This window comes from Pogona vitticeps, chromosome 8 (assembly GCF_051106095.1).
Source record: "Pogona vitticeps strain Pit_001003342236 chromosome 8, PviZW2.1, whole genome shotgun sequence".
Taxonomy (NCBI): domain Eukaryota; kingdom Metazoa; phylum Chordata; class Lepidosauria; order Squamata; family Agamidae; genus Pogona; species Pogona vitticeps.
This window is the reverse complement of record NC_135790.1, coordinates 2,350,164-2,470,606: the sequence shown is the minus strand read 5'-3', so window position 1 is coordinate 2,470,606 and position 120,443 is coordinate 2,350,164. Positions and strand designations below refer to the sequence as shown.

Below are 120,443 nucleotides of genomic sequence, written 5' to 3'. Positions count from 1 at the left end.
AACCAGGGGATCATGGGAGTTAACCCGGGTGTTTTTGGACTGCAGTTCCCATAAGCCTTCACCCAGGATTTCTGGGAGCTGCCATTCAAGAACACTTGGGTTACCCAAGGCTGGGAACTATTGCTTTATATGATGCCAAGTTTGGAAAAACTGGATCAGAGAATAAGGCCTCTTATCTCCCAAGCATAGATAGATAGATAGATAGATAGATAGATAGATAGATAGATAGATAGATAGATAGATAGATAGATAGATAGATAGATAGATAGATAGATAGATGAAATCAGCAGTTTGTCTATAAATATTTGCCACCGTGCTTCTTGAACAAACTTGGCTTAGGTTTCTTTGGCTTTGCATTTTATTTTAGTCAAAAGAATATGGATGCATATTCATTCCAGGGCTTCAGCCTCATTGCCCTGTGGCTGTTTTCCTCTCCATCCCAGCTCAGCCCCTGGAAACCTGGGGTTGAAATCCAGTGTCTTTCCCTACTAGGAGAGGAAAGTAAGGGAAGCAAGGGGGCTTCAATGGAAGGGGAAAGTAATTTGGAAGTAGCTGGGCTCCCTTCCTGCAGTCTCTCTAAGCAAGACCATCCTCGCTCGCGGAAAGAGGAGTGGTTTCTTTGGCTGCAGGACATCACGGATGGCATGAGACAGCAGGGTTCTGGAAACTGCCTTTGCTAGGGAGCAGATGTGCTATTTCTAGGGTGCTGCTGGGTTTTTCTTACGTGGTACTGTAGTTTTCTTGGGCACTGGTATTGTTTTCTTAGGCACTGCTGCAGTTTTCTTGGGTACTGGTATTGCTTTCTTGGGTGCTGGTATTGTTTTCTTGGGTGCTGCTGCAGTTTTCTTGGGCACTGGTTTTATTTTCTTGGGCGCTGGTATTGTTTTCTTGGGCGCTGGTATTGTTTTCTTGGGTACTGGTATTGCTTTCTTGGGTGCTGGTATTGTTTTCTTGGGTGCTGTTGCAGTTTTCTTGGGCACTGGTTTTATTTTCTTGGGCGCTGGTATTGTTTTCTTGGGCACTGGTATTGTTTTCTTGGGTACTGGTATTGCTTTCTTGGGTGCTGGTATTGTTTTCTTGGGCGATGGTATTGTTTTCTTGGATGCTGCTGCAGTTTTCTTGGGCGATGGTATTGCTTTCTTGGGCGATGGTATTGCTTTTTTGGGCGATGGTATTGCTTTCTTGGGCGCTGCTGTTTTTTTCTTGTGAGCAGGTGGTCTCGTATGAGCTGGCGCCAACTTCTTGGGAGATGGTGGTGGCAGTTCGGGAGTCGGCACGGTTGGAGCGGCCTCCGGTGCTAGCGGTTCAGGGGTCGCCTTCTCATGCTTCCCCCAAGGCAACTGAAAATTTAGGTCTTTCATTGGGTTGATCAACTTCATGGCCAGGTAGCCCTGAGAAGCAAACGGGAAAGAGCTGGAACACCGGCGGTGGTGTTGGTAGTGATCACAGAGGACAGACCCAGACCTCCCCCTTCCCCAATTAAATCCAAATTCGGATTCATTCTGTCTGTCTGTCTTTCGTTTCCTTCTCCCTCTGGCTATGGAAGGATCCTGATCCTTTTTTTTGGGGAATCCAAACCGTTCCGGCGCCACCCCTCTTCCCCACCAGCACACTCACGGGAGCGGCGTAGATGAACGCCGCCAGCAAGAGGAGCACGCAGACGCAACACAGGAAAATCAAGAGTTTCCACTTGCTCTTTTGCCATATGATGAAGTGGAGGCTCTTCAGGGGGGCTGTGAACCACAGGAAAGAGGTCTCCGGCCTCCTGGTGGTGGGGAGAAGAAAGAGAAGCCATCAGGTGGCATCGAAGGCAGATGCTCCTTCGTAACCTCCCCACCCTCGGCTTCCTTGAGCCAATGGCACCGCCAAGGGCGGGCACAGCCGGTGGGGCCCTGGTGTTCTTGGAGAAGCTGGCCGTGCCCGCCGGCGAGGCTTGCCGTGGGGACTTGAGTTTTCCTTTCCCTCCCAGCGGCTGGAGTTTTGCCATGGTCCTGCTCTGAAGGGTTCAGTCCCCATCTGATTCCAGAGGCTAAGGGTCTCGTTTTGTTTAGTGAGGGACCACCGGGGAGCGTCAGGGGCCGTGGCATAGAGAGGGACAATCCCTCAGTGGTCACAATTGACCAGATAGGCGGGGTATAAATGGAATCAATCAATCAATCAATCAATCAATCAATCAATCAATCAGTGGCATCGCATGCCTTTTGCACGAGAAGGCTGAGGGTTCAGTTCCTCGTGTCTCCCAAGTAGAGCTCGGAAGGAGTCCTGCTTGAAGGCCCCAGCGGGTGGCTGCCAGTCGGTGCCAACGATAGTAGGTACAATGAGTCAAGGGTCTCGGAGAGCAGAAGGCAGCTTTTATGCTCAATCCGGCTGTCCTGCATCAGTGTCCCTGGCCTGGCATCATTCCGGATCATGCAGGGATACTCAACGGGTATCTAGCGTCAGCCGCTGGCGAGAGGGCCGCTGGGCCAGCCACTCGGGCTCTGCTGCCATAAAGCAAGAGGCCACTTGATCGTACTCCCCTCGGGGCCTCCCTCGACTCCAGAATCCTCTTGAGGCCCCTCTGAATCCAAAGCAGACCGGCTGCTGGATTGGTAAAAACATGCGGTGGCGCAGCCCTCGATTGACCCTTCTGCCTTTGTGAGGTTTTCGGGTACAACCTCCTCCATCCCTTGTTATGGGTAAGGGATGACGGGAGTTGTAGTCTGGTAGGTCTGAATGATGTCGGGTTGAGGATGGCTGCTGTACGGGGGGGGGGAAGGGAGTGTGTTCCCACCATGCCCTGCGCCTCCATGTCGCCGTTCCGGCAGAGCCCCTCCCAGGCGTCATGATCTTACTCGGGGGGCTTCAGGAATGGGTTCATGTTGGGCTCCTCTCTTCCTTTCCCAGCGGGACGCTCTTCAGCCTCTGCCTCGCTCAGCAGCTCAAGCGTCATTTCAACCTTGCCCTAAAGAAGCAGAGAGGCAAGAACAATGACGGGGAACCTTCTTCGGTAAAATTGGCATCTGGCGTGACTTAGGTTTTGTGTCCCAACTGCTATCATGGCTAGCTTGATAACAGCCTCGGAGCCAAGAAATCTGTTTGGTGTGTGTGTATGTGCCTGTTCTCTAGTGGCGTGGTGCTAAATTTGGACTACAGGAGGTTGGTTGCCCCCCTGTACATGTTTGCTTTCAAAGAGAGGCCAGCAATGCTGGCAGATGTTTAATCCAGACCAATAAGCCTGTTCTAGCTGTATTCATCTCCTCCCAGGGCAGGTCTTTTGTTAAGCGAATGGGTCCAAATTGCACCCTGGCAGCCTTGCCCATGGCGTGCCCTGTCCCCCGGTTTTGTCTCAACTTGCCGACACCCGTGGCTTGTCCTTCTCGAAGACGATGCAGGGCCACCAGCCCCTCAGGTTTTTTTGGGCAAACAAGGAGACGCGCTTCGGTTTGTGGTGACCAAAGAAAGAGGAAGCAGGAGTGGCCTTGCTGTCCTCCAGGAGCATCTTCACTGTGCAGTCGCGAGGCCGTTTGGCCGGCCGGGGGATGGAAGTCAGGTTCAACTCCAGAATGCCTGCAAACAGAACACGGAGCTCAGCCCTGTCCCAGATGCCAGGACCAGAAGGTTCGCCCAGGATAGGGCCAGAGTGACACGACCCGCCTCCCTTTGCTCCAAGCAGCTTCCCACGTGCGTGGCTGAAATTTCACAAAGGATTATCCCAGACTTTTATCGCATTCTTGCAGAATCTGCTTCTGCCAGGTGAGGGGCAGGAACCATATTGGGTTATGGGATAAGTGGTTGCCAAGTTGCCTCTGACTTCTAGAGTTTCCAGGGCATGTGAGATAAATATGCTTTCACCAAGGACACTCCCCAATGAATTTCCGCAGCCGAGCAGGGATTTGAACTCAGGTTGCCTCACCGTGGAAGACGGTTCGCAGAGCCCAGCATGCTAATGCTGAGCTTATGGCTATGGACTAGGAAGAAGAGCTTTGGAAATGCCTACTGAGATAAAAATGTAAAAAATGAACATTTGTTGCTCCAAGAAATCCAGTCAGTGATAGTGCAGGATGTGAAACTTAAGCTGATTTACAGAAACCCCGACAGCTTGCTTCTAAGGCTTGGGGAAAACATCCCATATTCCTTATTCTGCCCAGAATCCCGAAGGCCCCCAGCCCTGATTCAGGAATTCTTCATACCTAGAAAATCATCCGCCGATAATTTGTCATTATCCCAGATCTGGATAATAAGTTTGGGAGGCACTTTCTGCATCGTCTCATCCAGGCTCCAGAAGTGTTGCTGTGAATTGGAGGAAGAGACACACCTGATACGGGAGAGTCACAATCGGCATCAAGGACTGGTCCGGTCTGATGGTACGTATCACTGCTGAAAGGTTGGCCGGACCCCTTTCCCAAGGAAACCCATAGCCTTTGCTTGTTGTTGTTGTTTAGTCGTTTAGTCGTGTCCGACTCTTCATGACCCCATGGACCAGAGCACGCCAGGCCCTCCTGTCCTCCACTGCCTCCCAGAGTTGGGTCAAATTCATGTTGGTCGCTTCGATGACACTGTCCAACCATCTCGTCCTCTGTCATCCCCTTCTCCTCCTGCCTTCACAATAGCCTTTGCTAGCCTATAACATTTACAGGAGCTCACCTAGACACAAATTAAATAAATAAATCCCTAGGCAGGCTAAGAATTTACGGTCTTTAAATACAAACAAACGTTATGTCCCCAGTTTTCATAAAGCCTCCCTGTTTTTGTCAGTTCTTAACCGTCCAAGATGATCTATCTAGTGATCTTTCCGAAAAACTTTCTCTGGAACACCGTTTTTCTTGAACAGAGGGTTTGTTTTAACTCCTCTGCACGTGAGCACCCGCATCAAACACGAGGCCTTTAGAGTCATTGTCTTAAAAATTGAAAAAAGGACCGCAGAGCTCATTTCAGCCTCTGAGCTGCTACCCACCTTCTTGGTGAGGATGCAGACCTGCTCCATGGGCAGGTAGTCCATGGTGAACACAAAGCGCCAGTTAAAATTGCCTTCTCCTGTTAGAGACCTGTAGTGGATGTCGGTCTTCTGCTTGTCTTCTTCCAGACCATCCAACCACCTAGAGCCAGGACAAAAGAGGAGCAGGAGTGTTTCTCGATATCACTGCTTGGACGTCACCCACTTCAGCTATGCCTGTTGCATTCTCTAGTCCGACAGGAAGCTGGCATAGGCCACTACTTCCTGGTCCAGCACGATCCTCATGCAACACAGAGCGACCACAACCAGCGTCTCCTAGCATCGCCCGTTGTGTTGGAGGCAACCCCATCTTTTCTCAGACTTCCTGCAGAAGCTGGGGACCTTGATTTCAAGAGGCTGGTGCCTCTGTTCTAGATTTCAGTCTCAGTTTAACGAGTTACCCGAGGAGCTGAATCCCATTCACCAAACAAATTCAGCACCTCGGAGAGCATCTTGGAAGATCCACCAACCTCTGCTCACAAGGTTGATTGTATTTTGGCTTCTGCTGATGTATTATAACACTGGCTACTCTGGTCTGTGACATGCTCTATTAGTTTGTTGCTGTTACCTGGTGCTGTAAGGGACTCAAAGAGTTGGTGGAGGTATAGTAGCAGCAATGAAGCCCAAAGCTCTGGTAAGCCGAAGTGTCCCAGTGTCATAGCAATCCTTCTGGTTGCTATTAGCTAAATTGCTGTGATCTAACACAGAGACAAGAAGGAGCAGCAGGATTTGGGGAAGGAGGTGTAAAAGAAGTCGAGAACCCAAGAAAGAGAGCGATCCAAGGGTTCTGAGAAGCAAAACCGGAAGGGCTTTCAAATGGAAGGAGAGGAGAGGAATGAAAAGCGATTATACTCCTCCAAAGTCTTCCCTCTCTCAGGCTGCAAACCAGACATTACAGATTGCCCTTCATTAGAGCAAGGCATTCTTTAGGGGCTGAGAACCACTGACTGTCACAGCAGGAGTGCTTCAAACTTTTCACCTCGCCTAGGATTTGCAAACTAGCTTGCTTTGTTTTCTGATTGGTCATCGGGAGGTGAGCACAGGCTTCATTTGCATGTAGGGTTCCTTTATCAAGAAGGGCTTCAAGAATCATGTCTCTGGAACACTGAGGGGGTCCCAGTTCTCACGGTGGGCTGCGCCGACCAGATGATGGTGCCCTCAGCAGAGACTGAGGACAAGGTGTTGCAGCAATAAGTTCTGGATTCAAGAAGAGATCACCCAGTTTTTTAACTGAAGGCCTCATTTTTAAAAAAAATGCCTTTGGTTATTGCAAACCAGATTTTAATTTTTTTTGCAGGAAGGCAATGCCTCTTTATATGTTTTTTAATGAATGAATGACTTCTTTAAACGAGTGAGGTTGCACCAGGCAGGGAATCCCAGAACAGGCACCTGAAACGGAATCTGGTAGCAGATCTCCTGTTGGAGGTAAGATCAGTGGTTGCAACTGGCAGATCTATCCTTCCATCAAGGGGATCCTTCAATTCACGCATGACCTCGTCAGCAAACATACCCTTTCACGTAGATGTCACTCATCCGGTCTCCGAAAATGTTGGTGTCCTCCAGATCCACATCTTTGGTGTTCCAAATGATGCAGCGGAGTTCGTAGCTAGAGAGGAGAAGGGCAGGACCATCTGGGTGCAGGAAAGATGATCCTGGGCTGACTGAGCACCAGACCCCATATGGTTCCCGTGGGGTTTGTCCGTTTTCGAGGTGGGCAGCCGGAAGCAGTCTTTGCCGTCTGTGCTCCAACCCCTTCCTCCCGCTTGACTGAAAACCTTACTGGACAGGGGCATGTTTTTGCAGCCAGAAGGAGCGCGGGAGCAGCCGTCGCCTACCTCTTGGGCTTCCTCGGCGTGATGTTGAAAGGAGGTCCCGGTTCACCCAAGTGTTCTGGGAAGATGTCGACCCACATCTGCACTTTACCCTAGACATGAGAGAGGCCTGCAACTTAGCACAGCCGCTGTAAGGCTCACAAGCCTACCTGGCAGGGAGGGCGGTTCCTGCTTCCAGTATGAATTCTCCAACCCAATCCCAAGTGGTGGAACCCCACTGGCCTGCCTCTCTAATAGCCGGCACCAAAAGGTAGTTCAAGGTGGCCAGGATGAGTGCCAAATTGACCCTTCCTGCCTGCAAGGGGTAACGGTGGGGCTTTTTCAGAGTGGGGGTGCTTTTTCCTTCTTAATATCTTGGTGATTTTCTGGCCCTCTAATGTTTCCCTTGTCTTGCATTGTATAGAGGCTTTTGGTTCCTTTCCATTCCCCCCCCCCCCCCGGAGCAGCGATTGATTTATTTGTTAGTCTTGCTTGGGTTGCGAGATGGCGTGCCATGCTGCTACGTTGAAGCAAGGTTTAGTTATATTGCTTGTCGGTTTGTTTAGCTGTTTGATTTTGTTACTATCTATTATTTTCTGTTATGTTGTGATTTTGTCCAGAGGAGTGGCTTCCACCAGACAGGTGGTATAAAAATCAAAAGTTGAAAGTCAAGATGGTACACCACATTGCCGGGCAGCATGCTAACCCGGTTGCAAGGCCGGAGTGTCCTGCAGAGAGAATCCAGTCCTCCCTCTCGCTGCCGTCCATCCTCCGCCTGCTGCCTGAGGCCAGCATGTCAGGAGAGCGCCAGCCCCGATCAAAGCAACGGTGAGAAAAATACCAGAAAGCAACAGGATGAAGGGAGGGGGCAGGATTCCAGGCCTGTGATGATGATGACATTACCTGGTCAATCCCAGGACAGGCGGGGTTCTTCAGGGTGCGGGTCTCGATGTGTTCGGGCACCTGCCCGCAGGTGCGGAGGAGGTGGAGAGCCAGGCGCTCCTTCGCTGGGCCCAGGTAGCCGTGGGATGGCTCTTTGGTCTCTGAAAGGCAGCAGAATCCCTTTTGGGGGGGATCGCAATTTGGCCTTCAGGCCCCACCCGTGATACTCTGCTAGCGCCATCATCTGTCACCGGAAGCCTCCTGTCAGCCCAGGAACTGCAATGGGTGGGAAAGGGGAAGGGCAACAAGCCATGCAGAGCAATGGTCCTTTCTCGTCTCGGTCAACGACCAGAAGGGCAATTGGAGGAGGGGGCAGCCGTCGGCTAGGGCCCCACCCTCCCTGCTTTCCCCCAAGAACATCCGGTTGCTCTAAACGCCTCTCCTCCCTCCCCGCACATCTCTTTCCTGGGCTGAGGATGGAAGGAAAAGACATTTTCTCCACAGGGCAGCATTTGCCTCAAGGCCTTGAGTTGCCGACCCTCTCCTTCGCCATCGTGCCAAAGATCAGGGATCCAAAGAGTGAAGGGTCCACGTTCCTACCTCAGCCTCCCTTCTCTCTCTCTCTCTCTCTCTCACAAGCAGAGTAGAATAAGTTACTTCTGGGGGTCTGAAAAGGACAGAATCCTCCCACCACTGAGCACTGTGGTCTCCAAAAAGTAACTTTCCCAAGCTTTGCCCCCCAGGAAGCTTTTCGAATCCTTGTACGATTCTCTCTCTGGCTCGGCGGCAGTTTCTTGGCGTCCCCACGGCCGCCTCTCTGCCCTCTCCCAGTGGACCCACTTCTCCCACTCACTGTGCCTGTCTGGCGGAATAGGCGGCTCCCATTCCTTTCCCTCTTGCCCTTGCCTGCTCCTAGGGGAGGCACCCGAGGAGGCCGGCCAACAGGTCGCGGTGGCGGCTTCCTTCCCCTTCCCCTGCTCCTCTTTGAGAGGGAAACGCTGAGGCACTCACCGAAGGCGGACAGCTGGTAGGTCCTGCCCATGAAAAAGGCACGGCTCCCGTCTTCCTCGATCTCCGGCCGAGGCAGGTTTTTCGTCCGGGCATAATTTTCCAGGAGTTCGCTAGGGAGAAGTTGGTCCCGCCACTGACTGGGCCCGCTTCTGCATTTTTGGGGGGGGGAGAGAGAAGGAGGTCGCTCAAGGACTGAACCCAGGGCAGTTCAAGGGGAGAGGACCAAATTCTCCAAGGGGCCTCAAAGGCATATTATCCCTCCCCCCCCCAAATTCTTCCTCTTTCCTTACACACAGTAGGTCTGTGGGAGGCCACAGTTTGCTCCATAACGAGAGAGGAGCCGGTTTTCCAGGTCGATGGTGGTGTCGCCGATGTTATCATCGGGAGGGAAAATGTCAAAGTCGTAGAATGAGATCTTCAGGTCCTTTTCCACTGGGAGGTAGCACAAGAGTTCGTACATCCTGTCGGGGAAGAGCGACAGAGGAGAGGAGAGATGTCGCTCCGTCCTGCTCCCAGAGCCGATTTGAATCAAAATGAAATGGAATTGTTGGAATTGTTTCTTTGTTGAGATTTACACACACACACACACGATTTGCTAAGATGTAGTAAAATGTTGCAATAAGTGCACCCCCCTATCCTCTTAACAGAAGCGCTGCTACCTCAGTGTGGAACAGCGGCTTTGTAGTCCTCTTTGGGCCTTGTGGCGACTGGAGGGTTTCCAGAAGTGGAGAAGGAGAAAGGAAATCTTTCTCCTTCCCCGTGTCCTTCCAACCTTCCCTAGGACATATAAAAGTTTCAGATTTGGGAAGAGGTGGAGAGCCTTCAAGCTAAGGTTGGAATTCGGTTCCGAGCGTAAAGGAGTATGTGTAAGCTTTCTCACGTTGCACAACTCATCGGGTAACCAGTTGTGTGTCCAAGCTTGCAAGCCGTGCCAACTGGGCATGCAATTGGGAGCCCACCGGGTATGCCCCTTCCCAGCTGTCATCTTCAGAATATTTCATACCCTCTGTCAGGAGTTTAAGCAGATACTTCTCCTGCTTCCAGGAGACCAGAGGACTGTACCTACCTCCCAAAGATGGGCTCCAGGGTGTTGGGAATGTAATCTTCTCTGTCTCCAACTTTTTGCTTCCCTATCTTGATCCAAATATAAGGGTCGCACTGCAACAGGATTTGGTCCAGAGCAAAAGATTAGAAAGCAAAGTTTCCCCCGACTTTATGCACCCCCAACACTAAAAAGAACTCTGCATGTTTAGAGCAGGAAGGGGAAAGGGGCAGGGTGGAGGGATTTGGAAGCAAGATATGCCATGTACATGCATTCAGTAAGTTTTCCCTTCTTTATCTTGGCAAACATACGGAAATCCTCTGATTTTCAGAAAGGTAGCCATGACATGGGATGTATCATGAGGAGGCGAGACTGACTAGAAAGGAGGATAATGTTAGGAAAAGTGGAAGACCCAACATGAGTTGGGTTGACTCAATAAACAAGGCCCACAGCCTTCGGTATGTGCCACCCTGAGTTGGGCTGTTAATGACAGGGTGGGGCTCATTAATTCATAGGGTTGCCGTACAAAACAACCTGATGGTGCACAGCAGGAGAGGACAGCTGTGCAGAAGGCACACCTCTCAGGGTTTTGATCAAGGAGCCGCAGGGCGCAGAGGTTAAACTGCAGTATTGCAGACAAAACTCTGCTCACAACTGAGGTTCAATCCCAGGTAGCTGGCCTGAGGTTCACTCGACCTTCCGTCCTTCTGAGGTCGGTCAATTGAGTATCGAGGTTGCTGGGGGGAGGAGCAATTGTGTAGCTTTCATAATTAAATTGTAGACCACTCAGAGAGTGTTATATAAGCAGAACACTTTGCTTTTTCCATTTCTTTGGCTTTTTGAAATGGTGTGGTTCCTTCTTAAAAGGACTGTCCAGGAAGCCTTATTTTTTTCCTGCTTTGTGCTGATCCTTTCCCTCTCCCCCCGCCCTACCTGTTCCCTAGATCTCAACGGGGTGTATCTGCAGCCACAAGACTTTGAGGATTTGGTCAGCAACCTTGCAGAAGAGGAAGATGAGGACGCTTCATTTCTACAGCCAAAAGATCCTCACCTTCACCTCCCTGAGTTTTTCTTTCCCTTTAATGACTTATACTTGCAACCGGTTAATGCCAGATTTAAGAGAAGAGATCTGTGGATGGGCCTCTCCGATTGTTCGGGTCTGTGGACTCTTTGTTCCACCCCACAGTTGATTCAGAAGCTCACATGTTGCCCTGATTTGGTCAGATTTTAAACAAAGGCAGTGCTTATGTCTAGTTTAAACTTCAGAGGAGCTCTCCAAGGTGCTGAACGTGTCAGCTTTCATGCCTGGTGATGGATTCAGCGGTCGTGAGACTGAAACCCAATATGTCAGTACACTTTGGTCACTGAATCCCACACAAGGACAGGTATGGTTTAAAAACAGCAACAACACACTCCTTTAAAGACCGCACAGCTGGGGGCGAAGGCTTCTGGTTGTGGCCGGCCAAGCACAGCTGGATTACCCAAGGTTGGGAATCACGGGTCTAAAGGAACTTTTTAGCAAACGAGGAGGTGTGGGGTGCAAAGCGACAACTAGAGGGAAGCAAAAGGAATGTATAGTTGGGATTACCAAGCCATTTCTGTCCTTCGGCTGTAGATTAAAAGCTCGGATAATGTAGACTCGGACCAAGCATGCCTCACAGACATTGTCCGGAAGTTCCTGGAACTGGCGCGGAGGGGGTGGGATGCTGGGGTCTTCTGGTATTGGATAGATTCGGAAAAGCCCCTGCAACACCAAGCAGAGTGGTGTGTTTTTTTTGGCAGCCTGGGATAAAGTTGCCAACATTTTTCACTGACAAGGCTGCTGTGCCTTTCTCGGCTGCCTGGGAGAAGCAAGAAAAACAGCAGGCGCTCCTTTCTCCAGGGCTGAAAAATGCTGGGGTCTGCACTTGCTGATTCCTTGCTTCTTGGGTAGAGGCTGAGGATACAAATGTTTGGAATGACAGAAAAATAAATTTAGAAAAGTGGGCAGAATCATCTTCAGAAGCATGCTATGGAAATCTGTATTTCTGTAAGGCACCAGATGCATTAAAGAATCTCCAGACATTTGGACTTCCAGAAATTGTTCAGACTATGGACCAAAAGCCAACTTAATGTTACAGATTGGCAGTGATTTAGAAGAATTCCTTAGGTCTTAAAAAAAAAAAGGTTTGACTGTCACAGCAGTCAAATGTTTTTTATGCCTCCTGGGATTTGCATATCAGCTTGCTTTGCTTTGTGATTGGTGATCAAGAGGTAATCAGAGGCTTCATTTGCAAGTATGGTCACTCAGTCATGGCGTTCTCCCTGAATCTTGTCTCTATAATGCTAGGAGGTTTCAGATGCTACTGATGGAATTTCTCTGGTATTTTGTACCTGAAGAAAAAACAAGGGGGAGGGCTCCTACCTTAAATTCACCCCCTACCACAGGGTCGTCGTCTTTCACATGTCCTCGGTACAACCGAAAGGTCTGGCAGAAATCTTGAAAGCCTTGGAATTCGGGCACTTCCTCTAGCTCGCAGTTATAAATCTGGAATCAGGCAACAGACCCTGGCTTACCCTTTGGCTGCACTCCCCATGGCTTAAACATGGGCTTTAAGGGGCTCAGACCCCCATCTCTCCTTGGGGTCCGAGCCTCATAAGTTCATTTGTTTTAGAAGGGGGTTTCCTTGTGAAGCAGCTGCAGAACTGAAGGGGCAACTGGCAGAGAGGAAGTATCCACTGATTCACTTATCCACTGTTCGAAAATACTCAAAATATTAAAAGAAAAATCCATAAAACATCTATTTCTAATGATGAAGTCACCAGAACTGGTGACTAGAGGGAGCCAGAGACCACGCCATGCATATGGTTTGCTTGTTATAATCCACATCGTTCAGCATCTGCAGGGGCAGGCGGGCTTGGAACCGATCCCTGTGGGATCTGTACTGTACTCCATTCAATCTAACACTCAAATTTCCAAACTCTCTATACATCTAGTAACCCAGAGGCAATTTCCAAGAAATTTCATACCAGCTGGGCTCTAAAATCATTTGCCACTGAAGATGTGCTCCCTTTCTGACACCCTCCTTAGGGCGCACACGCACCTTCACGCTGTCAAAGCCCTTCTCCAGATAATTCCCACTCTTTGCCAGGTCACCCATCGTCACGTAGTATTTGCTCCACCAGTCCACTTCCTCCTCCTCGTCCTCCTCCACCTCCTGCAAAGCGAGAGAAGGCCACGATACTGTACATACCACGCATGATAGTTTTTTTTTGCTAGACATTGACTTTTTGCGATTGCTATAGCGATTCGCAAAACAGTGATTCCTATGGGGGAATTTCGCTGGACAATGTTTGGTCCCTGCTTCGCAAACCAATTTTTGCTAGACAACGATTTTGACAGCTCCCTCCGTGCTTGCAAAACGGGTGTTTTTGGGACCTAAGCTTGGCAAGACAGCTATTCAAACAGCTGATTGGCGGTTCGCAAAGCGGCTTTCCTATGGCCGATCTTCACTAGACAATTACTATTCTTCCCCATTGGAACACATTAAACAGGTTTTAATGCATTCCAATGGGGAAATGCTTTTCGCTAGACGATTTCGCTAAACAGCAATTTCAGTGGAACAGATTATTATCGTCTAGCAAGGCACCACTGTACAACTTGAGTGGAAGGCATGCTTCCAGCTATTACCCCTTTTTTTGCCTCCAGGCACACTCTTCCTTCAAAGCACAATCAGACTCAAGCCTCTTTTTACTTCCTTATGACCAATCAGAAATCAAAAGCAAGTTGGTTGCTTTTATTGCAGCTGAAGATCCATTTTTTCAGACAAGCTTTTAGCAATCCTGACTGAGTCCTTGGATGCCTTTTTAAAGTTCAGAGAGTTTTAAAAGTTTACTTGCTTTTAATGATTCGAATGTATTTTCAATGAGTGTGACATTTTATTGCTTTTAACGTTGAACTTACTATGTTTTTAATTCTGTTTTTAGCATTGCAAGCTGCCTTGGGTTCCCCTGATAGGGAGAAAAGCAGCCTATAAATAAAACCATCCAACCAACCAGCGTGCTGGACCAAGCTTCCCTCCTTCCTTCCTTCCATTTCCATTTTTGAGGAAGCGGAAAATATTCCAGGAAGAAGAAAGCTTTAGCACCATGAAGATGACAATCTAAGACGTACCGGCATGTTGTTTGATCTGTAAAGTGACCCGTCAATCCTTGTGGCTTTAAAGAAAGGTTCCCATGGAAAATCTGGGTTTCGACCCTGTGGCATTTGCAAAGGTGAGGAGCTTCCTGCTCCAAAGCCGCCGTGCTGGGAGTGAAATTAATTTTGTCATCGTCACTTACTTTTTGTTCTTTCAGCTTCTTCCATGACCATGGCTTGTAGAGATATTTGTTCAGTTCCTACAAGAAGGAGCAGATTGAATCCCATGTAAAAAAACCTCAGTGTTGATCATCAAAGGTGTTCCTTCTGCTGGGGAATCCCATTGGTTTCTTTGAACATTTTGGGCGGGTTCCTCAGCTGATCAGGACAATCCCTTTGCCTCCCTGAAGACGGCTTGCTTTTGGCTGCCAGACTGTTTCACGTCTTATGTAACAGCCTCAGAGACCATCTTCAAGACGACCGCATGTACTTGCATGACAGGAGACGAGACTTCTACAAATGTTATTTGTCCCCTCATGCAAAGATTGAAAGCCATTGGACTTCAAAGATCCTAAGTCCATCTAGTAGATCAGTGGTTCTTAACCTTTGTTACTCGGATGCTTTTGAACTGCAACTCCCAGAAACCCCAGTCAGGACAGCTGGTGGTGAAGGCTTCTGGGAGTTGCAGTCCAAAACTCCTGAGTAACCCAAGGTTAAGAACCAGTGTAGTAGATTATTGTCCACATAAGGGGGGGGGGGGGGAAATCTGTTTTCTCCAGGTCTACTCAGATCATTTTAGATACAAGCATTTCCACAAAGAGGAAACGAAACCAAACTCAATATTGACAAGGTAAAATGCTTACCCTTTTCCTCTTCACCTTGGAAGTGGCTGTTTGGGGAAGAGAAGAATCGGGAAAGTGTGGAATTAAGCGCCAGCCTTAGAGGGTCTGATGTTCTTAAAGTGTAGGGACAAAGTACCCCGTGAGGGATTTTTCAATAAAAGCAAAAAACATTTAAAGCAAGAAGAACAAGAGCTTAAGGATTAACTGGTTTATTTCAAGCTTTTTGAGAATTCCAGTCTGTTTCCTTAGGCATTTCTGCTGTACATGATGACACAGACTGAAGGATGGGGCCTCTCAGAAAATTTAGCTAGGCCTGCAAGATCAGAGATCACAGCCCCACTTGAGTAACAATTAAGCGTTAGGAGGAAATCCCAGGCGGTGGAACAAGAAGTTTTAGCATATGGCGGACTCTCCTGTGTTTCCTTTCACAAGAGAAAGTGATACATGGGGAAACGGTTGAGTATTCCCACCCCTAGCTGATGCTTGTTGGCACCATCCACCCTCAAACAGGGTTACTGGACAGCTGGCCTGCAGGTCCCCATGACTGCAAGCAGAAACCTAGTTCACCCTTAACCAAGACAGGCATGCGCGCCTGTGGCACGGACAATGTCGCTTTTGCCATAAGCCAAAGGGAGACGTTTTATAAGGCAGCAGAGCAGGCGATACCTTTAGGAAGGAGGTCATGGGCCTTCTTGCCTTCCCATGGGTCACAGTAGTACTGCTTCAGGGACCTCACGGTCGCGTGGCCCACCACAGGCTTGTAGCCAAACTCTCGGTGGTCAATCACTTTCAGCTCAATGGGAGGCGCATAGTCTTCGTCGACAGGCAGGTACTAAGGGAGGTCAGGTAAAAGGTAAAGGACATTTAGTCCAGTCGTGTCCAACTCTAGGGTGCGGTGCTCATCCCCGTCTCCAAACCGTAGAGCTAGCATTTGTCCAAAGACAATTTCCGTGGTCACGTGGCCGGCGCGACTAGACACGGAACGCCGTGACCTTCCCACCAAGGTGGTACCTATTTATCTACTCGCATTTTTACATGCTTTCAAACAGCTAGATTGGCAGGAGCTGGGACACGCGATGGGAGCTCCCTCCGTCGTGTGGATTCGATCTTACGACTGCAGGTCTTCTGACCTTGCAGCAGAGAGGCTTCTGCAGTTTAACCCCGCAGCACCACCACATCCCTTGGGAGGTCAAGATGGATGCCAATGACCGGTCATCCTCCCCATTGAGACAATGCAAAGCCTCTGAGTCTTTTCCCTGTGTTTTCAGAAAGCTCATGGAAAGCATGTCCCTTTGGGGGGTTGGTTGATTGGTTTAATAACCCCCAACGTAGTTGTTTCATCCATTTAAATTTAACGAAGACAACGATTGTGCATCATAGGTCTTGAAAAGTCCGATGAACCCTTGGGCCTTCTTAGCATGCACCCCTCTATTCTTTTCCATTGTATTCTCAAGAATCAGCTAAAAGTGGGTTAAAAGGGACTGTGATGTTCCTTCTGAGGGGTGTCTTACAATCAACTTAAGACTCCCTCTTTTTGGTAGAGAAGCAGCTAGCAAATTAAACTCAGCAGCGAAACTCTAGTAGTTAAGTTGCTGTTAGAGGAGGCCCACTGACTCAGGGTTTTTGTGAGTGGACACTTGTGTAAGTTCCATTGACTTAATAGACCTACTCTGCTTATGACTGGTTTACATCCCATGCTTTTTAGCAACAAACAGCAGGCAATGGAAAAAAAATTGAGAGATGCAAAGAAATGGAAGTACATCTATTTCAGGGGAAAATGTCACATTGAAAATGTAGAATTCAAAATTTGCTTGGTAAAGGCTGAAATACTGGATATTTCCCTTCCTGAGGTTAGCGCATGATTTCATTTGAGACACATCTTAAATCGAACATACACTGACCTCAAACGTTGTCTCTGATGGAGAGCGTTTACTGTTTGCATTAGTGACCGACCGGGTTGCTTACCACTTTCATCAGAAAGATGTTAATTGGAAAATTGGGATTCTCATGTAAGTTCTTGATGGTTGGTGTGTGAATGGATTCCCCGCCACATTCTATAATGAGACTCGGGTTATTGATCACCAGCAGGTTATAGTTTTTCATGTCCCGTAAACCCCAGGCTAAGATCTGTGGGGAAACCATAGTCAACATTTCTGTTTAAAAGATAGCTCAGGGGACAAGGGGACTGATAATTGAAATCTGAATCTTTATTTAGCAGATGTTTGTTGATTTATGAGGCCAAATCCATTTAGGTAAGCCACATACCCAGTAATTATAAAAATAAAAAATGTAGAGTCAAACTTTCAAAAGAGTGAATGTAGCTCTTATTAAGTTACAATGGTAACAACTTAGTTACAACAACCCTACTATTAAACTTTTCCTCCCTGTGCTAACAGACATTCCTCAATGACGCATGCCTCGGCCATCAGACTAGCCACTAAGCTCATGTTATCATCTAGTGACTAGTTGCAAAACAAGGGATACTGAAGGGAAGACACACAGATGAGGAAAAGCATGTGCTCTGACAAACAGACCACCTTCAACTCTTGGGGGAGCACCTCTTCTAAACACATGTTAAAACTATAACCCTGGGAGATGAGTTGGTTCAAATCCTAGACGTAGCATGTAGCCATCATGACAACTATCCAGTGAGAATCTTATCCTCTATGGATTTGTCTAATCCCCCTAGTTCTTAAAAAATGTACTTGCCAGCTGGGGAATTTATGAGTCCCATTCAATGCTGCTTTGTGCTCACCTCAATGGCCATAAGCCTCAAGATGGGCCGGATTCCTTTAGGAATCGTATAGATCCCATCCTTCCAGGCAGGAGGTGGATGTTTTCCCATGGATCCGTCCTGTAGGGGAAGAAAAACATGGAGAATCCTGTGTTTATAGACCTCAGTTTTTTTGCCTTCAGCAGTAAAGAACTAACGGCTTCTGGGAAACCCGAAAATAGCCTAAGGGTCAAACCCAACGTTTAAGAAGAAAACAAATTTCATCTGATTAATCCCTCTGACATGGGGTTACATCAGCACGAAATGCCTCAGCAATCAGATGGGCACATTAAGACCCTGGGACCTTCCAGCGGCCAATCACAACAGCATGCATGCTAAATGCAGGCTCTGGAGATGAGGTAAAGCAGACTCTACATTAATCATGCGTAGCCAGAGGGGCCTGTTTCAAAGCAGCCAGCAGAATAAAGGCTGAAACAAGAATAACACAGGAGAGCACACATGGACACATTTAAAACAAAGATATTTCAAACATCCATGTGGGACTCTGATAGCACTCTTCAAATACTTGAAAGCCTGTCCTACAGAGGAGGGGCAGGATCTGTTCTCAATCCTCCCAGAGAGCAGGACATGCAACCATGGGCTCAAGTTACAGGAAGCCAGATTTAGGCTGTGTATCAGGAAAAACTTCTTAACTGTTAGAGCAGTACGACGGTGGAACCAGTTACCTTGAGAGTTGGTGAGCGCTCCAGCCCTGGAGGCATTTAAGAGAAAATTGGACCCCCATCTGCTTAGAACAGGGGGGTTGGACTCGATGGGCTTATAGGCCTCCCCCAACTCAATTATTCTACGATTCTAGGACTTGTGAGGAGATAGTCTGGGACCTGGTAAGCTCAGGGTAGAGCAGATGTTATTAATCTTTGGCGTACTGGCTCTGCTTGAAATTTGCTCCAGTAACCAGTTATTGGTTGGTTTACAATCTCTTTTCTGTCCCGATGCGATGCAGAAAATTCAAGAGTTTTGGATGCTGAAGCTGAAATTCACAGTGGCTCCCCAAAAAATCCTGAGAGACGCCCACACAGCGCTAAGCTTCTAGCATCCGTATGTGACTCTAAAAATCCCAGCTCATGGCCTGACGTTTTGCAGTCACTCCATCTATTTTATTTTATTTTCTTTTATTTTTTACCTTCTTGTCCATCAGAAGCTCAAAAGCAGCTAGGAGCTGACCCGCCTCTTTCTGCTCTCTGCTGATTGGATGCCGGCGGAGGCGGGGCATTTGTCGGGAATCGAGATTCAGATACACCGTCGGGATGCATAAGCTCATCCCCATGAAATAGTCTGAGCGGCCCTAAAAGGGAGAGGCCAGGAGAGGCCGAGGTGAGCACCGTACTAATTAAAAACAACAACAACAAACCAACGCCAATAGTTACCAATAGTAAAAGAGTGGCCTCAGTAGCCAGATGGGCAGTATACAAACTGAATGGATGGATGGATGGATGGATGGATGGATGGATGGATGGATGGATGGATGGATGGATGGATGGACGGATGGACGGACAGATGGACGGATGGATGGATGGATGAATGAATGAACGAATGAACGAACGAACGAACGAATGAACGAATGGACGGACGGACAGATGTACGGACGGATGGACGGATGGATTATTATTTTATCCTGTGGCCCAGCCAAGAGACCATCCTACATACACTTGGGTTGTAGTCAACAATCTCCACTCCCACAACGGGTGGATCTTCCTCGGTTGCCCGTGGGTCTCCGTAGATCATGACGTTCTCGAAGAGGAGCGTCTGGTCCCAGACAGGGCTCAAGGTGCCGGCGATGCAGCGGGTGCATTGACTCATGTGGAGGAAGGAGACGTGGGCCACCGGATCTAGCAGAGAAGAAACATGGCCGAAGACGGGCAGGTGATTCCCTGCAAACTCGAGCATCACCCTGCATTTTACTTTCACATTCAGACAGAGGGGTTTTACAGCACAGACCAACCTCTGTTCTCCACCCTCTTTAGGAAACCCTAGAAAGGCTACATCTAGACTTTTTTATGGTCTTGTACAACTAGAAGCTAGGAAATCTCCAAGCCGGTGAACTCTCTCCTCCCTGAAGTTCTGCAGGTCTCCACTCGTTGTCCTTCTGTGCTGTCGGGTTGCTTCGGATGAACCGGAAACCTAGCAGGATTTGCAAGGCATGGGAAATGCTGAAAGAGCTGTTACCCATTGCCGTCACCCAGGGAGTTTCTGTGGCTGAGAAAGGATTTGAACTCAGGCCTCCTCAGTCCACGTTTGCCACTCTACCCACTACACAGCATGATGCTGGATGTTCTCTAATCTACACTTCCCACCTTCAAAGCTGCTATTAGTCCCGTTAGAGAATGAGAAAAAAGACAGGGGTGGTGTCCGTTTGGATAGCCTTTCCCCCCTAGGCTGGGAAACAGAAATCCCACAGGGAGGTAAAGGGAAGGAACTGGGAAGAGGTTTAGTGCAGGAAAACAATATGGGGGCAACATGTTTACCCCCCGCATGGTTGCCCTGATCCAATTTGTCCCTTCCCGTGATCTCCAGTGAAAACAAACAAAACAAGGAGGCCCAAATCAAAGCTCTCTGGCACCTCCTTTTTTTCTCAGTTCTGCAAAAGAGGAGGCAGGACACCATCCCAAAATACAGGTGGAAGAGACTCCCTGGTGGTCTCAAGGCTGACCATCCAAAGAGGCAGACTGAGGGCGCTGACCCAGGCATCCGATTTGGGGGCTCCTAAGAGGACAGCAAAGCATTACTGTATTGACTTTGCATATTATGGGAAGGCAAGATTCTCTAGAAAAGACCTTGAGGCTGGGAAAAGTGGAAGGCAGCAGGAAAAGAGGAAGGCCCCATTCTGCCTCAGGCAGCAAAATCTCTTTAGCCATCCCCGAGAGGTCTGAAACAAATGCCAGCCATATACTGAGCAGGGAGGGGCTCAATCCCAATTGTTCTCAATAGTGTGACAAATCTGCTCCAGGTTTTGTTACGAACGTTCAAAAAAAGTGCCCCATGGTTTTGAACCTGTTTGGGGCATAGTGTTCAGCAGTGGAAAGCTTTTATACATCTTGGGCTAAAAAATTGGGGTTTATTCACTACCCGGGATGGCAGGGGCGTTCTTTTTCTTCACACACCTGCGGCACCCTGAGCAGAGGTTCCAACAAGATCCCTCGCCTGGTAAAGATAGCAGCGCAACTGGAAGTAAACTGGACCTGAAATGCAAACGTTGACACGAATTCAAATTTTGCTTCCTGCTTGTTGAATTAGCTTTCCCACAACATGAGTTTTACAAAATGCTCATGCTGTTTCTAGAGACAGTGCTCCCTCAAGTGGTGAAAAGGGTATGACTTGGAAAGCTCAGCAAGGGCTGAAATTTGCCCGTCACTGGAGTTCATCACTGACATGTGACTAACAGCTTATTTTGCCTATCCAGAAATATGCATAATGAAGAGGAGCATTAATTGGGGACCCTCAATAGATTACTCACTTTTGAAAATGCAAAAGAGGAGGGGTGTGTTCATCTTCAGGAGGCTTTGGGAAGGACGCCTCTCAACTTTTTTCTCCTCTTTCTTTTCTTCCGTCTTCTCTACCGCCGTTGTTCTTATTTTCTCTTGGCCCTCTACATCCACACCCTGAAAAAAAGACACAATAAGACCATGCCCTTAACACCCTTGGGGGTTCGCATATGTTGAATGTCCTCCCTCAGTCAAACTTCCAAGACTTCTGTGTCAAGAAAAAACTTAATCCCACTCTCCACATGGCTTATACAACCCTTTTAATGAACACAGTTGCATTTATTTTATGCTTCGTATTCTCTTCCACCATCTACCCCCTTTTAAAAAAATACTTGTCCATCTTGCTCCAACTGAGGAAAGCAGCACTTGGTGGAAGGGGGGGGGGCTTGGCAGCCATCTTACCAGTGATCCCTCCAAGAGGAAGATAGGAGCTGCAGGGCCGGGGGATTCGGGCTCCAGCTTCCGGCGCCAGCATCGTCGGCGGAAAACATCGCTGGGATTTCGTTGCAGGTGAAACCTCCAGCCGGTGCTGGGAGCATATTCCCACGCCTCGTCTCTCCCCTTTACAATGGAATGCTGCAGGAAAAAAAACAGAGGGCAGGGTTGGAATGTGTCAGTGAAGAGGCAGGCCTGGGGATGATGGGGTTTGTAGTTCCAACACATCTGAAGGGCAAAATTCTAGGGAAGGCTAGTCTGTCTGAGTCTGAGGTCAATGCTAGTAATCTAAACTGGGTTTTAGTTTGAACTTTCCCAATACCTCCTTTGGCATTCGGACGACAACCTGGAACGGACTCTCTAATCTTGAGAGGTTTACCACCTATAGCAACCCTGACGGGGCTTTCAAGGGAAGTGAGATCTTTAAGGAGTGGTTTTACCAGTTCTACGCACACACCCCGTGTGTTTTTATGGCTCAGCGGGGATTTGAACCCAGGCCTCCTGCGTCCTAGTCCATCCCTCTATCCAATACACCACACGGGGTAAAATCTGCGACACGGCCCATGTGATTCAGTCCCGGGTCACCCATTACCAGCTGGAGGAAGGACGTCATTTGCTGTTCCTGGTTCTCCTTGACCAGATTCCGGGCACGCTTCCTCAGCCAGCGCCGACGCCGGTGCGTGTGGTAGGTCTTCTCGGATGCGTTCCAGGAGTGAGGGAATTCAGCAGGCGGGAGAGCAACGCCGTATTCCCAGCCTATGAAAGGGTGTAAAGCAACCCTGAGGGTCTTCAGAGCGACTCATCCAGGGATACAAATGCCCCGTCAGACCTCTCTTCCTGTTTTCCCCAAAAAGGCCGAATATAGTGCATGGTTTGCTCTTTGCTTAGAGCCTGTATTAGTTGTAGATTCTCCACAGAACCTGTAATTCTTGTAATCCAGTGGTGGTTTCCAAACTTAGGTCCTCTGATGTTCCCTCGCTCACACCCTGCATCTTGTTCTTGTACTGCAACTCCCAAAAATCCTGGCCAGCACAGCTAGTGGTGAAGGCATCTGGGAGTTTTAGTCCAAGAACATCTGGAGACATCCAAGGTTGGAAAAGCATTGTTCTAATCTAGGATCTATCATACAGACAAAATTCTTTCCCGAGTCTTCCTAGAGCAGTAACTAACTAGCTCAGTACAGTAGTAGATCTTAGATAATCTTAGAACGGCAGAGCTGGAAGGGACCCTGCGGATCATCCAGTCCAGCCCCTGTCAAGAAAGCCCTGTGAGGAATCGAACTCCCAGCTTCTAGTTCTGCAGCCAGATGCTTAAACCACTGAGCCATCCAGCAGATGAAGGAGAAGAGGTTCCAAAACATGTTGTTGTTTATGATGGCCTAGCTAATTTGCTTTAAACGTAGAAGCCACACACATGATACCATTACATCATCTCTGTTCGACGCAATGATGCTGACATGGCTGAACATTTAAGTCTGCGTCCAAAAGATGTATATTAATTCCAACTTCACTCCAGTTTTGGCTACCATAAATTTACTGATTTGCAAATGCACATTTTTAAAAAACTGAGCTGCACATCCTGTGACACTAACAGAAAGCAAGTGCTTGCTTGTAAGGGCTAGCAAATTATCTCTGGTGGAAGTTGGTGATGTCTCCCCTCGACCGGTCCAGGGCCAAACTGAATCAAAATAGAGACTTGCCTCCATCGTCCACAGCCCGGTTCACTTCCACTTTCCAGTCTTCCACAAAGATCCAGCCCTGGGGACACACAATCTCTTCCTTTGGTGGGGTAGGAGCACCACTCTTGAAAGGGAAGGGAAAGAATGTGGAGTGAGGAGGATGGGCTGTGAGGTCTGAGAATATCAGAAGGATGCATGTCCAGCCATTGCTGGTCCTCTTAATGGCAGGGCATTTAAAAATCAGTTGGAATCATCCATAGGGAAAAGGTTTCCTCCCCCAAAATCTTGCCTTGGCCCCAATACAGCAGGACCCCCCATATCTGCAGGATCAGATTCACTTATCCACTGATTCACTTATCCACAATCTGAAAATATTAAAAGAAACATCCTAGAAACATATATTTTTAAAGATGAAGTTACCAGAACTGGAGGTTAGAGGGAACCAGAGACCATTTGTTGTTGTTGTTTAGTCATTAAGTCATGTTCGACTCTTCGTGATCCCATGGACCAGAGCACGCCAGGTTATTAAAATAGTGTTCACTACAATCCAGGTTTTTCAGCATCTGTGGGGAGGGGGATTGGAACCGATCCCTCATGAATGCAGGGGTCCTCCTGTCAGTCCACCACCTCAGTTCCTTTCTTGAGTTTTATTACAGCTTTGCACTTACTGCGTTGCTGAAGGGGACCGGGGCTGGCCTCCATCGACGTCCCGGTTGCCGAGTCTGGTTCTCATACACTTCCTCCAGCACCTCTGTGTGGTTCATCTCTTTGTCCAGCAAAAGCCTGCTCAGAAGCACAACCGCCGAGATGCGGGCGTGAGGTTCGATGGCCCATATGAACACACGACGAGAGTGTGCTGTTGTTGGAGCAGACGCCTTGGGGCTAAGTCTCCCCTGAGCCACACAGCCTAGGCGGCCCTGGATGTTTTTGCAAACTCTGCTTTATCCAGGAAGAGAGGAAGTTGACTTATACCAGTTCAGAATATTTCTGCACCCAACTTTGGACTGTCTGCAGCCATAACAGTGACGTCTCTTGAACCACGTTGACTGCCTTTCTGTTTCTAAACTACAGATGCCAACGACTGGACTTGAGACTATTTTTGCTTCCGAGGGCTCTACCGATGACGTTGAGAAGGTCCAGTTCCAGAAAAGACCTGCTCCTCTTTCCGGCACCTCTTGCGCTCAACGTGAGAACCACACTTGTCGCCCAAGAAGCGAGAGACGAGCCAAAATCATGTTGCTCTGTGCAGTCAATGACTCTAGAGTAGGTCCATTGAATCAACAGGGATGCCCAGAGTCAACCCCCTCTGTAAGTTCCATTGATTCAAATAGGTCTGCGGTAACTGTGACTTTGCTACACGAAGGTAAATCACAGCTAGTGTAGGCCCATTGGCATCAAAGGAACTTAGGACGGAGTTGACTTGTCATATCTCCGTTGATTCCATGGACCTAGCCTGTGATTTATCCCGCGAGGCAACAGGATTTGGGCCACTTAACACATAGAAAGCAGAGTATAAAAAGAAGCCCGAGAAGGGAGCAACACATCTTCAGGTCTGGGACAGGTTGTAGCATTTCTCCCATTTTTCTCCCTGTTTTCCTAGATTAAAAACTCTGGTTACTTAATACAGACAATTCTTTCCCATTCTCTCAGCATCCAAAGAGTTGTTGGGGTAACACACATGCCCATGATTAACCAATTTTTCCTCCCATAATTGTGTTTCCCCCAGAAATATGTCCCTCGATGATATTCAGACTTGCAAATCGAAGCCTGTGTTGACCAGTCGCAGAACAAAGCATGCTAAGCCCAAGATACTCGAGCGTGATGTGAAAAATAAATGCATTTCACCACTTGGGAGAAGACCTCTACAAATAATTGTTGAATGCAGCAATCAATTGTCTCATCTGACCCTCAGAAGAAGAAGAAGAGGCATGGTTTTCTCTATGTTCTACCAGGATTTTTAAATTTTTATTTTGTATTTCCTTATGTTGGCTTTTATTGTGAGCTGCTTGAGAGACAACATGATCCTTTTCCTTACGGGTGGGGTGATTTTTAAGAAGACAAGTCAAATATGGAGACTCACCTTCTCTGGGGCTCCGGAGCCCACTCACCGTCCCACTTCCAACCTGCAGGCAACTGGAACTTGTCTTTCGGAAGGCTGACCCGCCCAGTGACATCTGAAAAGCTGGGATATGGCGTGAGGTCCCTTGTCCCCCAGATGCCGTGTGTCTTCTTTTGGTTCTCGTACTGAAAACAGCAGAGTAAAAACCATCAGAAGGCTGGGGTTGCTTTAAGGGTCCTGAATTTTCCTCTGATTCAATGGGTTTCGGGTGAAAAACATGGGGCAAATCTTCTTGCCATGTTCATAGAAATCATAGAAAAGTGAAGTTGGAAGGGGCCCACAAGGCCATCCAGTCCAACCCCCTGCTCAAGGCAGGAATGCAATCAAAGCAGATCTGCCAGGGGATTATCTAAGTTTTCTCTTGAATGCCTCCAGTTGTTGGAGCACTCACCACCTCCCTCTGAGGTCATGGGTTCCATTGTCATACTGCACTAACAGGAAGTTTTTCCTGTCAACTGAAATCTGGCATCCTTTAACTTGAGCCCATGGTTGTGTGTTCTTGCACACTACAGTGGTACTTCACAAGATGGCAACCCCTCTAAACGACGAATCCGCATAATGATGACTTTTTGCAATCGCTATAGCGATTCGCAAAACAGTAATTCCTATGGGGGATTTTCGCCGGACGTCGATTAGGTCCGTGCTTTGCAAACCATTTGTTTGCAAGACGATGATTTTTTTGGCTTCGCAAAATGGTTGCCCTGTGTTTTCCGGACCCATGCTTCTCAGGGCAGCCATTTTTACAGCTGATTGGTGCTCGCAAAATGGCTTCCCTATGGGCGATCTTCGCTGGACAACAAGGTATTTTCCCCATTGGAATCCATTAAACCGGGTTTCAATGCATTCCAATGGGGAAAGGGTTTTCGCATGATGACAGTTTCGCTAAACAGCGATTTCAATGGGACGGATTATCGTTGTCATGCGGGGCACTACTGTATTTTGTCCACCCTATAACCTTACAAGGTAGGCAAAGCTAACAGACAGAGGTGGGCCCGAGGCTCTGAAGTGGATTTTGTGACTCTGCAGGGACTCGCTCGGAGGTTTCCCTCCTGATGGCACTCAAGCGTCTCCTTCTCTCCAGCGGCCTGGCACGACTCACCGTCTCGGCGTAAACGAAAATTTTCCCTTCGCAGCATTTCATGAACTCTGCGCTGTCCGCCATCCGCCCGAACCACATTCGCACCCGGAGCACCGCAGGGATAAGGCTGTCGACCCCTTTGGCTTGTGCGCCCTGCGGGAGAAATGGCAGGAGTTATGGGCGCGCACCATCGCTGTCCTCTGGATTGAGGAGGAGTTGAAAATGGCTTCAGCGAGAGAGGAGAAAAAAACAGAATTACATTTTAAAAAAAAACAATCTGATGTGTTGTCGTGGGACTGAAATCACCCCGACAGAGGACTAGAGACTCTGAAGCAATGTTTTCAGTAGATGAGACCACAATATCCTAACTGAAAGCCACACACTGTTAAGAGGAAAAATATTGGCTAAGGCACAGGACCCGTTCTTGATAGTTCACAACTATTTCCTCCTCTGTGGAAGCTAGTTGTTCTCTCTCTTATCCTTGTTAGACTGGGGTGGCCCTATGTGGGACCTCATCTCCATGACATTGGTCAGCACATTAACCCATTTTGGGGATTTCTATAAAGAAGTCTGGGTCCTTCTCTTTTTTCCTCCTGCTCTAGCCCCAAATGGCGTTCCCAGAACAGACATACTGGATTTCTCCCCATCTTTCGTTATTACTTAAAAGATTTAGAGGGTTGATTCTCCCTTACTCCCACCACCTCTTAGCAAGACCTGGTTTATTCTTATGCCATTGTGCGTTCACACCTATGCAGAGTAGCAGAGAGCCATGGAGGGCCCTGATTGAGCGCTTTGGTAAGGAGGCAGGCAGGCAGGAGGTGGGGCAATGCCTTCTGTGCCTTCACAGACTCGGGGCTCCTGCACAAACCTCCCACCCCCTTCCCCCCATCAATTCTTGCTGAAGGAACTGGCCAAGTTGGTGCACTCACAGAGTGCAATTTTTTTTGTACCTTCAGGAAGATGGTGTGGGTTTTGCCACACAGCCCGCCTCTGGCATGGAGACCAGCTCTGGAGAACATGATGGTCTGTGGCTTCACCCGGGCATGGGCCACCCGGCGCTCCCCACACAGCATCCAGATCATCACGTCCGGTATGCCGATCTGGGTCTACGAGAAACCAAAAGAATAGATCGCCCGAGGTCCTTTACGGGGCTTGGATTTCCGCTTATTTAAACAACATCCTTAGAGATGTCCTTTGGCATCATGGGGAAAAAGGGTCCAGAACAAGGTAAACCAGGTATCTGTATTACCAGTTATTATTACTATTGAGCCCTATACGGCTTGGATTCAGGCTGTTTGAAGGATCGTATCATCCCCTTGTGAGCCTTCTCGGCTTTTAAGATCTTCTGGGGAGGCCCTCCTCTCGGTTCCTTCACTTTCCTAAGCGGGCTTGGTGAGGACACGAGACGGGGCCTTCTCGGTGGTGGCTCCCAGGCTGTGCAATGCAGTGACCCGAGAAGCCAGGTGCCCCCCTCACTCTGGTCCTTCCATTGTCAGTCAAAGACCTTCCTCTTCAAGCAGGGTTTTAAGCAGTAAGTTATCTCAAGAATGATGTTTTTTAACTTAAAGGTTTTAAAATATATTACAATTGTTTTTATAGTTGATTGTTTTAATCTTAATGGATTTTGTGTGTGTGTTTTCAATTGTGATATTTATACAGTGTTTCAAAATTTCTTATTTTGCCTGTTGTGAGCTGCCTTGGGTCCCCTTCTGGGGAGAAAGGTGGCCTAAAAATAATTTAAATAAATTACTGGAGCAGATACAGGGTAATGCAAGATGCTCCTGGTCATGCTTGGGTTTCTGAGGGTGAATTCTTACGAATCAATGAAGCTTGTTGTGACATTTGGAAGTTTAAAAATGCAGACGCATGAATGAGAATCCTTGGTGCCAGCGGACGTTGCACAAAATGGAAACACCTAAGCAGAAGGAGGCTGACGGCCAAAGCGTCCATGAAAGACGATGCCACTCTTGGAAATTCTGGGGGTGAGGTGGGTTAATCCCCCAAAATACCTCGGTGGTGACCGTGGCGAGCCTGCTCAGCCAGGTCTCTGCTTTGGCAATGAGTTTCGGCAGGGGTATTTTCCAGCTGGTCTTCTCCGCGGCCTTGCCGATCTGCTGGAGGAGCCGGAGGCGAAGTTTTCTCATTTGCTGATCTAGAAGAGTGGCCGGGGTCCGGCTTTCTGAACCCGGAAGGGGCTTCCTGAGTGCAGAGAAAGTAACGAACGTTCAACTTTCCGCGTGGCAGGAGAAACAACAGGATGGTAGAACTTCCCCTGAACCGGAACCCGCCACCTCATCTCCCGTCCAATCTCTGTTACTCACTTGCAGTCCTCCACCAGGTCCTTCTGAAGTTTCTTCCAAGCCACCTCCACAAGCGGGTTGCGGGCATCACGGATGGCTTTAAGAGTCTCCAGATTCCTCCTCTGTGAGGGGATGAGTCATGTTTACAGCTGTGCAGCCCATTAAGTTAAACCCACCACATCTCTGGAAAAATGGATAGCATCTTCCAGGGTTACTTACCTCTGGTGAGTTAAACGCACCATGGCCGAGGGTGGAGGAGAAAAAGGCCAGGAGACGCTCGGTTTTAGGGTGGAGGGCGAGCAAATGAAACGGGCAGGATTTGGCCAGAAGGATGGAGTGAGTGGCGAGCCGGCCTCCCCCTGGAGCCACCACTATCCTCCACCTACTGGATTCCCCACTTAGGGCAAGCATGAGGTTGGCGATGGCGGCTTCCATCAGGTCCACGGGGAGCCTCCTAATGGCATTCAGCCAGCTTGTTCTGAAGACAGGGTGGGCGAGAGGATAACCTGCCATGCCCGTCCCTCTCAGACAACTTCTCACAACCAGGAATGGGTGACCCGGGGGGGGGGTGTCTGCCTGGCACCTACTTGCCCCCCCTTTTTTCCGTAGCCTGCTCTCAGACTTACCAGCCTCGTGTGTATGAACTCTATGGTGTTCACACATTCGATCCGGTGGCCAACGTCCTCCCAGAAGGAAGTGATGGCCACCATGGGTTTGGTGTCGTACCATGGCAGGTAGTAGTAATAGTTCCCTGGAAAAGAGATGCTCAGCTTTGGGAAGAGCCTCGCTCAAACCAACCTGCCAACCCGCTTCTGACCCTCTAACTCAGGATTGTGTGGCGGACTCATCCCCCGGACTCCCAGAAAGATGAGCAACAGGGTCCTGGAGCAAATCAAGCCTGAACTATATCTCTGGTGGCAAAGATGTTGAAACAGAGGCTGTCCTACTTTGGGCACCGCATGAGAAGGCAGGATTCTCTGGAAAAGACAATCACGCTGGGGAAAGTTGAAAGCAGCAGGAAAAGAGGAGGACCAAATACGAGATGGATCGGCTCCCTAAAGGAAGCCACAAGCTTGAGTTTGCAAGAGCTGAGCAGGCTCAGTTGAGGACAGGGCCTTCTGGAGATGGCTCACTGATGGGGCCACCATAAATCAGAGGCGACGGCACGTAACAACAACATAGTCTAAGAACTGATGCGGTGTCACGGTTGCACGGTTAAACCTAGACCTAAGAGGGCAGGGTGCAAGTTCACACAAAGATTTTTCAGTGGGTAGATCAGACGTTGTTGGACTACATCTCCCATCAACTCTAGCTAGTGTAGTCCGTGATGGGGGATGCTAGGACTTGTAGTCTATCAACATCTGGAGGGCTCCATTTCACTCACCGTTACCACCCCACTACCGAGATGTCTCCCCCAGGCCTCTCAAACAGCTCTTCCCTTCTCAAGACTTTTCTCCCACAAAATTTCTTCTTTGCCTTCCCGCCACTGTTTCCGAGCCACGGGTCTCTCTGCCACGCCGCTGCTCCTTACCGTCATACACGGCGTGGCTGTATTGAGTGGTGGAGGGAAAAGGCTTGCAAGTGCCATCAAATTTGTTGCCATAATTCCCGATGCTGACTTCGAACTGGATCTCTTCCTTGATGTCACCCAACATGGTCGCTGAGTAAAAGACCACACACAGGCCATACCGACGTTGGGGCAGGAAGCGCTACCGGGGGGGAAATGGCCAGTTTGGCAGTTATAAGACTCAATGTGTGAAGTCAGATTTCTCCCAGTCTGTTCGTGTTAACTGGCCACATGGAGGAGGAAATCGGCTGAGCAGCCTTGTTTGCAAGAGGTTCAGTTACAGGAGAACTACCTTAAATAAGCTGTAAACAAGGCTGTTTAGCTAATTTCCTCCCCTTGCTTCCTTCCCTCGCTTCCGCCTCTCGTCCCCTCCCTCCCTCCCTTGGTGTCTAGTCTAAGAAAGTAGCATGTCCCAACTCGGTTTTTCACATCTGCCATTCAGATAAAGTAGCAGCTTAAAGGCTACAAAGCATATTATGTGGCATTTGTTTGCTGGCATAAGGCATCTGATGAAACAGACTTTAATCCCTGAAACTTTACATCAGGGTCTGGAGAACATTTTTGTCTCCCTCCCACAAGCAATGTTGTCGCCATCAGGCAGGCTCTGTCCCCCTCTGTTGGCTGTTCCCTCTCCTGGTGTCACCCACCTTTGTTGCTCATCATCATTCCATTATTTTTCTCTCCATCTATTGCAAATTTCTCCCCTTCTCAACTCCTTTGGTTTCTCCCCCCCCTCCCGGTGCAACCACAGGCGCACCCCATTCTCTGTCTCTCTGTTCTTGGGAGTATTTTTTTTTAAAGAAACGCTTTCCAAGTTTTGTTCGTTTGTATAATGGTCGGTAATTTCAGTTATCCAAAAAGCTGGCTGCACATGCCCTCTCGCAATGACCTAAAGCACCAGATTAGAAAATCCCCATGCTGATCAGAAACCGAATGACAGCTGAACTCATGAGCTTAGAGGGAAAGGGTGGAATAGGGAGGGGAGCGTGATGATGATGTCTGATCTTGTAGGGGCAGAGAATGTCTTTTGCTGAATCTAACAGCCACAGTTTAATAGGACTAAGCCCTGGTGCTGAAGCCGATCCTACAAACAGCTTTAGGACCTTGGAGAACGCCATAAAAAATAAAGAGTAAAACATGGTGTGGATTCATCATCCTCTGGTGGGGCTCTCTCTTTTGGGCCAGTGAGGATTATGGTCCAGAAAAGATGCAGGGGACAGGAGGGGAAGAGATCTCGATTCTAAGTCCCTACCATGGTCTTAGCACTGTAGCCTTCCCCAACCCAAATGAAGCATCCTTTATACTCCACTGTAAGGCAATACTGACTGTCTTCCCACTATCCCACTGGCTATCCTAGCTGGAGGATTCTGGGAACTGAGGTCCAGGTCGCTAACTTCGCCCTGAGTTACTTCATTTCCTGGTTACCTCCACCCTCCTCACAACATCTTCAGGTATGTCTTCTATGATCTGGACCGGGATTGACTCCATGTTGGTGCTCAGCTCCACGAGGACTCTTCCCCGGTAAGCGACCCCTTCCTCCTGGAAAATACATAGAGAAAAAGGGGATGCACCATGGAAACAAGCAGGAGAGCAGCAAAGTGGTGAAATCCTGATGATTCGGAAAGAAAGGGTCTGGGGAGCATGCACGAATTCTCCTTCGCTCCATTCGCAATGGGAAACATGAGCAAACTTGCAAATTCTCAGTCTTGACCAAGAGACCCATGAAAGAAAAAAGCTGGAGAATTTTCCCGTCATGTGATGATTTAAAATAAGAAAGGGATCTAAAATTCACAAGGTGCAGAAGGGCATATGTATAAGGGCCTTCTCTGTGGCTGCTCCCAGACTTTGGAACTCCCCCCCACTGGAGGCCAGGCTGGTCCCATCTTTGCTGTCCTCCCACAAGCAGGTAAAGATATTTCTCTCCAGGCAGGCTTTCCCTGAATGACCGGGTTTCTTAAATGGAATGTTATGCCTTCCTGTTTTGAATGTGTTTTAGTATTGCTTTTATTTACCATTTCTCAAAGTGGTATTTGTTCCCTTTTAATATCTGTGTACTTAATATTTTTAGCTTTAAATATTCTCTTTTAATGATGTCAGCTGCCTTGGGCCCTTTTAAAAGGAGAAAGGTGGGGTTAAAACATTCTAAACAAACAAATAAATGCAATTTGAGCTGTGCAGAGCAATTTTGAAAATTCATGTCCAAGGTTTGAATTAATATCCAAGGTCCCAGCCCCGCAGGGTTTGTAGCCTGCTTACTCGGAACCAAATCCATTGGCAGGCATATTTTCTCAGAAGCAAGACCTTCTGAACTGAACAGTGCTTATTGCCATATATATTGAACCACTACACTTAATGGAATGTTCCTAGTCTGTTTATAATTGCTGTCTTTAAAAACCAATTTAAGAACAGCAATTCAAGCACTTAAGACATTATGGAACACAGCACAAAAAGCAGGTTAGATGGATTGCTATCATATTGATTTTCACCATATTAGCTATGGTACAAAAGCAAAAGTAAACAGGAAGGAAAAGTGGGTATTTTCTCTTTTATATGTTCCACACTTCCTTTTTTTGAAAACAACTTCAGGCATTGTCCGTGCCTCATAAAGTGATCACCCTCTTGATCCTAAGCACAGAATGCATTTGAAGGGACACAAAAGGGACATACTTACTACTGCAGTGCTGAATTTTGAGGGGAGAACATCGTCACCCATAAACTCCTTTGGGCTCCCATAGAAGGTCAGGAAGCTCGGCCCGAAGCATGGCAAGAAGCCGGAGAAATCCCCTGAAACCAACAAGAGCTTGAGAGGAAAACCAAGCTCATTTGCAGCGTGTGGAAGAAGGCAATCTCAGGAAGGGATAAAGAGATGTCTTTTCTCTCTTAAGGCAGCTCTGCTTTCAATAGTGTCTTAGCTACATAAATTCATTTCTAGTCAGATTTTTACCAGTCCAATTTCTCAAGCAGAAAGCTGTGAAAGAACTGGGTGCCTGGAAAGAAATTGTCCTAATAGCAGGAAGTACTCAGTTCCTTCAATGCTTCCAGGAGCCTGATATCCCATCACCAGTGGGGCCGGCTGTTTGGGTAACCCACGGCTGCTCCATCCGACCTGTCACTCAGAGAGCTGTGAGAGGACCCACGGGGGAGCGCCCTGTCCACCGTTCCCTGACCCCTTGTCTTGTCTACATTTTGACACAGCCTGCCAGTGGGGCTGTGTTTTGTGAATGGATGGGGTTTATCTCCTAGAGTTTCTGCCTTCAGGAGCAAAACGTCAACCCAACCAGCCAGGATGTGGGAAGTCTGAAAGCTTTCTTACTTTTATTGTCTATTTCAGCCCCTGTGGAAGAGATCTGAGAGAGACTGATAAATGTGGTCCCCAGAATATTTCCGTCTCCATGTTGCTCCCTAGAAAACAAAAGAAAGGAATGTACATGGTCATTGTGAGGGGCTGTAGAAGGAGCAGGCAAAAAGTGGCCTGAATGGCGTGGGGAGCCACCTGGGGGTCCCAATACAAGCCCCTAGCACCTCATCCCCTTGACCCTCCATGTACCAAATCCCTATTTTAAAATAATTTTTTAAAATGCCCAGAAAGCCCCCTTGTGTCTTTCATGGACTGTGGTATCCGTTTTGCTCTATTTTGGATCCTAACCCCAGTCTCCCAGAATCTGCTACACCTTCAATATTTTGATTTTTTTAACCAATAGAGGGTGCAAGAGAGCCTTTTCAGAATATAATTTGAAAAGAAAAATTATTTGAGGTCGAGGGACATGGTTATATTTGCAGATTTCCACGGTCCAGAGGTGGCTTCATGCAGACTCCAGATCTCTGGAAGTTACCAAAATATAAGTGTTCATGTGTTTGTGTCCCCAGACAAGCTACAGACCCAGAAGCATCTGAGGGAATCTAACTTGCCATTCAAAATAATTCCACACACAACCCCACCAGGGAATTATTTAGGCCCTAAGAGGCTTTTTCTAAAAACAGGCAGTAATCACTTCCTATAACAGGCAGGAAAGGGAAGAGAAATTAGGTTTCAGCAGCAAATAATGTCCCTTAAAGCAGTGGTCCCCAACCTTGGGCCTCCAGATGCTCTTGGACTACAACTCCCAGAACCTTCACCACCACCTCTGCTGACCAGGATTTCTGAGAGTTGAAGTCCAAGAACATCTGGAGGCCCAAGGTTGGGGACCACTTCCTTAAAGTGTTCCGGGAGACATGATCTGCAATTTTTGTGCAAAATAAGATAAAATGGGGGAATTTGTGGTGTTTAGAAGGTACAGTCGGTGGGCCATACGTGGCCTGAGATCCCACACTGTCCACGGTGACTTCAGGCATCAGCACTCACCCATCAAGGATGACAAGTTTGATGAGGTCACACATGGAAGGCATCTACGAGGGAAAACATTCCAGTTAGGACCTCTGTCTGTGCAAACCAGCTGGCCACGGTCCCAAGGAGATCCCGCTGTTTCTCTCCGAACCCCAATTCCCGAGGGATGCCCCCTCACCTGCATGGGAAAGGACATCAGCTGGTTCCACATTGGGTTGGCATCTCCAAGCACGATTTTGGTCTTGAGCTGAGGAGGATGACCCGAGAAAGTGGTTGAGCAAAAACAATCATAATCATCATAATAAAAGGCCAGTTTGGACAGAGGCTGCTTTTTATAGATTGATCAGTCTGTCAGTCTGTCTGTCTATCTAAAATATTTGTAGGTAAAGGTAAAGGTTCCCTTTGACATTTAGTCCAGTCGTGTCTGACTCTAGGGCGCGGTGCTCATCCCCGTTTCCAAGCCGTAGAGCCAGCGTTTGTTCATAGACAGTTTCCATGGTCACGTGGCCAGTGCAACTAGACACGGAACGCCGTGACCTTCCCACCAAGGTGGTACCTATTTATCTACTCGCATTTTTACATGCTTTCAAACTGCTAGGTTGGCAGGAGCTGGGACAAGTGACGGGAGCTCCCTCCATAGCGTGGATTCGATCTTACGACTGCTGGTCTTCTGACCTTGCAGCACAGAGGCTTCTGCGGTTTAACCCACAGCGCCACCACGCCCCCTGCCTTAAATGAATGTATGAATGAACGTGTGTGTGTGTACTGGTCTTACTGGTATATGTGAGCTAGTGTTCCCTCCCACAAATTTGTAGACATCCTTCAGTCTCAAGAGACGAGGGTCACGTGCTCTGAAGGGAGGACTTGTAACAGCGTCTAGTGTGGCTGAGAAGGTCAGTTCAGGAGTGACCATCCCTTCCACCCTGAAGACAAATACCATCAGCCCCCTCTCCACAACAACAGAAAGGCTAAAAGTGTGGTTATAGTTCATTCATAGCAGATTCCACTCTCTTCCTTTAAGCAAAACAATTAAAAACAACAACACCAGATGATACTCGAGAATGCATTTTACCCACCGTTTTCCCGGCAAAATTAGCTTCCAGAGAAGGGTCAACCGAGGTGCCGGTGGGATCCTCCCTTCTGAAATAATCCACGCCTTCTTGCTGCACTGTTAAGGGAAAGAAAAGAGCCGTCTGGTGATATCACTCTCTGAAGAGGCAAAAAGACTGTGCCCGCCTTCGTGATGGAGTGTTTGGACACGGCTCTTCCCAAGTCTTAGGCCGTGTCCTTCAGACACCCCGAAAAGAGGGTGTGAGTGGCCCACTTCCACCCCATCTCTCCAGGAAGACCTTATTTGGGGGCGGGGGAGGCTTTTAGCATACTGTCATTAAATAAGGCCAAGGAGGGAGCTCTCCGAGGTGCTGAATCATATCCTCAAGCCAGTCTGTTGGAGAGCTTAACCCAAAAGGAGATAATAAGAATAAGAATTCTCGTGTGAAAGTCACTTGCCTTCTCTGGATCAAACTACATCCTGTATATATTTTCAAAGACCTAAAATCAGACTGCAAGAGAGGTCCACAGCTCCTACTAGGCACCAGCCATGGCCAAAAAAGTGCCTTGGATATGTGTTGGACTACATCTCCCATGATGCCTGGCCAGCCTATACCTGTAGGCTGGGATAACAGAAGTTGTAGTCCATCATATCTGGAGAGTAAAGGCTGATGTACATGCATAGCTCATTTTCATCACCACAAAACAGGCTCGGGAAAGGTTGGTTGATTGATTTTTCTCTTCCCTAAAACATGTTTTTGGCTGGAGACACGGCAGAGGTAAGTGAGCGGTAGATGAAGTATAAGAAATAAAAGAGAGAATGTCGTCTTTTGGACTTTGGCTCCCAGAATCCTGCATCTAGAATGGCCAGTGGAATTCTAGAGGTTGTCATTAACAAACAAACAAACAAAAAGGAATGTTCATGTCTGGAAATAAATAAGAACACCATAGAAAGTTCAGCCCTTTCATCTTGTATTCAGCTATCAGAAAAATGGTTGTCTGGCTCCAGTCTGATGACACGTGGCTGGAAACACAGAATGGAAAGACTCCCCTTCCACCACCGGGGTCTCTCTTTGGGTTTGCATTGCCACGGATTTTCATGGCCGGACGAAAACAAATAGGATGGACTGGAGGGCTTACTTTGAGGCACGTCCTGGGCTTGGTATATATAGAGCTGGAGCGTAGCCATGCGGGCTGCAGGCATTGCTGCTAACTGTAGGATGCTGGTCGTGGAATCACTAGCCTCTGCAAGCTGGTCAGTATCCTGGAGAAGGAAAAGATGAAACAATAAATAAATTTCAGAGCAGAAAGCTCGCGGCTCTGCAGTTCATATCTCACCCCAGAAGAGAGGACACCCATGTTCCAATTCTGATATTACACACACTCTGTACGTTCCTCTTGCAGCCACTGAAAAACCAACACAAAACCCTTATGTTTCGTGTGCAGAGGGCTGACCTACAGCCACATGTGGGTCCCACAGGTCTACTTTTAGAGGCTCTGGCCCCCTCCCATTCCCCCACCCCACTGGAAGGGAAGAGCTAAAGCCTTTAGGAACAAAATTTCCATTTTTAAGCAGATTGCAGCTGCCTCCATGTTTAAGGTCCCTAAATCTGGTGTGGCTTTTTGCATGTTGACCCCCCCCCCCAGTTTCTTTACCGGTGCATGGTCTCCAGCTCCTAAGACGACGAGGTTGACTTTCACGTAACCCCTTAGTCCAGCATTGAGATTTGCTGGATGATAGAGGCTTAGCCATTTGGAAAGCAGCGCGTGACCTAGGGAAAGGAAATGAGAACATATAGTATTCAGAGCTGCCGCCATGCCCCCCTACTGTACAGCCAGTCCCTGATCGGTTGGACTAGTGTATATAAAATCCCTGACTGGCCCTATGACTAATCCAAAAGGGAGGAAAAGCAGCAGGCATAAATCTAAAGTTGTTGATTTAACAGAAGCCATCGGATGTATGTGTGTTTTTGGTGAGCATAGAGTACATTTTTAAGGAAAAAAATTGAATGTTTATAGAATATCACAGTGGAGCCGGAAAGAAGGAGAGGAAGAGGAATAAAAGGTGGAGGGGGGCAGAATGGACAATCTATGAAGAGGACCCTCAGAAAGCTGCAACTAGCTTTCAGTGAACATACCTGGGGATTCATAGACAAGCCCAATCTCAATCTGCAAAGAGAGTAATGAGGAAGAGTTAATTGCCAAAGAAAAAAGGAGGCAGCGACCAAGAGACAAAATATAGGAGCGATTCAAAATGATGATGGAGACCTTTGGATTACAAATGGCAGTCGCTTAAGCCCTGCCTCAATGAGGGGTGTTTACTGATGGAGTGGATAAAGAGGAATTTCGGAAACTGGCACTGCTTGTTAAGCTGCTAGGAAACTCTGCCTGATGCTGGAGGAAGGGAGGAAACCATGGAATGCCAAGTCTTCGTGAACCACTGGGATTTTTATTTTTTAAACCACCCACTGGTTCTTGTCTTAGAGATCCAGACCAACGACCCCAGGATGGCTTAGGGTCCACTGGGTTTGACCGCAATGCACAGAGAAGCGCCGGAAGGATCCAGGGCAGAGGGTGGCCTAGCAGCTCCTCCACAGGTATCCAACAAACGAGCACCTCCTCACCTTGAAGACGCCAATGAGGGAATCAGCTCTTATTGCCTTGGAATTCAGGACCTGGAAAATGAACAGTGACCACACCTGACGTGCGTGCCCCTCAAAAACATTCCTTCCGCTATCAGGGTATGTGCATTTTCTCACCTCAAGGGCTGCTTATGGTATGGCTAGAAAACATGGGGCTTTGTATCCTGTCCGCCTGTGCAGGCAGGCATTCTTCCCATACCCACATCTCAGGAGACTCCGATGGGGAGGCTTAAACCTCCCCTCCCTGCCTGACGAAATCTAGGGATTGGTCGGGTGGCCGGGATAAGGGTGGTCACCTTTCTTCTCCCATGGTGATCGCAACCAAGTCTGTCACTCAAGTAAGGTAAATGATGAACCTGGCTGTACCATTGCAGGAGTCGAAAGTGGTCTGCCCCCTGTCACATTCCACAGAATCCGGCTGGAATCCTTGCCGCTAACGGTTTTGCTGCGGCCCTGAGTTTTCCTCCTGCGACCTGGAGGATCCTCATCCAGGTGAAGGAGAAAGAACGGGCCTGCCCTGGCTTGGTGGCCTACAAGTTGCCCACCTTTTCTGTCTGCAAGAGTATATCCACAAGTCTTTGAAAGAGACTCTATATAATATAGACACACATGTAGTCTTGAAACAGGACAGGGTCTGAGGCCATGTCCACTCACTCCTGGATTATTAGACCTTTTCTGTTTTGATTTCTCTTTATTTCACTGAAATCTTCTCTGGGAATTCAACTGCACACAGGTGTGAGTTGTACCTTACAACTGCAACCTCTCTTTAAAGCCCAGGACCTTTTTCAGAACTTAAGGGCATTCACGGCTGCCAAGGCGGAAGCTGGCACAGCAGCCTGACCAGTTGCTGGTCTTACAAGACTGGGCACACAGGTAACCAGAATCCGAACCAGGCAGCTCCCTCTTAGATCGGCGTCTGGTTTGGGTTGCTTGCGGCCACTGTTGACTTCGGGTTTTCTTACGTGGCTGCTCTCCGTGGGTCTTGCTCCTCTACCTCAGTGGTTCCCAAAATTGGGTCCCCAGATGTTCTTGGCCTAAAACTTCCAGAACCCTTCAACACTAGCTGTGCTGGCCGGGATTTCTGGGAGTTGTAGTCCAAGCACACCCCAAAGTTGAGAAGCACCGCTTTGCCTGTTGGATGCTCCCTGGGCCTCACTCTGCCTGGCTTCCCAGGTATCAAAATTGCCTACATAACTGGTTGCTTGTCTGCCATGTGAAAAGAGACAAGTCTCTTAAAGTAGATTCTAATGTCAAGGAAGTGCAAAGATTTATGTATTTCTTGCTTACTTGTATGGTAATGTACTGATCAAAAAGTCTAAGAGGCGTCTCGTTGAAGTTCTGGACAAATACCTAAGGAAAAGAGAATGAAAGAGAGCAAAGGGTTAGGGCCCAAACCTGTGATCAGATGAAAACTTTGCAGTGATGAAAATACTGTAATCTGTTGAGACCGCCAAGAAATTAAAGAAAACTCATTCAAGTAATCATCAACCTTGTTCTAGTATGGAAACTCTTTAGCTACCTATGACATTTGAGCTACTGAAAGGAATGGAAAGTCAATTTTGTTTGTTACAGGCTAAAATTCATGATTAGAAAAAGTTTAAGACTTTGTTTCTTTATTCAGTGTCCCAACAAGGATACATTAAAATTCCGCCCCCCCCCGACTAAAAATGGGGTTTAAACTGGCCATCACTGCTTAAGCAGCTGAAGTTCTACCTGAGGAATTCGGTATGGAGAGCCTGTTTCATTTGCAGTTTTGATTCCCAGGGCTTGATTTCAAAATAAGGCAAAGAACAAGTTCTGTAACTCTTGGAAGGCCACTCCAGTCAGCGCGGACGCTACTGAGCAGGTGAGCAAAAAGCCTGCCTTGGCATGAGGGAGAATCCTGTGCTGGTTTTCTAAGGGTCTGAAAGAGTTTGTTTGGTTGCTGTTCTGGACCAGAAAGGCTTTGAATAGGGTCCCATTAATTCCACTGTTGCATGGGCTTAAGAAGGCTGACTTTCCCCTTCGGATACTCCACTATCGTATCTTCCGCTGCACCTTTGTGGTTATCCGGCTACCATTTCTAGAGAACCAACAGAAAGAAATCTGTCCCTGTTGTTCTCTGCCCAGAAATGAACAAGTCTAGAAACCTGTTTGCTCTAGTGATCAATGTGTTTCACAGGAATTAGCAATAGGCCTTGGTAAATCACTTTTAGCAGATCGGCCCCTCTGGGTCCTTTTAGGTGCTGCTAGTTGAGAATTCATTTGAAAGGAAAGCCCTTTTTAACCAAACAGAGTGTTAGCAGAGGTTGCTTAGAAGCGAAATGCCATTGGAATGCCAACCTCATTATAGTAAGGGTTGTTCCCCAGTTTGATTCGCGTCCTGAACACGTGATCCCCGATGCAGACCTTGACCACGGGCTTGATGTTGTTTTCTTGCAGCTGCCGGCACTCAAGGATAGCAACTCTGACCTGCAAAGGGAGGAGAGACGGCATGAGGGACTTTGTGAGCGTCTTGGGCGATGCAGCCTTAGAGTCAAAGATGACACTTAATTACTGCTTGGTTCAGGGGAGGAACAGGCAAGGTGTAGGTGGGTTGTCAGTCTATAACTACACTCACACCCCTAACCATTATTGCTAGAAGTATGCACATATGGGGGTGGGGCTGTCATTTTCGGATTACTATAGCTGCCTGGGAAATTTTAGAGGTTATTTTCCAGAAACTGAAATCTCTAGTTATTTCAGTTTATGTACCTTTCCCACATTTTTATAGCCCCCAGGTCTGAGGCTGGAAAGAGAATTAGGAGAATTAAATTACAATTTTGGGATCATAATTCCTAGAAATCAGGATTCTGAGATTTATAATTTGTGAATTAGCTTTTCCCAGATGTAAGGGAACCTGAGCAATTTTGGGCTCACGAGGTATGGTGGGTGGACAGACGTTTAATTACAGAGGTGTGAAAATACCTCTTCTCTCCAAACCCACCTTGGGAACGTCCCCTGAAATCTAAGAAACATCTTCTGAGAGAGAGCTTTTTTATTATCCCAGAATTAAGACTGCTCCGTGAATTTTTAACCCGGGGAGCCTAGGGTGCATTACCTGGAAGAGTTGCTTCTTGTTTACAAGCACTTTCTTGGGCGTCAGGGTGGGCACCTCAGACACCCCGGTCTGCTGTGGGGAAGCAGCCAGATTGTCCAGGGTCGAATCCTTGGCAAAGACGGGACAGCAAACTGGAAAAGATCGCAAGAGAAACAGCTCTGCAGCCTGGAATGCCGAGAGGTTCTCTTACAGCTCCTTTCTGGAAACAGCAGGAGCTCTGTCAGGAAGGGGGGGCTAAAGAGAGGCAAGCCTTCAACCAAAGCTGGCAAGGATGAGGATCTTTCGTGTGGCCTCCCTGTTGCCTAACCCGACTTTCTAACACTGGGTGGGGATATGAAAGTGGGAGGCAGAGGCGGCTCCAGACATGAAATGAAGAAAGACTAGGACAAAATGGTGACCTTCTCATGAATTTCCAGTGCCAAGCTTCCTAGACTACTCTGACACAAAGGTAACCTCTTATGGACTAGAAACCTACCAGGGGCCACCAGCCCAAAGCAGTAATTTGCCACTTACTGAATTTCCCCAAATCATGTTTTCTTCCAGGAATAATTTGAGGTTCAGGAGGCGAGAAGGAGATCCTCACTGTGATGGTGCACTGAAATACAGAGGGACAGGAAAAAAAACTGAATTTACGTGGAGATAAAGGTAAGGAAGCTGATGGCCTCACCCTGGACCTCTGAAAGATTGCTGACCAAAAATAGATTAGCCTGGCCTGCTGGTTTTCAGAAACCAGCGGGCATAGTTTTTCCCAGCGAAGGAATCAGAGCCGTCATCTGCAAATACCGGTATATCAATACACAGATCAAAACACAAATAGAGGGATGATGGGGGTGGGGGTTGATCATGGCAGCAGGAGCTACCACTGCTGATCTGTAAACTCAAAGCAAACCAAATAAATTCACATCTGCCTTAAAAATCCCTCTAAAATAAGAGCTCTCCCAGTAAGAATCATCGCAAGGAAACCAGCTGGAATTTTTATGTATATTGAGTGTCATTTCTTCTTCATTTCTTTCCAATCAGTCGAAGGGCATCAACTGTCTTTCTTGCATGCAATGTGGGTAGATGCTGATGGCTAGTGTAAGATCTTCCATACCTGAGTCTTGGTCTGCTTCTATCTACCCCCATGGCCCCCGAGCCTGGGTCACCAGTTGTTCTTGGACTACAACTCCCAGAAATCCTGGCCAGCAGAGTTAGTGGTGAAGGCTTCTGGGAGTTTTAGTTCAAGAACATCTGAGGACCCAAGGTGGACTTCTGATCGACATCTAGATATTAAAGCTGCCCCCAGAAAGGTACTGCCTTCCTGTCTTACGCCGGTGGGCTTCAACTCTTCATCCCGCAGAGCCTGGTTCCTCACGGTGATCATAGCATTGGGTTTTTCAACAGTTCCTGCCAGGGATATGTTGGCTGAGCCGAAATGTCTACAGGGAAGAAGACATGGAGAAGACAAAGCAATGGATGATACGATTCAACCCAACAGAGGTTTGCATTCCACTAGGAAAAAGCACACTGCCCTTTGCCAGCTCACCTGGCTTTCGTTTTAATGTTCCATTCACGGAGCTGGACCGTGGCAAAAGATTCACTATCCAGAAGTTCATCATCCAGGTACCAGAGGAGGGTCTGTATGGTAAGCAAGAAGAGCAGCTGGTACGGACAGATGGATGGATGGATGGATGGATGGATGGATGGATGGATGGATGGATGGATGGATGGATGGATGGATGGATGGATGGATGGATGGATGGATGGATGGATGGATGGATGGATGGATTTAGCAACATGACCCAACAGTTACAGAATATGGCTCTGATCAACAATACACTCACATTCTATTTTTGCTTCTTGGTTAAAACTGCATTAATCTAAGGCAGCTGTTTCTCAAACAGATAATTCTGTTCGTTGATTCCAGCAGGCGTGATAAAAATAAAGCAAACAAAATCAGAATCAAGAGGATGGCACCCCAAAGAGGGTTAAAGCCCCCTTTCACTCTTCTGTCCTGCTTCTCCTTTCTCTTTTTCTTACCCACACGGTGCCGATTCTTGCCAGACGTCTAACTCTGAACCGGCTTGAGGGATCGCACCCTAGAGCCGTGATTCCCCACCTTGGGCCCCCAGATGTTCTTGGGTGAAGACTCCCAGAAGCCTTCACCACCAGCTGTGCTGGCCAGGATCCCTAGAACTGCCATTCCTATTTATTTATTTAAAAGATCTTTATCCCACCTTTCTCCTTAAAAAGACCCAAGGTTGAGAACCACTGCCGTGAGGCATGTCACTGTGTAATAAGGTCGACAACTGAGACCTGAGTCTCCAGGCACTGCCTGAGTGAGGAACATAGAAAGTGGGAGACAAAATTTGATTTTTTTGGTGGTGTGAGCTGCCTTTAAAGCTTGGGGAGCCTTTCCCGTCCGTTTCCAGCGGGCACCAGGGCTCACTGGCTTAGCACGAAGGGCTTTGTGTTGGGTTCTTTCTTCGCCCATCCCTTGCCTGTCCCTACTCCTGTGACGACACAGGGGCCTCTCTGGGTCTTCACAGAGACACCCCGCTCAGTGTTAGAGGTTGGCCTTGAAATGTTAGAGGATCAGATGCTGCTGACTTTGGGGGGGAAATGTCTGCTTGGGCTCAAACTGGGGCTTCGATCAGGTTCTATATTTTCTTTACCATATCCCTAAGCTATGTGGAGGGGGGACTGTTGTGTACACTGGGACACCCACCCAACAAGTCCTTCTGGCTTAGGGAGTCAGGTGACCCTAAAGGGCCAATCATGGGTCGTTGTAAGAGTCGAAGGAAGCTGATGCCCAAAGGGTCAACCGCTTCCTTTCAAAGTTGGCCAACTGCGATCCTTGTCCTGAAAGAGACCATTTGCAGGCTTGGGGTGCTTACCTCATTCCAAACAGGGGCCTGCTCCTTTTGAATCACCCTCGTGTCCCTTACTACCTCTAGGAGAAATAAAGCAGAAATAGAAAGATAAAGCAAAGAGCTCCATTCTCCTGTTTCACTGTTCTCTAAATCAGGGAAATCACCGCCCCTTCAAATGATGGCACAACCCTTCATTGAAGTCAACTTGGCCTCTGGGCTTGATTCAGTCACAGACTTTAAACATCTCAGTGGCTGAAATCTATTGAGTTCCAACTAGAGTAAGATAAAGGTAAAGGTTCCCCTTGACATTTAGTCCAGTCGTCTCCGACTCTAGGGCACGGTGCTCATCCCCGTCTCCAAGCCATAGAGCCAGCGTTTGTCTGAAGACAGTATCCATGGTCACATGGCCAGTGCGACTAGACATGGAACGCTGTGACCTTCCCACCGAGGTGGTCCCTATTTATCTACGCATATTTTTACATGCTTTTGAACTGCTAGGTTGGCTGGAGCTGGGATGAGCGGCAGGAGCTCACTCCGTAGCATGGATTTGATCTTACAACCGCTGGTCTTCCAACCCTGTAGCACAGAGGCTTCTGCGGTTTAACCCACAGCGCCACCACTTCCCTTTCCAACTAGAGTAGGTCCATTGAATCAATGGAATTTGCAGAAGAGTTGACTCACTAAATTCTCACTGACTCCATGGGCCTACTCAGGTTGTGATTTACTACTTGACTCCAGACAAGATGGATCAATAAATAATGGACTTTGAAGTGGTATCGCCAGATCTTGGGTAAGTTATTATTTTTTTTTAATGCAAGTCCAAAATGCCAACAGAGGCATTCTGGCAGGGTGACTCTCGGAGATGTCAAACGAGTAACTTTTCTAAGCTGGGCACAAATCTCAACCCAACTCCCATACGCCGTTGTTCAGATAAAAAACGAGATCCAGAAGTATTAATACTTTAGAAGATGGATAGGGTATCTCCCTGACCAGAATCTATTTTTTCTAAAACAGGTGAAGTTTCTTTGCTACTTTACCTCTGAAGGAGCCGGTCACATACGTGTCCGGGTGATCAGCATTTTCAGGCGGTATGTGAGCAGAAAGGATAACGACACGCAACATCTTTGCTTCTCCTCAGCTTTTTTGCAAAGTCAGTTTATGAAAAAAATTAACTGGGAGCCTTTTCTGTTCTCCTCTTAAACCCCTTATAATCACTTTAAATCTGATACTCTCTCTCTCTCAGCAGTTGGCTAATGAGCGCAACAGATCACCTACAGTGGTTAATACCAAAGTCTCCTCTGAGTTTTCCTCACAGAATTCCCAGTTCAAAGGGAACTTGACTTCTTCTAGAGCATGTAAGTACTGTAGAATTAACGTAGGTTGACCTCATAAAGTAAACAGCAGGCAGAGCTTCTAAAATGTGATGTCATAATGCCCAAGGCAGGAAAAGTCAGAACAGAACGAATGAACGATGGAAGTAACTGAGATCATTCTAATCCCTAGTTAATAAGCTTTTGGTGTAGGATAAATTATTCTAATTGGTCACGTAATTCATCCATGTGATAATGCAGTAGACACAGGGCGTGGGACAGTAACATATTTTCTCTCTACCTTGGAGTCGTGAGGTCACTGTGAACATCTGAAGAGGCCAGCCACAGAGACTCGCGAAACGTCAGGAAGAACAATCTTCAGAACACGGCCAAAGAGCCCGAACAACCCACAACAACCATTATATATTGTTGTCGGTACCAGTTGCCTGAGAGTCTGTGTTGTGTAGCAGAAATGGTGTCAGAGCAGGCCTCAGGAGACCGGGGTTCAAATCCTTGCTCGCCCATGGAAATGCGATGGTGACGGTGGCAAACGAACATCTCCCTGAACATCTCCTGTCCATCAGAAACCGCATCAGGGTCACCCTACGTTGGGAGCAACTTATTAACAGATAGCACCTTGGGGCCTTTTGAGAAGAAAGGCGGGGTAAAAATATTTTAATTAAATAAATAAAAATAGCAGAAACACTGGTTCCCATGCCCGCTTGGGGGAGCTGTAGTTCAAAAGAGCAATTTTTAAAAGTTGTGATCAGGATTCTGACTCCAACAAGGAAGCTAAATGGCCCCCTTACTCTTTCCACTCTTGGGGGAGCCCTAATTGGGACATTACGAAGGGAGTAAACCCAATGATGGTGGTGGCCTCCTTCGTCACACCGTTATACTGGCAATTTCCCAACTCCTGGACAGGCATAGCGTTCAAAATAAGAATGGAAAAATACTCGTAAAATGTGTTGTTCTTGTTGAGCTAGGATGTCTTGACAGGATCGGACACGTCAAGGGAAAATTTCAAAGCCCCACAAGATTAAAAGCATAGCACCCAGAAACTGCAAGAATGGAAGGAGTGGTTGATGGCTGAAAAAGACACAAGCAACCTGCTCGATGCCTCAAATCTGAAACCAAGCAGCAGAGATTTCATTTTGGACAATTCGGGTAAGTGGGCAAATGGTATAATTTTGTGCAGACATGGGCACTTTTGTGCAAAACCTAGTTTGGTGCCCGTCCCAGAACCCTATCAAGACAGCTTGGACATTCCTAACTATTTTCCCCATCAAGAGGGGAAATATTATAGTTCTTCATCCTCCGTGGAAGGTGAGGATTCTGTACTATGGTAGATTCTGTACCCATCCCTCAGAATCTACATGGGAAATTAGAACATCTGCTCTTGTTTTGTGTGGCCACAAGATGTCCTTCCTTGTTAGTTGAGTCCTGTGATGGGAACACAGCCAGAGAATGTAGGTAAATTTCTCTGCTTTGTGTTATGAGTGTCATCATCATCATCATCATCTTAGAACGGCAGAGCTGGAAGGGACCCTCTGGATCACCGAGTCCATTCTCTGTCAAAGAGGCACCGTGGGGGGAATCAAACTGCCAACCTCTGGCTCCGCAGCCAGGTGCCTTAAACCACTGAGCCATCCAGCTGTTCATCTTCCTCAAGGACCCATGGGAGTTGTGGTCCCAAGAGTCCAGCACTCAGGGGTCTCTACGCTCATGAAAAGGGGAGGATATATACTTATTTTGGAGCAGAGAAGAACAAGACAAAGCTGTCTCTAAGGCTGACCCTTAGGAATGACCAGTCCCATTCATTACCCAAAGGCACAGGAGAACATCTCAGCAGAGTCTGCTTTCATCATATTTATTCCAAGGCCCACATAGAACTTCCTACAATAGACACAAGACAGTTTCCGGGCAGAAGTTAGACTCCTTGGAGTGTTAAAAGATGTCTGTTTGTCCTAGCTTGTCTCGCATTACAGGGTCCTTTGTCTTGTGATGGGTCATCAGAGAGTAGATTATAGGCTTAATGTGCAAGTCTGACTGCTCTGGCATGAAGATCTGAAAGAACTCTGTTGCTGAAGGAAAACACACCACTTGCTTCCAAACACTGTCCAAATGTCTTGTCTACCTTGAACCACATACACATTTTCCTGGAAGTCAGTCCCACTTCATAAAATGGGCTTACTTCCGATGAACCTGGCAGCTGTAGCTGAACTATGCACTCGAGCAAACCCCTTATTCTGAAAGTCACATCTCAGGACTCAATGGCATCTGTCACAAAACCAGTCTCTTAGTAAGCTGCATGCAGTTTGATAGGTAGAAAATGCTGCTAAAACATCCAGTGCCTTTAAATACGTTGCTATGATTAAATTTCGATCTAAGCCCCTTTGTGTCCAGTGATCTTGTCCTCTTAAATTCTGTATTTAATTTTAAAAATAGTCCAGTTCCAACTGGGAACATCTTCAGACAGCGACACTTTGGCTTAGCGGAAATGCAAATATGATTAGCCGCAGAAGCGCACCGCTTCGGATGTCACCGCGGTGTCACCAGGCGAGGAAAGCAAACAAAAAGAATAAAGTTTAATGCCACTGCGAACACTGTTAATGCGAAAGTCTGTTAAAGTTACAGGGCAGGTATAAAATGTTGTGCCTGGAAATGTGGAGTAAAAGATGAGGACAAATACAGGTTCAGAAAGACTTCTGCTGAGATATTTAATGAATGTACATTAGTGGTCCCCGAAGGCATATTTGTTAAAAATCGACCCTGACCTGATTCTTTTATACAGAGAGAGAGAGAGACTGATAAATAAATATATAGATATGCAGATACGTAGCTAAAGAAGATTAGGCCGACTTTGTATACTGTACAATAATTAAATTAGGAAAAAAAAACATCTGGGTATCTAAATATCTGCAGGTGTAGAAACATACAGAGAGGTGGACAAGACCCATTGCTGGACTTGGAGGGCTCCAATCTGTTCCCATGGCCCTCCCCATATTTTTTCTTAATATTTTTAAATTGAGGTCATCCTCCCTTCCTTTACTGGTGGCAGGGAGCAATGGTCACTACTAGTTTGGCTGCTCCTAAACCTAGCAATTCCAAGTGTAGTGTAGTGGATCGAGTAATGGACTAGGACTTGGGAAAACAAGGTTTGAATGCTCACAAGGTCATGGAAACTCACTGGTAAAACCACTCCTTAAATATCTCATTTACCTTGAAACCCTTATGAGGGTCTCTATAAGAACACACACGTACAAGCCTAAAATAATTTGTGGGGGGAGAAGGAGGACCTGGGGCAAATTGATCCATTTCAGTAGATATTGAGGTGAGGGATATATGTGGTCCATATGTCACATTTTATCTGTTTCTCATATACAGTGGGGTCTCTACTTAAGAACTTAATCCGTATTGGAAGGTGGTTCTCAAGCTGAAAAATTCTTATGTTGAATCTGCATTTCCCATAGGAATGCATTGAAAACCATTTAATCCGTATCTGCTCTTTTCCGTCCATAGAAACTACAGTGGAACCTCTACTTAAGAACTTAATCCGTTTTGGAATGGTGTTCTTAAGTTGAAACGTTCTTAAGTTGAAGCAAAATTTCCCATAGGAATGGACTGAAAACCAATTAATCCGTTCTGGCTGGTTTTTTTGTTATGTAGAAGTGCGTTCGAACATTGGTTAATACGTACTCTACCACTAGGGGGAGAATTTTTTTTAACCTAAGATGACCTAAGGTTAAAAAAAGAGCAGGAAAGGTTTTTTTTCCTGTTCTTATCTTGGATTTCTGTTCTCAAGTAGAAGCAAAACTTATCAAATGGAGCTGTTCTTAAGTTGGATTGTTCTTAAGTAGAGACGTTCTTAAGTAGAGACCCCACTGTAGATGGTGTCTATACTTGAGTCAAAAGATCATGGCATTCAAAAGGCTGAGTTATTCTGGGACACGTGTCTGTAAAACTCAGAAAATGAGAACAGATATAAACAGATTACACCCTTTTCTTATCTTGCATAAATCTCATTTTTCTCCCCACAGGCATATCTTAAACCTCCTGGACCACTAGTGTTTGGTCACCTCTTAGGCCCACACTCTCTTTGTGCTATTGTGGAGGTTGATGCTCTTGAGGATGCTGAGTTTCCACCACAAATGTTTCTGCTGCCATACAATGGGTTGCCCCAAGAAGAATCTCCGCACTTATTTGCTCCACTTGTCCTAAGGAGAAAGGAAGCATGTTAGGAGAGTGGCTTAAAGCTGAGGGTAAAAAAATAGATGCGTGCCCATTACGTGATTTGCAGAAGTCCTCCCCCCACAGAGGTGAAAGAGTTTGTTTGTCGCAGCACGCGATTTTCCTCACTTCTGTATCTTGCATTTATCAGGGTTTGTTTCGGATTGGTCGTTGAAAGGTAAACATAGTTTGGATTTCTGAGTTTAACTGCTGAGGCAACGTATTTCTGAGGGTTTCCTGTTGTAGAAGGGATACTGGGTTAGCTGGAGGGAATGCATATTCTCCTCAACTTAGAGATGGGCAAAAGTGTGGCTCTCCAGAACACCTCTTGTGCTGTGTTCGAATTTCCTGAGTTGCATATCAGACACCTCAAAACTCCCTCCTCCCCAAAAGGTGGCCAGGTCAGCAGCATCCTCACATGTAGGTTTTTGGGGACAAAACCTCAGAGACTTATTGGGGATAGATCTTTGTGATGTTATTTTAATGTCTCAAAAGCAAAGTGGGAAGAGGTAGACAGGAAGACAGCAACCAGACAGGCCCGAACCACAACAGTAATCCTACTTCTCCTCAGATGATTGGTCTCTCTCTGCCTGGAGAAGCACGACAGTTCCCTGAGACTCCGAAGAAGGAGGAGCCCTTTTCCTTGGCCTTTTACAACTTCTCTTTCTCAGTTCCTAAATCTGCCAGTCATTCGTCTCCAACTGCACATTTTTGTTGCAGCGCGAAGCTGGGTCACCCATTAATGCAAACTCAAGTGCGGCTTGAGATGATTCAGCCGCCCGCTGCCGAGTGGAAAAGAGAGATAATTGTAGCAGGAACCTAAATTATATATTTGGCACTTTATCCCGTTAGACATTTATGTTGAAAAGTCTCCCGTGTGGGTTGTGGGTCTTTTTTTAAGAAGAAAAGTATCAAGCTTATGATCCAAGAAAGCATCTATGCCTTTTTGAGACCAGCAGGGTGCCAAAATGCTTATAGCGGAGCAGTGCTCCCCTGCTGTTCCAGAACCCGGGCTTCGTTTTTGTCTGAATTCTAATTGTATGGATTGAGGTCTCCGAGCACCACTTAACATTCCATAATGACGCCTCACAAAGGGCCAAGGGTAATTGTCTGTCTGGGTTTTTAAATCTCTGCAAGAGCTCCCCTAAAGCTGTAGCAATAGTACAGAGGTAGGAAGGGCCCGCTTCTTGAGAACGAGCGGTGTCTCTTTGAGAATCCCATATTCCGACACTAGCTGGATGGGCGCCTTGGGAAACTCACAGCTGCTGCTATTTCCCGTCTCCCCATCCAGCGATAACCCCCCAAAAAAACAACAACCCTGAGGGGCTCGTGGCCCCCCGCATCATCTTTGAGAAGGACAAGCTACGGGTGTCAGCAAGTTGCAACAAAACCTGGGGATAGGGCATGTCACAGGCAAGTCACCTGGCTGCCAGGGTGCAATCTTGACCCATTAGCTTTGCAAAAGACCTGCCTTGGGAGAAGAATCGTTGGCTCGTCTCATCTAAGCTCCATCAAGGGGCATACCTTTGATGAAGGTGCCTAATCCTTTAAAATGGAGAAAGTTTCCTCCACATCCAATCCTGGGGCTGTTTTTTTGTGGGGTTTTTTTTGACTACCATAACCATCAGCCATGGCTAGCACACATAATGCTAAAGGATGATGGGAGCTGCAGTCCAACAGTATCCGGAGGACCACACACTTATTATTATTTATTACAAACACATATTATGTATTACTATATGTTATGTTTTATTATATTGCATATTTTTATATTGCATAGTTTATATATTATGTGTTATGTACTATTGTATAAGATGTAATATATGACACATAATATGTAATATCCCATAAGTCAGAATTGACTTGACAGTGCATAATTATTATAGATTGCTAAGTTTAGTGATTTAGGTCTTTGGCCGTGGAGCCAGAGGTTGGGAGTTTGATTCCCCACTGGGCCTCCTACAAGTAGAGCCAGCCGGGGTAGCCTTGGGCCAGCTGCAAACAGTCCCAGGGACCCCCCCCCCCAGTGGAAGGGAAAGGTCAACCACTGCTGAGTACTGTACACTCTACCTGGAAAACCCTGAAAGGGGTTGCTGAAAGTCAGAACTGACTTAATGGCACATCATTTTTACTATTACATATCCAAGGTGCAGTATCATCATTGGCAAGTAGGGGGCACTAGAAATATCTCCTTGTCTTTTTCTAGTCTAACAGGACAGAGCGATGCATGGCCAGCCTTAACATATCCTTTTTGTGATTAGAGCATCAACGGTGATAATAGTAATGTGAAAATAATGTTCCAAAGTCTGATGGTTACAAAAGTTTAGGGTGGGGAAATGCTGGGAATATGGCAGGAGAGGTTTTAATTTTCCCTCACCTGCTATTGTCCCAGCCCTCCATGCCAAGCCTTTTTAGAGCTTTAAAAAGAATTTGGCCAGCACAGAATTTGGAAGCAACTAATTACAAATACATAGTTATTTGTAATTCATCATCTTACCCAGTAGATAACTTCAGTGCTTTTGTACTATAATTTCTAGATACTTTTATGCTTACTTACAGGACTGTGGCTTCAGTGAACACCGGAGGAATGAAAATTTCCGGCTGCTGTGGTATCTGAGCCACCAGTTTCCACTCTGAGCTGTAACTATTTTTTAATAGCTAATATTAAAGGCCCTGGGAAGACCTTTTCTTTTACAGTCTGCACGTCTCAAGTCTTTTGTTCAATCCGGCTCCTCCTGCATTAAAGACCTTTCAATTTTCCCTGTAAATCCCTTCAATCCTCTGCCTAGCAATACTATAAGGCACAACAGAGCATTTAAGCCCGGAGGATCTGCAAGTCAGAGATGCCGTAAAATGGAGAGGAAAATAAGTTTATTATACCTGGAAGCTGGAGGCTGACTCCAACATGGGAGGTTGAGGGAAATGTTTTCTTTCTTTCTTTCTTTCTTTCTTTCTTTCTTTCTTTCTTTCTTTCTTTCTTTCTTTCTTTCTTTCTTTCTTTCTTTCTTTCTTCCTTCCTTCCTTCCTTCCTTCCTTCCTTCCTTCCTTCCTTCCTTCCTTCCTTCCTTCCTTCCTTCTTGCTTTCTTGCTTTCTTTCTTTTGAGGGTGAATGGCTGCATGTTAAGGGGTTGAGGTGGTCCAAGCTATTTTGCAGAGGTAAACACAACTCTTCCTCCCCACCTTCGGCCCCACTGCCTGGTCTCAAGTCAAGGGGCATAGTACTCAAATTATTCTGGCCTGAGGTAAAACATCCCACAAATATGTTTCCCCATTTCTGGCAATAACAATGCAATTACTGTATAACAAAATAAAATTAATGGGTTGCTGCCTTCTCGTGACATTCCATCTGAGATGCCCGCTTGCCTCACCCTGTCTAACAGTAGGGCCGGTCACACAGAGACGAGATGGAAAGGTAAACTTACAGTACCGTCCTGCAGTTCTTTATTCAGCCCGCAGCACTACTGTATTTCATTCACTGGCAATAAGTTTCCTTGAACCCAGAAGAATTTACTTCTGTGAAAACTGCAGCCCACAGAAGGAACAGCTAAGTTCCTTGAGTGAGGAGGAAAAACACTTGAGTGAGGAGGAAAAAACACTTTTTGTGGTTAACATGGTGATGTAGTCCTATTGAATTAAGATATAAAGTGGCCTTTGGGGTGATTTGAGCTGTTTGTTTCTGATACAGGGCAAGTATTTGTGCATGCTAAAGTGGCGTATGAAGGACAAGTGTGGTTTTTTTTTTTTAAATAATTATTAGCAAATGCTTTGAGATGTCTGCCGTACATAAAGAAGAAACCTCTTTATGAGCAAGGAATAAAGCTACATAAGCAGTGTCTCGGGCATAAAACAGAAAGAAAAATAAAAAAAATTAGAAAGGCAAAAATGTTGTGGCACCTTAAAGACTATATTTCAATGTGAACTTTCCTGGACAAGTCCATTCCTCAGAGAGCAACGGGCGCCCTGCTTTGCTTTTCTGCTTCTTTAATAACGCAGCGGTAGGAAAATTCAGACATGTTCACAAGTTCTGTTCTCGCCATAGCAGGAAAGATGGTGTCCCTGGAATGATTCATTCAGTGTTCTGACTGTAATTGGAGGATCAGTAACTCGGATGTTTCTGCTCTTCCTTTGTAGTCACCCTGAAGTTTTGGTTTCCAACCTGAGGTCCCCAAAGGTTCTTGGACTACATCTCCCAGAAGCCTCCACCACTAGCTGTGCTGGCCAGGATTTATGGGAGTCGTAGTCCAAGAACATCTGGGCTACCCAAGGTTGGGAATCACAGTCTGACCCTCTGTCCCCACTATACCAGTGGTTCCCAACATCTGGGCTACCCAAGGTTGGGAACCTCTGTCTTAAGCAGATGCCATATCTTTGATGTTTTCTTTCCCCATTTATATCATCTGATCTAAGAGATCAAGACAATGATCTCCGAGGAGCTGGTTCCTCATGGACCACTGTCATAATCCCTTTTTGCACTTAAATTGGAGATTTGGCCATTTCTATCCTTTGTCCACTCAAATATCGATAGAATATGCAAAGAACGCAGGAAAGTAGATTGGGGCTTTCTTTTGTCCCTGCGGTGATTTCAGACGGTTCTTCTCGGACTTTGTTTAATCTGTTCATTTGCAATGGAAAACAACAGCAACGACAAGTCAAAAACATGTCTTTTCCTTCGGAGGGCTCCACAGCACAAAGGAAACACATCCGCCTGTATGACATAATAAAAATGTTCTTCTTATGAATTTCCCACCGTCATGTGGTGATGGAGAGGTTGCTAGCTACCATCCTCTGGAGCTGCTCATAGCTGCTTTTTCAGAGCTTGGGGGGAAAAGTTACTTTTTAAGTTGTCAGGATCAGGCTTCCAGTTGTTATCATATATTTTTAAAAAACTTCTAAAACTTCTATACCATATGTACCAAAAAAAGAAAAGAAAAGACAGAGCCCCTCTTACATGACAAATATCACACCTTGTTTAGCCTCCAAGTTAGACAGGCATCTTGCTTTCTGGGTGCATCAGAAAGAAACATCCCGTCCTCGGCTGGTTTCTGGGGCTTTCGCGCGTGCCCTGCTTTGAACAGAGTTAATATTCACGGAACATCCTGTTTTTCCCGGCTGGGTAGCTGGTTGGAGTGATTAAAATTCAAACCCTGGCCTTTCCGTGTGCTGGCAAGGGTAGACGCAGCTGGCGGTTCAGTAGAAGAGTCTCATTATCCTTTACCTGGGGTGAGGGCTGTGAAAGAAAGGGACCTCATCCACTCTCCAGACACACACACACTGTCTTCAGCATCCTGAGTGCAGAATCTCCCACTTGGCAGGCTGGGGGATTCTGGGTGATGTAGTCCAGAGGCACACGTGAACTTTTTTTTTTTTGTCGCAGTCCATCTTAGCTAGGAATTGACTCAACTTTCACAAACGTCTTCCTGTTTGGGCTGAGAGAAAAGCTGAGATTAGATAGATAGATAGATAGATAGATAGATAGATAGATAGATAGATAGATAGATAGATAGATAGATAGATAGACAGACAGACAGACAGACAGACAGACAGACAGACAGATAGATAGATAGATAGATAGATAGATAGATAGATAGATAGATAGATAGATAGATAGATAGATAGATAGATAGATAGATAGATAGATAGATAGATAAAAACGAAAATGTGGGAGAAGACGAAATGACTCAGATGAGATTTATTCGTTCAGGGCTTTGACTTTGTATATTCAGCCATTTTGGTGCTAGGGTTAAGATAGCCAGCTCCCCACTTCTGACAAGTTCTTTGTCACTGTCACTACAGGAAGAGGGGTGCAACGTGGCTCTCTTCACATGGAGAGGAAAGGGATCTGCTGAATTTGGGCAGTCTAAATAAGGGGAAATGTCATTTTGGTTTCCTTTTAATTATTTGCACAAATACACAGATCCCATACTGACAGTGGAAAGAACCTGAGGTTCTTAAAAGCAAAGCAAAGTGTGCTGCTTATATACTGCCCCATAGTGATTACAGCACTCTCTGGGCGGTCTTACAGTTTTAATGTTACAGGCTACACACACTGTCCCCACCACCACCAGTGAGCTGGGCACTAAATTTACTGACCTCAGAAGGATGGGAAGGTGAGTCAACCTTGAGCCGGCTACCTGAGCCCGTTCAAACTCAGTTCGTGAGCAGAGCCTTGACTGAAGAACTGCAGTTTAACCACCGCGCCATGAGGGTCCTTAACAATGTTTGCATGCAGGGGTTTCATGTTTAACAAGGCTGAGTTGTTACATATTCACTTCTTAAAATTCTGTCTCCGTGTCCCTGCTGGGAAACAGTAGTTCAAAAACAGCAACTTTTGAAGCTCCGATTAAAATCCTGGCCTTTAAAAAAATGGAAGGAAGAATAAAACATCCATGTGAAGTCTGAAGATGGCACTTTTTCTGTTACAAATGTCAGATTTTCTGTGGTTGAGAAGACAGAAGAACTGCAGGGAAACTAGGTTGGAGGTTTTTTTGCAGCCTTGTATGCTGCTGTTAATAGGTTGGGCTGGGAGGGACCTTTTTGGGCTAGGATGACTGTCAATCTATCAGCCATAACCAATCATTCCTTCCCTGTCTCTGATTTCCAAGACAGCCCCACCTCTCTGCAGAGAGCGTTTTTTCCCTCTCTAGAGATCCCTGACATCTGCTAGTGAAAGCAGTCACGTTTGTGCTGTTCCTTTTGCTGTCTGATCTGTTCAATTGTAAGTAGTAAAAACTTTCATCTTATTTTTTACTATTAATGTCTCAGAGTGAGCTATGAAGACTGCAAATATCAGTTGATGAGAAAAAGGAGGGGACTATACTCTGGAGGACTTGAAGCTATTCTGCTCCGTGGATCCCTGCACTTTTGCTGCGCAGCGAGAGGAATTTAAACAAAAATTCAACACTCTGCAACAAAAGATAGGATGGTAAAAATGGGATAAACACGGCAGCTGGGCACCAGAATTTGGCCAAGAATGCTCAATGAAAAGCCATGCCAACTGAGAGAGTCCTGATTTTAAAAACAACAACAACAACTTCACACCTCACTTGGTGTAGTTTTTGAAGGTAAGCACTTGACATGGCCACTTCTTCTGAAGCCACCCTTATTTCTGTTCTTTTAAAAAGTAGCTTGAGGCCAAGAAATTTCCTTCCCTTTTATTTCCACCAGGTCCCCCTTTTATGGGAACAGGAGCTGGGCCAGGAAAAGAGGGCACCTCGAAGACTTCTTCTGGCCACATCCAGAGACGTGCTGATCGGGGCCCTCGCACATGGAGAACCTCCGGTTCACAAGCCTGTTCTTGGTTTCCTCAGTGAGTAAGCTGGTCTTCCCAGGAGCCAAAACATGGCAGGTTTTGTGCTGTCAGCCTCAATTTCGAGGCTGCTGTCACCACCCTGTCCTGCCTCACCACATCCTCTTGATAGTTCCAGCACAAAATGAGATATCGAGCCTTGGTTCTCAGCGGGCGTTCTTGCAATCTCTGACGTTCAGCTGGCTGACGCTGGAGCCCCATACGGCGCTAACAATCCTTGGCTAAGAGACCTCAGATGCCATTTAAATCTCAGTTCCTGGGAAGAAATCTATTCCCCGCTGTTTCATGCCATTAAGGTACCCCACTCTGAGACTTCTGTGGACCTCTAGCTACTTATCTCTGCCTCGTATGCTTTTATTTCTGCATAATTATTCTTTTCGTTAAAATGCCAGGTGTTTCTCCAGCCAGTGGGGCTTACGGGTTTACATTGTTTTATTCATGATTTATACGTGGGCTAAGGCAGAGGTCTTAAAAACATCAGCTTTCTCTTTCTGCTGGGTTTATTGGCAACCCGTTTTGGAACAACCCACCGCTTCTGTGCCCTCATTTTCGAGCCAAGGATGACCGCAAGGCTCCATGGCTTTTCTCAAATGGACTTTGTAAAAAGCTTCAATGTGGAAAGGGAACGAAGAGGAGAGAAAGTTTTCGGCAGAAAGGTCGGGCAAGGCAATCACCCAGCAGAACTGTGATTGATCACAGCCAGGAAGTCTCTTTGTTTTAATTAATTTTGTAAATGCTCTCAACACATTCAATAGCAGGAGTGTTCTGATCAATCAATCAATCAATCAATCAATCAATCAATCAATCCATCCATCCATCCATCCATCCATCCATCCATCCATCCATCCATCCATCCATCCATCCATCCATCCATCCATCCAAAAGAAAAAGAAAAGAAAAAAAGCAGAATTTATTTATTTATTTATTTATTTATTTATTTATTTATTTATTTATTTATTTATTTATTTATTTATTTATTTTATACCCCACCTATCTGGTCATTGCGGCCACTCTAGGTGGCTTCCAAACAAATAAAAATAACATATAAATAAATGTGAAGCAGAATAAACCATGAAGGCTGCACAGGCAAAAAATTAATATTCCAAGAAGGCATACATTTCCTCGCCTTTCTTATCATTATTATTACTGTATTTTTCCATGTATAAGACTATACTTTTGCCTAAAATCTTAAAAAGTGAGGGTCGTCTTATACACGGAATTAAGCTGAGAAGAGAACAAAAAGAAGTGGAGGGGAAAGCATGGATCAAAGTGATCCTGCATGGCTTTGATCCCTGCTTTCCCCTCCACTTGCTAAGCCCCACTTAGATTTCTTAATTTTGAGTTAGAAAAATGGCAGTGTCTTATACATGGGGGTGTCTTATACATGGAAAAATACAGTGTTTTAAATGCAATAAACATTTTATGTCATGTTTCGAGAGGCAAAGCGCTGCCGAAACACTCCCCAAATAGGCCTTGCAAGGTTTTCGTTTTGATCCACCTCTGTTGGATTTTAGAGAAGCCGCCTTCCTGGGTCTGGAAACCTGCACAAAGACGGATGGGATGGCCAGACCAGGAAAGGTCTTCAAAGCATGCAAGCTTGTGCCTTAAAAGCCATCTGTTTGTTGGTACTGTGGTGGGAGGCAGGGCAAGCTGTCCTCCAATTTACTAGCACTAAAGCTACTTAAGGTTTTGCCTTCGTGGAAAAGAGGGAACACGAGAGGCTGGAAAAGGTGGCTGGTATGGGGAGAGGTTTCAAAGGGCCGGCACTTTAGAAGCAATGATCAAAGCAGAACTAGGAAGGCATGGCCATTTCCCTTGAATTGCAAGGTCAAAGAAGTCCTTCTTGCACCACTTTCTTTTCCCTCCCGTCCATTACGGATGAATCTTGCTCCGTCCGTCTGCTACCACTTATGATTGCATTCTTTTTGATTTCGTTTCTGAAGCTCTGGATGGAGAACCGAGGACCAGGTCAGACCACCCTGGGCCTGGCAGCCCCTGGAAGCTGCTCACAGGAGCTTCCCGGAGCGGCGATGCACCTTTGAAACAGAGGTCCCACTTTTAAAAATCAAAGGGAAACGAAACGAAAGTTTTGTGCTTCTTCTTAATTGCTGCCGCAGTGTTGGAGAGGCTTTGAAAGTTTGTGTGTGTGTTTTTTTTAAAAGTGCTTTCAAAGTATCGCTGATACGCTGTGTCTGTGAGCAGGAGCCTCGTGGCGTAGTGGTGAGAATGCAGTCCTGCAGTCAGAGACTCTGCTCATGGTATGAGTTTGATCCCTATGCACTCAGGTAGCTGGGTCGAGGTTGGCTCAACCTTCTGTCCTTAGGAGGTTGGTAAGGTGACTAGCCAGCTCAACAGTGGGGATCCAAAATCCATCCAGGTAGGCATTGATCAAGGGCATGCTGGCTTCCAATGGTGTGCTGGAAAAAGGAAGAAGACAGGCCGTCTCCAACCCAGACCAAATGGTGGGACAAATGACCATTTGATTTTACACCGTTGTATTCTTGCTTCATCGACATTTGTGTCCAATCCTGGTTGTACTGTTTCTCTTTTTTCCCCATGAGTTGGAATGTTTTTTAATTGCAAAAGAGGGCCAGAACAGGTAGGTAGGTAGGCAGGCAGGCAGGCAGGCAGGCAGGCAGGCAGGCAGGCAGGCAGGCAGGCAGGCAGGAAGGAAGGAAGGAAGGAAGGAAGGAAGGAAGGAAGGAAGGAAAATGTGCACAAAAAACCTCTAACCCAGTCAAGAAAAATAATCTTTGGAGGTGTTCATTCTCACCTGCTTAGAACAAAGTGAAGATTGATGCCTTTACCCCAGTACGTGACTCATGGTTTCCATTTGGGCAGAGCGGTCCTCTCTAAGACGTTAGCAAGCTGATGTCACATTGACTGCATCCATCAAACACCCTTGCCTGCTGGAACGACATGAGTCAGGAGGTTCTTCATTAGCTGTGAGGACAAATCCATGCCGCCAGCCGGCGTCGCAGCTTTCCTGGAATGCTATGAGAAGGACACCTGCACAATTTAATGCAAAATAAATCTATGGGCGAGCCCGCGGTTGGGATCTCTGTCGTTCTTGGAGTTCTGGAGCGGGAAAGCAAATGCAGGGGAAACACTAGTCGTGTAACTGGAGTTCTTCTGGCGGGGAACCGAGCTGTCAGGTGGGGTCCCATCACTGCCTCATCAGAGTGACGTCTCTGGCAGGCAGGCAGCCTGGACTCAGTTAATACTGAACACTGCTTTTCACGTTGTTGCTCTCATAACTGCGACTGGTCGGTCACATTAGTTTGGGTTTTCCACCCCTTCTCCTCCACTTCTGGTGTAACTTGTTTATTTTGAAATTTGGGCTTTGCTTTGCAGTGTAGTGGATCAAGTGATGGACTGGCACTCAGGAGGCCTGGGTTCGAATCCCAGCTCAGCCATGTAACCTCACTGGGGGGAACGTAACTATAAAACCACTCCTTAAATGTTGTGCTTACTTTGAAAGCCATCTTAGGGCCGTCATATGTCTGCTCTGACTTTGATGACATGTAATGTAATGTTTCTTTATATAATGCACTCCAGCTGACATTTATATATATATTCTGTTGAGGTCTGTGTTGCCACAGAAGTGATCTACAAAGTTTACTTTTTGAAGTGGCAAAAGTAATGACATTTCTTTGTATCGTATCTAGCAAGTAGGAACAAAAAAGACCCAAAAAATGGGGGGGGGGAACCACAAAACACCTTGGGTGATAATTTCTAAGACCCTTCAAAACATCACAAACATAAGCTAGCTTTTGACCTGATGCAGATTTTCACCAAGCTGGACATCCAAGTAGGGAAAAAATAGTGTTACTAGTTTAGCAAGTGACAGTTTCCAATTACTTTCAGAAGTTACCTTCTAAGGACATTTAAGTGTTCTTTTTTTTAAGTTGACAGTCGTAATTCCGTCCTGTTTCATCAACCGAACAAAACAGGAAGGAGGTTTCGCACCCGGGACCCGATGATTACCAAAGGATTCCTCAGCAATACAAATGTACAGGCTCTTACCAATTCTAAATTTATTTTCCTCCAAAGGTAGCCTAACAATGGGAGAGAGAGAGAGAGAGAGTAAAATGAGGAACACAGCAATTCATGAATTCCAACGTCTGCCAACATTGTTAACGACTTACAACAACAGACTACGCTTCCAGTAAGGTTAACAACTCCCAGCAATGAATAATTTTCTAAATTCTAGAGCAGTACATCTCTGCCCTGCATGCAATTGGAATGTGTATTTATCTATTTATCATTAAATGTATTTATTAATTGCTTTCCTACATGCGAGGGCTCCCAGAGCCATGCACATCAATAAGCGGTTTGCACCTGTTGCAAAGGAACTAACAGAATCAGCAAATTCCATGGGGAGTGGTGGTTTGGGAAAAGAACAGATCAGAGGAACAAATGGTCAGCAGAAGGAAAACCAGCAGGGCCCTCTGTGTGTGCAGGGAGGGCTTCATTTAATTGTTTCAAAAAGCATACCGTTCGTAAGCTCTGGACTCCCCAGTGTGTCCGAGCACTGGGAAGAACCGCTGTATTCATAGGCTCTTGTGCGCTGCTCATCTTGGAGATAAACTCCTTCTTTTCCCCAAAGGTTTTGCGTTTTCTCCACTGCCAAGGAATTATATTCTTTGGGCAAACCCGGACGTAGATTCTACCTTTCTTCTCTCTTGAATTGTCTGCATTTGTAGACTTGGAGCAGATGCCACTCAAAGGATTTCCCCAAAAGCTTTCCATGTGGAATCCCAATAAGGAATAAGGGAGGAACCACTGTTCCCGGCGCAAGAGATAAGGGGTGTGGGTGAAATCTCATGAGCTTTAAAGGAAACGGGAAGGCATTTGTGCATATTAATAATATTCATGGGCTGTCAAGTCCATGCTGACTTATGATGACCTTTCTCTTCATAGCAAGGAGGAAGAACAGGAGACAGCTTGGGGGAGGCAGACGAGAAGACCAGTCTACCAATGGACCAAGAAACTGGCTCAGTGGATTGGAAGGACTTCTTCCTTCTGTCCCATAGTAGTCCATATACTTGCACGCTGGACTCCTGGAAGTAACGTTTAAAGGCCAGACTTCTCTTTGTTCAATTCTACAAGCAGAAAGAAACAAGCACAGGGAGAAATTTGCTGGACTGTCTTTGCAAGGACATACTTTTCACCAAAAGGCATCTTTCTAATGTTGCTGTGACCTGGGCCATTTGTCCTTTGGTTTCTGCAAGTTTCCCCCCTCTTATAGTGGACTTCTCTGGGTGCTTGACTAGTGAAGTAACTGCACTGTCTGAGCCAGGATCTGCCAAAGAAGAAGACAGTGGAATAAAAGCAAGCATAGATAAAACTACCTTTTTGCCTTCTCCCCACTGAAGACGATGCATGGCGATGATTTTATTAAATAATAAGGAGCCTGAGGCTTCTGCAAAACTTTGCGTGTCGAATACCGCAGGTGAAATATTTCCCTTTCTAGGAACGTGGAGAATTTCTCTAAGTGGAGATTTATTTATTTATTTATTTTGCCACTCCATGTTTCCTTGATCGTGGAGAATTTTGGGGAGCAAATTCATCTCTGTTTTGGAGATTTTATTCCCCATATTTTAGGCTGAAGTGGGACTACAGAGGGATGGCTTGTGCATATCTACTTGAAGGATAGTGTATTTGATAGAGACCCATCCTTTTTGCTCCTTCCACCTAAGCTTTGCTTTTGGCATGATGCACACACAGTTCTTTCCGTGAGAGAAATGGCAAAGGGAAGCACTGTTCAGCCTGTCCCCCCAAAGTCATCATCACCCTTCGCAAGGTTCCATGTTTAATAGCTGAAGAACAATCCAATCTTCTTCCTGAGCCACAGAGACACGAATCATCTGTTTCAAGAGGAGAGTCACCAGATGTAGGTGTTAAAGTGGATTCTTTTCTGCATGCAAAACAATATCGCAGACTCAACTGTGTCAAGACCTTCAAATGATGTCAACTTGCAGGAGGTGTGTGTGTGTGTGTGTGTGAGAGAGAGAAAGTTAGTGTTAGTTTTCAGATGCAAATAATGACAGACCCTGGGCGGTGGGTTTTTTTTTTGTGGGTTGGGAATGACATCATATCCTACCTGCTCCCAGATTATAAAGTGATGGATGCCCAGCTGAGACAACTTGCAAGAAAAGTGGATGGCATTTCGGAGAAAGCTTCAGCCTGGGACCAAGTCTTCCTGTATCCGTGGAAACAAAGTGATTGGGCATCCGCGCGTCAGCCTAGACTGTAGGACCAGCTGAAGGACTTCCAGAACAACCTGAGTAAGGAGGGGAGATAATCCATGGCATGCCCTGAAATTTGAGCAGGTAAGGACAGCGTGGTGGATTGTCTCTTAACAACCTGTGTACGTACATTTTCAATTTTCTTAGCATGCTTTTTGTGTTTGTGTGAGTTGTATTTTTGAGAAAGGGTGCCTCTGGGATTTAATCCTGTGTGTAAAATGAGCTTTTCTGATTGTAGCAACAGTGAAAAGGAATGAATGAACGAATGAACGAATTAAAAATCTGGGTCGGCAAAGCCTGAATACCGTACAACTCTAGGGAAAACTCTGACCTCAAAGTAGTAATTACATGCACAAAATCAAATGCACATTCTGCATTAAAAGAAATTGTGTATCAAAAAGGAAGCTTGAAATTAAACAGAATTTCCTTACTGAGAGAAAGAAAGAGAGGTTGTTTTAAAAGTCCATTTGCAGTAAAATAGTTGCAGTTTTGAGGACAGAAAAAATGATGTGTTTTTATTCTTTCTCCATATTTGCTTCCTTAGGCAGCCCAAGTCCCTGCTGTGGTCAAAGCTTGGAAATGTTACTTATTGGACTACAATTCCTAGAATCCCCAATGTTATCTGGCTGGGAATTTTGGAAGTTGTAGGCTAAAAAAAACACCCTTATTTTTCCAGGCTCTGCCTATCATAAAAGTTCAGGCTGTATTATCAGGATTAATGCTTATCAATGCGAAGACGTGTTGAAGCGCCGACATGTTCATTTTTACTTAGGTGAAAGGTCTACTGATCATGCTTAAAGTATGTACGGGGCAGTAGCTTTACAGTGTGATCTGAAACACATCTGCTCAGAACCACGGAGCTTAGATTCAAACTAAAGACAACTAGCAGCTTATTTCCTGGGGAGGAGGTGCTTACCCCAAACTGGGTGAGGTACAGTGTTTTATGTACAACTAGAACAGATCTGGTTTGTTTGTTTTTTTTGTTTTTTTTACAATGGCAAGATGATTGTGATCGCATGTTATTCCCTTTCAGCACATTTTGCAATCAGGAAAAAACCCACAGAAAGGCTTCAGCATTTAAATCCCAAACCCATGCCAGTTTAACTGTAGGAAATCAAAGGGCTACACAATCTCAAACTCATCTCCTGGGACCCCTCCTCTCAAAAGATGTGGAAGTCTGCAAATGGGTTAGAGATTCTGTGCATCTCAAAACTTGACAAAGCATGTACTCATTGGGTGAGTGCAACTAAGCAGGGTGGAGGTTCAATCAGGCCCTCTTTGGACACTGTGATGTTTTGCATTTTTCAGAATCCACTTTTCATGGCTGAAATGGCATATTTCCTGAATCAGGGAAATATGGCTTGTGAGCCAGATTTGGTCTGTGGTTTTGCAGTGGTCCTGTCAAGCACTTCGCCGGTGAAGAAGACACTGGGAAAGCGTCTATTTAAACTCAGAGCTCAACCAGATGGGCATTTGTCTCACTGTTTGGTCCAGTGCAGGGACAATGGGTTCATTCTTTTTTTCAGTGACCAGATGTTGTAACAACTAGAGTGCACCAAACCACCCCAAGAACACCCCTACCCACACCTTTCTGAGCTTTATTGAGTAGTTTATCTCAATGGGCACTTTTTGTCTCAATAATTCACTCAGAAACACTGGTCATAAGAAAGAACAAAAAGGTTTCATTTTACTCACAGTTCTTCTTATATAAAAACAAACATCATATTATGCAGAATATTAACTAGTTACATCACTGAGCTTAACTAGTTAACTGGCTTCATGCTGACTAACTGATAGAATACATCACCCTAATTGTCTTCAGACAGAAAGGTCCCCCCCACCCAAAGCCTCTTAAAGGCATCATATAAATGTTGCAGTATATCCAACAGAAACTTTTGTGGACTATTTGCAGCCTCTCAGGTGAAAAGGAGGGAGCTCCCTCAAAGCTTAGTCCTGCTCCTCTTCACAGCTCCACAGTTTAGAGCCATTACATGTCGATCATATCATACCATGGAAGACAGTGGCTTTGATTCCATGGGGGTGGTGCATCCGCTCTGACTTTGAGTCCAAACTTGAAAGGAGCTCTCCAGTGAGCTGGGCCTATTTGAGGGATAGGGTCAGTGCGCCGGACAGCACTTGTGAAGTTCAGACTAAAATCTGGAGCCAATCTACTGCCTCTGCCAAATCAAAGAAGGAGCATTCCCTGTGGAGTGTTCATTTCCCACTAAATTCTGCTTTTCAGAAGAGCAACGTGGATCTAAAAATGTTTTGGATCAACAGCAAAGAGGTGGAAAGGGAGAAAGGAGCATCTTTTAATGCATTTTTAAAGAAATACATAAACGAAATGCTTCATGAGCTATCCACTGTGCTATGTTGCTGGTTCACTGTAGATTTTATAATTATAGAAATTACAAACCATTTACAAAATTTACATATGGATGCCTTGGCCTCCTAGAGACTAATTTTCTTGCCTGCGCACACAGCCGGCTGCATTCAGATGAATCAATGTTAGCAAAACCACTGGGTATTTTCCATCTCTCTGTGTGACCCAGCTATTTATGAACCACTGAGCGCTTCTTTTACAATGCCCTTTCCCTGTTCACAGATGCATCAGACTATATCTCCCATTATCCCCTGACTGGTGCTGATAGGGCATGTAGTTCGACACCTATGGAGGGCGTCAGGTTGGGGAAAGCTGCGCCAATGGGGAAGCCGATACTATTCATGAAAGAAACCACCTTCTTCAGTGCTGGAATTAAATACAGAAATTCTCAGAAGGCGTAGTAACAAAGGCATTATGATCCAGAAGAACCACAGAAGAAAAAGAGAGAGGGGGGGAAAAAAACAGGGCTGAGGAGGAACCTTTTAATCCCTAACAGGACAAAGACACATTTTTTGTATACTTATTTTTCATGGCCATCTTTGGTTAAGAATTCCCATTGTTCCTGATCAAGACCGTCACCAAAACACATAAAGAAACAGAAACTGAACATTAATGTTGGCCATATGAACTCTGCAGTGCAGTGTGACACATATTCTGATTTTGGATGTTGTTTTTGTTCTTCTTTGCCATCAAGTGGCTTCCAACTGATGGCGACCCCTTGAATGAGGCATCTCCAAAATCCCCTGCCCTCAACTGCCCTCCTCAGCTCCTGAAAACTGTGGGAGTCTGTGGCTTCCTTTAGAGAGCAAATCCATCTCCTTTCTGGCCTTCCTCTCTTCCTGCTGCCTCCCCCCTCGACCAGCATGATGGTCTTTTCCTGAGACTCCTGCCTTTTCATGATCTCCCCAACGTTTCAACACCTTGGACTCCCGAGAAAGTTCAGGCTTGGCTTGATCTAGGACGCACTTGATCGCATCCAGCCTGAACTATCTCTGGAGGCAAAACGCTCTCTGATTTCAGAGATCAGCCTATTAAATGAAGGATCAGAGGGCTGTGAAAGAAATTCCATATGCCATCTTCGAAGGGAGATCGATTTTCTTTTCCCTTCTGCAAAAAGTAGCCATAGCGCCCTTTAAACAAGCAAGCAAGCAAAGCAAAGACAGTTCCCTTGGGTTGCTTTTCCAGGTGGGACGACGGACAGCATGGAAAGGAACCGCGTGGTTCAGAGTGAAATGATGGCCAACGGGACCAGAAGGTGGACAGGCGGGAGCCCCGTCAACCGCACCTTCCTCCCTTACTACCAGCACACGCCAGCCGTTGCTGCGGTCTTCATCACCGCCTACCTGGTGGTCTTCCTCTCGTGCCTGGCTGGAAATGCCTTGGTCTGCCTGGTGGTGGTGAAGAACCCGCGCATGCGGACGGTGACCAACCTCTTCATCCTCAACCTGGCCATCAGTGACCTGTTGGTGGGCATCTTCTGTGTTCCCACCACGCTGATGGACAACCTGATTACAGGTAAGAGCCTTTCTGTGGGAGAAAAGGGACGGGGGGGATGGGGACATCCAGATCTCCAGGTGGATGTTGTCAATGCAAAGGTGGCCTTTCCATGTTGTGCTGATGTGCCCTCAAGCCACCTCTGACTTATGGTGACCCTATAAACGAGGGGCCTCCAAAAGGTCCTGTCCTCAGCAGCTCTGCCCCGCTCTTGTAAACTGAAGGTCGTGGCTTCTTTATGGAATCAGTCTATCTCACATGGGGGTCTTCTCTTTTCCTGCTGCTTTCAACCTTTCCCACCATCACTGTCTGCGTAATTATTGACCTGTGGCCACCCTAGGGAGTCTCAGCATTGTGGACACCCATTTTTTTCAGCACCTGGTTTGCTCTTTCACGTACTAGAACAGTCTGGCAGTTCTACTCAATTGAAACAGCAAATGGATCCGGAGCGCTCTGGAGGCCTCCTTCCAAGAAGGGATTAATTCACGACCAAGGCAATTAAATCATGCCTTGAGCGTAAGAGCTGGAAAAGCACTGATTAGTAAACTTATTGAGCTCTCTCTGTTGTTTAATTAATGGATTTTTTAAAGGGTCATTAAAGGAACCCAACTGCTTCTCCCCAAAAGGGTCTTCAAGTGCGAAACAGCCAACTCTTTCAGCCATCTGTGTGATAAGAACTAGCAAAGAAGTCTCTTCCCACAATATTTACTATTGTAAGCTATATTCCCCTGCTAGGCAAAACTATTTATCCATCCTGTTGGAGAAAACAGCCCATTGGGATACGAACTTTAGAGACTTTTGTACAGTATTTTCTTCAGAGTGCTGATACGAAAGTTGGCCACAATACAGTATAGCAAAATTCATATCTAAGGCGATGGGCGTACGTAAGATCCTACTACATGGATCAAACGGGGGTTCTCTGCAGGGGTGACTCACTCAACTAAACTATGGACAAGTTGTTTTATATTTTACTACTGAAATGTGTCTTATCTCTTTTTAGTGGTTTACTTTGGATTGGTACGATCTGTATGCTTTTGGATACGGTCGGAATGACTAATCCAGTAAACAAATACTGAAAATATATTGTACAAATTGTGCTATTGTAAACTGTAAAAGCAGAAGGGTAATGATCTTGCGGCGCGCGGCTGGAGGCAAAGCTTTCTGAAGACAATGAAATGTGATCCAAACGAGAAGCAGCACATTTGTCTGATCCATTTTTGCTGTCTGCCACAGGATGGCCGTTCAATCAAGTGGTCTGTACCGTGAGCGGTCTGGTGCAAGGGACGTCTGTTTCTGCCTCTGTCTTCACCCTTGTGGCAATAGCCATGGACAGGTAAGGCCTCTTGTGCAGCAGGTTGGAGAAGGCAGCTTCTGGTTATTTGCTTTTTCTAATCCTTCCTTCTCCTTCCTTCCTTCCCTCCAGGTTCCATTGCATCGTCCTGCCGTTCGGAGAGAGGCTCAGCCTTCTGAAGGCCACAGTTATCATTATCATGGTGTGGCTCCTGGCCGTAGCCATCATGTGCCCTTCGGCCATCATGCTCACAGTGAGCCACATGGAGGACCACTACATGGTGCTCAGTGATGGCAAGAATACCACCTACCCACTCTACGCTTGCTATGAAGCCTGGTCAGATAACAACATGAGGAAGCTCTACACCACCATCCTCTTCGTCCACATTTACCTGGTGCCCTTGACGCTCATCCTATGCATGTACGGAAGAGTCTGTTTGAAACTCTGCAGTTCCACAATGCCTGTGAGCGAGAACCTTCCTTGTGGGGGCAGATGCAAGGCCACCAGCAGAAAGAGGATCAAGGTGGTCAAGATGCTCATCTTGGTCGCCCTCCTCTTCATGATCTCCTGGTTGCCTCTGTGGACTCTGATGCTGCTGGTGGACTACACCAATCTGACCGACCATCATTTGGACTTGTTGACCGGCTACTTCTTCCCTTTTGCCCACTGGCTGGCTTTCTCCAACAGCAGCATCAACCCCGTCATCTATGGCTACTACAACGAGAACTTCCGGAGGGGCTTCCAGGCTGCCTTTAAGTTCCAGCTGTGTTCCCAAGAGCTACATCAGCAGGATACTTACTCTGAGCAGTCAAGGGGTCCCATCAGCTTTGGGATGTGCAACAAAGTCTTTGCACTGGCCAGCTCTTCAAATTCCACAGCTTCCCACCACATACAGAACAGTGCTCCTCTCTTCTCTCAAGGTGGCCAACCCAAGTGCCCTGGCCTTGGCTTGGAAGACATGGATAAGATTATGACCTCTCATGGAGCCGGCCAAGCTTGGGAGCAGACGGATCCATAAAGCTGCTTTAAAATGGGGGAGAAGTGGTCTCGGTCTGTTTCAGATTCAAAGCCAGCCGGTGGTGTATTATGTAAAATGAGAGAACGGAAGACTACATTATGTCTCGGAAGGGGTGGAGAGGACTCATAACCCCTACACACGAAACTACTGGGGAGAAAAAGACCACTGATCTTTTTTGCTCTCATGCAGGAATGAGAAAATCTCGCAGAAGCTGACATGTTTTAAAAGAAAGTTTCTCAGTGTGTCAAGATCACCTTTTATTTTTGTGTCAAGGATGAGAACATTTGAGGGTTTGTTTTACATCCTTAGAAATCAAAAGCATGCTTTTAGCTCGTGTGGCTCCAAAGATGTCCTCAGATATAAGTGGGGAATAAAATACAAAAATGCTACCCAGGGGAGGAACGAAGTGTGTGTCAAACAGCTTATGCTCGTGCGACTAATTAATAATTTTCCAGATCAAAAGGGTGGAGGATTATGTTTACAACACAGGAGAACTGCGGAGTGTTTATCGGCCCTAAAGATTTCTAGCTTAAAACATAACGTAGTCATGTTTATATGCCTGTATTCTAAGCACTTTGCACATGGCTCTTAAGTAGAAAACTCCCGAAAATCACAGGCAAAGATGCTAAAAGTTCAGGTGAGACTTAGGTATCCCTGGCAAAAGGAAAGGAAAGGAGAAAAAGGGAAAAGAAAGGAAAGGGAAAGGCCCCACAAGAAAAGAAATGTTGCTGGTTGCTGAATAAACATATTAAATGCATAACAAAACATGTCCCGTTCATCAGCTGGATTTGCAAAGCTTGTACATAGGCCTTCATTAAATCAACAACACAGAAGGACCTGCAATACAAAGCAAAGGAATACAGTAGGTTAGTTGGGGGGGGGGAATTGTGCCAACATTGTGACCTGTAAGAAAAAAGTGTACACAGAGAGGTGACGCCTGAATTCGAATCCCACTCCCTCACCTGTGCATCAGGCAAACCTCACTGCCATTTACCCTTCCTGATCAAGCATGACTAAAGTATAACACACTTTTCTCCAGCATGCAAACAGGGATCCCCGTGACCCAGTCTGCAAATCATAACTTGGTGTGTCATTTGCCACCCCATACAATTGTTGCTTTTTGTTCAGTTTTCATCGGTCCTTCCGAGTTGTTGATTTAACGTAGGACTTTGTACACCTCTTCCTGATCCAGCAACGATGGGGCCTGTTTTCTTAGACGTTTTATTTGCTTACTCAGTGAGCAACAAAAAGGTTATTTTCTTCTGGAGCATGATTTTTGTGCCCCTTTCCTTTTTTCTTCCACAAGGGATAAGATAGAGGGGTGTCAGGCAAGACAAGGTAGAAGGCAACACTGACAATTATCCAAAGTTTTTGCAAGAGTTTTCAAGGCAGAGGTGCTCTGCATGTGTCTGAGAAGGCTATTGCGATGGAGAAAGCAACCAACCAACATGGAAGGTTGTGGCTTTACTCCTTGGTACTCCTGGTGTGCTCTTGGCCCATACTCCCCACCTCTTGCCATAGGTAAGATCACGAAAAGTGTGGGAGTCCTCGGGCAACCTTAGCCCACCTTTCTGGAGCAGCCATTTTGTGTCGTCCCTCCAAAGCATCAGGATTGGACTTGCAATTCAGGGAGTGGACACCTGATGACCAGTTTTAAGAGAGGCTTATGATTAACCTTATACCTGGAAGGTTTCAGATGCTTATTTGCAAATAAATAAAGGTGATTCCCCCCCCCCCCCGCCACTCCTTGTTCCTGCGTTGGCATTGCAAAACATTGTACAGGGCGGCCATTTTGTGCTATCTCCATCTAAGCGTCCATTTTCTCTTACAACAAGCCTCAACAATATACGGCCACTGTACATCTGAAACAGGAACAACGTGTTTGATGGTCTGGGTTTTGCTGTGCTTGGAAACTTTTTGGAAAACGGGTCCCACCCTCTAAAACATCCCCCTTCCCCCTGCATAATAATGCCTCTTTTGCAGGCTGGGGTGGGATGAATCCAAGAAATTAAGTATAAAAACTATTTTTTCCCCATTGAGACCTATTCAAATCCAGCTGGTCCACTCAGGCAAGTCAAGTGGGATCCCATCTTGTGTCAGGCTCGGGGTACCCCTTCCTAGAGGTTGCCCCCCCCATGTTCCCATCCTGCCGGATTCCCATCCTCGTCCTGTGTGCCAGTGAGACAGAACAGGAAGGATTTCAAAATAAAAATGAGAGAGTGGATGTGAGCGATTGTTTCAGCCTCCTGCTTTTTAAACCAGGCCTGGGAAGCAGCAACAGCCACAAGAATATTCCCAGTTTGGGGTGAATGTATGGGGCACATAGGAAGGAGATGTTCCTTTTCCTGTCTGTCACATCTGCTTCTGATCCCTGTTATCGAGTGATCCTGGGTTCCAGAGCAGTGTGAGAGAAGGGGTAAAAACTGTACAGATTCTCCTCGCTGTAGACAAAACCCTACAGGGAAAACCTTGCAAGGAAATGCGAGCAGCTACCCATTTTCACATCATTGTCTGTGCCACTGGGTTTGCACCCAGCTTCACAACCTGCCAGCGATGGGTGTACTGAAAGGCAGCCTGCCAGAGAGGAGAAACTGGCGGTGAGATGGCTCTTGTACTCTGATTAACTGATTTACCTGGATCCCATGGGGTCCAGCAAGAACCTCCTAGGTCTTCTGTGCAAAAAAAGGGTTGCAACTCCATTCCCAAAGATATAATGGGAAGATGGGGGGGGGGGGCTGGATACCTAATTTTGTCTCTTGCCGGCTATATCGTTCTGTGTGAGTTTTCTATCCTGCACTGACAGGCGCTTTGATTCTGTGTGATACAGTGCAGAAAGCCCAATGCTTCCTCCGAGGCTGATGGCATGGAAGAGTGATTACTGGGTCCCCACAGCGCCCAGCAGGGTGGATTGTACAGCATCAGTTAATACAGAAAGCAGCTATTTTTTTCTTTGTTGCCGTTAGCTGTTTGCATTCCCTGTCTTTGCAAGCTGATTCTCGCTTTCCGGTTCCTTAAGAAAGACGTACAGTATGCACCCACATGAAAAGGATCAGAGCTTGGAAACATTACATTGTTGATGCCATGCAGCCGGGGGGGGGGGGTGTTCTGGGAACTGTAGTCTCAGAAAGCAACATTTCCAAGCTCTGTAGAAGATAATGCCTTAGGAAGGTAATGTGACATTTCACATATGAATCCATAAGCAAGTTTAAACATGTGTATGATTACGCTGGTTTTTCTCACCATATTACTCATAAACATGTTCAAATCTGCCCATAATCTCAAACACAGGTTGCAGAAAAAAACATGACATGTCATAGAAATTCTCCCCCTACAATAACTAAAGATAAATAGATAAATGAGGTGTGTGTGTGGGGGGCTACTCCAAATGATCATTGATCTGAATGGGTAACCCACCACAAATAGCAGAGTGATAGAACTGAAAAATTCACAAGAGCAAAGAGGATGTATGAACAAGACCTGTAAGATTCCTTTGTTCACACTAAGGAATGAGTGTAAAAAAAGTTGGAACATCCTTTTTTTAATACATAGTATAAAAACTGTTTTATAACTGTCTTCAGTTGTTATTATCAGCTGGACTCTTGTTCAAGGTGTAATGTAAGGAGCTATTGTTATGTATTGTCAATAAACATGTAAAAATGTATTGTCAATAAACATCCTGGGCGTCAGTGAACTAAAATGGATGGAAATGGGCGAATTCAATTCAAACGATTATCATATCTACTATTGCGAGCAAGAATCCCGTAGAAGAAATGGAGTAGCCCTCGTAGTCAACAAAAGAGTGGGAAAAGCTGTACTGGGATACAATCTCAAAAATGATAAAATGATTTCAATACCAATCCAAGCCAGACCTTTCAACATCACAGTAATCCAAGTTTATGCACCAACCACTGAAGCTGAGGAGGCTGAAACTGACCAATTCTATGAAGACTTACAACATGTTCTAGAACTGACACCAAAGAAAAATGTTCTTGTTGTTATAGGGGACTGGAATGCTAAAGCAGGGAGTCAAGAGATAAAAGGAACAACAGAAAAGTTTGGCCCTGGAGTTCAAAACTAAGCAGGGCAAAGGCTAATAGAGTTTTGTCAAGAGAACAAGATGGTCATCACAAACACTCTTTTCCAACAACACAAAAGGCAACTCTACACATAGACATCACCAGACGGGCAATAACGAAATCAGATTGATTATGTTCTCTGCTGCCAAAGATGGAGAAGCTCTATACAATCAGCAAAAACAAGACCTGGAGCTGATTGTGGCTCTGATCATTAGCTTCTTATAGCAAAACTCAAGCTTAAACTGAAGAAAATAGGAAACACCACTGGGCTAGTCAGGTATAATCTAAACCAAACCCCTTTTGAATACACAGTGGAAGTGAAGAACAGATTTAAGGAACTAGATTTGGTGGACAAATATGCCTGAAGAAATATGGATGGAAGCTCATAACATTGTACATGAAGCAGCAACAAAAATCATCCCAAAGAAAAGGAAATGCAAGAGAACAAAGTGCCTGTCTAGGGAAAAGTGGCCAGAGGATCAGAAAAGATCAGTCTGCATCCCAATCCCAAAAGAAGGGCAGTGTCAAAGAATGCTCCAACTAACGTACAATTGCACTCATTTCACATGCTAGCAAGGTTATGCTCCAAATCCTCCAAGGTAGGCTTCAGCAGTATGTATGAGAACTTCCAGAAGTACAAGTTGGATTTCGAAGGGGCAGAGGAACTAGAGACCAAATTTCTAACATGCGCTGGATTATGGAGAAAGCCAGAGAGTTCCAGAAAAACATCTGCTTCATTGACTATGCAAACTATGGCAAGTTCTTAAAGAAATGGGACTGCCTGACCACCTTATCTGTCTCCTGAGAAATCTATATGTGGGACAGGAAGCAACAGTTAGAACTGGATATGGAACAACGGATTGGTTCAAAATTGGGAAAGGAGTACAACAAAGCTGTATATTGTCCCCTGCTTATTTAACTTATATGCAGAATACATCATGCGAAAGGCTGGACTGGAAGAATCCCAAACCGGAATTAAGATTGCTGGAAGAATTATCAACAACCTCAGATATGCAGATGATACCACTCTGATGGCAGAAAGTGAGGAGGAATTAAAGAACTTCTTAATGAGGGTGAAAGAGGAGTGCACTAAAAATTGTCTGAAGCTCAACATCAAAAAAACTAAGATCATGGCCACTGGCCCCATCACCTCCTAGGAAATAGAAGGGGAAGATATGGAGGCAGAGACAGATTTTACTTTCTTGAGTTCCATGATCACTGCAGAAGGTGACAGCAGCCACAAAATTAAAAGACGCCTGCTTCTTGGGAGGAAAGCGATGACAAACCTCGACAGCATCTTAAAAAGCAGAGACATGACCTTGCCGACAAAGGTCCAAATAGTCAAAGCTACAGTTTTTCCAGTAGTGATATAAGGAAGCGAGAGCTGGACCATAAAGAAGTCTGACCGCTGAAGAATTGATGCTTTTGAATTGTGGTGCTGGAGGAGATTCTTGAAAGTCCCCTGGACTGCAAGGAGAACAAACCTATCTGTTCTGGAAGGACAGATCCTGAAGCTGAGGTTCCAATACTCTCATAAGAAGAGAAGACTCCCTGGAAAAGCCCCTGATGTCGGGAAAGTGTGAAGGCAAGAGGAGAAGGGGACAACAGAGGACGAGATGGTTGGGCAGGGTCATTGAAGCTACCAACATGAATTTGACCCAACTCCGGGAGATAGTGGAAGACAGGAGGGCCTGGCGTGCTCTGGTCCATGGAGTCACGAAGAGTCGGACACGACTAAACAGCTAAACAACAATTGTCAAGTCGCCTCTGACTTTTGACAACCCTATGAATGAGCCATCTCTAAAAGGTCCTGTCCTCAACCTCTCATCTCAGTTCTTGAAAACAACCACCTGTGGCTTCTTTTAAGGAGTCAATTCTTCTTATATTTGGTCGTTCTCGTTTCCTGCTGCTTTCAACTTTTCCCATCATAATGATCTTTTCCAGAGAATCCTGCTTTCTCAGGATGCGCCCAAAGTAGGACAGCCTCAGCTTCAACATTTTTGCCTCCAGAGAGAGTTCAGGCTTAATTTGCTCTAGGACCCATTTGCTCATCTTTTTTGGAGTCCAGGGTATCTGCAAAATTCGCCTCCAGCACCGCATTTCAAATGCATCAATTGTGTTCCTGCCAGCTCTCTTAACTGTCCAGTTTCAAACTCATACATGGTGAACAGAAATACAATATTTAAAAGCCCTGGGTCATACTGGATTTTAGGTCCCCATTGCCTTTATGATATAACGGGTGAAAAATATTGTTTTGCCCATCATGGAAATTCAGTTGTTGCTGGGATAGGCTGTGATTAATTGTGTCTGAGATTTCAACCTGAAACAATTGAATTTCAATAGGTTCCTTTTAAGGAGAAAGGCGGGGTAAAAATACTTTAAATAAATAAATTAAATTAAATGACGGGTGAAAGAAGATTTTTTAAAAATCCCTATTGAAGACTCTGGGGTCCAAATGAAGTTAAAGAAATGTGAGCTCATTAGTTAACAAAAAGTTCACCTTTTTGGTATCATTGCCCAGAATCGATTCATCCTTGCCTTGATTTTAAAAGCTGTGCTGTCTCAAGCGTTACTGTGGTTTTTCATCATTGGGGCACAACCCCATCCTGCTGGTTCATGAGAAAATCCTGTTTTGGGTTTGGCCCATCCTTGTCAGCAAATACCTCAGAAGGTGTTCTGGGAAGAAATGTACGAAAATAAACACCACCTTTGTCAGAAACAAATAGATTGTTGACTTGAACAAGGGGGGGGGAGAGTATATATATTATATATTATATATTACCTGGAGAACAGGGTTTGAATCCCTGCTCTACTCCGGAAACTCACTGGGGGAGCAGAACTGTCGGTCCATAAATATCTCCCCTACCTTGAAAGACCCATTAGGGTCACTATATGTTGGTTTCGGCTTGACAGCACAGAACACCCACAGAAGGTACTGAAGGAGTGATTTCATAACCGCCACCCCCTGCCCAGGGAGTCCACGGTCATGTTTATAGCACAGAAGCCATAAGAAACAGTTCAAAAGGCAGACGAAATGCTTCCTCCATGAAGGTTTTCTGTGCTTTTCTTTTGTAATTTTGGTCCACCCCCTGCCCCATGCAGCGGCAGGCCAGTTCCCCAATGGAACTTGAAAAGAAAAGCAAACTTCCTTGGCCCCTCCATGGAGCCAAGGAAGTGATTAATCTCGCAATATCCTGAAGTGGCTGTCTTATTAAGCCACTTCAGGATGCTAGCAAAGGCTGCAGTGGGCGAAATAGAGTTGATGGAGGTCCCTCTGCAATTTGGATGTAGGAAATCATGCTAAACCTCCTACCGACCCTGTTTAGTTTGAACCAGCCCTCCAGTTGCCACCTGTAGACAAGTCCTTGGTCACGCGGAGGTTGTACTGTCAATTGCATTGCCACGTTGGGTAGCTGCTCGCTCAACAGACAGCCCACAAAATGTGTAAACCACTCGCCCGTTCCCTTACATGCGTGGTGCAATCCCAAGCTGTTCTGCCCTTTGTTCTGGAAGATGTCACAAGAAAGAAACCTCACTGCACCACGTACATGGCATTCATATTTAATTTGTTTATCTGCATTCAGCTAAACGTCAAATGTTAATGAGGACACAAAGCTTTGATTTGCTTCGCTAATTCCCAGCCCAGTTTTAGCCCTCTGAAATACGCTCTCCCCTGCCAAAGAAACTAATTGCTTTCAAATAAATGAAGGGGGAAAGGCATGAACTGAAAAGGTCTCTGCAGTGAAATAAATTAAGGACACATTTTGTGGTGGGAGACCTTCTGAAAAATATTAGCAAACCCTAGAAATTCTTGCAGGGACAATTTTCTAAGCAAGGACTGTTACTCCCAGAGCTCGGTGTCTCAGCTAATTCTATTAATCTAAGGCCCAAGCAATAATAATATGCGTCAGTTTCTTGGAAGAAAGAGCGACAGGTTTATTCAGATAAGACAAGTGTGCGCTTCGGCAGGGCGGGGGACCCCGAGATCAACAGGGTTAAAGATTTTATACAGATCTAAAAAGGAAACAAAAGTCTGCAGCTCTTCATTGATCCTTGAGGTCTATGCACATTGATTGCAATGTCTCGCATGTCAGCAAAGCAGTTAGTTTCTCATGCGCCGAGCAGCTTAGCATCTCTAAGGAGTGTTGAATCTTCCTTACAAAGGGCTACTTCTTCTGTGGCCCTTGCTCCTTTCTTACAGGATGTCGTCTCGTATTCCATCCCAGATTTCTGACAGATAAAAACATTAATAAATCTGGAGACCGCTCATGAACCGGAGACTTCTTTTCTTCACCCTTGAAATTCCTCAAACCTTTCAGGCTAGGAGATAAAAAAAACCAGAAGCTCAAAGTCCTTTGTAAAAACATCACTCTTTTATCTTTCATTTTTTGAGGGGGTGGATTCAAGGAGCTGTCACCCAAATAATGGGACTTTTTCCTATCTTTTCCGGTTTAGCCCAAAATAAAGGGAATTAACCCAAAATTAACTGAAATACTTTCCTCCTTCTCCCTCTGAAATATTTTACTCTCTCTGCTTCCCTTATTTGCTGAAAATGCTGTCTTAAGCCCCACAAATAGCAGTTACTCCTTGTCCATTTTGCCCTTGCTCAGCAGCCTACTGACAAGCCATCTTCCATGACCAGAGCATCTTTTTACAGGACGAGGGTGTAGACCGATCCTCCAACCTTGAGCCCTTCACCTTCTGATGTCTCATCGTATTCCGTTGGTTATTTACAGTCTCATTTTAGCTTGGGTGTGTTCTTCTTTCTTCTCAGGCATTTTCCCCAGGTAAGAAGATGTATTCCATCTACCTCAAGCATCTCATTACAAAACACACACCCCAAAACCTAAAAGCACACCTTTCCTTCCTATCAGTGGTGGTTTTCTCTCCACCCCCTTTTGCCTCGTCCTTTCATCCAGAAAAGCAAGGGGAGGAGACCCAGAGTTACTCTTTGGTGCTTTGTATAAATCTGGGGACTCCTTCCTGCAACAGACATCCCACCTCCTTTCTGCTGGACTCGGTCTTGCTGGAAACGTTTTATCTCCGGAGGCTGGGAAGCCAGGATGGTAAGTAGAGCAACACTTGTGTATTCCACTTCGGCCAGCAGTTCGTTCAGTCTAGAAAAAGTGTCAGGCACAGGGAAACGCACTGTGATTTTTTAAAAAAAGTCATCGCATTCATAGATCACTCAACACAGCAGAATCTCCAAGCTGTGTATTGCAGACAAGCCCTATGGGACAGTTTAAAAGTGAGTTTGAAAGATCATAAAAATTTAACATGCTAACAATAACAGAGGGAAACAGATGATCCGTGCGCGGCAAAGTCCTCCAAAGCTCTCTGTCTTGCTTGGATGCTTTGCTTTGCTGCCACACCCATCACTCCTTCCTCTTAACTTGCCAGTTACTCTAGAGTTTTGTTTCCGAACGCAGAGGAGAGAGGAGGCAAAGTCTATATCAATCCAGTTAATTGCTCTCCATAAGCTTTTCCCCTGAGTATAAGATCCAGGGATAAAAACAGAGGAGGAGGAGAGGGAGGGGGGCAGATGGTCCTCTGTTTTAAGAGATGGGCCATAAATTCCAAACTGCTTGCTGAAAGCAAGTTGCATACCGTACTCTCTCCATCTAAATAGCGAACCTGGCTTCAAGCATCATCGGCCATGTGAATTGGGGACATTAATAACAGCGTATAAGAACGTTATGCACAGTTGGATTTATAACTGAAAGCTTGCTGTTTGTTTCTTGTTTCCAGTTTTGTTTCTTTGTTTTACATATTCCGAAGGGTCGGTTAAAGGTATCACCTGTTCCTGTATTTGTATTGTGTCCACGATGCTGCGGCCTTTTCCTGATTTTTCTGGTGGGGGCGTGGTAGCTAAAATAACTCAGGAGATCTGGGTTCGAATCCCTGCTCAGCCATAGAAACACACTGGGGGAGGGGAACAGGCAAAAACACTCCTTCAATATCTCGCCTTGAAAGCACTGTTAGGGTCACTCACAGAAACCTTTTCTCACTATATATCGCTCAATCCATGCCTAAAATGCATGGAGTGATGGTTAAAAAAGAACAAAACTTCTCATGATTTGGAATGTTTATGGATATTCCAAAACACCGCAGCTGCTAAGCCAATGGCTATCCAGGATTTCTTCCACTGAAGCGTAGCTAGCACTCAGGCAGCCAATACCCACTGAGCCCTTAAAGAAGGTACAGTGGGGTCTTGACTTAAGAACGGCTTGAGTTAAGAACATTTTGACTTAAGAACCACTCTCATAGGAAAATATTGACTTGACTTACGTACTTAGATTTGAGTTAAGAACTGAAAAAACCCACGTGGGAGGCAGGGAAAGTGCAAAATTTGAACTTTCAGTTAACTGTTGGCCAGTGAAAAGGGTGCCTGTCTGCTTCCTCACTCCTCCCAGCGTTTAGAGAGTGGATTGGGAGACAGTCTTCGGACTGCCTGGTACTGCCTGGACTGTATTTTCCCTGCCTTCCCGGAACCTTTCTTGACCTAAGAAAAAAAAGAAACAAAATATCTCCCTCTAGTGGTCGAAAGTGGAATAGCAGCTTCCCATTAGTTTCTATGGACGGAAAAGAGCAGATACGGATCAAATGGTTTTCAATGCATTCCTATGGGAAATGCAGATTTGACCTGAGAACTTTTTGACTTGAGAACCGCCTTCCAATACGGATTAAGACCCCACTGTAGCCTGCTGTCTACCTCAGCCTTTTAAAATTTTCTTTAGTTTACTTTGTCTTTTTTCGTTAGGGAGAAAAAGTAAGTCAGCCGAGTGTTGTTTTTTCTTGTCGAATCTGAGCATCATATACTTTGACATAAGGCACAATTTATTTCTGGACACTCATCATCCTAGCTCTCATGAATTGTTTCTCATGAGATATTTCTTTTTTTGTGCCTTATTTGTATCTCTAAAAGAAGATTCCCCCACATACGTCAAAATGCACACAAAGTCACGAGTTTAATGTCGATGGGTTTAAGATCTAAAAGTCTTGATTGTCCAAAAAACGTACAAACCATGTGTTTTTGCTGATTTCTTCCTCTTTTTCAGAAAGCCATCTTCAGCCTCAGTGTTGTCTGTTCCACACTGGCGTTGTGCCATGGATACTGCTTTCAGAGGCTGAACGAACTGGAGTTTAAAGATGGTAACATTATTTGCCAACCTATTAATCTCAGCAAATAATTATTTAGGCCTTGGAATTTGTTAAGCAAAGGGGCTCTTGCACACTGACATTGTGAGTGTAGCGTTGTTTTCTCTTCCTTTCTCATCCGCTTAGCCAAGAGTTTCTAGTTACGTTTTCAAGGTCATATATTAGTAGCTCAGCCTTCCCCCAACTTGGTATCCTCCAGATGACAGACCACAACTTCTACCATCCCTGTACCATGCTGCGTGGGGATGATAGGAACTGTAATACAAGCCAAGCACAGTGGTGCCTCGCATAGTGACGTTAATCGGTGCAGCAAAAATCGCTGCAAAGCGATTTCGTCACTATGAGATTTTAAAAAGCCCATAGGAATGCATTTAAACCCCTTCAATGCGTTCCTATGGGCTTAAAACTCACCTTTAAGTGAAAATCCTCCATACGGCAGCCTGGTAAGTGAGGAATCCACGCAAAAATACAGCGGGCGGCCATTTTTTTACCCGGCGGCCATTTTGGAACTGCCGATCAGCTGTTAAAAATCATTGCTAAGCGAAACAGGGTACCGATCATTGCAAAGCGTTTTCCCCATTTAAAACATCGCAATGCAATCGCAAAAAGTTCATCGCTATGCGATTTTGTCGTTAAATGGGGCACCAGTTAAGCGAGGCACCACTGTACCTAGTTGGGAAGACTGCATTAGTGATACAGTGATGGCACTTGCCTTTGCATTTCTCTCTTTGATTTGGAATTTAAATATTTCCCCTGCTTGGGACCACAGCTTCCTCATTTACTGGCAGGAGAAAGCTTGAGTGGCTAAACATTTGCAAGCCAAATTGCTGCTGTACCCACAAGAGCTGAACTGAATTGGCAACGGATGGGAAGAGTTGAATTGCCTTGGATGTTCTTTTCACTGCGCCAAACACCAGCTTCCTCAGATTTGATTTCACTGATTTCATGATACAGTATTTAGAAATTTCACGCAACGTTCCAGTCCCTGATTTTGTGACGTGACAGGCCATGACCTCTGAGCTCAATGAGGGTTTTAATTTTAATCCATGGAAATGAAATCTGGCCCATGGCTGGACAGAGGGGATTACTACAGACAGACATTTATATATATTAAATATATGTTGATTTCTACAAATGTGCATATTGAATGCACTGCTTTCTTTAATGCATTGTGTGTGCTGGTCCAGTTGGAAAAAACAATATGTATGTGAATACATTTCTCTTGCCGTGTTGGGGTGCATGGATCTAGCATCGCTCCCTGTTCATGTATTTGCACATGACAATTGTCAATGCATTTAATCAGGTTTGTTATATCTTATGCCAAAAGCAAAGGTTTACGGTGTGCAAGACAAGCTGCTCTACTTTTACATCTTCCGTTGGAACACTACCTAGCAAGCCAACCCGGCCCCTACCGCTCTGAATGCCCTTGTTTCAGGCCAGAGTCTTTTCCTTTGACTTAAAAGTATCCCGTTGAGCCTTGGAGTGAAATTAGATGTCTCAGATAAAACGAGATTCTTCTCCTGGGCTCAACTGCAGAAAACAACAACAACTTTTTTCTCTTCTTCTTCTTCTAAGGCAGATTTGTTGTTCCGGTTGCGTGCACGGACATACATGACGGGACAAAGCATCCATTTGGTTCTGTATGGAATACGGCCGATTGCATGATATGTAAATGCTCTGCGGACAGAATGTCATGCTGCTCCCGGTAGGCAACCGTCTCACAATTAGCATTAAATGCATGGATGTCTGTGATGGTATCCATGGCCTTTGTAGGTAAGCCAGGGCAGCAAGAAGCTAGAAGGAGAGCCACCGGTATTCTTTGGGGGGAAAGACAGATGCTTGTTTTCACTGTTTTTAAGAGGCCAACAAGTGGATTTCTCTGGAAATAACTCCGTATCTTGGTTAGAGATTCCTGAGAACTACCTTTTACTTGGATTTTTAATAGACATGTAATGAAAGTCATGATTTTTTTCTTTCCATATTCAGGATCCAGTATAAAGATATTAGATGTCAAATACTCTCTTTCAAGAGTGGTTTAATTTCTGTTGATGTCTATGGCCTGATTGGTTTGAAGCAGTAAAGTATTTGTGTATTCAAGATAGATATGATGATCAGCACCAGTTTTTCAAGATTTCAGCATGGATTTAAAAGCTTGGGAATTATGACATTAATCCTAATTATACCTCTCTCACACACTCTCCCTTTAACAAAAGCTAATGAAAAAGTAACAAACGAGTAGCGCAATAACTTTCTTTTACTTTGTTATCACGAGCCATGGAAAGGAATTGCTTCTTAGAAGTTAACCTTCCAAAGTTCTGCCCAGGAGTGTTTTCAAAAGGATCATTATGCAGCAACAAGTGTTGCAAGATGGTTTGAAAATGAGAAATTCCGTATCTACCTGGAGATTCCCCATATAAACCTCAGCACCACACAAAGTGAAGGTCAATTTCCTAAGTGAGCCAAGCAGTTTACAAAGCTGTCCCTCTACTAGACAGTTTTCATCCAAGCAAGGCCTGAACTGACAGGTCAAAGCTGTTGCAGAGTTTTGAATTTCAGGTAAAATTCCTTTTGCTGTGCAGTAGACGAACAAGAGCCACAGAGGAGAAAAGATACAAGTTCTTCAGAGTCTTACTTTCTCATAAGGGGTGGACTCTGAAGCAATTAAAGTCTCAAAAACTCATTCTTGAGATATTTGTAGGAGGAAAACAAAATACTTTCAGTTGCTAAAAATGAAAGACTTGTGTACTGCTTTCTTTACTGCACACATACTAGCAGCCAACTGAACAGCAACAACTGCCACCAATTGAAGAAAGAAAGGGAAAGAAAACACTCAGCAGAGAGGTGTGGCTCTCTTTGAATTTTAAAAGCTGGAAGGAACTATTTGTTACTGCTGGATAGATAGACAATCACCCCGGCTTAGAAAAGTCCATCCCAGTCACTAAAACTACAGAGGCTGTAAAAAACCCCAACAAAAACAAAACTCATTTAAAGACCTTTGCAAGTTGAAATAAATGTTGACTAACTTTCTGCTTCTTCTTTCTAGATATGGTGGTACTGCAAAAGTTGAAGGATGCAAAAGAGTGCTTGATCCAGAAACATGCACATTTAAGTTCTATAAAACTGATGACCCATCAGTGCCGTGTCTCTGAGTTTTCACTGCACCCCATTCATGTTATATGAGGCACCTGAATAAATTACCCACTGGCATGCATCTGCTTCTGTTTTTGTCTTTCCTTGATGACTTTGCTCTTCTCAGATATGAAGAGAGATGTTTTCATAGTAGAGGGTGACCTGATAGCTCAGAAAGTGAGGTGCGCCATAACTCTTAATGCAAAGAGAACCTGTTTGCCATGGTGGTACAGCGCCCCACATTTTTCCCATAAAAAAGACGCATGGAGAACATACGCCTAGCTTTGAGACAGGCTCCTAAGAGGCTCTACGCTGCTTCTATTCCAAAACAAGGATTGTTTTCACGTCTCTCACTTAACTATACTGAAACAAAGAGAATAAATTTTTACAGAAATTGGGTTCCTAAGACAAACGGAACAGCTGTTGGATAATCCATCTGCTGAAAACATATAGAATTCTGAAATTCAGACATCTCCCCTTCACCTACTTCCATCACTTGTGTTGCAATTTGAAAGCAACAATGCTTTTGTTGATATATTTCATACTTCTAGCCTTTATGGCTACCAATATAATTTACGAAAATATCTCCTGAAACCTCAAGAGCCAGAAAAGCCCTTCCCGAAAAAACTTGCACAGAAAAACGGCATCCAATAAAATGAATGATTTGAGTAATTGGTGGAAACTGCAGAACCCAGGACACATGGGTACCAAAGGGATTTACTCATGTGCAGAAGCATGATCCTTTAAAAATAATGGACACACAGCCATGTATATAGTGAGAGACCTCCCAGTTCTCTTGACAGTGATGGGTTTTTATGCCAAAATTATTTCATTAAAAGAGCACTAGGTTCTCATTCTGTACCTCCAGTAGAAACAGCGTTCTGATATCTGGCTTATGTACAACACATACTTGATGTTCTTCTGTCATAAAAACGTTGGCTATTCAACATATAAATCTATGTATAACCAAACCCCGAATTTTCTCTGGAGATTGTGTGGCTTAAAGTGGGCATCTTGCAGTCAAGCAATGACTTCAGGGCTATTTTATGTATTATAACCTCTAAAAACCTGGCCACCAGGTTCTATGGCACACAAAGGTGACCTTAAGACACATGGAAGCAGCCAGTGACCTCTTCAATTGATTTCTACCTTCTTCTCCAATGTTTTCCAGAAATTCCTCAGCCCTGCAACCATTTTTTGGGGCCACCCTAATCTTGTGTCGTTTCCACTTCACCCAAAGCCCTTGTAAAATCCAGCTGAAAGACAGCAACAGACAGCCTTCTGATTTGTGCCAGGAGTGTGTTCACGCGTGGAAAATGCTCAGGAAAATGTGATCCTGGTAGACTGATCTTGCTTCAAGTACCAGGCTCCTGTTAACCCACTCAAATTGTCGTGGCTATCAAAAGAGGATCCTGGCACCTGCCCTTTAGCTGGAAGGTAGGGAATTGTCTGGAAAGCAGAGTTCAGAGTGAGGAAACTGAGCCCCTCCCGATCGATGTATTTGGACCCTCAGCATCCCTCGATTTTAGGACAGCCAAGTCTCGGGGTGTTGCCTAGACCCTCAAGGAATTATTATATTGTTGCTGCCATTGTTACACATTCACTTGTCTTGGCCTGTTTGCTTAAAGCAGAATAATGACCCAGAAGGGGGAGCTTTTCAGTGTAAAGCACCATGCCCTACATTGGCCTTGCGTTCACATTGACAAACACTGACAGGAAAGTTGTCTAACCATGAGAGAAGACAGCAGTATTGTCTGGGCAGGGAGTGGGGGCTGCAATGTTCTTGCGTCAGAGCCCCACCCTTCTCTGCCCGTAAGGAATGTTGTCAAAGCCCGTCAAACAGCTGGTTTCCCAATTCCCTTGCCTTGCTCTCTGACAGTCAGGGCTTCCTTTCGATGAGTCCGGTTCTTACTTCATCTGTGTCCACCAATGTCAAAAGTTATTAAAGGACCAGCTATGCTTTAACAGCTTTAAAGAAAGAGCCCAATTTAGTTTTATTTTGCCAGAAGAGTTGTGGCTGGTTCATCCCATTCACAGTCTCAGGTCTGGTCCGATCAATTTGATCCTGAGACTGGGAGAATGGTGGGTGAAGCTTTTTGACTTCCTTTCCTGATAAAAAGAACTGAAATGTGAAGAGATTTGGCACAGTCGAGCAGGGGGGGACACAGAAAATGACACACACACCCCAACGAATGTGAAGACTGTGAACACTTTCAGGTGTCCCCTGAGCAAGGACAGCATCCTGTTAGGTGATCCTTCCACTCTGAAACACTTTTCTCTTGTTTCTCACATGAGTGAAGAAGAAGCACAGAGAAATAACACTCGTAAGGATTCTCCCATTTCTTTGATCTTGGCTGAAATTGTGATTTTAAAAAATGTGCTGTTTGCACATGAAGATCATGCTTGTAAAACTCTGACCATCAGAGGGTAATTATATTGCATTTCTCCTTAAAACTACAGCATGGGTACAGTTTTTCATGGGAAAACAACTTAGCACACGCTGGTAGCGAAGAAATGAAAGAATGTACAGTAGATGTAATGAGGTGCTCTAAAAGAGGGCAAATGACTGGGTACAAATTAACTGACAGTAATTCAACCCTGACGAATGATGGGTGTCGTAGTAACATTGCATTTACTAGTTTGCTAGTCGTTCCAGAAATGGCAGCTGGCAGCGTTTAGGAAGAGCTCAGATATCCCTAACTCATGATTTATTTCCAAAGTTTAAGCAGCCACTAAGTGCATCATCAACCCTCCCTGCCCCCTGCCAGCAATTTCTCATGCACAAATGAGTGAAATGGCACAACTGAATGTTAGTAAAAAGTGCTGCTGCAGTCCATGTGGACACCAGAAATCTTTTATGGGGAGGGAGAATCCTCAGTCAGACAACCAACAGGTAGATTTAGGGGCTAGTCATTTCTAGCATTCCCAGTGTCACTGAGGAGAAGATACGCATTGAATTTTTACTTTACTCCCATGGTCTTCCTGATACATTGTCTGGCTTTCCACTCTCATGTATTGCTCACTGTTTACAGCCCTTCCGTTCTACAATCAAATACATCCGTGATTAACTGCATTGCAAATTTTACAATACATTCAGTCCAGTTTAAATCTGCTTAACAGAGAGTCTCCTATGAAGGAGATTAAAATCTCTGTTTATCCATGTATCACTCTTTCCAAAGCAAACACCAACTTAGAGAGAATCAAATATTTAATTTTGATTGGATACTTCAGAAAGTTACCTCACCTACCACGGCAGGGTGGTGAGGAAACTCACTATACGTTCTTTTCTCCTTCTCACTCGCATTTATCTGAGTAGCAGAAACCCTGCCGAAACTGGTCAGGACCACGTATTTGCTGTCAGAGCCACTTCTGATAAAGAACACAGTGACACCTGCCCAACAGGAAGACAAAATGGTGAGCTAAATTCTCTTCTGTTCTACCTGAGGCATTTCTGGGGGCAATCAGGCATTGGGAAAGGTTTTATAATGGCAACAAAGGTGTAGTTACCATTGGAAAGTAACAGCAAGAATGGGAATAGTAGCACTTCTTTGGAGTGGCTGTTCCTTGATTTGTTTTGCATTCAAAGACGTTGTGGGAGGAAGCTACTGTACTGGGGTCTGTATCCTCCTTTTCCCAAACATCAGAGAGACAGCACTATCCTACATTCCCTCTCACTGTTTGACCCTCTAATTTCCCTTGAGGTCAGCCTTATTCCCAGGGCAATCAAATCTCCTCTGGTCAGTACGGTGCAAGAATACCTTAGTGCCCCACTGTAGTTTTTCCACTGAGTATCAGCACTCCAACAGCTGGTCCCAAATTCAAAGGCTTCCCACAAAAAGATCCCACCCTATTTAGTCTATTGCCTTTTTGGTGTGCAGAAAGTCAATGTACATTTCTATAACCTGGAAAAAATTAATCATCTTTCTAATTTTTTCCTTCTCTAGTTCCTCTTCCAGTTAAAAGGCCCGCCTGAATTTCATTGACATATGCTATTAAGATGGCTGCCGTGAGAAAGCATAGCTTTCTGATATTATTTAATTCGTTTGCTTGCTGGTTTCTTTCTTTTTCCCTTTTGGGTATTTCATTAAAAAAATAATTAATCCCATGCTATTGTCTCTTTTTCAGAGGTTCTGCCTCAGCCTGACCCTCTTGTGTATCTCCATGGCGTTGTGTGATGGGGCTTGCTTATATGACTTATTTGAAGACGGCAAAGAGAATGGTGATTGTAGCAACCCTCCAGTTCCTCTGTTTGTTTTCCTTAACTCCCAGATTTGCCTTTGGGTCCTACTTACAATTTTCAGTTTTTATACCCTGCCGAGGAGAATCTCCTCAATGTACCAAACAGAAATAATAACTCTCTGTTGTAAAGTGTAACAATATTTATTCATATGATAATAATTCAAGGCTGGTCTTATTTTATTCTTTCATTAATAGTGCTTTTGACTTGAGATGTTTACTTGTTTAGATTTACTTTAATCACAGTGTTGCCATATTCAAACAGTTTCTTTTATTTTTATCACTATTAATTCATTCAATTCTTAACCAAACCAACTTCCCAAGATCTTGTCCTATTAGTAACTCTTTCAGTCCCTCTGTATATCTATGACTATCTTCTCTCTAACACATCAACGGCCCTGCCGAAAACTGTCATTACCTGTCTTTTTGTCTCCTTTTATTCTCTTGGTTCCGCCCCTCCTGTCATGTCATAGGCTCCCACACCAGAGCTCTGACCTAACTGACAGGAGTGACCTGAGAGCTGCCCGTCACAGTGATGTTATTTGTTAAAAATGTATTCATTTGGGTAAAGAATTATTTGGGGCTTGGGAATTTGCATTTATTTATTGCATTTCAATACTACCCATCTAGTGGCAAGTCACTACTCTGGGAGGTTTGCAGTACATAAAAACATCTGCACCCCCCCCACCTGAGCCGAAAAGACAAACAATCCAAATAAAAACCCCTGTGGGCAACGGCAACAAAATAATGAACAAAACTGCGAGAATCTATCATGGCCTTTCCCAAAAGCTCTGATTTAACCACTTTTCAGAAGGCTAGAAGGAAAGGGGCTAGGGCATTCCACAGCGTTGTGACCCCCACCGAGAAGACCCAGTTCCTAGTCACACTTTTAGAGCCCCCTCTTCCTTGGGGTGGCCACCTGTAGCATCAGAGCCTGGAAGGAACAGGTAGCAGAGGCAGAGAAGCTTCACAAGAGGTTCTTGGACAGGTTCTGCTAAAGCCGGCTTCCCTGACTTGCCACCCTCCAGATACTATGGAGTAAGCAATCCACATTCTTGACCCTTGGCCATGAAGGCCAGGTCTAATGGAGTGTTTATTCCAAAGCATCTGGAGGGCATCAAATCCCATCAGTTTAAGAGGTTTGGATTTCTCCCTTTGGAGCAGCTTTTTGTTAAGAAAGTGCAAAACGTAGACATGTTGCTTTTTTGGACTACACCTTCCATAGCCCCCACCCCTGCATGCTCCCTTCTTTCTCTGCAGGCCATGCTGTCTTGGGGATTCTGGGAGTTGTGGTCCAAACAAATAATATTTCCGAGCTCTGAGAAAGAGAGGGGCCCTTCTTTAAACAGGGTGCTAATTTAATACTGTATGCCACTTGTTTTTTGATTGCACAGGAACAGGAAATATTAGCTTATGAGGCACTTATGATGCTTAATGTCATTTTAAAAAGTGAACTACAGAATTAATTAGCATGGATGGCCTTTTTAAAATACTTCCCAAGATTGGATGTCCACCTCGACTCCTTAACTTCATCAGGTCCTTCCATGAGGGAATGAAAGGCACTGTAGTTTTTGACGGCTCAACATCAGATCCCTTTGACATCCGAAGCGGAGTGAAACAGGGCTGTGTCCTCGCACCAACCCTTTTTGGGATCTTTTTTGCTGTCATGCTGAAGCACGCCTTTGGAACTGCAACAGAAGTTGTCTATCTCCAGACTAGATCAGACGGAAAGCTCTTTAATCTCTCTAGACTGAGAGTGAGAACCAAAGTCCAACTGAAATGCATACAGGACTTCCTCTTCGCAGATGATGCAGCCATTGTTGCCCACTCTGCTGAAGACCTCCAACAACTCATGAATCATTTCAGCAAGGCCTGCCAAGACTTTGGACTAACAATCAGCCTGAAGAAAACACAAGTCATGGGCCAGGGCGTGGACTCACCTCCCTCTATTACCATCACCACGCAGTAATTGGAGGTTGTCCATGAATTTGTGTACCTTGGCTCAACGATCTCTGACACTCCCTCCCTACATGTCGAGCTGGATAATCTCATTGGGAAAGCAGCTACCATGTTCTCTAGACTCACAAAGAGAGTATGGCATAATAAGAAGCTGATGACATATACCAAGATCCAGGTCTATAGAGCTTGTGTCCTGAGCACACTCCTGTACTGCAGTGAGTCCTGGACCCTTTGCATGGCAGGAGAGGAAGCTGAACACTTTCCATATGCGTTGCCTCCGATGGATTTTTGGTATCACCTGGGAGGACAACGTTCCAAATAGAGTAGTCCTAGAACGAGCTGGAATTTTTAGCATATATACATTGCTGAAACAGCAACGTCTATGTTGGCTTGGGCATGTTGTGAGAATGGCTGATGGTCAGATTCCAAAAGATCTCCTGTATGGAGAATGAGTGCAGGGAAATCGCCCCAGAGGGAGACCACAGCTGCAATACAAGGACATCTGCGAGCGGGATCTGAAGGCCTTAGGAATGGACCTCAACAGATGGGAAACCCTGACATCTGACCATTCAGCCTGGAGGCAGGCGGTGCATCACGGCCTCTCCCATTTTGAAGAGACCCTTGTCCAGCAGGCCGAGGCAAAGAGGCAGTCACGAAAGCAGCAAAATCAAGGAGCTGGACAGGGGACAGATTGGATTTGTCTTCATTGTGGAAGGGATGGTCACTCTCGAATTGGCCTCCTCAGCCACACTAGACGCTGTTCCAAGTCCTCCATACAGAGCACGTTACCATAGTCCCTCGAGACTGAAGGATGCCTAACTAACCATGGGAATTGCTATAGATCCTCTTTAGCATTGGCGGATAGCTCAGTGGTTTAGGTCTCTGGTTGGGAGTTTGATTCTGTGCTGTGCCTCTAGGACAGGGGCTGGACTGGATGATCCACAGGGTCCCTTCTAGCTCTGCAGGGCTAAGGTGGTTGTTGTTTGACTAGGGTCAGGGAATCTGTGACTTTCCTAATGCTAGACCCAAACTTCCATCATCGAGTCAGGATGGCCAATGTAGAGGATAATGGAACTTGTAGTTCAACATCCAGGGAGACAGAAGTGGAATTCTGAGAATGGTAGTCCAAAAACACAGATCTGCACACCTCTAATTACAATTTCCAAACTATACACTGATCTCAGGACCTGATTTTATGTTGAAATGTGGAGTTTCTAACATGCTTCAAATGGCTTCTTACCTCGTCTTCTCCTCTTAGCTAAACGAAATGGATGTGTTGATCCTTATGATGGCAAGAAGCACCTATTTGGATCAACGTGGAACACAGATGGCTGTTTAAGGTGTGAATGCTCTGAGGCAAGGATGACGTGCTGCACCAGGTAACCCACGACTGAAATTGTTCTTTCCAAGGGAAATAAAAAATGGCTTCCTCTTCCCTACAGTTTCTTATTTCCCACCCACCCTTCCCTTTTAGATATGGTGGCCCTGTTATCGTTGAAGGATGCACAGCCATTGTGGACCGAGAAACATGTGAATACAAGTTCTACAAGGAAGATGACCCATCGGAGCCTTGCTTTTTAAAAGAAATGTAGAGAGTTTAGGTTAATGTGGATACAGGAAATCTGATGAATAAAGCAGATACTTGAGCAACTCTCTTGTGTTTCTTGCTGTTCTCTCAGATGGTTCCAGGACTGAGAAGAGGTGGGCAAAGTAGCCTTCTATTTCTTTCTTTCTTTCTTTCTTTCTTTCTTTCTTTCTTTCTTTCTTTCTTTCTTTCTTTCTTTATTTATTTATTTATTTATTTATTTATTTATTTATTTATTTATTATTCCTTTTCTCTGAGCACAGGGCACTTGGAAGCTCAAGCTTGAACTGAAAGAAATACAGCTAAAATGCAATAAAGTATTACATGACAACACAACTCAAGAATTAATATTAATAACCAATATTGGTCAGAATGACTGGAATAACTATGTCGAACTCTATGATAATTTATAAAATAGGAAGAGGAGAGAGCATAGTGGAACAATGGTCAAAGCAGGACAAAAAGTGATGTTAGCTGAATTGCTGATGATGTGGCAGTGATTACGTCCCTGAGTAATCTCCACAGCAAATGTTTCACTTTGCTAATTCATGTGAAAATGTATGGTATATCTGTTTATATGTTAATGCTAAGATACCTCAATAAGCCATCCTGTTAAAAGCAAGCACCTTGATTGAAACAATTTTAGATTAGGCATCCTTCAGTCTTGAGAGACTATGGTCCCTTGCTCTGAATAGAGGACTTACTCTCACCTTCAGTCTTACACAAGTCTTTAGTTCTGTTTTTTAAAACTTATTTATTATAACCGATTTGGGATCCCTTCGCTCCCCATGCTAGTACCACAGATCACGAAGCAAGGGCCCTGCTCAGGTTTCTGCTGGTACCCTGAAAGAGTAGATTTGGTATTGGTCTCAGGGACACAGATTAGGAGGCAGGTTTATTTTATGTTATTTATTATTGGGTTTATATCCCGCCCTTCTAGACAGAAGTCTACAGTATTCAGGGCGGCTCACAATATATTGTGCACAAACAAATACTGTAAAAACAATTAGGTTGAGTCCCAGTTGGTTGAGAACCCACACCTTCAAGAAAAAGAAAAAAAACAAGACTGTGGTATTGACAGTAAAGCTCACTATGTTAAAGACTGATGAGACACAGAAATACAGAATATATTTATTTATTTATTTATTTATTTATTTATTTAACTTGTATGCTGCCCACACTACCCAAAGGTCTCTGGGCGGCTTACAACTATTAAAATACAATAAAAATATAAAACAATTAAAATACAATTAAAATATATACTCTAAAAATTACCATCAGGACCCGCAGCTGATATTATTTCAATTAAAAGCCTTCTGGAACAGGAGAGATCCCAGAAAGGCTATTTTAGTCTGGAAGGTCTCGCTGGAGACGATGCCTATTTATACGGATCAACAGAAGGAGGATAGTTTGAGAGAGGATAGTTTGGAAACGGCCAAGGGGTTTTCCTTCTGTCACTGCAAGAGTCTCTCAGGCAGGCACAGATGAGCTACATTTATTTATTTTTTACATTAGCAAACCCAAGAGAGAGTCTCACTCCGTGTGGCTCAGAAGCATGTCTTTTGGTTCAGGATTTTGATGGAAATGACCAGGCAGGAAGACTAAGGAAAAGGAGTCTCTCTCTCTCTCACAGAGAGATATATGTTTATATATTTATTAGTTACAATATGTAAACAAGAAATGACAACTAAATAGCAAAGTTTTGCAGGATGCACTTGGAAGATGATCACTAAAATACCTATCCAGACAGGGTGAGAGGAAGAAGTGTTAATTGCTAGGGTCAGGAAGAGCGTTTTCTGGCTGAGTGGGAATTCGAACCCGCATCCCCCCCCCCCAGTCTGTGTCCCCTCTGGGTGCTTAACTTTCTGCGTGAACCTGTCCGTTTTTCTCCAATTGCACACCTCCCCCCACTTTTTTTCCAAAGTGCAAAATGTATTTGGAGGACACTGATGTAATGTTAGGAGGTGGAACTTTTTGCAAGCGTTATATTTTGCAAAATACTGTAGTTCTCCCTCCGTCCTGTCCCCCCCCCCCCCCGTTGTTTGACATGGAAAGCAGAGCCAGTTTGACAGGCGTCTGGGGATGGTGATTGGCTAAGAGAAGGAGGAGGCGGGGCTTCTGAGATGAGGTGATCTGAGACCGTTGGAGTTCAGTTGGTGTTGAGGGGCGAAAACTGCCCTGAGGCAGAGCCAGGGGAGTTGGGGAGGCGGGAGGGTGCTCAGGCCCCGTTCTGCCTTCCTTCCTTCCCCTTGGAAGATAAAGCAAATGCCTGTGCTGTTCCTCCCTGTGCCATCCAAAAGCCCTTCTTTATTTTCCTTTCCCTTAAAGAAGGGCGTGGCAGAGAAAAAAAGGCGAGGGAAGGCTAGTTTTTCCTCCTCAGAGGGAGAAACCGCGAGAGAGTCAGGGTTGGGGCCAGAATCTGTGAGGGGAATTAGTTTTGTTCCATGTTCCAGAGAAAGAGGAACATTAAGAGCTAGTAGGAGAGGAGAAACCATCTGGCATTACCCATAATAAGAAATGTAATTTTATTTTTAACTACTTCGATGGCCGTCGTGTCTGTGGCAGCAAAAGCCCTGAGAAAGGGCAGGGAAGCATTGGAGGGGGGGGGGCTTGCAGGTCTATCAGCCCTGGGGTGGTACGCTTTTTATGTTTTTCTAAACCAACTTTCAAATATAAAATGAGAAACACAAAGGCAGAAAGAACAAAAGGCTTCCCCTGCCTTCCCATCCAGCTTTGGGAGACAAAAGGCTCCCAAAGTCCAGGAAGCCTTCTCTTGTGTGTTTCTGGCTTCAGCTTGGAAGGCTGTTTATTTTCCTAAATGAATTTTGAGATATAAAATGAGAAAAGAAAGACAAAGAAGACTTCTCAAGCCTTCTATTCATCTACTCTTTCTTAAGACAAAACAGCTCCCAAAGTCCAGGAGGCCGCCTATGTGTTTCTGACTCGTTCCATTCTTCCTCCCCACACAACAGCTTTGAAGGTTGTTTATTTTCCTAAATGAATTTTCAGATGTAAAATGAGAAGAAGCCAAAGAAAGATTTGTCAAGCCTTCTACTTCCATCTACTCTTTCTTAAGACAAAATGGCTCCCAAAATCCAGGAAGCCTTTTCCTGTACTAGTTATTTTGAGGACACCCAACCTCAACCCTCGGGGGGGGGGGTGGGGTACTGAATCACATCTTGATACCCTTCTATCGTTCTGTCTGCCTTCCAAAATCAAGAAAGCACTGTTGTTTAGTTAAGTCAACAGTTCCCTACCTTCCAACTAAAGGGCAGGTGCCAGGATCCTTTTTTGATAGCCATGACAATTTGAGTGGGTTCACAGGGGCCTGGTACTTGAATGCCTGAGCAAGATCAGTCTACCAGGATCACATTTTCCAAGCGTGAACACACTCCTGGCACAAATCAGAAGGCTATCTGTTGCTGTCTTTCAACTGGATTTTCCAAGGCTTTGGTTGAAGTGGAAACGACACAAGATTAGGGTGGCCCCAAAAAATGGTTGCAGGGCTGAGGAATTTCTGGAAAACATGGGAAAAGAGGGTAGAAATCAATTCAAGGGGTCGCTGGCTGCTTCCATGTCTCTTAAGGTCACCTTTGTCTGCAGTAAAACTTGTTGGCCAGATTTGTAGATGTTGTAATACATAAATGGCCTTGAGGTCATTGCTTGACTGCAAGATGCCCACTTTAAGCCACACAATCTCCAGAGAAAATTCATAGGTTATACATAGATTTATATGTTGAATAGCCAACATTTTAATGACACAAGAACCAAGTATGTGTTGTACGTAAGCCAGATATCAGAACGCTGTTTCTACTGGAGGTACAGAATGAGAGCCCAGTGCTCTTTCAACGAAATAATTTTGGCATTAAAGACCCATCACTGTCAAGATAACTAGGGGACCAAATACATCTGGAGGGGCTCGGTTTCCTCACTCCCAACCCTGCTTTCCAGACAGTTCCCTACCTTCCATCTAAGGATCCTTTTTTGATAGCAACGACAATTTGAGTGGGTTAACAGGGGCCTGGTACTTGAATGCATGAGCAAGATCAGTCTACCAGGATCACATTTTCCTGAGCATTTTCCAGGCGTAAACACACTGCCAGTGCTTTATCACTTTCTTTCAGTGGTTGAGCAATGACATTATAAGGTTATCTGTTGTTAAATGTTGTCAAGTTTGAACTGGCTTATAGTGACCCTCATAGGGCTCTCTACATCCCCAGTGAGTTTCCTAGACCATCATTACTCTATCCACCACACCACACTGGGTACTTCCATAAGGTTATCTGACATAAGCTGAATTTCACTGTTTTTCCGGAAGTGAACTAGGAACTAAATGCTCCTCAGTCTGCAATTAGAGGTGATCCAAGAGAACTGTAATCAAAGAACAGAGATAAAGTATACATCCCATTGTTCTATTGCCCCATAAACCATGGGTTGTCTTCTCAAATTATACAGCTTCCTTCAGATCTGATCTAAGGTGTGTCACCTAATAGAGTACTGTATATGATTCCACCAGTTCTTTCTGGGATAACCTGGCAACAGAACCTGTATGGACAGGGATTTCAATGTCACATTTCAACACGAATATTTAACTATCAGCTTCAAGCAGCTGACCTGAACATCTATTTCTGTTCATGTCAAAGCCAGCATTTGACCACCAGAAAGACAAATAAGCCATTACTTACACTTTCAGGAAGCATCAGCTATTTCACATGACGTAAGCCCTAGGGCTGTTTTTAAAAGTGCTCATTGGCACCTGTCCCATGGGGTTCCAGTCTTCTTTGCCAGCGTTCCTGAGAGGAGGAGGAGGAGGAGGAGGAAGAGAGGGACCCGTGCGTCATCTCCCAAGACAAGGGAGTATGTGTCCCAGTGGAACATCTGCTGCTGGGTCCTTCCACTTCTCTTGCAGAACTTCAGCCTGTTGGGCCTCTGCTTCTCTGCAGGACCAAGCCCTCCCAACCTCTGTACTGTGAGGCAGTGGTCTTCCTTCTATCTCCCTTCCCTGCCCCTGATTCAGTATGGAGTCCAATATAGGTTGTTTCCTCTTCCTCTATTGCTTCTTTTTCAGAAAGCCCTCCTCAGTTTGTCTATGTTATGTGTCTCTACAGCTTCATGCCATGCATGCTTCATATACAGAGACTCAGAAGACACAGACAGTAACTTATTATTTATTTAACAAAGTTTTTACAAATCACTGCCATCTCCACCAGAAATCCCAAAGTAATGTTCAGCAAAACCACCATGAAAGAAACAATAAAGTATTTAAAAGGAGTGTAGATGATTTATTTGTTTATTTATTTATGGAGGCAAAGTCTTAAATGAACAAAAGAGTTTGGGCTGCTTTTCAAAAGTTCAGGAGGAATGGATCCAGCTTAAATTCCTTTGGGAGGTAACTCCTCAATCAAGGTGATACTGCAGAGAAAGCTCTGCCTTGCATCCTCTCCAATCTTGATTCTCAGGCTGAGGGGCCACACAACAGACTCTCCACGGAGAAGCTCTCATTCTTGTTGGGTTTATAAGGAGGGGTGATCTTTCAGATTTCCTCACTATTTAAAGTGTTCAAGATCTATAGACAGTATCAGCTTCTAATTAAACTGCAAAAATAAGGAAGTCATATAGTATAGTAGTCCTCACCAAACTGGGGCTGGGGGACCTCAAAAACTGTTTGACACACGTTTTCAGGATTCTTGACCTCTAGCCACATTGGCAGGGGATGGGGGGCAGTCAAAACACATGGTGGGCATGAGCTGAATCTCATGAGGCTAAGTGAGAAAACCATGATTTCCACAGGCATGGCTAATTCTGACAGCCCTTTGCTGGGTCCCCTTCTCTCTGTAGGGATTAGGTTTGGGATTGGGGTGAATGTTAAGATTAGGCATCATGACAGAGATTAAGCATAGCGACAGTTATAGTTTAACAATGCCCATGGTCTCTGTCTTGGCAAGGAGCAGCGTGGCTCAAAAAAGTGACAACCTGACTTTGCTTTTTAAAACAAATTTTAACTTATAGACCAAGTGCTAAGGGTTTTTCTCCCAAAGGGATTCTAGAGTTAGCTCCCATTTCTGATTTTAATTGCTAACAACAGGAACAAATGACTCTTTGGGGGGCTCTCGAAAGTTGGATCAGTCAATTGACCCACTTGATCAATGTTTTGTTCCAGTTGGTCAATATGTTTACCTTTGTTTGATGACAGATTTGAGTTATATATTCAAAACAAAAGAAGCTAGTATGCAGCTTGATCTAAATCAGGACTATCCTGAGTACTTATAGTTCTGGATAACATTAAGACTTATTTGCAGAAAGTAAGTTTCTATAGTCCAGCAGGGATTTGAACCCAGGTCTCTCGAGTCTGACTCTGATATACAGTCCTCTCTGCACCCCACTAGCTTTGCAATGAAGTTTAGTGATTTGGGGTATGTTTATTTTTTCCTTCTGAACTATCCTCTGATGAGTTTCTCGCCTAGCAGACAATACATTTTCCGTTTCTTGCTTTATCCCAGTTTCCAAACGAAATATTCTATTCAACAATCACAGACTGCACTAGGCTGCTGTACTCTGCCAGTAAATACCAAATAATCCTAATAAAATTGACCTCGAACCAAAAGACTTGACAGTTCCCTCAACCATAAAAGAAATCCTGCCTGCTTCATGTAATGGAAATAAGGACAGTCATTTATTGGTCATTGAAGAAAGAAGACAGACACAGAGATGTAAAACTTAATGATTTACTCTTGGCCTCATGTATGGCAGGCAAAGATGTATAAAATAAGCTGTTAAGCTTTATCACATGGTTTTGAGGGGTCGCCAGTTTTATGCAGCTTATAAGTACATGTTTCTGGATCCACCACTGCTGTGCATCCAGGAATGCTTACAGTGCCACCGTATCTGAAAAAAAAAATTAAGCAAGGTTTAACTTTCAAAAGGTTTTGCCTTAAGGGCTTGGAATTATCGAAAAGTATTTTCCCCACAACTTTATATCGCTATAAAGGTATGCTCTTTCCCCAACCATGCTGTTGAAGAGAAACCTGTTATTAAAAACAATTAAAAGTATTTTAGCATCTTGGAAATTAACATATGACCTTGTGCATCTGGTGACAGATGAATCAGCAAAGAAAACTGTTTAGTCTTGAAGGGGCCACAAAACTCTTGTCTGGTTTTGGTGCAACACAAATACTCTCTCTCTCTGGGGCATTTCGTAGGCTTTCTTTTACTAAAATATACCCATCTTTAATGCACAATATAATTTGTAGTCAAAGTTTGGTTTTCACGACAACAGATTATTTGAATTCCTTACCTGCCCAATCAAAACTTCTTGCCCATAAATAAAAGCTTCCTTGCTCACTTGCAAGAGCTCCTGAAACATTATTTATTTTCCTTCCACATCTATAATACAGGCAAACCTGGTGTGCCAGTTTTAATTGGCTAATCACCTTCCCATCCTCTAGCCCTGCTCATGGACTGAACAGGTTGAGCATGGGAAAAGGCACTGAACAGGTTGAGCACGGGGAAAAGGCACTGGGCTATGTTTTTAGCCCTGTCCTCAAACTCTTGCTGCTTTTCCCATGGTCGCTGTCACAGTTAATATGTATGGGATCTACTGTGAAGCAGGATCTATCATATACTTAGGACAGGTCCTTCTACTCTCATCCTAATGGTCCAGAGGAAACAGGTGATAAGAAGGCATGCAATCTCCAAGCCAACTTCTTAATTTGCCAAAGGTTACACAGCTTGCAGGACACCCACTGGGTATCAGTAACAGGATTTTGGCCAATGCAGGCATCATTGCACAAACAGATCTTCTCTGCCCTGCTCTGCATAGAAAGAGACTGATGATGTTGCATCTGGTGAGCCTTAAGAGAGACTTTCAGAAAGAATAATCACATAGATATACTATGGGCATTTTTCCTACCTGGTACAGCATGACATTCCGGTTTTACCACAGCTACATTCCAGACACTGGGCTGTATTCCACTTGGAGCCCACTGGATGTTTGCTTCCGTCAAATGGATCAATACACCCATCTGGAGTTGCCAACGGACCTGGCGGAAAACATTTATGTGAGTTTTCTGTCCAGTTGTACCACATTTCTTTAAGTGCTGATGGAACCCACCCACTCCTTTTTAAACATCAGAGGTCTTTGGGGAAACTGTTCTAGTAAATTGTAATAACCACATGGTAGAAATATTGTAGTTCTCTGAGACAGTGGTCAATCTTTAAATGTTGTCTCAGCAGACAGATGTTTAGACAAATGCATGCGTGTGGAAAAGGCATGTCAGGGAACTTAACATGCAAAAGATGCCAAGAAGATGGTTATCTGTGGTTGGCAAACAGTAGTAGCCCGGAGATCACAAAGACATCTACATGTACACAAAGTGGATTGACACATGAATAGCAATGAAAAGGTTCTATATCCCAGTCCAAGAACAGGAGACAGAGTTTATCACCTTGGTCAGTTCAACGCTTGTGAGTGGAGGGTTGTAATTAGTGGGCATAAACTACAGGCAAAATTGGTAACTATTTGACAAGCTACAACTGGATGGCAGTAAATATGAGCAATAGATGAGCTGTTCAACACATGTTCTGGGAGAAAAAGCCTTTGTCTCTTTCCTAGCCACAGGAGACAGAATGAAACTTTCTGAATTTGGATCGGTTCCAGACGTCTTAGATCTGCCTTAGAACTAAGTTCCAGTTAATCTTCTGATTTTCACCTGGATCTTCTGCAGAATTGATTTGATTTGATGCCCCTTCTGTTAACTCTCTGCATTCATAAATCTATGTGGCCTCCATATATGAAACTCAAAAACAAAGTAGAGGGGTGTACAGCCCCAAAAAAGTTACCATAGAGGAATGGGAATGCTGTTCCCTTGGAGATTTGACCCTGTTCCTCAGCATGAAAACTATGCTCAAAAAACCAATCCAAGCCCAGCAATTTAATAGTACCAGGAGTGATTTATGGAGGATGTGGGGATTAAGGGCCCAGAGCTTTCCATCATCAGTTGCAATACTCTCTGAAAATCATTCAGAAGACCGCCCATTAGTCCCAAAAGAGACTCAGGACATAGATCTGACCAAGCTTAGAAACATTACTTTTGATATTCCCCCAGAGCCTACCACCCAGCTTGGCCACAAAGGATGCTGGCTGGGGATCCTGGGACCTGTAGTTAAAAATGACTTGCCTAAGATCTAAGACTTGGGGTTTTAGTTTTTGCAGGATTCTGTCATGCAGATCAACTTGCATTAAAAAGGGAAATAAGTAAGTCCTACGACTACATCCTCATCCCCATCCAACTCAACCTGTGGCACTTTTCTAATATGGCAGAATCGTCAGTATGATATAGGAGCCTTACTGAAATTGCAGGCTCCATCACATGAAGCCAGAGAGAGACACAAGACAGTCAGGCTGAGGAAGGCTCTCTGAAAAGGAATCAAAAGAGGAGCAGAGTCAGTCAGAGATATAAAAACCTTGTCATCATTTACACATCAAATTATTTTTAATATTAAGGCACAGGAGGGAAAAAAACCAACACATTCTATGACTTAGATGAGCAAATGCAGCTTTAAAACGGTCAATCGGGTGGTGTTAGATAAGAAAGTGAAGAGGGGTGTATTTTGTGAGGGAAAAGAGGATCCGTGAATACTAACAGTCTACAAGTGAGTGGGAAATGTGGCTAGTGAAAGAGCTGTAGGAAAGACTTCTGTGAGCTGCATGAAATGCCGAGTGTGGAAGAAGCTGAGTCAGGATCTGGATGAACAACAGTCTCTGTGAATGAAAGCATTCCAAATGAATGACGTGTCTGTAAATTTATAAAAGTGTTCTGTTTAGCCATAATGAGACATTTTAAAAAAAAACAGGCGATAAAATGATTATTTTGGAATGGTTCTATAACCTAAGCATTTTGTCCCCCCCCAAAAAAAAGAAAAGAAATAAAATCAAATTCTGCTCCCGGATTCTCTAAATTCTATCCACTTGTGGGTAAAGCCAGGTTTTCTGGAGGATTCTGCTGTCATTGTTCAGATGTAGTCAAAAACGGTGACAAAAAGATAGAAATGGGCATAGATGAGAAGAGAGAAGTTAGGTTTCTTGTGGCTGTGAACCCCACAGTATTCCCCACAGCAATCCAACTCGAATACTTAGGGAGCTATTGTCTAAAAAGCACTTTATTTCTGGCATGAGACAGAAGCAGGAGTCGGAGGGTTGCCCACAATTTTAAGAACTATTCACATAGCGTGATGTGGGTAAACTCCATTAACGTTCCTTCTTCTCTGCCACCAGTCTGCTTCATGGTGGCCTTCAGAGACATATTAAGGAGTCATTCTGGCACCTGAGGCCAGCAGCACTAGCTTTCACACAGGCTGCAGGGGGTGTAAGACTCTGGGGAAAAGGAGAAAAATGTGGTGTCCCCCCCCCAAAAAAAAACAATAGACAGAGAGAGAAAGTTTATGCTTTCAAAAAAGAAAGTTAATCAGGGAAGGAGACATTGCATTTGTTCACCTAACATCAATCACTGGTAGATTCACCCCAAAATTTGGGTGTCCTGGGGCAAAGCCCTAGTTGCACCACCCTAGTTACAGCCCCAGTAGCCTTCCGGCTCCCCCCTTTTTCATCCAACGAGAGTAAGTGGCCAACTGGATGTCACAAAGGCATCCAAAGCTTGTATTTCACTTACCATCCTCGGTTTTTAGGGTGTGGTGAAGAAGTTCTTCCTAGCAAGAGGCAGCAAGAGGATGGTAGAGAAGGCACTGTTTCTTTTGGTGTCTGAGGCATCCACTACTCATATTTATACAAGCCAGAGGGAAAACTGGGAGATGTCTACCACCCCTTAGCGGTACGTCGGCTTGGTTTCAGATAAAATCGGTTATTGTTTTGCAACAAAAGGATGAGGGTAACAGGAAGAGTCTTATTTTGAAGGCATTTGGAGGCAAGAGGGCACCCAAGCCAGAAGCAACCCCTTGTGCAACACAGCTGCCAAAAGATTGTACAGAATTCTTCACAAAGAATGAGGTGAAATATTCCCACTGAAAATCTAGCTTTGGAAACGACCTGCTCACAGAAGTTAGGATCCTGCAGCACTCAAAAGAAATTTGACCATCAGAGGAAACCTGATCAAAAGAAGTGAAGCTTCAAGATATTTGGGGGGGGGGGGGGTTAGTCATTAAAAGAACCAAAGGTCTTTCAGCCAATTAAATAGTTTGTGGCTTTCCTCAGAGGGTATAAAAAAAGAAAAAGGGGTCAGTATGTAAGCCACAAAAATAGTATTTTATAAGATGATCAGGTAAAAAAACATTTATTCTCGTTCACATTTGTCACTGTCTTATGTTTATCATTGCTTTAACAACACCTACAGAGACCTCTACCGTACTGCTTTTGCTCCCACTTCTGAGTGTCCAGCTTTCTCTCTGGCACCTAGGCCTCACATCTGCCAGACTGGCCATATCCTCTAATGGTTCTCCAGCAAAATTGGCATCAGCCTTTCTCCCTAAGGCTTCGCCTAGGATGCGGGCAACTGAGCAGCTGATTTCCTCATGGTCAGTGGCTTCCTCAAGCTGCAAGGTATCATCTTCCTCTTTTGAATGATAAGGATGATAAGGGAAGCAGGTTCTGTCGTTTCCTTGACTATAGAGGATTTGAGTGCTGGACTGTAATTTTGAAACCTCTTGTGGTCGGAGAGATAAACCAAACAAGGAGAACTTGCTTTTATTACCTACTGTAGAACATTCATGCTCAGCCAGAAGTATGCAGAGGTCATAGGACAGATCAGGATATGGACCAGTCATTAATACCTCTGATGTTGCAAAACAGTTGACCCATTCCAAAGATGACCTTTGTCGTAACATGGCGTTGACTTAGGTCAGGGAATGTCCTCCATTTCATAGGAATCTAAGGATTGTTGCTGGACTGATTCTGCTGCAGATATGATTCCTAGGTTGCCCCAAGAAAATAGTGTATTATGTGATTATTGAATGAATGAATTAATTAATTAATGACCGTATAGTAGAGTGAAATCCTTCTGTCAAACAGTTTCTGTGGAAGCAAGGCATGTCATTTGAAAAGCAAGACATGCCATTTGATGTATCACATGTACAGTGGTGCCTCGCTTAACGAGCGCACCGTATAACGACGAATCCGCATAGCAATCCCGTTTTCGGGATCGCTAATGTGGAGGCATAGCGTCGGCCCCAATGGGCAAAACTCGCATAGCGAAGATCGGTAAGCGTTTCGCTTACTGATCTTCGCTTTGCGATGCCTGCAGATCAGCTGTTCGGCAGTTTCAAAATGGCCGCCGGACGCCCAAAATGGCCACGCACAGTGTTTTTGCGCCCTCCCCTCGCTTACTGAGGGCGCGAAAATGGCTGCCGGACCCTGGAAACTTTGCTAAACGGTGAGTTTTGTGCCCATTTGGAACGCCCAATGGGCTTCCCCGTTCCGTATAGCGAAGTTTTCACATAGCGAAGGTTAATCCGGAACGGATTAACCTCGCTATGCGGGGCACCACTGTACTTTCATGACCTCATGTAGTAGACAGCTTGGTAAGGCATTATTTCCCCCTCCAAATAAAGCTTTCAAGTTAAAAAACAACAACCCTATCTAATTTCCTAACTTGACACTCTGAAATCACTGGGGCTTGCTTCTAAGTAGACATAGAGAAGGAGATTAGAGAACTGTGAGGTTATGTATGAGTGGAAGAAATAAACCCTTGTTCAGGAACACTGCTGTTCTCGCACTTTTCCTGAGACTGGCACACTAAAACATATTTGCATGGGGATGCAATCACAAAAATTTCTTTGTTTGCCAAGTGGAAAGCCATTATTGAAAAGAACATCAAAGGATGATGGATAAGAAAGGCACAGAACATAATCAGACTCAAGAGAGAACAAGTGCTGCTTATTTTGAGTGGCGACTCGGGTCCCCCAGAAAAGAGGGACCTTGACCCAAAAGGACAAAGAGCTTTTATGCCTTCTAACCACAAAGAAATAAAGGTACAGAAAAATCCTCATTGGCTGACAAGTAGGTCAAGGGGGTTATTCAGTATCCATTCTATAGGTTAGAACAGCAGAGAGGCATATGTTTTCTAAGTATGCAGGCAGTCCCCCCCCCCCCTTGGATACTCTAACTTGTCTGCAAACTGTTCTGTGGGGAATTTCAATAGAAAATTAGATAGACAGGATATTCCTGGTTGGCCGATATACCCACAGCCTAGCTTCAAAGTGGAGTGAGCAGGTGCACCTGGGACAGAGTCTAGTGACATCAAGTTCAGTGAGAAAAGCAAAGCTTTTCTATGCTGTAAAGCAAACAAGAAGAGTAAGGGTCGGGTGTGTGTGTGCAGTGGAAGCATCCTTTAATAAACTCATTCGTGTTCACACCATCATCACCGCTTGTCCTCTGCATTTTTCACTCTGTTCAGTCAGAGCTACAGAAGTGATTTGCGTTAACCTTGAGCAATGTTGAAACAGGGTGGAAAAAAAGGGGCCAAAGCCATGGGCGGGACAGAGGCATTGAGGAAAATGTCCTCCACTCATCTTGGGTCCTCTTTGCATTTTAATACAGCAGTCATAATAGAGCATCAGTGTGGTGTGAGGCTCATGGGATGGCTTGGGCTCGGGGAAAATTTTCCATAGATCCTTGAGCTCCTCCTCTCTCTCTCTCTCTTTTAGTGGTTTGCTCATCACTCTTCTTTGTCTAACTTGGCACCCTGCCCCATAAACCTGTGACTCATCTCGCTCTGGTTTAAGGGGCAGGTTAGGCAAACACCAGGGACTTTGAAGCCGAGTTATTGTGGCTACTGCAGGCTGTCGGTTACTGGAGCAGGAAATGTGAAGTGAAAGGTACTTCTCACGAACGGCGTGACTCCCATGTAGAAAGCTTGAGTCTGGAATCAAGAAAGTCAGCCCTGCGGACATGTGAAATTGGGGGGGGGGGATCCAAGATGATGCTGGTGGATTCTGGGAGTTGTGATCCAAGGAAGTTATTATTATTATTTTTTTGCAAGCTCTGTTTTGGAGTCCAGTCGCTTGCTGGGTAGCTCCATAGTTTAGGCACCTGACTGCTGAGCCCGAGGTTAGGAGTCTGAATCCTCCATGGTGTGTCCTGGGAGAAGAGCCAACCTGGGTGGCTTTGGGCAAGCTGCATAGTCCCAGAATGCATCCAGAAGAAGGGAAGGATAGACCACTTCTGTTTATTCTCTACCAGAAAACTGGAAAGAGTCACCATAAGTCTGAATTGACTTGCCTGCACACACACACAAGCATTCAGCAGTACATTTTATGCCCGGCTCAAGGCAACCCCTCTCTGTTCTGCTTTGGCTTCCTCCAGCTCTGTGATGCTTTGTTTTGAAAAGTGTCTTTTTATGGAAGAGAGAGTCACTAGATGCTCCCCTCTCTCACCTTGAGTGCTGATTTTCTCTGATGTACACTTAAAAGATGCTTCTGAACCAGCTAATAACTGGTTTGCAGGATATTGTTGAAGCTTCATCAATAATCAAACATATTTTCTTATCATTTTCAGTAATTTTAGTAAATATTTAGTAAATATTTCTTTTTAATTTCCTTTGCAATAAAATCAACTATTTTCACAGTGTGAATGCAATCCTATTTCCATATCTAAATCATTTTTCATTGGCAGTTCAGTCTCATCTTCTATGTCTGAAAATGGTTTACATCTTTTTGACAGGCTGTAAACTGTATTAAATACTCTACAAGTAGTACTGAAATATTTTTTATTCATTGTTATAGTATCCTGCTCACATATTTTGAAGTTGTCTTTACAAATGTTATGAGCCTTTGATGAAAAATGTTCTTTCGTTTTTTTTTCCTTAGAGAAGCTTGTGGCACCAGTCTGTTTTTCCCTGATGCCTCAGTCTGAAAACCTCTCCACTCTTTTGACGCATGAACACCTTTCACTTTTATGAAGTCATATTTTGCACAACACTCACAACCTAACTTTTTGTTAGAAATTCCCAGTCCTTCATATTTTTCCTTAAATTTTTTATATTGTTGCACTGACCAGCTTTCAGGAAGACTATTTACAATATTGGAGTTGTTGTGATTTTCTATTTCAATTGACGTGCTGCTTTCTTGGGGCTCGGATGGTTGTGCTAGTGACTGTGTTGAACCTTCCAAGGCCAATTCTGATACAACAGAAGAATCTGACTTTGTTTTCTTATTGAAAAAAATCTGTCAAACTGTGTTGCCTTTTCATCGTTAGTTTCAAGGGCTACGTAGATGTCACTGACCTCCGACTGGGACACAAGGTCTACAGAAAACAGGGATTGGCCCTCTATTTCTTTTTCCATGGTAAATTGTATATTTGGATGGGTGCTGTTGAGATGGTTCAGAAATTCTTCCAGTTTTTCTTCACGGTGGCTCCAAATTGCAAAGGTGTCATCCACATATCGGAACCAGATGGTGGGTGCGAGGGGTGCCGAAGCCAGGGCAAGTTTTTCGAAATGCTCCATGTAGAAGGTGTCTCGGGCTCTTCCGCAGGGTAGCTGGTATGGTTGCAGCAGGACAGCCTCCGGGGGGGGGCAGAGGCAGCATCCTCTGCCCCCCTCCTCTCCCGAAGTTTCCTTCCTTTGGAAAAAGCTATTCAGCCTGGAAAGCAAGAGGAGAGGAGCAGGCCATCAGGCCAGCAAGGCAGGAAGTGCCGCCAGGAAGAGGGCCAAGGCCTTTCCGCGGATAGATTTCTTTCCTTGCCAACCATGGGTACCCCGCCTTTCTGCTTAGAAAGGACCCAGGCAGCCAGAGCGTCTCCAAGGCCTGCTGGGTGGTCTTGTACCAATCCTGCAGGAATCCTGCTGGAGGCGGCAGCTCCTCCTCCTCCTCTTCATGATGTTCCTCAGAGATTCTCTCAAGATCATCAGCAGGGCCTCCCGGGTCTCCAGTCAGTGTTCATTGAATCCAAGGAAGCTGAAGTCTCCCTCTACCTCCCGCTCCTTCTCCTCTTGGGGCTGCTTCCCCCCCCCCTTCACAGAGACACTTTCAGGTTCCACGTCGACCTCTGGGGTGCCTCCACCGAAAAACATGCACCACCTCCACAGACGCCTGAAAGCCTGAAGGATCCTTCTCAGTGCCCTCACTGCAAATAAATGCTCTGGAGAGCCACCAAACAAGACAGCCCGGCAACTCCTCTTGCTTGCTGCTTAGTCCTGGGCACAAATGACCAGTCACCCACCTCCTTTCCACTAAAATATTTATTTTTATTAAAGCAAAACTACTACAAAATACAAGAAAAAAAGGGGGAAGGAAAATAGCCCAAAATAAACCCACCCCTCTCCCCTTCAGAGGACAAAGATTCCAACCTCCTTTGGATCCCAGATTCCCCAGGTTTCCGGTGAGCCTTGAGAAAGGTAACAAACATAAAACATTTTGTCCTAAACGTTTGTCTTTTCCTGAGCACAAACATATATTAAGTTCCAGCTTTGTTTCACATAGTCTCTAAGTTGTTCTCGTAGTGCTTCTCAAAGTGCATCTAATTCTGCAATATCCAGCCGTTTCTTTAGGGACTCCCCCGTCGTGGGTATTTCTTCACTTTTGCATTCCTGGGCCCAAAGTAGCCTAGCAGCTATGAGTATATACATTACACAATATTTGATTTTCTTATCAGTAATTTCCGACATAATATTTAATAGGGCTATTTCAGGCTTAAAATTTAATTTCTGTGCGAATCTTGCAGGAAGACACAGGTAGAGTGCTGCTGCTGGGGAGGCCCTACCTGGGCTGGGGCAGAAAGGGGCCAAAAGGGCCTCGCCTGACTTCCCTCCAGTCGAGGGCAATCAAGGATTTACCCGGCCGAGGAGATCCTCCCGGCTCGGCTCCTTCAATCTCCAGGCCAAGCTGAGTATTCGGGCCTCCATCTCCCTGGGCGTGTTTGGCTTCACTCAACTGAAGAGAGGAAAGGGGGAGCCTCCAAGACATCCCCCCCCCGGGACCCCTTCCTTCCCAGGGACTGTGCTTGGGCAGGTGGGGGTGGGCCCTGCAAGCGAGAAGGATCTGGGAATTGTTGTGGAAGGTGAGCCAACAGGGCAAGGGTGGCTGCCGAAAAGGCCAACGCGATTTGAGGCAGCATGAAAAGAAAGGCAAAAGAACGGGGTGCGGTTCGCTTTGGGAAAAGACGGCGGAGGGGAGAGAGGAGAGCCCTTTTCAAAGACTTGGAAGGGAGTCCCACAGAAGAGGGGCAGAGTCTGCTCTCGTATTAATGGGGCGAAGTTCCAGGAAGCCGCATCTCACTGGACTATGAGGGTGGGCAGGGGGACTCGGTCACTCACTGTGAGAGCCGCAGAACACGGGCTCCCATGCCTTTGGCCGGGGTCGAGCTCTCCGACAGGGACGGCATTAATCCAAGAGAGTACGAGACAACCATCTACCAGATAGACTTTGATTTTGGGTCCCTGCACCGAGCAGGGAGCTGGACTAGGTGGTGGGAAGAATGAGCTGCTCTCTACAGCACTGGTCATGGTCATGGGTCATTAACAGCCATTAACAGTGGTGTTCCTGGTGGGTCTGGTCCTCCTCTTTCTGTGGAGGGATGAAAGGACAGCAAGGGAGAAGAGGTGACTGCTGGTCGGGTCGTCTTCCAGGAGCCCCCGAAAGAGCATCTCCAAGGCTTGTTGGGTGGTCTTTTACAAATCCTGCAGGAAGACACAGATAGAGTGCTGCTGCTGGGGAAGCCCTACCTGGGCTGGGTCAGAAAGGGGCCTCGCCTGCCTTCCCTCCAGCCGAGGACAATCAAGGACTCACCCGGCCGAGGAGATCCTCCCAGCTCGGCTCCTCCAATCCCCAGGCCAAGCTGAGAATTCGGGCCTCCGTCTCCCTGGGCGTGTTTGGCTTCACTCAACTGAAGAGAGGAAAGGGGGAGCCAGAGACCCAGGCTCAGGCGGGAGGGAGCCTCCAAGACCCCCCTCCCCGGGACCCCTTCCTTCCCAGAGACTGTGCTTGGGCAGGTGGGGGTGTCCCTCGTCCAATCCTCTTCTCCCCTTTGCCACAGTCTCCTGCTGCTCCTCTTTCCTCCCCATGCCCTGTCTGGGTCACGGCCCTCGATGAGCCCCACCTACCCAGCCTGTTCCTTCAGGGCATGGAGGACGATGGTGTCGTGGAAGGGAAATGGGGTGGAGAGGAGCCAAGAGACACCACATGGGTCAAAGTCTCCCTTGTGGAGAGCCCTTTGGCCGGGATCCAGCAGAGCCCCCTCCTCCTCCGAGAAATTCACAGCCAGCTCCTCCAGAGCTCCTGCATCCTCCGTCCCACCGCCTGCCTTTTGGGGCGGCTGAGAGGACCAGAGGGCTCCTGGGTCACTCCCCACCACCGCCGAGAGCAGCCCTGGAGAGCCAGGCGATGAGTCCTGAGGGTGTCCCCCTTCCGCACCCCGACACCTGACACACACACACACACACACAGAGGGAATTCTCAAGACGGGGCTGCCTGGCGCTTCCTCCCTCGGCTCAGAAAGCTGCCGATGAACCTGGCTAGATCTTTGAGTAGCTCGACAGCTCCCAGAGGGAACACGGATCCTGTGCAGTTCCCGGAAGATGATCCCGGCGGGGCTGAGAGGAGAGAGATAGATGGAGCGCTTGCGGTGAGCGTCGCAGGCGAGAGCCGGCTGGCCACGGCCTCTCAGCCCCCCCTCCCGGTGACCACCTGGGTCTCACCTGGAGCAGGCGCTCTGCAGTGGGAACAATGGCTGCAGTGGGGTGGCCTCTGATGGATGGGGCCCCGGGACCTTCCGCAGGGTGGATTGTAATGTTGCTGCCAGGTAGCCTCCAGTGGGGCAAGAGGAAACAGCAGCTTACCTCATTGTAGATTCTCACACAGGCTTACTCGGAAGCAGGAGCTGTCTCAACTGTGACACACCCTGTATGTAATGGCCAACAGAGCTACAGCACAAAGAAGCAGCCTCGGCACTACCTATAGTTGGAAAGTCGAATTGCCCGCCTTTTCCCCTGCCTGTTTCTGTTCTTATGTCGAAGCTCCATGTGCAAGTCGAAGCAAGATTTTTCTATTGGATCGGTTTGTAGGAGAGGGCTGCTCTTCAATGCCTGTGCTGATGAGAAGGACTGTGGAACTCCCTCCCACTGGAGGCCAGATTGGCCCCCTCTTTGCTGTCCTTCCACACGCAGGCCAAGACCTTTCTCTCTGGGCAAGTTTTCCCTCTCACTGACCGGCTTTTGAAGGTGTTTTTGGTATTGCTTCTGCTTGCACTCTTTTAATATGATGTTTGTTTGAACAGTTGCAGTTTTGTATACTTCCTGTTTTTAGCTTTAAATATTGTCTTTTAATGATGTAAGGCACCTTTGGATGATGGCATTTAAAATATTTTAACCCCGCCTTTTTCCATGAAAAGGACCCAAGGTGGCTGACAACGTGAAAGAAAATATCTAAAGCTGACAAACAAGGAGCAGAGGACAGTGGGGAGCATCCTTGGAAGCCAAGACTGTCATTAAAACTAAGAACAAAGAGTAGAAAGAGGAAGCAGTCCAAGGCAACACTGAAGCGAAGATGAGTAAGTGTATACGTTGTGTAAACACAAAAGTGTATTAAAAAAGAGCAACAACCCGATGCCACTTTGAGAAATGGCAAACACAAAATTGTTAAAAGAGAAAGATGGGGCAAACATGTTTCAGATGAAGGGATGCTACAAAGTGACAAAATAACGTTAAAAAAGAGAACATAATCTGAGGTGAAATTGCAAGTGAGGCACCATTCAGGAAAGGATGCTTTTTAAGGCTTCTGTAGCCGTTTTGCGCCCATGGAAAGCAACAGCCCAGCGCTCGGAGGGATCCCAGGCTGGCTGGCTGGCTTTCTACCAACCCGTCCGAAAGCTTCTCCCGAGGACCACACTTCTCAGCAGCCCCCGGGAGCAAGTGGGCGGACCCCAGCCCTTGACGGAGAGCCCCTCTGGCCAATGGCTGGAGCGCACCGGGGACCGCCTCCTCCCTTGGCCAGCCCGGAGCCCGGCAGGGAGAGCGCAGCGAGCGCTGGGCTGTCAGGCAGGCAGGCTCGATCTGTTGGGCTGTGGACTGAGCAACCGCCCATGGGTGCGGAGCTGGGCAGGATCGGTACTTCGGGCGATGGGTGAGTCAGCGCGGTGCCCTTCAACTTGGGCGGAAGGAGGGGACGGGGACGGGCGTCTCGATGAGGACTAGCAACTTGGTCCCTGGCGCATCTTTGCAGAGAGGTGGCGGGGGGGCAAAAGGAGAGGGAGCGGGGAGGGGGCACCCCCTCTTTTGCCTTTCATCCTCCACCAGTCTTTGAGGAGGGGGGTTGGAGTCGTGTGTTTCTCTGTGTTTGCTGCACTTCTGCAAGGTTGTTGTGCAAAGCTCCTCTTTGCCTTTCGGCTCCCCAACTTTGAGTTGGAGGAAGGCGCTGTGATTTGAGGGTGGAGGGTTTTCTTTGTTTCGTTTGGGTTTTTTTGGAGAAACGGGACGCTGAGGCGTTTGCACCCGCCGGATCTCCTGCGGGATCCCACCTTCCTTTGAGATCCCCAAAGGGGAGATCACCTGCCCTGGTCTTTCTCTAAGCCTGAGGACCGCAGGGCCTGCCTGCTAATGGCTTTTTCAAGAGTTCCTGAGCTTGCCTTTTTGAGCAGGTGGAGGAAAGCAAAGCCTGCTGGCCCGGGAGGAGCCGCTGGTGGGTGGGGTGGGAACAAAGAGTGGTGGGGGTTATTTTTTGTCAGCTAATTTTTTAAAAATAAACCTGGCATTGTTTATTATTAAAACAACTTCTTCGCCTGTTCCCTTTTTTTCCCTCCACCACCACCCCTTGTTATTTGGAACAAGGTATATATGCCACCTCCATTCACGCTAGCAGACTTTTGAAAACAAAACATACATTGTCTTTCCATGGAAAGCCACTTTGAATACAAAGAAAGTCCCAAGAAGCGGGCCAGCAGATTGGGGATGAAAATAGAAGGTAGGTTCTTTATACATGCTTTAACGTCCTCTATAATATTTGAAGATCTTAGCCATGCATGTCACCTCAAGGCGGTAACAGACGTGCGTGTTTTTGAGGCTGCATCTGCCGAATGGCGTGAAGATAACCTTTGGTGTTTTGAGACGGTAAGAGCTTCCACGTAAGTATTCAAAAAACCTTGTCTGGTGTCATCTGGACTTCTTACGATTGACCTTGACATAAATGGGGTCGTCTTATTTGGATCTATGCCGGTGTTGAGACAAACGGGGCAGAACGACCACCTCGCATCGAGAGGTTCAACGTCGATCGGACGAAAGATGTTTTGTTTTAGCAGCCCATTTGTGAGGTGGAGAGTCCGGTCTTGATGAGGTCGACGGCGAAGATGGAGCCGGCGATGCCCACCCGGTGGAAACAGGGCTATTAGGGGCAAAAGCCAAGCTAGTAGCAACATTTGCTAGCTGGCTAGAGGTCGGAGATCGTTCGTGGCTGACAGGAGAGATTCAAGCTGTCGTGGACGGAGGGAAGCGGCAGCTTCCGACAGAAATTCCTGGTCCCGGAATGAGTCCTCCAGGATCGGTGACGGCAATGACAGGAGGAATATGTTTACAATGATCTTTTGATTTGTCTTTGCCTTTAGATATTAACTTTTTTTCTGTTTCAGGTTCTTGGAGGAGGAGCTCGAGGTCGTCCTCAATGCGGAGGTAGGTGGCTTCTTTGTAGTCATAGATTTCTTAGCCGGTTTGTCGACCGATTTCGATGTCAACAGCAGGGGTGGGGAGGCAATTTGCACTTCTGACCGTGGGGTAGTCAAAGGTGTTGGTGCAGTTTCCATTTCAGACGGTTTCAACGCCAAGAGCATCTTGTCCCAAAGGAAAAGTTTAAACGCTGCTGCCATGCTTTTAAGGCGGCTTTCGTATTTTTTTTTATAATATTTGCAAGAATGAGGTTGATGGGACTCTCCTAAACAAAACAGGCAGCGGTCGTGACCGTCGGAGAATGGCGGTTTATGGGAGCACGACGAGCATCTTCTGAAGGGTCCAGAGGGGGACATAAAGTAGTAAGTAGAATAAAGTAGCAAAACTCACGATAAATTGGTTGTGAAAGTCCGGAATTGCGAATTATCTGTAGAATTGACCAGGAAATAGCAATAAGAAGGAGCCACAACGGGAAGCGGGAAAAAGGCAGGAAACGTGAAGCAATCCAAAAACCTCAAAACGTGGGAACGAAGAATGGTCAGGCAGTCCGTAGTCCAGGGCAACAGAGAAAAATCAAGGGAAGTCCGAGTCAACGTCCGTATTAACAGCAATATCTAATTGAAAAAGGAGCTCTAAGATCAAGAGGTTCCAAGCCAAAGGCGGTAAAATGGAACTGAAGTCTGAGGTGGGTGGAGCATGCGCGATAGGGGCAACTCTAAACTTTATTATTTTTTAATGAAAGCTCTAGAAGATTCCGAGAGGTCCAGCGCAGGTGCTGTCAAAACTCTATTGTGTGAATTCACAGAGGCCACGATGAAGAACTGGCCCTTCTCTGTGGTGGCCCCATTGCTTTGGAATTCCCTCCCATCAGAGGCGCGACTGGCCCCATCCCTCCTGAAGGTTTCAGGAGACAACTGAAGACCGAGTTGTTCTTGCAAGCCTTTCACAGCTTTGCCCCTGATGAATTTTGGTTTTTTAATAATTCGTATGTTGCATTTATGAACCTCCCTCTGCCGGCTGCCTATTATTCCTGTGATTTTACTGCCTTTCTTTAAAAGGTATCAAATTGTTATGGATCATGTCTTGCATGATGCCTTCTCTGTGGGATGGACTTTACAGTTGTTCCTATTAATATTATATTGTGTTATCTTGAACTTGATTTTTTAGCCGCCCTCTTCTAGGCAGAGACCCGACCCCGCCCTGGCCATCCAAGAGGGAGGAAGCTGAGCATAAGAAGCCGGAGTGCCCCTGCGGGCAGGTCCTCTCTTCCTCTCTCTCTCTCTCTCTCTCTCTCTCTCTCTCTCTCTCTTTTCTCCCGGCTGGGCATCCCTTCCCCAAGGCTGGCTGTCCCTGGTGAGCGGGAGAAGCTGCTCTCCCCCTCCACCCCTCCCTTAGCTAATGAGGCCATGAAAGACGGGCCATAAGAGCTGCTCCTGCATCATCATCATCCCAAGGAGCTGGTCAGGATCCCAGGTTCCCTTTCCGCTGAGTGACGGAGCAGAGAGACAGCATGTCCTTCAGCCAGTCTTCCTCCCGGCCACTCAGACAGACCGGCTTCTGCCAGGCCTTTGGGAATCCAGGCGGCTCATGTTCTCGGAGGCAGCGACACCGGCTCCATCCCATCCTTTGCTCTTGAAACCTGCAAGACAGAAACCTTTCCCCACCAGACTCCTTGCCAACAGACCGAGGTACAACTCCCATCATCATGTCCCTAAGGATCACGGGAACCATAATCGAAGACGTCTGAAGAACTCACTGGGTTGGGGGAAACAGAAAACAGAAAGCACTCTTTCAATAACAGTAACAACAACAATAACAGTGATGATAACAATATATTTAACAGATGCTTGGATTTTGGGTGAAAACTCATATCTGTTGTGTAATACCAGTCAATGTTTTCATTGTTTTGATTAAAAGACATCTTGCCACCCCCTCCACCCTCTGGTCTTCTTACTGTTCTGGCATTCCCTCTCTGTAAAAGTCGTACGGTCCCACCGGCTCTCCATGGCAGCTTTGATCAACGTCGCCCCCCCTCGTGCCCCCCGCTTTTTCCTTCCCCAGCTCTCCCCAACAGCTGTGGGAAGGCTGAGCTGGGTGGAATTTGGAGACAGCTGTGACAGCTGGAAAGCCAATCTTCTGGGAAACATTTCCCCTCTCTTCTCCCCCCCCCCCGTTGTTCCCCAGGAAAAAAAAGTGGCTTCAGCCCCAGGGGATCCCATCTCCCGCTCCGTCCTTCCCCAAGAGAAGGTTCAAAGGAGCCCCTTCCTGTCGTGACTTGTGGTGAGCCGTACCCATTAGTGCTTCCACGTGAAAATTTCACCATTCACTCTTTCTAGAGAAAGGGAACATACTTGATTTCACACACACCCTCTTTTTTCTCTCTCTGACAATCCGGGGCAGTGGCTGATCCCCACCCCGGAGGGCAGGACAAGTCGGCAGATGATGGTAAGGTCAACTGAGGTCAATAGTAGATGAGATCCCTTTTCTATCTCGGTACCCTCCTGCCCTCCACCCTCATTTTTTTTCTTTCTCAGAAGATGCCGGGACTTATTAGAACCCAGATCCGTGTGTGTGTGTGTGTGTGTGTGTGTGTGTGTGTGTGTGTGTGTGTGTGTGTGTGTGTGTGTGTGTGTGTGTGTGTGTGTGTGTGTGTGTGTGTGTGTGTGTGTGTCTCTCTCTCTCTCTCTCTCTCTCTCTCTCTCTCTCTCTCTCTCTCTCTCTCTCTCTCTCTCTCTCTCTCTCTCTCTCTCTCTCTCTCTCTCTCTCTCTCTCTCTCTCTCTCTCTCTCTCTCTCTGGAGAGTGAGGGGCAGGGATAACATGGCCTATCTTCTCGGCTGCCAAGAGGCCAAAGGTCCCTGTCAGGCAAGCAAGGGCAGAGAGGTGACCCAGTTATTGCTGTGCATCACAGGGGTCCCCAGCTGTGGGTCTCCAGATGTTCTTGGACTGCAACTCCCAGAAGCCTTCACCACTAGCTGTGCCGGCTGGGATTTCAGGGAATTGTAGTCCAAGAACATCTGGGAACCCGAGGTTTGGAATCACAGTCTGACACTCCCAGTGCTTCCCAACCTGGGGTCTCCAGAGGTTCTTGGACTACAACTCCCAGAAGCCTTCACCACTAGCTGTCCTGGCCAGGATTTCTGGGAGTTGTAGTCCAAGACCACCTGGGGACTCGAGGTTGGGAAAGCACTGGGGTAAAATATAATCCCCGGCCGCTTGAGAGGATCGAACCGGAAAGGCTTGATAAAGTCCCCTGCCCGCCCCCCCCCCAAATTCCCTCTTTCCCAGCAAGAAAGCAACCGGGCAGCTGATGATGATTCAAAAACCACCCCAAGCCACTGCTGCCGTTGCCACCCTCATCCTTTTCTCTTTTTCCCCCCTTCTCTCCGTTAGTATTCCTGTGGTCAAGAGGAGAGGGGCAGAGGGGGAGGTGGCGGCTGTGAACGGCTGGGCCGCCATGCCAGCAGAAACTCGGCCGCCTGAGGCAACGGCTTCTTTCCTCTCAGGGTCGGGCCGGCTCTGCTTCCAGGACGGAGTGCTTCCCTGTATAAAAAAAAGTTCCTTCTCCAAAGAGAGCTAGCATGCCAGGACAATAGCTAGGGCAGGAGCCTCCTCCCTGACATGCTAGCTTTCTGCACGCAGGGAGGTCTCCTTATGTTCAAGAGCGACCTGTCGTCAAAGCCTTCTCCTCTTTAGTGTGAAAAAGACGAGTTCCAAAATGAACCAAATTGGGATTGATAAAGTGTTTTCTTGCATCGTATTGGGCAGTCGGCAAAGACTGGAAACAAATTACTTTGATTTCCAGAATCCCTAAGATGGCATGGCCTCTGGGGGATAATGGGTGTTGTAGTCACCTCCAGTAATTTCTTCCCTTCAACCCTGTGCAAAAGTGAAGGTGATGCATAGGAAGGTGAGGGGGGGGAATCATCTCCCTGTCCTTCCTTCCACCCTCTTTCCATCTTTCCTGCCCCCTCACTCAGCCTTCTCTCCTCCTTTGGTTGGGGGGGGAAACTCAAAAAACGCCAACCATTTTAATAGAAGTCTATTTGGAGCCAGACTGGGCTCCCGGCCACCTTGACCTTCTGGACAAGCTAAATTTGTTCTTCTGCAAACAAGTCACTTTATTTATAGCCACGATGACAGGCCTTCGGGGCCCGTGAGCGTCCCTCGCCCAGTGGAGACCGGCACCCTCTCCCACCCCCAGGAAAAGAAGAGCGGCGATTGGGCCCCTGAGTAATGAAGGATGATGGACAGTAATCCCAGCTAAAGAGTCCAGGATTAACTGGCTGTCATTACAGGGACACCCTGGTAACCCAAGCCAGCAGCCGGCGTGATTGATGAGGGGCGATCTGGAATGGCTGAATCCTCGGTGCCCCTTGGAGGGTGGGTGGCGAGGGGCAGAAGCTCAGCCTCAGCATAAATAAGCCCGCAAAGGTTATTCAATGACTAGCAACCCCATGGTGCTGTGCTATTTCTTGTGCCACCACGGGCTGTAAATATCCCAGCTGCCCCCCCCCCCGTTGCACCTTCCATGCATAGCTGGGCACCCCATCTCCCTCCACCACCCATGCCCCCCCCGGACAGGCCTGGCAGGGGTGCCCTCGGTCGGAAAGAAGGTGGCCACCGGGAAGGCAAGGGCAGCTGGGCTAGGAGCCACCACCACCCCGGCCACCGCCACCCTCGGCTTCCAAGGCAGGGGACAACCTTCTTCTTGGTCGAAGGCTCGGTTGCCTTCTGGGAGGGAAGCGGCTTCCTTGGTTTGCAGCGAGAGAGCTGATTCTGCCCAGACCCAGGGGGTCCCAACAAGACGGAGGAGGAGCAGGCTTCTTGGTTTTTATAAAGGCGCTCACCAAAAGCAGACGGGGATGGCCCGAGAGGTGCGATTCTGCCCCCAAAGACCAACCCCTGGCCTGTCCCAAGGCATAACGGCCATAGCTTTGCCATCATTGAACGGGTTGGCTTTGCATATAGTTTTCCTGGAGGCGGCCAACACTGACCTGCCGTGGGTGGGCGCGCGGTCTTTGTAAAGGTGACGCCAACACCGCCCTTGGGAACGTTTCAATAAGCAGGCCGGAAGGCGAGACGGGGGCTTCTTTTGGATTGATCCCCAATTCCCTGTTTATCCTGTTTTCCTTTTCATTGTCACAGTGACACTGTGAAAAAGACGTCCACCGCTGTGAGGACTAGAAACTTGGCTTTGTTCAAAGGAAAAGAGGCAGGGGAGAGAGGGAAAGAAAGACGGAATGAATGAACAAACGGACGCATGAATGTAAGAAAGAAAATTCATAGCCATCAAAGTCATAACGGCAGTCTGTTGTGCCAGAAAAAGGTGTCTGGGGTGCCACCTGTAACCGCGGAGTGCTGTGCCATTAAGGTCAAATGCCACGAAGGCTTGGGTGCAACAACGGCTGTTGACACCTGGTCTAACCCTAGTGTAAATCCACCGCGATACCATTAAAGTCACTAGAACGGCTCCAAATTTAGCCCAACGCGGGACGTGCCCCTGCGTTCCTCGTCCCCTCCGTCCTTTCTGCCTCTGATCCCCCCAAGCCCTTCGCGATGTGTTCTGATGAGGTGTCACATTGCAGGGGAATAAAGGGGCGACGAGGGAGATCACATGAAAGGATGGCACGGGGAGGGGGGTGAGGCGGCCGGATTCCAGCGCAGCCACGCTGATCCCAACGTGGCCCACAGAGCCACGCCAGGGGCGCCCGGAGCCTGGCTTCTCACGGCACCCTTGCTTCCCCCATCTTCCTGCCGAGTTCCAGAACCTTCGTGGGACCTTTTCCTGGACTGCGTTTCCTCCTGAGGGCTTCTCTGGAGGGTTTTTCCCAGACAAAATGGATGCTGTTTGGACAAGGGGCCCCTCCAGGAGGCTGATTCTGGTTACGTGCAAGCAAGCAAGCAAGCAAGCAAATAAATAAATAAATAAAGGGAAGGAATGGGGGAAGAAGCACTGTATTTGAATGGGGTTTAGAATGTCTGAAGTCACTTTTTTAAAAGGTGACTTACACAATGCACTTAGAAGCATGGAAATTTTGGAAAATGTGTTCACTGGTTGGGTTTCTTTTTTTAATGATGTATTTGAAATGGGTTGTTTATTTGAAATAGATTTGTTTTCAGGCATTTTGGCATATACTTATGTTGGTGTAAACGGTGTCTGTAGCGTTTGCCATTCACTGGCGTGTCTTTCCTGCTCCCTCTCTCCTCCACTCCATGTACGGGGGGGGGTATTGTCAGCCAGTCTATCTAGGTGTGTGCTGGGCTGCAGGGAAACCACGCTGTGTTCTCCCCCATCTGTCATTCTGTGCTAGCGCTATGCCAGATTGCAAGAATTTTTTTTTTTTAAATGTAACATCACAGTAGCAGCCGCTGGTGGCTGTGAGAGGCAGACACTGCAAAACCGGCCGAGCTGGTGGGTGGAGGGAAAACCCTCAAATGCGGCGCTTATAAAACCCCCTTCAGCCGATATACAACACAGTTTTAAAATGGAGTCAACATTTTCCTAAGGGGATGCACACACTGACCCCCCCAAACCAGATGATTACCATGTGACTGTAAAATGCAAAATTCCTGATCCGTTACTCGATTTATTTCAAGAGTGTAACTGTGCTGATGCAGATCGATTCCCGCACTTCCTACCAACCAGCTATTTTGCTCAAGTCGATCCTTCAGATGTCTGTCGGACTCCAACTCCCATCAACCTAATTAGCATCCCCAAAGGTTGTCGGAAGGGACCATCTTTGCTCATGACCACCACCACCCCCCAGCCCAAACACTGGTGCCTTTTCTCCTCCCGCCGTGTTGCATTCCCACAACCCTGCTGGCCACACGGGTCCAACCAGAGCAGGCATTGTGGGTCTTGTGCTGCAGCCCAAGAGCAGCCAGCCAGCCAGCAGCCCTGTGTGCCTTCTCCTTTTAAGGGTGGCTGTGAGCGGAGGGGAGATGACTTCACAGTCGGCCAGGTAATAATGGGAAGGGGAGGCCAGGGTGGGTGGGGGGGCCTGAGAGATGGAGCAAGGCCCAGCCAAGCGGGCTGCAGGCAGGAAGGCAGGACAGCTGGAGGGAGGCCTAGGCTTGGCAAACAAAGAGCAGCTCAGGAGGCTACGCGGTGCCCATCGGGAAGAAAGGAGGAGGCACGGAACGTCCTTGCTATAAAATCTGCAACTCCTTTAAGAGCCCTGTGCCTCCAGAGGTATGGAAGGAGGAGGAGGAGGGACTGATCCAGCCACACCAGTGGTGACAGGGAGGTTTAAAGGGAGCCTGCCGTCATTCCCGATAGATAGCTCTGTGGTTTGGACCACTGGTGGCAGAGCCAGAGGTTGGAAGTTCGATTCCCCATC

The 120,443-nt window shown here is 46.1% G+C and overlaps 2 protein-coding genes, 3 long non-coding RNA genes and 1 pseudogene across 10 annotated transcripts; 5 read left to right on the top strand and 1 right to left on the bottom strand.

Moving 5' to 3' along the window:
• Positions 1 to 698: 698 nt before the first annotated feature.
• FER1L5 (fer-1 like family member 5) lies at positions 699 to 45,202 on the bottom strand. The gene is made up of 52 exons (XM_078379689.1): positions 45,118 to 45,202; positions 44,105 to 44,160; positions 42,754 to 42,845; positions 42,538 to 42,646; positions 41,742 to 41,823; positions 41,229 to 41,359; positions 40,472 to 40,600; positions 39,437 to 39,499; positions 38,132 to 38,182; positions 37,646 to 37,676; positions 37,164 to 37,279; positions 36,648 to 36,771; positions 35,534 to 35,625; positions 34,636 to 34,704; positions 34,476 to 34,519; positions 33,455 to 33,535; positions 32,805 to 32,919; positions 31,559 to 31,672; positions 30,098 to 30,275; positions 29,193 to 29,317; positions 28,588 to 28,688; positions 28,276 to 28,465; positions 27,217 to 27,372; positions 26,288 to 26,419; positions 25,150 to 25,313; positions 23,738 to 23,852; positions 23,091 to 23,286; positions 21,984 to 22,147; positions 21,359 to 21,532; positions 20,929 to 21,073; positions 19,122 to 19,303; positions 18,598 to 18,759; positions 17,436 to 17,534; positions 16,646 to 16,807; positions 15,347 to 15,512; positions 14,702 to 14,727; positions 14,042 to 14,098; positions 12,805 to 13,083; positions 12,126 to 12,248; positions 11,310 to 11,465; positions 9,746 to 9,837; positions 8,970 to 9,140; positions 8,680 to 8,828; positions 7,690 to 7,829; positions 6,811 to 6,899; positions 6,486 to 6,581; positions 4,937 to 5,078; positions 4,173 to 4,272; positions 3,338 to 3,549; positions 2,835 to 2,944; positions 1,618 to 1,765; positions 699 to 1,391 (listed from the first exon to the last, which is right to left on the bottom strand). The coding sequence occupies exons 1-52, from the start codon at positions 45,200 to 45,202 to the stop codon at positions 699 to 701; spliced, it is 6,978 nt and encodes a 2,325-aa protein (XP_078235815.1).
• A 1,194-nt stretch (positions 45,203 to 46,396) lies between these two features.
• LOC140701868 (uncharacterized) lies at positions 46,397 to 52,319 on the top strand. The gene is made up of 2 exons (XR_012080860.2): positions 46,397 to 46,557; positions 52,180 to 52,319. It is a non-coding gene; the product is annotated as an uncharacterized LOC140701868 (long non-coding RNA).
• A 14,997-nt stretch (positions 52,320 to 67,316) lies between these two features.
• Positions 67,317 to 72,807, top strand: LOC110072223 (neuropeptide FF receptor 1 pseudogene; annotated as a pseudogene). Its single transcript, XR_013538254.1, has one exon. The product of XR_013538254.1 is annotated as a neuropeptide FF receptor 1 pseudogene (transcript).
• A 5,606-nt stretch (positions 72,808 to 78,413) lies between these two features.
• MSMB (microseminoprotein beta) lies at positions 78,414 to 83,808 on the top strand. The gene is made up of 4 exons (XM_072979039.2): positions 78,414 to 78,505; positions 80,498 to 80,591; positions 82,173 to 82,302; positions 83,641 to 83,808. The coding sequence occupies exons 1-4, from the start codon at positions 78,503 to 78,505 to the stop codon at positions 83,744 to 83,746; spliced, it is 333 nt and encodes a 110-aa protein (XP_072835140.2). The 5' UTR covers positions 78,414 to 78,502; the 3' UTR covers positions 83,747 to 83,808.
• Positions 83,809 to 86,999: 3,191 nt separating this feature from the next.
• On the top strand, positions 87,000 to 91,224 carry LOC144584160 (uncharacterized). Its single transcript, XR_013538253.1, has 3 exons — positions 87,000 to 87,140; positions 87,852 to 87,945; positions 91,180 to 91,224. It is a non-coding gene; the product is annotated as an uncharacterized LOC144584160 (long non-coding RNA).
• A 16,009-nt stretch (positions 91,225 to 107,233) lies between these two features.
• Positions 107,234 to 115,039, top strand: LOC144584112 (uncharacterized). Of its 5 annotated transcripts, none has more exons than XR_013538178.1 (3): positions 110,802 to 111,570; positions 112,306 to 112,407; positions 113,069 to 115,039. It is a non-coding gene; the product is annotated as an uncharacterized LOC144584112 (long non-coding RNA). The 5 variants fall into 5 exon arrangements; XR_013538179.1 differs by having other exon boundaries at positions 112,275 to 112,407; XR_013538181.1 differs by lacking the exon at positions 110,802 to 111,570 and having other exon boundaries at positions 111,581 to 112,407; positions 113,069 to 113,108; positions 113,381 to 115,039.
• Positions 115,040 to 120,443: the final 5,404 nt, after the last annotated feature.

Bases quoted from the DNA above. Each gene is read 5' to 3' on its own strand.
- MSMB (XM_072979039.2), top strand. The intron at 80,592-82,172 runs GTAACATTATTT...TCTTCTTCTAAG, and splicing joins CGAACTGGAGTTTAAAGATG to GCAGATTTGTTGTTCCGGTT. The intron at 82,303-83,640 runs GTAGGCAACCGT...TCTTCTTTCTAG, and splicing joins AGAATGTCATGCTGCTCCCG to ATATGGTGGTACTGCAAAAG.
- FER1L5 (XM_078379689.1), bottom strand. From the start codon at position 45,202: ATGTTGCGTGTCGTTATCCTTTCTGCTCACATACCGCCTGAAAATGCT. The intron at 40,601-41,228 runs GTAATGCACCCT...CTCCCTTTGCAG, and splicing joins ACAAGAAGCAACTCTTCCAG to GTCAGAGTTGCTATCCTTGA. The intron at 28,466-28,587 runs GTGAGTAACAGA...CTCTGCACTCAG, and splicing joins GACCTGGTGGAGGACTGCAA to GAAGCCCCTTCCGGGTTCAG.